The sequence below is a fragment of the Gymnogyps californianus genome, chromosome 9, assembly GCF_018139145.2.
Source record: "Gymnogyps californianus isolate 813 chromosome 9, ASM1813914v2, whole genome shotgun sequence".
NCBI lineage: Eukaryota > Metazoa > Chordata > Aves > Accipitriformes > Cathartidae > Gymnogyps > Gymnogyps californianus.
The window spans coordinates 18,453,220-18,575,115 of NC_059479.1; the positions used below are offsets into that span (position 1 = coordinate 18,453,220).

The following is a 121,896-nucleotide window of genomic DNA, read 5'->3' on the forward strand; positions in this document are numbered from 1 at the left end:
AGTGTTGTTTGTATGTCAGCTTGTTTGTAGGAATTATTAAAGGGAAGAGAAGATTTCTGTGTCTGGACTTAACTGATGTCTCAGCTAGCAGAATCGTGAAGTTTTGTGAATACTTATCTGATTTCCCCCCCCCCCCCCCCCTCCCTATTCAGCATTACATTCTAATTGTTATTTTAATAGCTTCATACCTGCCAAAGTTTGTAACTTATGTCAGGATACAAAATGACTAAACTTCTGTCCTGGTGCAAATCAACCTGAAGAAGTCAGTAGTGGTATTGAATTCAAAACATACTTCTGCATAATTTTAAAGGATTGACGATTCCAGACCCAGAACTAGTTTTTAGAAAGATTGCCAATTTTGTCTAAGATCTGTCTTGAGGAAAGGAGGAATAGTTATGACTCATTGTTTCTTACAGGTGGATAAAAGCTGTCCAAGTACAAAGACTTAGTTACTTGTATAACACTGATAAAATCAATGTCTTTTATGTGTTAGCTGCCAAATTTGTCTTCTGTGGTGAAAGGCTCTCTGGAAGCTGGAAGTTAGTATTTATGGATTAGCTGATCCTTTTTTCAATAGTGGTACAGGCAGCTTTTAATTATTAGTCTCTGCCACTTGAAAGAGATGCCATTCCAAGTTTTTGGCTTGGTGCAGTGAATGGTTAAGACACGTTTTCTTGCTACATTTCACTCCTCCTTATATGGGTTTGATTTTGTTTTAGGTTGCTTAAATTATGTCAGATTTGATTACTTCCTCTCAGACCATTAAGTGTCTTATATGGAGTTTTTGTTTGCACATCAACTTCAGTGGCAGTGTATCAAAGCATGCTGTCTATGTCAATGAACAGGACGCCATGAAGGTGAAGTAACTGCTGAAGCTAGAGAACTGTTGTCGAGGCGTTATGGCATTGCCTAAATCATCTGGCAGGGAGGAGCTCTGCCCAGTGGCTAGGACTGGTTGGAAAATAGTGAAAGCAAGCATGTAGTGCACCTGTCTGACCAGTGACTGCTTTTCTTTGATTGCAGAAGACTAAAAGAACCAACATTTTAACATAATGTTTGTTTTTCATTGGAGTCTTTGCTTTTATAAACCTGTGGCATCAGCTGTCATGGCCAACAAGTCTTAGGTTTCTGTTTCACCAAAAATGTGAAGAAGATAAGTACTGCTGAAGTGATTAAGATGTTTTTAGAAATGTTTAAATAACATTACTGATGTTGACTAAATGTTTAGAGATTTCAAAAGCAAGCATTCTGTATGATGTAGGAAATGTATTGAAGCTTTCCAAAGTTATGTAGTCAATTTTTGTTTGCTGCTTATGCAGGTTTATTATAACTAAATGTTTTCATTTATAGGTGCAGATTTGTGAGAAAGGAAAAGGGGCTAGAATTTATAAATAATGTTCACTTAAGAGATGGATGTAGGGATTCAACAGTAAGTGTCTTGCTTATTAATCAAATATAATTTTGTTAAAATAGAAAACAGTTTTAATATAATTTTCATATGAAGTTACTCTTCTAATTATCTGCATATCATTTAGTCCTCCTGCTGCTTCTTTCATTGGCAGAAAGTGAAAGACATTGAAGTATGTTTTGGTTCTGTCATTCAGGGTTTATAGATCTCATAGTTCTCCTTAGTTGAGTTATGGATCACAGGTAGGGTATCTTGTATATGTTGTATATTTGGTACTGAACAAGTGCTGGTTTTTTTATAGCCTGGGAACCTAAGGGTTACGATGAATTATTTCCTTACTCAAGTGTAGTAGATAATTTTTCTTTTCTTGTTGGTAGAGCATTGTTAAACTTGTATGCAGTGACTAAAAAGTAAACCCGACATTATTTTAGAATTCTTCAATAGACTAAGAGTCATGTACATATGACTATAGCAAAGATGGGTTAAAATGAAAATTTAAAACAATATGAAAGACATAAAACACTGATCCCTTTGCAGTTGTTCAGAGCAGATTTAATAGTTCTAGTCAATAAAATAACTGAGATGAAATAGCTATTTTCTGTCTTGTAACTGTATAGGTTTCCTTCTACCTTCTCCAGAATTGTAATTTTGTCTGTTTATATTTCACTTTTAGACAGAAGCTGCTGAAGGGACAATACTTCCTAAAGGTATCTGCTTAAAAAAACCAAACAACAAAAAACCAACCCCCTCCCCCATTTCGGAATATCCATATTTGCATGTCTAGTAAAGGAAATGGTTAATTTTAAAAATAACCCCATTACATTTTTAAATAAAGCATGACAGGCAAATTGTTGGATGATACTCTTCCATTGCTTCATTGCTTCTAAAGAACTGTGGAATTAATTTTATTTCTCTTAGGGGAAATCTAATCATGGTTGGATAAATACTGTAAAGATTGTAAACCATGAAAGAAGTACATATAGGATGCAGTCTTATTTTTATAGCTAGTAAGTATGCATCCAGTATTGAATTAGTGCTGTGGGATGAATGTTAAAGAATACTGAACTGAAACAATCATTGTTGCTTTTCATGAGGCAGGAAGAGTTGGTCTGTTAAATGGCAATGACTAGGAAGCTGAGAATGCTTAAATAGCTTGTTATGTGTTCCAGTATTACACGTTCCTGCAATGTTTTTCACAAATACCAAGCAATAAAAAGACAAGACAGTTAAAGGGGTAGTAGGAAGACAGTCAAGCAGCTTCATCCCAGGGAATGATAGCTGTGGCTAGTAAAAGTGATTATACAAAACCTATTTTAGAAATCTCTCACACACTGCTCATCTATGAGAGTGAAAATTAGGTTAAAAATTTTGCTCTTTGAACAATCTTGTTAAGTAAAGAAGAAATTAGTCATTTACATGTAATAGAAGAACTGGAAATAAGACACACTGCTAACAAATCTATTCAAAAAATTACATTGAAAAGAGGAAGGGGGAGGTCCAACAGGATGAAAAGTGGTTTCCCAAAGTAGTGTTGTGTCACATCACGGATAGGCTTACTTGCTTGCTGGTTGTGCTGTGTTTTGGTTTTGTAAATACACATTATTTATTGGTTTCTCTCAACATATGTATGATTTTTTTTTTCCTTCCCTGAACTGAATTAAAATTAATGTGATGTTATCAAATACTTACGTATGTATTGTGCCTTGGAATTTTGGGTGAATTTCAGTTAACATTCAGTTATGGAATTTGTGATGTTAATTATATAAGACATTTTATTTAAGAAGTTGAAATGGTTGATTTGAATAGCAAATCTAGGAGGATTTCTATATTATAAATAGATGAAGGGAGACTGGGAAAGCTAGGATGGAAGACATCTCAAATCTGCAGTTTTGGGTGTTTTGACAATGCAGTTTTTACAACTAGCAAAATTCTCAAATTGGAAATATGGTTCCTTAGATATTTGCAAAGGTGTCTTAGAGTACTATAGTGAATACTGTCCGATAATCAGATTCATCCTTGTTAAATTGTTGTTTTTGTGTTTTGTTTTGTGTTTTTTCTTAATTTCTTGTTTTAGATGATCTCTTACAGAATCCTTTGGTACAATGTGCCATAGACATGGGTTTCAGTTTGTCTGAGATTAGGAACACCATGGAAAAGAGATTGCAGATGTCTGGAGAAAGTCACACATCTGTTGAGGATCTGGTAGCAGACTTAAGTGCTCAGAAAGAAAATACAAGGGAAGAAGAACCAAATGAAATCCCAGTTGAGCAAGATGAGCTTATTCAATTACAAAACCTCTGTGTGTACTTTCATATCAGCTCTTTAGTCTGTGAAATATATCTTATTGTTACGTGTTTATTCTGCCCTCTGATCCAAGTCTTACCTAAGGTGAAGTTACAGTATTGTAACTTAGAATTCAAGAGATTTCTTTTTGGACATTAAAAAAAAAAGCTGAACAAAGAGGGTGTTAAAATATTTGAGCGTAGCAGCATTTATAAATATCATCTATAAAATAAGTAGTATTAATACCTCAAAAGTGTATAGTATTGAAAAAATAGTCTAGTGTGCTTCTGGGAAGGTTACACATGCTAACTAAAAAGCCAAAATTATTGTGACAATGACATTTAAAAATAAAAGCAAGAATAACTATAGATGTGGGGAGTCTGGTGGCAAAATGAAATAGACACAGCAACATACTGTCAAATACTCAGTATACTCAAAATGAAAAAATCTTAGAAGGGGATTATTTATTTTTCAGTATAAAATTTTGCATGGGATATAGAAGTATTTTCCTTCTTGGCCAGTAAGAAAAAGTGTACTTCTAGATGGTGTTTCTTTTCAATTATTTGTGTTCCAGCTATGCTGGGACATGCAAGTTATGCTCAGAAAGCCATTGTGGTACACTCTGCAAATAGACCAAAACAAAGATTTCTAACTCAGGAGACTTGTAGTTTAAGACAAGCATATGAGTGAATTCATAGGGAGGGAAAAGACCATCTGGTTGGCGTGATAGGCAGAGATCTTACCAGCCCACTATTTTAATAAGATTTTTAATGGACATTGTGGGGGAAAAAAGAACTTGCAATGCACATGGACATTATTTTTGTGGTTGGCTGTGCAGAGCTTTCCCCAAGTGGCAGGGGAAGGCTTTTGAAGTTTGCATTTTCAAATGGGGCATACTGGAATAACAAAGAGCTCACGTACAATGCAAAATTGATTCTTTCTGTATTACAAATTTTTAAGCTTTTGAAGTATGGGCATTTTGAAAACGGAGGCAGGGAAGGAAATCACATCCTCATTCTTTTCATTGAGGAAACTCTCTGGAAAAAAAAATTCAAAATTACTTAACCAGTATCAACGAGCCTCTCTTTCACCTTCTGTACAAGTTTTGGGAACGTTGTCAATGGGAAGTCTGTGAAAAGAATGGTTCCTGATTGAAATATGCATATCCTAAATTCTATAGATATTTCAAGCTCTTGCAAATATAGATAGCTGAATTCCTGCTTGCATTGGCCTGGGAGATGTACTGAGATGATGGGGCGGCGGGGGGAAAAGAGGATTCCATGCTGCAGCTTGGTTTCCTATCTCTTGTAACTTTTTTTTTCTTTTTAAAAGTGTGACCTTTAAATCATACAAAGAAACCCTCATCCTTGTGTGTAAAGAAAAAAAAAAAAAGAGATTCAATGGTACTAAGTATGTTAACTCTTTATGTGTTTATTTTCCTTAGATCTCAGTACTGAAGAGAAGTTAAGACGCTTGCAGGAAGAAAAGCTTTGTAAAATCTGTATGGCTAAAGACATATCAGTTGCCCTCATTCCCTGTGGTCACCTAGTTGCCTGTAAGGAATGTGCTGAAGCACTTAATGAATGCCCTCTGTGTCGTACAAATATTATGAAAAGACAGGAAATTTTTATGTATTAGTGAAATATACAGCACTGTGAATGCAAATGTTTCCTGCTTTATTGCTTTAAATATGTGTAACCTAATGTAAAAAATGCAGTTAATTCCAGGATGTAATCATATGGCAGTATTTAGATTTTTCTGCTGTCAAACTCTACATACGTTTTAACCTTTTAAAAATTATTTTCCTTAAGTGAATTTTTTGTATGTAAAAAACAATATTGAAAGGCAAGTATATATATTCTGTAACTTCAATTCATCGACCTGATTTGGGAAAGCCTAACTAATGCAAAGCTTTATTTATGTGATCATTCCTTTGCTTCTCTTCGGTAGGACTCTGTGCGACTGAAGTTTATGCAAATACAGTTGTATAGAGAGTCAGGCCCTATATAAAATTTGTAAATAAGTAACTGAATTTTAAAAATTATTATATACATGTGTATTATATCTGAGATTTTAGCTTCTCAAAAATGTTATGTAAGATCAAAAATGTTATTCTGTAACTTTGGTTGTGACATAATTCAGAGAATACGCGTAAACCTGCTGCTGCAATATTTCACCTTATGTTTGCTACTGCTACTTTGTAAGTTTATCTGTTTTGATATATAATTCCTGTCTCTCATTTTTTTTTTTCTGGTTTAGATGTATAAATTGCTTTCAGTAAACTGGTTTTAGCCATCCATTTTTCACAAAAATCCCTCTGTATATAAAATGTACATTAATTTCATACCTTAAAAGAGAACTCAACAGAAATGAAGGAGATTTTATGCACCTTGTGCCCTTCATGAAAGGAGCATCTCATTTTAAACTTGCTCCCTACACAAAAAGGTGTTCATTGTTTGATTTTTTCCTTGTGTTTTTTGAACATTTAGCATTATCCTGACTCTTTTATCTAATACTTTGCAGTGCTTCTATTTGTCCTTTTTTCATAAGTTTAAACTATCTCCATGAAAATGCTTTCTTTTTTTATTTTTTAATTCACAAGTAATGTTAGAAATCTTTCATTTTTGTTCTTGTCAGTTTGCAGCATTTAAATTAAAACGTTAAGAACTATTCTAGTGAGAGTCACCTTAAAATACTTCATAAACTATTTCTTACTGGACTGATCCTCAGTTCTCCAATTAAAAAAGTATCATAGCTTTGTATTTAAGTACAGCTGGTTTACGATCACTCTACTTAATTATGTGACTTCCTTATTTTGTGGCACTACTAATATGTTCTGTGTATATATTTTTATCTTTGAGTCCTACACACTAAGAGATTTAGAATATACACAATATAGTTTTTCACATGGTAGCAGTTTTAAATCCAATACACAGAAATCTAATGTCTACTCTTTCTATTTTTTTAAATATGTGCTGTGATTATATGCTGGTGTAATGTTACAAATATTTAAAATAAAGTGCAACCCAGTTGTTCCTTGATCAGCATACTTGATTCTCACATGCAAAAAAACCCCAAAAATTCATAACAGAAGGTTGCTTTCTGTTGCTTTTTTGTTTTGTAACTCAACTATTACTAATTCAACCTGAGCGTTATTAAGGACAACAAATATATTTTTCATTTGAGAGGAAATAAAATCTATTGTTTGTATAAATTAAAGATCATTAATTATAAAATTAAAATACGTTAATTTTGCTATTTTTTGTAATAAATTAGAATTTGGTTCTTAGGAATACATGATGACTAGAAATTCATAAAGAATTCAGCACAGAAAGGTTTTATTTTGCCTTTTTGTGCCTTTGTGAACAGTTTAGTGTTTCAGGTAATTGATGCATATGGGGATTTTTCAGGACAGATACGGACTGGCAATTCTGACAGGCTTGTTTCTAGCTCCCATTTTCACTTACAGGGAGGGTTTTCTGTACTTTTCAAGGGAAATTAAAGGGGGGGGTTGCCTATGAGCTGGTGTATCTTGCCTGAAATAGCTTGTTTAGTTGATGTTGCAAACCATGTTATGCTGACTTGCTTAAGCAGATGGTTTGTTATCTAACCTTGACCTAAGTCATGTGAGAGAGACTATCTGGATGAGCTGGATCCAACTTACAGGCCGCAAAACTTGGCATGTGGCTCGACAAAGCCCTGTCTGGGAAAGAGATTGACCAAATTTTACTTAGAACTGTTACAAAACTAAATCCTAGTAAGGAGGTGATTTTGGATGTAAGTATAGTATGTAAACTGTCTGAGAAAAGCCTGGAAGTAGGTCACAAATAGTACCTTCTCAACTGAAACGGAGAGCAAACACATTGTCCAAATAATATGCAAGCAAATAGCATAAATGCTTCATGTTAAAGCTTGTTAACTTTCAAAAGGTATACTGTATCCCTTATTGTAATTTTTTGATAAATGTTTTAAAAGATATAGCTATAATAGCAATTCAAATTTTAATCACTTAGGAACATTAAAGGGTTAAAAGCCTGTTAGTGAGATGACAAAATAACTGCTCTCTAGGTTTAGTTTTTTTAAAAAACTATAATCAGAGTTCTATTCAAACTAAATGTGAAAAAATAATTAGCATAGTCATCAAATTTTGACAGCTTGAATTAGGAAGATGTTTTTTCAAATTACTTTGATTCTCAGTATCTTAAAGAAACGGAGAAGAAATTCCATGGACACTGATACTGGGCTGAGTGTTTAAAGAGATAGAAATGAAGGATGCAAATAAATGGAGTAGCAGCACAGGTGCTTTGAAAAGGAGGTTAGTAGCAGGACAAAGATGCCTTGGGAGTTGATTTTTATAAAAGAGTTACCTGGAATGAAGAGCTATGGAATATAGTCAAGTATCAGTATTCAGTAACTTTCTTCTAGCAGCTTCTATGTAAAATCTTTCTTACTTCCATTGTACTTGCAACGGCAGAACTATTTGCTGCTCTAGATATGTGGGAGATTTACAAGGGTTTTTAATAATGTGTTCTGGAACTGTTTTGTTTAGAAAACATGGAAATTGCATGCCTAATTTAGGAACAGAAGGCTAAAATAAGGAAAATGCATAGATTCAATTTTTTTGTTATGCATTTAGCTTTTTCTCACTGCCTTGAAACATAATACTGACTTTACTGGTTGCTGCAGCTTGTATCTCTACAGATACTTAGCTGTCTGTACTGCTTTTAAATTTGTTTTGGGGCTTGATCCAAAGCTCATAGCACAATAAAAAGATTTTCAATTATTATAGGTTGTTTTTTTTTTTTAAAATTAGGTATTTAAACACTTCTTTTAATATTGCCTGGTTAGTTTTGACCAGAATGCTCCACTGTTTATTTTTGTTAGCTATACGTGCAGCCTGAAGCTACAGGACAAATAGATTGTCAAAATTTTCAAAGCATTGTTGTTAACCTAAGACATGGGTTTTTAAAGTTAGCTTTTATGTTTGTTTTTATTGACATTCACAAAAATTTAAATACAACGGGTTGTTAGAATTGAATTACAACTGGGTGGGAGGTTAATGCAGACACTTGATTACCGTGTTCGTGTGAAACTTCAAGCTGAAGTGTTGTATACTAGGATTAAACTTTACAAGGGGCGGTGATGTTTGCTGCCACAGTATTCAGTAACTACTCGGAAGAGAACCTGTTCTGCCTTTCAAGGCGTGCAAGTTCTAGCATATGACGTGTAAGGCATACCCGAAGGGAAGGTCGGCTCTTCATAGAGCGAAGGAGGAGTTGGAGATTTTTCTGGCTTTTGCAGTGTTTTTCTGCGGCAGTAAGTATGCCAACAGTGAGTTGTTACGCAGTGTTCTTTTTTACCCTCCGCTTTGTGCACGATTGACTCCTATCAGCAAGAAGGCTAGATGCCAAAGAACGGGCTGGAGAAGCAATTCCACCGCGGCCCCAGAGGCTTTTCATTGCCTGTCTTGTGCAGAACGGCTGGATTGGCCTTAGCTCTTGAACTGCTTTGTGAAGGGCGATGGTCGTCTTCTCTATATAGTCAAAAGGGAAGAGCTGGTCTAGTGAGATCACCTGCATTCCTCATGGACTGGAAGTATGAGTGAATACTCTCCCTCTTACTATTTTTTTGTGTATATTACATGCATAAGTTTTACTGAGTAGCTTGGAAATTTGATCAAGAAAATCCTTCCTCCCCCATGACCCTGCCGTGCCTTTGCACTGATTTGGTTGTTGAAAAGCATCTTGCCATCTTTGCGAATGCCACTGTGTCGTGTTGCTTCAAGAGATGTGCTGATGCTGCTGTACAGCAATTAGTGTGAAGTAATTATAATGTGGCTTTCTGAGAGGAGGCAAATGACCTGTGATAATAAAGAATCTTTGCTGAAATTCAGATTTTATCTTTAATTTTTTCTTAACCAGGAATTCCTATTAAGCAATACTGACATCAACATTACAGTAAAACTAGAAGCATTAATTCAGAGAATATGGCTCTGTGACTAACTTATCAAAAGAACTTGCTTTTTCCTAGGACAGGAAAGAAGACAGTATATATTCAGTTATAAATGGCTTGGATAAACAAAACCCCAAGGAAAATCTGGGGAAAAAACGGTATTATATTGTATGTAATATTTCAAGGTAGGTGAAAACTACTTGGTTGCCTTTGGATAATTATTAATTTACAGTTTTATAGCCTAGACAGCTATTGATAATGGCTGAGATAAAATGCTTGGTAAGTTAGAATTGCTGGAAATGTATTGGAGAGATACTTGAATTAGGGTTTTGCTCTTAGGCTGAAAAATGGTGTTTACTATCAAAAAATTAAAAACACTTTTGCAGAGTCCTGCTGCAAAAACATCTAGGAGAATCATTACAGTAAGTGCTGAAAAGCCAAGTTTAGTAGAAACGCATATGGTCACCTGCAAATTTTGGAGAATGAATTAATCTAACTTCCAGAAATTACCAAGACAGAGAGCATTTAAATTTATTCATGTTACATCTTTTTGATCTTACGAAGTTAGATCTTGCTGTAAAACTCTTGACACAATTTCTCCTATGTTACTTAGTTTTGCACGGTATGATGAGAGTCATCACTTAAGCCAAATAGTTAATCTTCTAAATACAAGCTTTTCAAAAGTGGGTGTCAAGCCACAGTTGTCTCTTCCTTTTAACTCCTGCATAACAGAGAGAGGCTTCTGAGTCTAGGATTGATTTTTCCCTCCCTTTCCTGCATAACCAACCTGTGTGATGTTATCGGAGTCAGTATGGGAGGGAGCTCTGTTGGTAGGGTACAAACTAACAGAAAAATAACTGTTGCTTCAAATGTCTCTTTTGGTGTTCTGCAAAACAGAATGTACCAAAAGTAACATTAATTTGACTCCTCTCTCTGCATCACAGTTTAGCCCTTTTATAACTTTGTTAACAGTTGCTTTGTAAAGGCTTAATCGGCAATTGCAAGTTTCTGTAAGGAAGACCCATGTTCCAGGTTGCAAGTTCCACCTCTGCTGGGCTCACAGCTGGAACCAGCGGTACAGAGAACAGAGGTAAGGGTACGCCCCGGGGGGAGCGGGGTTGGGAATGGCTGTCCTCTGCGCTTATGGCGAGCGTCCCAGGAATGCCCTTTGCCATGGAGGGGAAACACTTTGGTCACAGCTGCTGGCACCGAGGCTTTGCAGGACTTCTAGAGTCATGCTAGAGGAAGTTACAGTCTAAAAGTATTTTTATCTTAACGGTTTTGAACATCTGTGCAAGCCACCAAGATGTCATAAACTGTTGTATTCCTTGCTACTTGTTACGCATTGTGCCACTTACAAAAAATCTAAATCACAGCTAATGACAAGATCACACTTTGCTTTGCTTCCACCTCCCACTGTGTCAGAGAGTCAAGGCAGCAAGACTGGCCTTGAGCCCCAGACACGACTGGAAGGAGAGGGGACTTCCGAGTAGCACTGTCTGAAAGAAACCTTGAAGTTGGTTGATGATGAAATCTAAACCAAAGGAAACTGTGTTAGGGATATATGTAAGATCTTGGGAATGCGGTAGATCAGCCCCAGAAAACCATGCAAGCTTATTATCTGAAAGAGTAATCTGTTCCTTGATCTTATCTGTCGCATAAGTAACAACCCCCCATTGCATATACTGCCACTTTAACCCTCTAAGTTCTAGCCTCGGTAGTTTGTGGGGAAAAGACCAAGATAAACCAATCCGCTGTCATCATCCAAACCTGGCGGTTGCCTGCAAATACAGGAGAGAGCTGTCCCATTCATTTGATGGAGGATTTTCTTCAAAGCTTAAACATAAATGTATTTGACGTCATTTTTTATGATTGTTTTGCTCTACGATCTTGGGCAGAGGTTGAGCTGAATAACGATGTTGCTGTCCCAGTTCCACTCTAACCTCATCTAACCACAAGCCAGCCTCCTTCCTCCCCTTTTCAGGGAACCCCCTGGCTCCATGTCAGAGTCTCGGGGGGGCTGGAGGCCCTAGGAAATCCGACCAGCTGAGAACTGCTTTCTGTTCCCGACGGGTGAGTTGCCCTGCGCATCAAGAGTATGATGTAGTTTCACTGTTTGTTTTTTAGCTGCCGCTTAGCTAAAGCTGCTTCCCCTGCTCAGTGCTAGTTGCTGCTGTCTGGCCCGCTTGACCTTATTTCAGTTCTTGTCTGCTTCCCACCCCAGCCCTTTTTCTGCCATACAGTCTGTCCTTTCCTGCCTTTAACCATGCCCTGCCACTTATCCAGCTTACCCAATTTGAAACATGTTTCTCTGGTTCCTGTGTTTCTTCCACAGACTTTGTCACTGATGCTGTCATGGTGCCTGACTCATAAAATGGTCCTTGATTCATGATCCCTCTGCCTCGACTTAGCTACAGGACACAAGAATGTCTTGGTTGTGTCTCCCAAAACCTCCCTACGTCTGGAAACTGGAGCAGATCGTGTCCCGGATCCAAGAGGGGTGGCCTGAATGGTAACACTTACTCTTTCCTGTACATAAGGTGAGGTGATGCCTCCAGTGAAAGCGACTCCTCTTGACTGAAACTAGGAGAAGGGCTTTTCATTATTTCCTACCAATAACTGGTGCGGCCCTTACACAGTTCGGTGATGAAAACTTTAAAACACGGCTAAGGGATTTTCCTGTCAAAGAATGAGACATAGCAAGAGCACCTCACCTCAAATAGGGGATGAGCGCAGGGCTTCGGGTAACAAGTGGCACAGATGACTGAATAAAGCTGCTGCTAATGCAATTAGCAGGAAGGCATTTGCGACTTACTGGGGTTCAGTTCATTTCTAGAGCTGATAATGAAGGGGAGTTAAAACTTCCTTCCTTTTTAGTGATACGGGACAAACCGATTCTGTGCTCCTTTACAGGTATGAGAGCACAGCAGGCAGAAACTTACTGAATCAAAGAAAATTCTGACTTGAGTTAGGTGTTCTGGAAAGACCTGGTGAGAAATAGGGGCATACATGGGAGGCTTCTGTAAATCGCACAAGGAAGCAATTATTCACAGAACAGGGAAAGGCCTAAGCAGCTACTGATGTGCAATCTCTCTCCTGCAAATTATGGGAAAGTAACCCATTTTTTGGTCTTTATTTTTGTTTCTTATGTAATAGCTCATCTCCAAAAGGATTTAGAGCAGATTTCCCTAGAGTGACTAAGCCAGTTTCAAAAATCTGGGAAACAAAATCTGACTGGGAAGACTGCTTTTCCCCTCTGTACCCAACTAAACAGATAAAAATATGGCTGTGCCTTATTTAATACAGGCCATCAAAGTTACCACCTCACCTTGGAATGAATCCTGGATACAAATTCTGGTTTGTTTTCCAATTCTCGTAAGCAAATCCTTTTAAAAAATAAAAGGAATGGTAAAGGATTGTGGCTTTTTTTTTTTTTTTTTTTTTTTTAAATAGAAAAGAGGAAACGGAATTGCAGAGGGGGTTCCTATTCCGCTGCCCTCAAAGAAAAGGAAGCAGCATGAGCATGAATCTCCTGCCTGGAAGAATGAATCAGCCATCTGGCAGCTTGAGTTTATTCTGATCTTCTCTAGTGGTGAAGCTCTGGCCATTAATTCAGACATGGAATTGGTATCTACCCTCTCCTTGCTCAGTTTCTTAACTGGGTAACTGATCAAGAGCTCTCTTTGGATCAAGCATAGTAAAAGTCCCTGTTGTAGTCTTTGTTAAATCCTCTCTGAATTGGGCTCAATATCAGAAATGGTGGACTTTGAAGCTCTTAAAGAATAGCTTTTATGAGAAAGATGACATAGTCCTGTAGAATACTTTCTCCTACAGTTTTCCACAGAACTTCTTTTCTATCGGATATAAAGCCTTTCTAGGAAGGTCAGAATTTAAAATATCTCTATTTCCTTATCTTGCTTGGATAACACTTTTTTTCTTTTATATTTTCTCATTGTATTGGAAAGGATGCTAGAGTGCTAAAAGTATATAGAAACTTCAGGATGTTCTTTGATTTCTTCACAAAATCTGAACAGATGGTAGAAACCCATTCTGGAATTGTTAGCTTAGAAAGAAGTGGTGTGCTAGCAGAGGAACTGGTTTTCATCTCGTCTTCCTTGTTGTACCAACTGGAAGGCTGAGTCCCAGAAGCATGATCAGTTCATGGGGAATATGCAGAAGTTTGGCTCTTCAGAGAGCCAGTTCTGTCCCTCATAAAAACAACAAATACAACGGTTAAGAACTTGTTCCACTTTTCTGACCCCAATATTCCTACCCACCGTTTGAGAGATTGTTGCATTTGCTCCTTAGATGCATGCTATATAAACTGGTTTATGGCGGTTATTTGCGTGATCCGAGCGTGGTGCTGTGTTAGGAATCCTCCCAGGGCACAGCTGGCTTAAGAAATTCCTGTCTTCTGGTCACTGGAGCAGAGCAGAAACATTCCTGGCCTCTATAGGAGCGCACTGCACCTTCAGTTGTGCTGACTGAGTTGCTTATGTAGTTGTACTCTAAACAGCATCCAAGAAATTATCTGGTTTGAGGAAAAATAAAAAATGAAACCGGTCCCTTAGAAAACAAATGGCCCTCCCCCCTTCTCTCATGAGGCAACAGTTTTGCTTAGACAGTGGCCAGGCAAACAGCTGAATGGAACAACTGGGAGGGAGGAAATGAACTGGAGAGTGCAAAATCCTCTTAGGCAGGCTCTGTTACCAACGGTTCGTAATATGCCGCTGCACCTGGAGTCTGGTCTCCAGAGTGTTTCCATGTTTTGTTGTCACAAGTTTAAAAAAGCAGTGAGTCAGGACACCCAAAAGTGTTATGAATCTGGGCTTCCAAGGTCTGAGTCAGCTTTGGAAATGGGCTGAACTCTCTGCCATGGTATTGTCAGCACTCGCACACTCATTCCTTCAAAAACACACCCTAAAAGCTACGTCACGTTTTCTTCTGTTAAACACATTTACCTAACACATCGCAGCTATGAGGTCAAGTGTGAACTACAGTGTTTTCAGAATAGACCAAATATCTGACGCACGTGCTAATACGTGGATTTTATGCACAGCTGCCTCTGAAGCTGCCTCAGTGTTGTGCTTCTGCCAGCTCTCGCAGTAGACTGCTATAATCTTAGAAAGTTTTGGATTTAAGTTGTAATATGAGTAGCTCTATTGTATCTCAAGCAGAGGATACATTACCGGAATTCTGTGTGCAGGCAAAGTGTTAGTTCTGGAAGTGTGTAGTTTATTTTCATGGAAAAGTTGTCTATCTGGCAGCTGTCAGAAGTTGACTTCGTACAGGGAAGGCACAAAAGGCACAAACTTTCCATCTATTTCTATGTGTAATTTAACAACCGTATGTATCATGGGCAAGTTTAAAACTTATTTGAGGTTTGGTGTGTTGGTTTTTTTTAACAGATTATCTTTTATTCACAATTCTTCTACAATTTCCAGACAGACATTAACAGATTCCCATTAAAGATCAGCATCTGTAGCTGTAACTGAAACCTGGAACATAGTTTTATGACTTTGCATTCAGGATACTATTTTTAAGTGTTCCCTAAAAGGGAATCTTTCTCCTCATTTTCTTATTTTTTCCCCAACCTTGACAGGAGGTGAAAAAACATTCTGAAATGTGAATTCAAGCTATAGAATATAATTTATTTTTGTAAGTCTGTCTCATGTACCCACTGACAGATTATATCTAGAATTGCTAGGTGCCATCAACTCATATTACACTAGTTTTTTATTTTAAACACTCCTTATCTGATCACGGTTTCCATCATAAGTGTCATTTGCTCTGCAATGCTTCATCTTAGTTTTGAAAAGACTGGAACTGATGGATACTCTTCTCTTGAGTGTCCTGCCTTTGTTAGGCAGGTGAGCAGAGTAACTCAGCTTAGTGCCTGCTTAGTTAGGCTAACCCTCTCCCCAAAATTAAAAGTAGATAAACACAGGAGGATGATTAGAGACTAAATACCAGGATGAAAATATTATTGTGCTGACTGATCTAACTATAAGCTTCTGTGCAACTATTCAGCATGAGTAATGTGCTTAGCAGTACACAATACAGAGAAAAAAACGTAGAAGGAACTACTGAATTGTGTGTTTAGAAAAATAAGCATCACAAATTTTATATCTGGTTAAGTATTCTATACTGCTTATATGTGATCATTTCAGGTTCATATGAATCTTCATGCAGGGACAAAAAAGGAATTGCACCCAGAGCCTAGGAGCAAAAGCCAATTCAAACTGGGAACGCACTTAGTGATGGGCAGAGCCAGGAAGTATTTCAGGAGAATGCTCCTAACCACAAGAAATACCATCAGTGCCAGCAAACAATCCTTGTTTGTATTGCCACACAAGCTTGGAGTTCTCAAAATAAGGCACCCTGCATCCATGTGGGCAACTGTAAATTTATCTTCAAAACCATAGGCTCCTTGCACACGACTTTGCTTCCTGAATGCAAAATGAACGAAGATACGACCGATCAGCTGTGGTTGGCTTTGAAAAGACAGCGGTGGCTTGCCACTGGCGAGGACGTCGGCCAGGGAGCCAGCAGCCCCACGGCGTAACCCGCTCGCCTCTCCCGCCGCCAGCTCCTGCCTCCTCCCTCGCCTCTGAGCGCCTGGAGTCAGCGACGCTCGTTAGCGAGGAAAAACTGCCAGTGGTTAATGGATTATTTCGAGAAAGCCTGAACTTCGCCTCAGCTGAACAATTATTTTCTAATCGCTTCTGTGTTGCAATGGGAGAGGAGACCAGGCCCCGCGTCTGCACGTGCCGGCGCGAGGCCGGGCGCGCCCCTCCGGCTCCCCTCGCGCCGGGGCAGCGCCGCGCCGAAGCTCTCCTTTTTAGGCTGTCCTCGTGCTCCGGTTACCCGATCCTGCCCCGAGAATGAAGCCAGCAGCTGGGCCGCCTCCGCCGGCCGCGCACGGAGGAGGCCGGGCCCCCGCCGCCTGGGAGGCCGCCGGGTGCCGCCACCTCGCCCCGCCACCCTGGCGGCGGCCCGTCCCCGGCCGGCCCCGCTCCCCCTCAGGCGGTCCCGCTCCCGCCGCCTCAGCCGGGCCCCGCGCCGCCGCCGCCGAGCCCCCGTGCTCGTGAGGCGGCGGGGGCGGGGGAGCGGCCGGGCGGCGCGCGCATGCGCGGCATCTTGTTTACCCCGCTCGGCGCGGCGCTGCCGCGGCCGGCCGGCAGGTGTCGCCCCACGCCCAGGAGAGCGGGCCTCGCTCGGTGGCCGCCAGGTGGCGCCTGCGCCCTCCATTCGCTCGCGAGCCGCCGAGCAGCGAACACCCCAAACAATCCCCAGCGCCGCCGCCAAATTAAATAACCTGCCCGCGCCCCGCGCCGTCCCCGAACCCCCCCCTCCGCGGCCAAGTCTCCGGGCCGGGCCGGGCGCGCAACCGGCAGCCGGGCCGGGGATATAGGAGCGGAGCTACGAGCCTGGGCCTCCTCGCTGCCTACGCCGACACTGGGCAAGGTAAGTTAGAAAATGGCGGCGAAGCTTCTGGAAGTTTGGAGGGGGGACTCGGGATCGCGGTGCGTGGCTGCGGAGAGAGGCCGGGACGGGGCCCGCGGTCTCCGGGCCTGCGAGGACGGCGCGGGGCGCTAGGCCGGCTGGCCACAGGGACTCCGCGCAGCCAAGATGGAGGACGGCGGGGCCGAGCCGCGAAAACACTCCAGCCCCCCGCTTCCCCACCCCCCCCCTTCCCAGCGCGCCTCGGCGGGGAGGGGGGACGCGAGCGGGAGCGCGAGTGAGAGAGCGGGAGGGCGCCGAAAGCGGCCCCCGCTGCCCGCCCGGAGCCCCGTTCCTCCTCCCCAGAGCCGGCCGCGGGCAGGCTGGGCCCAGTGCTCGGCGAGCTAAAATGGAGAACCACCTTCTCCTCCTCCTCCTCCCCCCTTCTCCCGAGCCGAGCAGGGGCTGCTGGCAAGATGGAGGACTCGGGCATTGTGTTGTGTGTGGGGTGTGTGTGTGGGCAAGCCGGGCCGGGCCGCTCGGGGGGTGGGGAGGGAGGGGAAGGGGGGTCGGAGGCGCTGCGGACGGAGCGGGCCGCGCTCGGGGAGGGAGAGCGCTGGGCCGCGCGGCGCGCAGGAGAAAATGGTGGGGCGGCTGCCGGTGCCCCGGGGTGGAGTGTCGGAGGAGGCCGGGGAGAGGGGGACTCCCACCCCTGACAGCGCTCCCCCTCCTTCCCGCCGCCCAGCAGCTGAGCTCTTCCTGCTAGCCCGCTCCCGGCGGCTTCCCCGCGGAGGAGAAGTGCCGAGGGATCGGGGTTTCTCTCCTCCGTCTCTCTTCCCCGGCTCGGCCGAGCTGGGGCAACTCCGGCCGTCTCTTCCCGAGTGACTGGGGTGGAGGGCTGGCGAGAGCGAGTTCCCTCGGCCCAAGTGAGGACGTGGGGACTGACCTGCGTCTTTCTCCCCCCCCCCGCCTCCCTTCGCTGCCTCCTCCGAAAGAGCTGGCGACCTCCCCCCTCCCCCCCCCGCAGCTCGGGGAAGGCCTTTGTGGGGCGAGTTTTCCCCTCCGAGTGACTTTGGGCGAGCTCTTCGGCGGCTGCCCGCTAAGAGGAAGAGTTGTGGCAGTTTCCGTTCGGCTTGCTTTATTTTTTTTTTTTTTTAAAGAAAGGACGCTTGCCAACTTGTGCCGGGGACGCCCGATGCCGGGAGCCGCGTGTTGCAGGAACCCCGCTGGGCTCTCGCCGGCCCTGGTGGGGGAGGGGGGGAGGAGGAGGAGGAGGAAGAATGCTTCTTACTGGGGGGTTTTGGCGCCACTTTTGTTTTAGATAGTGCTCCTCTGCCCCCTCCTCCTCGGCACGCACTGAACTGAGCTGAACCCTGCCCAGGTAGGAAGCGAGAGTTTTCCTGGTGTTTCTCTTTTCTGGGCGCTTTTTTTCTCTACACGGATTAAAAAAAATATATACGGTTGTTGCCGTGGTGAGGGACTTGGAGGGACAGGGGAGCGAGGAGTGAGCGGCGGAGGAGAGGAGAGCGGCAGCAGATGGCTGGGCTGGGAGGCCCTGTTTTTCGGGTTCCTCTCTCCCTGCCTGAGCGCATCCCTGGTGCCTGGGTGTGCTGGCTTTGGGTGCCCGCACCGCTGCCCTCCCCGCCGATGTGCCTCCATGCCTTCGTCTGTCGCTGGTAGCGTTGTATAATCCGTCCGTCCCGTGGAAATCCGGGACCGACCGACCTCAATTTTTTTTTTTTTTTTTTTTCCTCACCCCCGAGAACGGGGAGTGAAGGCGCTCGGCTCCCTCTTTCGCCGCTGTTTATTTATTTATTGTACTGCCCCGGCTTGGCTCTTGCTGTTGTTGTCTTCCCACGGGATGCGGCGTTCGGAGTTAACACAAAGTTTCAATAACCGCCGAGTCCGGTGCTGTAGTTACTGTGGGTGGTGTTTTGTTTTTTTTTTTTTTTTTTTTTTTTAATTACTTTTTGGCAGCCCGGGTAACACTGCTGCCCCCCGCCCGCGCTGGGTACGTGCTCTCTTCCCGTGTGCTCCCCGGAGCCACACCCTGGCGTGTCCGGTCTCATTAGGCGCCTCATCCGCCGGTGTGACCCCGCGTTTTCCCTCGCCTCCCCCGGGAGGAGCGTGCGTCCCGGCCGGCCGCTCCTCTTCCCCGCGCGGCCGCAGCAGGAGCGCCCGGAGGTAACCCGGGGCGGCCGAGGTCGCGCTGCGCCCCGCTGCCGTCTCCCTCGGTGGGGCGAGGAGGGGCCATGTCAGCGCGGCGGTTCGTGCCGGGGGCGGGGAGTCGGGTTACCGAAGTGCGTCACACGCGGCCCCGCCGGGGCCTTGCTCCGCCGCCGCTTCGGGCCGTCGCCGCCTCGCCCGCCTGCCTCCGCCCGCCGCCCATTGGCCAGCGCCCGGGCGGGAGGCGGCGGCTTCCTCCCGCGCCCCGCGGCGGGCAGCCCGGCCGGGCACCTCCGCCGGGCCCCGGCCGCCGCGCTCTCGGCGGGGCTTTCGCAGCTGGCCTTGCCCGGGGTGCGCTCAGAGCGCGGCTGTTTCAGAACGCTGGCGGCAGCGCAGAGGTCACCTGCTGTAAATCGCTTCCACGTCTTCTCAGTTCTGTTGGGTTCTGGGGAAGGGGAAGGGGAGGAAAACGCCTTTTGGATCGCTTCCCTCGAAGCCGTTGTACGACCGTTTTTATGCTGTCGGGGAGTTCTGTTCAATCCTGTCTTAAATGACCAGACACTAGAATTCCTAGCATTTCCTACAGTAAGGTGTTCTCCAAGCAGAGGTCTCACCCTTAACTCTTGGCAGTTCAGTCTCGATTTGTGATTGATGACTTCTTTCTTGTTTATAATGCTTGGCTATTTGAAACAACTTTTCCCCCTTTTCATATTCTCTTTTCCCTAAATCCATTATTTATTCATGTATTTATTATTATTCCTGGAGTGTTCATGTGGTATTGAACTGTCCAGGACTTAAAAAATATCCATGTGCAGGCTGGTTGGTTATGTGCAGGTAACTAAATACCAGAAGTGACTGTGCAATTGACAGACATTAATCTCTGCCTTCTTGGTATTACTTGCTCATTATCCCCAAGTCTTAATTTTGTGGCTAAATCTTGGTGGTGATCAGTCGTAGAATCACAGTGCCACAGATCTTGTATGGGGCTCTTTGGTGGGTAACACTGTTTCTTTTCCCTTATAACCGTGATAACAGTTTCGTTACAAAATGAAACAAGGTGTGAGAAGACAGCCGCCATGCTGTTAGCATAAACCTTCATTCTTTTGCTGCTTTCAGTAGTGGAGCTGGATGGGGTGGAATCCCCATACCGTTCTGATTAATTAAACAAAGACTAAGAAAGCTTCAAAGTTATACAAAGGAGAAAAATATGAATTAATTCCCATCTCTAACAAATAGATCTTGCTCCGTAACCAATGGGGCTCATGTGGGTCCTTCTTAGCAAAACCAATAACATTTTACAGTGTCATCTACAGGTGGGTTTTATGCAACCTGTGAGAAAAGTCTATTAATTTCTGTTGCTATTGTTTGTATTAAGTTAACTGTGGTAAACTTAATGTTGGATGTTGTATAAGCTTAAATTCAAACAAACAAAAAAAACCAGGCATGGAACTGGGGGATGGGAGAGACTCTTTAATTTTCCTGTGAGACTTCCTAGCGCTCAGATATCTCCCAAGCTATGCACTTGGACCAGAGCTATGTTTTTGGAGCTTTTTCATCCATTTACAGTTTCAGGAAGATAATATTGAGTAAAGTCAATAAGCAGTATAAGGGTTTGTTAAACTTGTGTTTAAAAAGACTAGTTAAAATTTCTGTATGGATCTTTTCTTTTAGATGTAAAGTCTTGATGTTTTGCAACTGAAAGCTGAAGTTATTGGTTTGAGTAAGTTGGTTCAAATTAATGATGCTGTGATATTTTAATGTATTTTTAAAAATTGGATTCTGTGAAATGACAAAAAATTGGTAGGTTCATAGCTTATTAAAATACTTGGTTTAAGAATGCATTGTGCTACTTGAAGAGCATTCCATTTTTAAAATAAGAGTATTCAATTAGCTGGCTGTTAATCTAACTCAAATTCCATAAATATATCACATTCCAACTTCACGTGTTAAAGTCTTTAAAAGCAGAAATGTGCGGAATGAAATAATTTCCAGTTGGAAGGAGTGTAAATGGAATTGTCAGTTAAATGCTCTCTTTAGTTTTATTTTGTTTCAGTATAACTTACCAACAGCAACTGAATTATTTTTTTAAAAAAGTAACATAGGTAGTTTCTCTTGAATATTACATGCTACTACAGTCTCCTGTAGAAAATAGCTACAGGCAACAAACCACGTGAAAGTACGTGCTCTTGTTGGTGGGAGCAACTACATTAGAATTAGTCAGATCATGAAATAATGTTAGCACATCAGAGCATTATAAACTTTTTTTAATTAGATTGGTCTGTCACTTATGGTTCAAATTTAGAACGATTTGAGAGTCCTCATTTGTCATTTTCATTTGTGGTGTTACTGTCTCGGTTGTTTTGCTGCAGGCAAATATTGTACGAGAGATTAGGTTTTCTGGAACTTGTGTGCCGGCATAAACAGGTTATATGTTTTACAGAAACCTTAAACACTTTGGTTGCTTATTTTCACCAGAGAAATCCCAAAAGTGAACAAATATTTCTGCTGGTTACTTATGCTTCTTGGTTGTGTTACTGGAAATGCTGTGTTTTGTCAAATGAGATGAGGTTTTGAACTCAGTGTGATCTCTGCCTACAGTGTCACCATTTCTCCTCTGATTAGTTTGAAGACTTAGGAGGGTATTGTGGGTGTCAGTTTCCAAAATGGTACTGTTGGTTTTCGGTGGTGGGTTTGGGGTTTTTTTTTGTTTTGTTTTTGTGTGTGTGTGTGTGTGTGAGGAATTAAGAAAACCTACTGCAAAAGGAATGTGTTGTAGATTATGTCTCTTGTCAGCTAGATGCTAGAATTTCCAAGAGCTTCATCTGCTTCAGTAATTGTCTTGTAATGGAAAGAAGTGATTGATAGCAGCGATCAACATACCAGTTTAATATTCTTAAATAAGCTCTGCTCACTTTCTCAGTATCACTTAAAACATTCACATTCTGAAAACTTCAGCTTCCTTGTATGAGGATCATTGACAAAGAAGACGAGAGAATGAAGTGATAACTTAGTCCTTGGGAAACTGGGGTGAGCAGGGAAATGGAGTTGTAGGTTGGAAACTAGGAAGCTTAGACACAACAAATCTATGGAGGAATAGAAAGAGCTCTTTTCCATATGCATCACAAAAACTTAAGTAGTGACATGTAGGCTTATTGCATTGGTTTAGATTCAACGCCATCCAACGTTTTAGATCACCTCCACTTTTAAAGTCAAAGGGTAAGTAAAAATGGGAATTCTTCATGTCCCCATAGCTCTTCTGTCACTGGCCTTGGCAGTCCTGCCGTTTGATCTGCTCTGGTCCTCTTCCTGCTTCCTGTGACCCTTCTGTCCTGTTGGCTATGGACAGAGGTGGAACTAGGGGGCTACAGGCAGATTAAACGTCCTGGTTAAGATACTAGAGTCCTTCCTGCCAGGAAGGAGTTCCTAGTGTGCCGGGTTACTCGCTACAGTCAGTTCGGGTTTGGGCTCCTTCTGGAGCAAGGTCTGGATCCGCGGAGTCGGTCGCGGTGTAAGATGGCCTCGGGTCGCTCCGTTGCACCGGCAGCCCCTGCTCCCCAGAGGGCGCTGCGGAGGTCTTGGAAGGGTCTTCGTGGGAAAGCCATGCGTGGGGGGCAGTCTGTGAGGGTAGGAAGACTTGGATTTTTGTTTTGGTAAGGGAAGTTAGGGAGGGAGCACCTTCTGGTAACCTTTGCAGTATTACATCAGCATAACTGAAGCTCTTGTAGCGTTTGTTTTTTTTCTGAAAGACTGCTTTCTGGAGTAAACCACTTAAACTCTTCCACTGTTCTGTGAATGGATTTCACGTTTGAAGATTAGTCCAGTGACTTCAGTTGACTTTTTATATTAGAAAAAAAAAAATCTGCTTTCAAAAAGTTGTGTGTCTTTGTGGTTTAAGGGTAAGCCTTGAAATCTGATGGGACTTTTAACAAGCTCAGATACTTATGAGTGATACAGTGAAAACTTCTGTTTTGAAAGTTGGAGATTAAAAATGTACTTTTAATCATATGTTGTTTTAATTAGAATTTATTTTCTTTAAGTTTTCTCATGTTGCGGTTCATAAGAATCTGGTGAAGTTGGATTTTTTTTTTTTTTTTTTTTTTGAGAGTAAATACAAAGTAAGGGAAAATTCTGAAGGTGGCCCTCATTTAGATCACCACAGACAAATGTAGGGCTAATGCTGAATTGTTCAAGTTGGGAAGCTTGAGGGGCTGTTGTCTGACTGGCTTCTATCTTGAGAAAGATGTTTCACTGTTCAGGTATCAACACAAGAACTGTGTTCTCTTTTCTTGATCCTCTCAGTTGGACGGCCGGGATCAATAAGACTAAACCAGAGTCCTAAATTTGATGGGTTATGCCATTGCAATATTTCACAGTATACTCTAGCATTTTTTAATATCTCTGTATCTCCAAGTGTTGCACTATTAAGAAAATCTCAGATCTGTGAGATCTTGGGTAGAGAAGAAGGGAAAGCGAGATGTTTCTTTTCTTTATCTCACAAACATTTTCCCTCAGCTACTCAGATATGAGGAGAGATCTGGCACCGAATTTTGGAGACAGAGATGTGGGAAAATTTGATCCCACAAGGTATCCCCTTGGCTTTCATGTGATGGCTTTTCCTAGCCTTTATTGGCTACAGAGTTGCATGGAGGAGCACAGCCACAGTCTGTTTTTAAACTTCTTTATCCCTATTTGAGTCAGAAATGAAGGACGTATAGGACTGCATTTGTATGCAGTTAGCTCTTGTCTTATTGTGACTTCAGAGGGAAATTAAGTTAGTTGTCATGTAACTGCTTTATCCAGGTACACACTTTATGTCCAGGTATGTTCTTTATTGTTGTCTATTCTGTACATTTTTTTAAATTGTGTAAGTAGCTATAACTTCTTCCTTCGGAGTGCTTATTTTTGTAAAAGAATATAATCAGAAGAGTGAGTAGATGTAAGAAGATTGGCATATATTGGAGGGTAGATTGTGATCTGTGATTGAGAAGTTAATCACAGTATCCACCCAAAAACAAGTATCTAGAGATAAGACCGTGTGGTGGTTGTTTTTTTTGGGGGGGTAGATGAATGTTTTATTTTCTTATGGCTCTGAATCTGATGGCTTATTAGTCCTGCCCTTACACAACCTTTTATGCATTTTACTTTTCTATGCTTTTATTTCAGTAAAGGTTAGTCACTGGATTAGAGCAAGGGAATATGTGTGGCACCAGAAGTCCATGGAAGAGTATTTGTTTTCTACAGCAGTTTTTTGTCAGCGCTTCTGTGTGGCTCCTAGAGAGGAAAGTACTTTTGCATCTGTTCCCATTGTTCTAGGGTTGACAGGGCAAGCCAATGACTTTTGCTTATATCTTGAAAAAGGTCTCAAATGGTGCATGTTGCCATGCAATACGTATGTCTGCAGTGGTCTAGACTGATAAGAAGAATTATAGCTGGAGTCCAAATTTCAGGGTTTTTTATTAGCAAAATAATGAAAAGAAATCAAATATACTGACATTTCAGAAAGCACAAAACATTTCCAAAACTATTGATGACTTAAGAAACAACAAACCTTAGGAAAGCATGTTTTATTTAGTTGGGATTGCATTCCAAAATTGGCTTCTAGTTGCTGCCAAGATTTGGTGAAATGCCGCTCAACTTCTGGCCAGTGAGTGAGCTTTGGGTGATTTGCAGGACAACTAACCTTACCTGCAGGCTTCCCCCCGAGTTTCTCCCTTCCCCAGTAGCATCCCACTCCCACTGAGCGACAGGCATCATTTAGTGTACAGGCTTGTCAATTTGATGCTTCCTGGGAAGATACGGTGATGTAGTACATGTAGTCATAGACCAAAGACGACTTAATGGAGTTATTTTCCTATTGCTTAATACATGTTGATTTGCCTAGAAAAAGATGAGTATTTTTGATGTGGAGGTAATGTTGCAGTTCTTGGTTATGGCTGAATTGCATTTTTTTACTTAACATAGGATTTCAGCCTACGTTTTATGAAATAATAACTTCCTTGCAGCATCTCATCTGGGAAAAAAAGATTGACTTTTACTTTGTTTGCAAATAAAAATAAGCTGTTCAAGATAAGGCTTTTCTGTCTTCCGTGCAATTACCTGTTATTCCTTTAGGTAAAACTCCCAGTTCATCCCTTAAGAAGGATCGATTCTGGAAATTTGGACCGTATCAAGTCTTAGTAAGCAGATAATATGCAAGTAATATAATTGGCTGATTTTGTTTGTGCGAGTATAATCTTCCGGCAGGGAGTGTTCAGTATGAGGACAGTTTGTATGGAGTAGGGGTGTGAATATTGAAGATCTGTATTTTTTTTATATGTTACTTTTATTATCTTACTATGGGCAATTGAATATGTAGATAACTGAAGTTACTAAAAAACCCAATGTAAGTAGTAAATGTCAGGAACACAGTTTTGTAATTCATGTAGCATGCATTTGAGGTGTCTAGTTTTTAATTTGAAGGTGATTTTGTATGACGTGAGTCCTGGAATAAGATATTTTTCATAGTTATGGATATAGTGGCCAACTAATTTAATTTGAGCAATAAGGCGGTACATCGTGACCACTGGCGGTATTTTTCATTTCACTTCTGATCTTCTTAGAAACAGAGAACCGATTAATTGTGATGTTTTTTTCCAAGTGAGAAAACTGGAGAAACTTGATAAAGACTTTTTTTTCAAAACGAGAATGACTGGTGGCTGCAGTCTACATATTGCAGTGCTATGCTTGTGGCAGACAAATAGGAAGTAGAATTGATACGGACTATTGTGTCTTGATTTAGGGTAAAGAATACAATTTAAATATAGTTGAAAACGAAAGACTGTGATGTTCATAATTTAAGATTAATAACATAAGTATTATTAAAATTTTGTTGTTTTGTACTATTTTGGGATGGGAACTATATTCTTACAGGAATGTTCCAGTTTGGTGTGCTGCCATATACTGTTTTATTTTTGTCATTGCTTTATGTACCTGTTTGAAAACTATATCCAAAATACTTTCTTTTAACTCCACATAAAATAAAGCTTTGCATTGTGGATGGGCACTTGCTTCCTAGAAGTGATGCCAAAAGGAAAAAATTATTTGTGTTCCAGGTCACAGAATCGTATAGGAGGGAACGGCCCAACCTCCTGCTTAAAGCTTGTCTAGTTAGACCAAGTTGCTCAGGAATTTGTCCAGTCAAGTTTTGAATATCTCGGAGGATGCAGTTTCCACAGTCTCTTTGGCAACCTATTATGCTGTTCTTATTGGAAGGTCGTCTTTTATTTCAGATCTTAAAATCATCTTAAATTCCTATGAAGATTCATGCCCTTCCACCCCCCAGTATATGTTTGGAAAGTATTCTTTGATGATGGAGGCTTGGGAAGCTAATGACCTGTTTTAGAGCTGATTGTGGTTTTTATTGGGAATTATTGAAAAACAGAGAGTGGTGAATGGCTACAGAATGACTTTTTGGTGCCTACTTTCCTCTTCCCTCTGGTCGCATTTACTATCTTTATTCTTCTCCCACTGTCCACACTCAAGCTTCGCTACTGTGTCTGTAACAAGGTCTTGCAAATAAAACTTCCTTTTCTAAGCATTTACCTCTTCACTTAAGTGTCATTTGTACACTGATCAAAATGATTCTTCTTGCAGTTTTCATATTTAAGCTGCGATATTTTTATTCCTTCTCATAAGTATTATTTCTAGAAATCTACAGTTCATTTGAAACTATGGTAACGAGAAAGGAAAGCTGCACAAGTATCTCTCTTGCATCTGTGGTATAGGTCTGTTGTTACTTGCCTAATAAACGATTGGCCAAGAAAAGGTGAAACTGGCTTCTGCGTATTGATTTACCAAACATAGAAATGGTTTATTAAGGCAAATACTTCAATGATAATGGAAAAATATTTTGGATTTTTTTGCATGTGCTGCTGGATTACACTCTTCTCTTCAATATTCCATGTTTAAGCTGCTCTTGTTTTATTAAGTGGGCTTCCATTCGACTTTGATATGCTGTATTTTCAAAACTGACAAAAATATTTTAAATAAATATTAAAATATTTATGAATTAAAGTATTGCTGATGTAGCAATGTGTGTATGCTATATTACTACTCTACTGTGAAATAGAACAGATTTTGTAAACTAGAAGACCTGTGGCTTGACAGTTGAAAAATAATCAGAAAAATCAGCCTTTAGGCATTTTATTTCTCTTGCTGCATTGCATTGTCTTTCTGGTTATACTGCTCAATTTCTATTCAACAGTGCAATGGTTTTATGAAAGTTAATAAAGTTGTGTACTTAGAAGAGAATATATTTGTGTCTCAGCAGTAGTCGCTGCTAAGCAAAAATTTTCTAAGATGGCAAGAAACAGGTTGTATACATCAGTATGATATAAAAATGTCAAAAACATTTTTAGAAACTTTCAGTTCAATAACGCTGTGGATAGAAGAAAATACAGTAAATCATCCTCTTCATATACAGTAGGTCAGGCATTAAGATTCTTCACCCCCAAATGCAGTAACAATCTCCGTAAAACTGAATTCTCAAGTTTTTTCCTTTTTGTGCCAAGGGAGTATAAACTATGTGAAGCATACCTTGCATTCAAAACTGGTTAGGGAGGTTTTGTTTACAGAGACGATTTATGCATTCTTGCATAATCCTACAAATGGGCTTAGTCTTCCCCTATCTCCAGTGAAGAGAAGCATGGAGAAATTCTAACAGTTCTTTTGGATGCAAGATTGAGTCCATGTTCTTGGTAGCTTGGGGATTTAAGAAACTTACTGAAGTTTTTCAGTTCCTTTGCTGTAAGGACTGTTTGACAGTATATAAGGAATTAAGCATCCTAGAAGATGAAATAGGATTACCAGGATGAAGGAAAGTGTACCAAGGAAGATGGAAAAGATAGGAAAGCCTAAGAATATGTTGATGCTTACTAGAACTGTTTCAAAAGTATGTTTTGTGTCCAGTTGCATCACCTTCACTTTTTTGTTTCTGTTGTGGAATATGTTGGCATTGAGTTATTAGCTAAATAAAGTATAAATAACTGCTTTTATGTAAAATCTTAATCTTGGAATACATTGTCCTGTCAGATGTGGAAGATGCAAATGTTTGTGTTAAATGATAAAGTTAGGAATTGAAAAATTAATCATTAAAGCCTTTTGCAGGGGGATCTGGAGGAGAGAAATCAAGCTGGCAATCCATTGAAAATGGAAAGTTGTTTTTTACTATGAGGGTAGTTGGTGGAGAGACTAGTTACTTAACTGATGTGAAGGAACAGAATTGGGCAGTTACATAGCTGGAAGTAATTTTTGAACATAACTCCACATGCAGAGTTTCCTCCCTCTTTCATAGTCGTCTTCTTCCATAGTTGTTCCCTTCAAGCTACTGAAGATGTGCCTTCACCATGTAACTAGGCCAGTTCAATGGCTAGCTGCCACTAATAGGGTGGTCCTGTCTCTGTGTCCTGACCACATGCTTCTGTTGTTTGCCTTGTGCCTGTGTTTTCTGCCCATTTGAACCCCATAGGTGAACTGGTTTAAGGAGCTAAACTGTGAAGAAGAGTAGTTTTCTGTGGGTTAAATCTCTGCGGAGTCAAATGGATGCTGCTCCTGCATGGAAAAGGATACAGGAGCTTTTGGCCAGTGAGAATATAGAATTGAGGGGGACTGCCCTTTTCAGTAGTGGAAGTGTTGTATCAGTTGCCTGATCCAGCAGTAGTGGCAATGTTTTCCATAACTGTAGTACCAGAAAAATAAAACTTCACTTCTGCTGTTGTCTGCTACTTTTCTACCTGATCTTACTCTTAAAAACCATTTGGGCAATATGCCAGTTCTAAAAGTAAACCTCTAATCTTCGTAGTGATCTCTGTTTTATCTTTTTTTTTCTGAAATGTTACATAGTCTGTCATAGATCAATTAGAGCTCTGCAAGGAAATTCAGGACTGTTGTTGATTTGCATAAATTTATGCAGGCAGGAAGATCATGTACATTTTTCTTTGGTTTCAGTCTATGCGCTGGTTAGAAGTTGTGCAGGTGTTACTTGGAATGAGACGGAAGGGGTAAGAGAAGGTTTAGGAATGGTTATAGAAGAGTTTCCTCCCCTCAAGATTTTCTTCGAGCCTTAGCATGGTTAATCAGATGCTGTTGTCAAAACCCTGCTAGACCTTCTCCTTCAGTTGGATGCTTACCAGCCTGTTGTGGTTAGATCTTATTATGAACCTTTGCACTCTTGAGTTTTCCGTGGTTTATGGAAGCTGCAGTGCCAGTTCTATACATGAGGTCTGTCTTCGGCCTTTTTGCAGAACGTGGACCATCCTGTGCAATGATCTGAAGTCCCATCCCTCTCAACTCATCTTCCTCCTAGCTTCTGAGTTTTTGGGGGCATGCTGAGGCTACAGGTCTCATCTCCTGGGAGTACCTGATAATTAAACCTGACATACCCTTTTTTAATCTCATAAAATATTAATATTGTCCTTCAGAGATACTGAGAAATAGACTAAATAACGCCTGAACACATTGCCTGCCTCTCCTCTCTACCTCACTTTAGGCTCCATTCAGAGCATTTTGTTTTCTTCTGTTCTTGGAAGAAAACTCGCGGAGTATTTTTTACGACATGGAATCCTCTGATTTTTTTCAACTAGCTAAGAAGATGCTGGCTTTCTTCTTTAGGTGTTCAGGGAAAGCTTTACTGTTGATTGATCAGAAACTGTTCATTGCTTAATTCCTCACCATTTTAGAATTCAGATCTGGGTAAACTGATCTAGGCAGAAGCTATGATTTGTTAAAAATAAGCTTCTGTGTGAATAATCAAACTGACAGCTATGCTGTAGGCTGTGATTTTGCTTTGTGAAGTTGTAGTCTGGTCAGAAATACTAGACAACGGGAAAGCCACATGTACAAAATTTTTGAAGTTTTGTAGATCGTTTTAGGTTGTACAGAGGATTATAGAGATTGGGGTTGTTCAGTATCCATTTATATAAGCCATGTTGGAAGAGGAGTTACTTTTGGTGTTGAATTTGTAGAAGGCAGTGAGCATGGCTAGTGGGCATTGGTTCTCCCCAGTTTTGCAGGTGCTCTGTGGAAGGACTGTTGTTGAATATAGCTGCAATTGCCTGAGCTCTCTGTTTCTCCTTACTGCTGTTGAAATGTTTCTGTGGGACTTCCCTGCTTGGAGGCATGCCAAAATGAGTGTGTGGGAAGACTTAATACTTGCTACTTACATAGCATTTTGTATGTTCAAAGTCTTCTGCAAATATTAACTAATCTTTATTTAACATTTGAGCCCAATTTCTGTCAGTATAAATCAGTAACAGCCAGTTGTGACCCCTACTTTTTTTGATGTCAAAAGAACGAAATGCTGTAACTAGTGTAGTTAACAATAATCTTTATCATCTTATTAACATACCATTTTTGTCACTCTACCCTTCTGGCTTAGTGTGATGTAGAAAAAAAGTTATGAATAGAGTATAGTACTACTCTTCAGGAGGTCCGTGCATTGTAGGATGCTGACTGCTGGAAAGAATGGCATTTCGTTCATTTCGTGTGTGGTATTTCAAGCTTTTCTGTGCTAGTTTTTGTTTCTGCTGTATTAAGGTTTATTTCTTTCCAGTCTGGGGAGCCGTAGCATATTCATAACAAGTAATGCTGTGAGAATAATGTTCTTTCTGAGCTTGCTTCTTAAGAACTGTCTGTCATTCATCTTAAAACATAGTCTTAAATTGAAAATTATTTTAATTACTTTATACATGTACTAAAAAGTTATTAAGGTTTTCCCTATCTGTGTTCTGGCATTATAAATGGTAGTTTTCAGTTAACTGATATTTATTAAATATAACTGGTATGACAAATTCATTAAGCTGTTAGTGTTTTGATTACGGTAAGGTTCTTACAACACCAAAACCAAAGTAGCTACGTACATTTTTTTGCTAGGATCCCATACTCTACTTTGAAAATTACTATTTTGTTGGTTTTTGTCTATGCTGTTGATCAGCTGTAAATTACTAGTGTGTTGTATGGAAGTATTCTGCTGCAGCAGTGTCTGAAAAATCAGCATATAGATTTAAAACAAACAGATTTATAATTCTTAAAAATGCCCCTTTTGAGTAGCAGTTTTTACAGAAAGTTATGTAGTTGTACATTTTAGCTTGTATTACCCAGATTTTCTACTGCTTGTTTTTCTTTTGAAGAGATTGTAAAATATTCTTTTCTTCAGGTAGTTTACAACTGTAATATGCCTGAATTTATAAATGTGTGTCTTTGCAAATTGGATTGGATATGTTTTCATGTTAAGCCTCCTTTTAAAGAGAGGCTTCAGCAGTACTGACTTAAGCTTCAAGATTTTGTCATTCCAACTTTTCCTTAGGGAGTTAAACATGAAAATTTGCAAGAACAGGTCTCTACAGTAAATTGCATGCTGGAAACAGTGTGGACTAATAGGAAGAAATACTGAGATCAGGGCCACCTTAGTATAGGTGGGGTACTGTGCTAAGACAGCTCTCTTGTTTTCTGCACCAGGGCTGGCATGGATACTTTTCTGTGGCATTGTGTTGCATCTTGGAGACACTTAACAGAACACCAAGGAGAATGAGGTGGTGGATAGGGCATGTTGGTCTTAAACTTTTAGCAGACTCTTGAAAGAGAAATTTCCTAAATTAATGTAAAAAAAATTGATCTGACAGTAACATGTAGTCTCTGGGAATATATAATTTGCAGAATTTTGAGAACAAAAATCGGTGAGTCTGTAAGCAAGTTTTAATTGTAACCTGTAACACATTAAAAGCTGACTGTAAATTTCAGAGAGAAAAAGTCTATAGAAGGTGGTCTAATCTTTTACTTCCTGTCATGTTTTGTCTTTGCCCAAACATGGTCAATTTTAAATTGGTTGTTCTGTATTAATTTGGTATTGAGTTTTAGTTTGAGTTTTAGTTAATGAGGATTTTTTTGTTTGTTCAGTAGTTTTAGAAATTAAGTGGCTCTGGGACTTTTGACCTTCACTAAGTCTAAAATGTAGCTAGCTTTTTAAGAAAAGTAGTGTTGTACAAAAATAAATAGTGTGCGTAAGTATCTCATATAAAGGCCTAGTACTATTCTAAGAATTCTTCTGATCTTAGTTAAAACAGAATAAAACTGTATTTCTAGTTGATTATCATCTGACAAAATGTTAGTCAAAACAACTCGGGTATGAACACAGTAAAACAATTTTCTTTTTGTTTTCTGGTAATAGCATGATTTTTAGAAGCTACACAGATCAATGAAGAAAATCATTAGAAATAGAACTAGTTCTCATTACGTACTCTTACAGTATTAAACTACTCAGTGGTGAGTGCTGTATATGATTGAATAAAGCTAGTCCTGGCTTTATGTAGAGTAATGGCCGATTCTAATCATGTCTGATATGCTGAAGAAACATAGTAATGGATTATAGAACCTAAATGAGACCACTCTTGGCTATACTTGGTAAAATGAGCTAGTGTTTCTTTGTTCCGCAGGGATGTAATGTCTTTTTATTTCTGTCACATCTCTGCTGCTTTCATTGCCATTTTATATAGGGTTTAGGCAAAGGTGATCAACTATTGGCTTGTCAGAACATTTATTCAGACACCACAAAACAGAGTTAGGAATTTTTGTTGTTGTTGGAAAAGTAGCACATTGGGGCCAGGCTTTTATGTTTCATAGCTGGCTAGATAACACTTGGTACTGGCATTTGGGTGCTGTACTAAGTAAGCATCATAGTGCTGTAGCCAGAGAGGTTAAGCTAGATTTGGAGCAGTATATGGCAACTTTTAAAGCAGTTGTAGCCTACCAAAGCAGTATGGACATCTCTTTTTTCCCTTTGACATAATTTGACAGTCGATCATGTCTGCTGTACGGTCTCACTGATTTTGAAAAGAGCTGTTTCCTTGCACCAGCCACAAGACTCTCTTGTCGAGCCAGCTCAATTTACTAAACTGTTAGAAAGCTAATTCATTCAAAAAGAAATTAATAGATTGTTGCTCAACAAAGGATCTGACAAGTGCCCTTGACTATGAGATATAGCCAGAAGTAAATGCAGGGAGAAGGGGGGCAGTGGGACTGTTCCTTTCACCAGTAGCAACCATCTATTTTATTGTATTACCAAACTACTATGGTTATTGTTTGTAGTTTCATTCATTATTTAGCAAAAAAGAGGATAGATACAGTTAATGCAGTCTGTTCAAATTGGTATAAAATGTGCTCTCAGTTGATAAGTGAAAGGAATACTGGAAAAAAATTGAAATTACTGGTACTTGGCCAAGTTGTTGCCATTGAACAGCTTCCTTTTCTAAAGGTGAATGACAATTTGAGAAGGCATATAAAAGGCAAAGATTGTGAAATAGGGAAGTAAGTGGAACTAGTGGAAGTGCTTAAGTTCTAAAAATGGATTTTGTATAGTGTATGTGTATGGCATTTTATAGTCTAAGTTTCCAATAATAACGGTGTAAAACCTTTAACTGCTGGAGAGCATGATGGTTTTAAATACATACTTAATTTTTAGGATTTGGTAGTTTCTGCACAAAGGACTTAATGACATTTAGAGTTGAAGGCTATGTGTTGCAGGTTGTACATGGGGACTTATGTATCACCGTATAGTAGAACATAGTTTAGAGTGTTAGAAATCTGGGGTATCCGTGTTCTCAGACTGCTAAAAATTTACCGTATTGTTACTTCTATTTAAGTGGTTCTCTGGAGCCACTAATCTGGGAATAGATTATACTCCAAATAAAATGGAGGAAGATTCTGCGGTTTATTCAGGGAACATGTAGATGACGAAATTAATCAGTTAGACATGTCAAACAGTATAAGCTGCATATTGCTGTAAAAATACTGCTATTGTGGTCATCATACAAAAGCTTAAGTATTGCCCTTGTCACGTTCAGAAGCGATACCTTACAGCAAATCAGAACGGTTAGTATAGTTTTGTGATAATAAGCAAAAAATGTTATTGGCATGCAAAAAAGTTACTTGAAAAATATATTTCACCAGTATTGTTACTAGATCCTCAAATCTTGAGAAAGCAATGCTAAGCAATGTCTTTGTATGGATATACATGGAATGAGACCAAAAGGAGAGGAAAATAAGTTGTTTAGTTTGAGAGAAGTCTAAATTACCAATAAATAGAACTGTCAAAAATGGTAAGAAAATACTTGTTTAGAATATTTTAATGATAGAGTATAATGATAGATGAGCATTGAAGGAAATGCAAACTTAAGGCAGTAAGGAGTGCCTTTAGGGAAAGTGTAGTAGAAGATACTTGGTAACACGATTGGAAATACTATTTTGCATTGCTGTTGGGTATATACTACAGTATGTTGGTTTGTTATAGTCTATATTGGTTTTACTGGACAAATAATGTGTTTACTCTTGGAGGTACTTTGTCCTGCTATGTAAGTTAAGGTTGGTTTTCTTTTTACAGTACCATTGTATTTTAACTAATACTTTAGAGTAACAGTGACGTTTGAAGCTATGTGCTCTGTGCCTTCTTTTGCATCTCTTCTCCCCCTCCTCCTTTTTCTCCATTCTTAGCCACCCCCCTATATAGGTGTTCTTTTAAAGAAGAAAGCACTAAATTCAACCGGTGCTTGATAAAGTAAGGGGTTTCCTTGTCTGTAATACTGGTTTTAGTATTGCTTCAGTTAATGTTTTTATAATTTACAAAACAGTCATATTTTGGTGCCCATCCCTTGTGAAAAAGGCCTGGCAGCACTCTAAGTGTCAGTGAATCATGAATGGTACAGCTACGTATTAGGAAGGTGCTAACTTATTCTGCCTGTTTGTAAAATGAACCTATAATTCTCAAACAGGTTTAATGATAGAATCGCATATCTTCGGTCCAGGACAGATCTGGCATTATGTGTTTGTGCAAAATTATGAGAAATGTAGTTGTGTGCCTCAGTCTAATATATGTCAAGTTTTCATGACTGGGTGATCTGGTACTACTTTGTCCAAGTGTTAACAATTGTGGTATCACTGTCAAAGGACTCTTGCAGTGTACTTCTGTGCCCTGTTGGCACAGAAGGCAGATGTTTATGCAGAAACCTGGAAGATGGTGTGATTTAAGTATCACGCTGCAGTTTTTGACTGTCCTGTAAATTAGATCTTCCTGTGCTTAGACTCTTCCTCTGGTGACTTAATTTTGGAATAAACCGGTTATTTATTCTGAAAGTGCCATACAGTTACTTAGAATAGACTGGGTTATTCTTCCCTTCAGCGTTGTTCCTTGTGGACTGTGTATGATGACAGTACAGGTGAGTATACTGCTTGGTGTGCGTTATCTACCTGTATTGCTTTATGGGGTACAAAATGAAATTCATATGTTATATTATTGTTGAAGTTTCTAATAACTGTGAATTATTACTAGAATACTAAATTTATCTTCATTGAGAGCCTAATTAAAATAAAGGTACAAGATATTGCAGAAAAGTCAATACTACTAATTTTGCTTAATAAAGACTAAATTATATGGTAGATAAACACTGTCCATTTCATAACGGTTGAATATTAATCCTCTTATTCTGATTTGGTAGCAGTTACCTTCCTGAAGTAATTCTTTATCCATGCCATTTTCATTTGTTTCCTCCTTCTCCCTCATTCCTGCCCCCACATATTTACATTTATGAATAGCATCTGTCTTTTAACACTGTTAACTCCTCTGTCTTTTGGAATCCTCTGAAAGACATGGTAGTGCTGCCCTATTTAATTGCATTTAAAAAAAAAAAAAATCTTTTTCCTGCATTAATGTTTGCTAATTCTTCTTGTGAGGTAAACTGTCTTCAGCGTAGCAAGTAGAAACAGGGGAGTTGTCAATAATGGGGATGTAGGCTAATGGGTCCACATTAACAACTACCACTGACAAGGCATAGGAAACTCCATCAGGACCTTTTTAAAAAAAAAAAGCAAACCCTGCTAAACTGAAGAAAGCCTAGGGGACACGCTGATTTTTAGGGACCCATTCATATCTATGGAGGTAGGCTTGATCACTTAGTACCAGTTAGGGCAAAAGGCTGGAAAGGGAGAAATAAAATGTTTCCCTGCTTTTCTGTCACTATGATTTGGTTAGCTGTGCCGTTTCCTGTGCAGTATTACAAAGGCTTTTTTTTCTTTCATTCTTTTTTTGAAATACATTGTTAGGCTTCTATAGATTTCCCTACCTGTGGAAATGGGAAGGCCCAAAATCAACTTAGTGATAAATTCAAGTCCATAAAGCAGTTCTTGGACTAAAATTTCATTTTGCTCTTGTACGTATTGACGGAGAGGCTAAAAACCAAGCATTTTTTCACTATCTCAGGAAAGGTTTCCACATTAGACTAGTCAACTTTAATCGAAATGATTAATTACTTCGGAGCGAGAAGTACAGTATTGTACTCTTGAATAAATGTTTCTAAGAAATTTTCTGTTAACATAATTCTCTTTTTTTTTTTTTTTTAAATGCATACTGCTTCTAATCTAACTTGGACATGCAATAATGTGTGCTACATAACCTACTGTGAAAACCCAAGCTTAGAAAAGTGGTTGTTGAAGGCCACAGATAAATTGGTGAGCAGGCGTGTTGCTGAGTTCTTGAGGGAAGTGGGGTTTGTTAGGGTTAAGTTAGATGAGCATTGCAGCTCCTGCACTCAGGCAAAGCTAGTGGAGGAATTTTAAAAGAATGTGTGAGTGTCGGTGATCTTGCTATGTGGTTTATGTAGTTTTAGTGAGGGACGCTTAAAACTGGGATGTGCTATAGTGTTTCAGTTGTTTGGTAGAGTAGCCAAAAACACCAACAAAACAGGTTGACTGTAGTGGATGGTCATCCAGTTCCTTATGCTTTGGCCAGCTGTATTTAACTGTTTGCATTTCTGTGTACAATATACCTAGCTTAAAGGTCTATTTTAAAACTCATATCCCTCTAAGAAATCCTCTAATTTCTTGTCAGTAGCATTTGTTGTGGCATTTTTCTGGAAACTAATGTCCAATCATGGGGGAAAAAAAAAATTGTATGTATTTGGGTTCTTAATGTTTTTTCACATGACTAAAGCATGTGAGATTCAAGTAGGTAGCCTCTAGAAAAATGTTTTGGATTCCCAGTATTCTTAGCAACTTCACGGCTTAAATTTTAAAAAATCATTTTTCTTGTCTTACACCTTTAGTTGAGAACACCATGGCTTTTTCAGGGAACAATACAAAACTTGCCTTGTCTGAAGGGTAACGGTTAGGTTAATAGCCTGTTTTAAGGAGTAAGTTTGGTAGAGTTAAAAGGCTGTGTTTTTTTAATAAATAATGGTTACATATTTGCAAATATTTGTGGTGGGCAACATTTTTTAATATATAGACATTCTGTAAATGGATTTCACTGAACATGATTTTGCTTGTAGTGTTAGACCCATGACAGAGCTTTTCTTACTAACCATTGATAAATCAGCTGATGAATTACTGCCTAGATTTGTGCTTTGACCGCCCATACTCCATGTGCTTGTAGGATTTTTAGTTCATTAGAGAAGAATTGCAGAAGTCTTCGAGAAGTTCCAAGCAATTGTCACAGGTTAAAGTGAAATTTAAAAAATTTTGTAAAAATGCGTAGCTCATGATTTCCTTCTGGTCAGTAAGGGATCATAAAGGATGTAGGGAGCCTGTGCTACAGGGGAGGATAGATTGATTGTTAGAGATGCAAGTGCGAGTGCTGTCTGTATGTTAATACTCAAGAAGGTTTTGAGAACTAGGTATCATCTGTGAGAATGCATTTTCCTTTTCTTTCTCCCCACATATGAAAGTACAGGCAGCACTGGAGCAGACATAGCAGAAATTTTGTCTACTATAAAATGGCTGGGGGAAGACCAGGAAGATGAATACTTTTTATTCCAGCTCTGCAGTTTTCTTTGAGCTTTGGGTTGTGGGTGTTCATTAGTCTTTCTGGTTTCAAGCTGATTTATTGGAAAACAGGTAACCTGTATCCAGTGTAAAAAATTTTCTCATGTATAAAAGTTTGTGAAAGGTTTGACTGGAAATCAATATATTAAATTACAATATTTTCTATCTTTCTTAAAATACTGCTCGTCATGAGTGATTTTATGTCTATATTAAAAGTACTCATACCAGTATTTCCTGTGAAAGAAGGGAGTTTTGCTAATTGTGGCTTAACAAATGTTTTTAATAGTAAGTTCTCTTCACTAATGACAAAATGCACATGCATCCCTTCTTTCATGTGATTGAGGGGACTAGAATACTACTGGTTTAATTTTTGTTGGCTTTTAACTGCTAAGGTTAACACAAGTCGTGGTCTTTCACTTTTTTTCCTCTCTCACTAGAAGTGTGGGGTGATTGTTACCTGTCTCTGCATAGGTAAATATGTGTTATTAATGCTGCTTTAATCAACCGTAAGCAGTTTCTAGAGAACATCTTGAAGACATATTGTTTCCTTAGGGATTTACTGCATTTGCAACATCACACCTCTGATCCTGCTGCTTACAGAATATGATTATCAGCCATTAGTACTGAATATTTAAGCATGGTCACTACATAGTGTTTCCATTCTCATTTCTGATTTCTGTCCTGCTCATTATTACGGATCTCTCTCTAGTGTGTTCAGTTTTTGTTGACTTCTTTCATGTGCTGTGGTTTTTTTTTCTTGTACTTGTCACTCCAGTGTAAGTTCTGTCTAGTTGTTAGTCTTGCTGGCAGAAATGTTGATAGATTTTTACAAAATGAGTTTTTTTACAAAATGTTTTTTATTCATTTTCCTAGGGGAGATAGAAGTTCCTTCCTTTTTTCTAGTGATCAGTCAGTCTCTTTAAAAAGATATTTAAGATAGGTGCTTTATATTGTTTCTCCCCCCTTTAGCCTTGTGTGCTCCAGAAAACTGAAAAATCACATCGAGAATGGGTTTTGCCTTCATGTTGCCTAGATGAGAACTGTTAACAAGTAGCATGTCATATTGCACATTAGAGGCTGTGTGATACATGAGAACATCAAATGGTATTTCAACCCTGATGGTTAAAATATTTTTTATTTGTTTGTTTTTGTTTGTTACTTACACCATACACCCATGTTGTCATACTTTGCTTACATTCTACTACTACAGTGCTGGAGATGGACATGTTTTAAACCATCGCTGCTTATATAAAATGAGATTGTGACTTATTTATAAATAATAAATAATATTTGCGTAGCCTGGTATTTTAATATAAATTTTGGGAATGGTAAGTATCAAAACTTGAATTTGTTCTTTTCGTTTCAGGATAGGGAATCATCGTAGTGCATGAACCTTGATGTGTTAATTGGTGAGAGATTTGGTTTAAATAGGCAGCCAGGGCACTTCTTTGTCTTCTCTCCCTTGACGAATACTAGCTTCCATTTTGAATAAGAATATTGTTTTGGTAAAGGGGAACCATGTAATGGCATCATTTTATGCTAGTGCTCGAGGGTTGTAAATATTGCAATCCAGCAAATACTTTGAGATTTCTTGAGCTGGAAATTGCTGCTTGTGTTGCTCTAAGGAGTCACCTCATGTAAAGTGAATTGCTTGATGAGTACTTCAGTTTCTTCAGGGTTATTGAAGTGAAAATATTTTGGTATCTGCTTCTGGAAATAATGCTGGACAATTGTCTTTTTCTCTGTAAAGTGATCTTTTCCCTTCTGTTTAAACTTAAGGAGATTGATTCTTGGGAAAGTCAGGTGAAGATATGTTGATATCATTAAAATGCTCAATTTATACTATACAGATTTTCACCTGTCAGAGTCAAAACAATTTTAATTTTCTCCCTAATGTGTTCTCTTGGGGGGTTCAAGGGGACTGACTGTGATTGCAATTCTAAAATGTGCATACTCAGTTGGGCTGTAGTAGAGAATTAAATATAGAAATACTGTAATGTAAAGAATGATTAAACCTTCGTTGCTGTAGAATGTAACTTGTAGTCTGTAATCATCATACAGTTACTAACATCATTATATGGTCTCATAGAGAATGGCATACAATTATTTTGCTTGGGAGGAAGAGGTTAGTATTTGTATATGCTACAGAGAAACCTGATGACATTCTGTTAGGCTAAACTGGTAAGGTGTCCTCTGTGGATTGGCTTTTTTTTTTGTAGTCAGCGTAAAATGCCACAATTATTTCTTTAACTATGTCCTAGGTATAAAGAGTTTTATGCATTTATTTGTGAGAAAGCTGTGTGAAGAATAATTTTAATGGAGTACTTTCTGTTTCTCTGTATCACTACTGCAAGGGTGAAAAGGCTTCTTTAGAGCTTGTCATTGGTAGTATGTTTACTGTGTGTAAATTCAGTGCTACGACTTGATATCTAATTTTTAACACTTACTATGCTTTCTTATTTTTATTAATACACATGGATCTTAATTGGAGTTAATTCCCTGGGAGACCTGTGCAGAGTTCTGTAAATTGAGCGATATCTCTGGTTCTTGTTAAAGCTTTTAATTTTTCAGATGGTGTTCATGTTTTGTCATTTTATTTTGCTGTTGAAACAGCTATGACTTTGCCATTCTTGTGCTTTAGTCCTTCAAATGCTCTAGCTATGTTCTTAGACCTTCCCTTACTATGTAAGTTAAGTTCACAAGTAGCTAATTACTGCTTGTTCTGTGGTCCATCATCAGTCTTCTCTGACCTTTTTAAAGGTTCTGTGTTGGTGTCTGGCTCCTTCTCTGCTGGTCTACTGTTCTTACCTTTGTTCCTTCCCTGCAGCTGAGGCTTGCAGAAGAGGAATTTTACTAGTTTGTGGCCTAGCAAGTGTATCTTGCTATGATTAGCTGCAAGAAGTGCTTACATACCTTTCTGGGTTTTTTTTTATTCTGCCTTGTTTTCTTAGTGGTCTGTGTATTATACCAGATTCTGCGGTTCTAGAGTAGTTTTTACGCTTAGCATATGAAGTCTTAAGTTAATTCACATAGTAATAAAATTTATGTTCTGTAATTAATTTTTTTGGCAGGCATCTGTTTCACAGTAATGAATTGGTAGCAGTTCCTAAAATGTCTGTTGACTGTCTAGAGAATTGTAGGAAAGTTGGCATTTAAAAAAGTTTCTCATAACTGAAAGAAGTGCGCAGCTTTATATTAACCTATCTTTTCTCAGAAAAACTTCCCAAACTTCTAACTGAACTATATATAAATAAAAAAAAAAAGTGGATTGTTTTTCTCTTGAGCTCTGAATTTAAATGGTAGTTACTTTCCCTTAATCTCAAAAACACCCTGAAATTAAAAATAATATGCTAAGGGTAGAGACAGTAGTTGTGTTTCTTTTAAAAAAGAAAAAAAAACCAAACCACCAACCAACCAAAAAGCCCAACTTGACACGGTGTTATCTATTAACACTATTGTCTCTTCAGCTCTTAACAGCAGTTGAAAACCGTGGCTCTGATTGCAGGTTCATTTTAGGTTGCTTGCAAGACTAAATGCATAGCGTTTAATGATCTAGGATTTTCATACCCTGGGGCAAGATTATAGTAAGTGGAGGTCAAGCTGAACAACCGCCAGACCTAATTTACACTCGGATAAAAATGTTCTTGTCTAACAATTAGATTGAATGTTATTACCTCTTTCCCTAACTTTTGCTAAAATTTGGTTCATGTTGTTTCAAGACCAAGGCAGTCTGATGCCAAGAAAGCATCTTCTGAATGGACTATTAGTCTCACCTTTCGAATTTATGAAATTGCACAGGATCATGTATACATATTAATGGCCCCTAGTGTGCTTGTTGTGGAGGGGATAGGAGACTGACTCCAAATAGAATGTTTTCTTAATATATAAACTCTTCTTCATGTGATGTCCACAAGAAAGCAGCAGTTGATGCTGAAACGGGGAAGAAAAAAAAAATCTTGGCAAGATGTAACCCCTTTGATTATTTACATTGGAGTCTTCCAAGACAGATCTGATAAGTGTGTTTCAGTAGGATTATTACAGTTACTTCTTCAGATCAATTGATTTATTAGTAACCTGTGTTTTGTCACCTATGAAATAGATCATGACCAAAATAGTGAGAGGTTTTTCTTATAGGTTAGGTGAGGAATTAAACCTTACTCCGAAACATTAAAACTGATTACACTTAGTGGTATACAGGCAAACAAAAGTAAAGGAAAGATGGTAAATATATTTCTGTCAAAGCATTGTGTTATTGTAACTAAACGTTATGTGTAACTACTTAGTCAGATGATGTTAAGTTCCAGTGGCATGCCTATATAGGAATTCCATTAAAAAAAATGAATTTAGAAAATTTTGAGTGCAAACCTATTTGAAACAAGACATACTTGTAATCCTGATTAGTGGTACAACAGCATGAGAATTCTATACTGCTGATTTATAGTAAGAGCAATTCTAAACGTTAAGTGGCTTTTTGAGTAAGCAGAACACAAAGTTGGCAGTTTGCATTAGTAATGTAAAGAGATTAATATAACATAGCTTATTGCTGATCCAGTGTTCTTATGAAATCGGTGCCTGGGGCATTAAAATCATGACTTGAAAAAATTTGCTACTTGGTGATACTTAAGTATACTAGGTTATTTTTTGTATAAAGGTATTTTAAACGTGCATGAATCCTAATCCAGTTACTTAATTTTTAGTCTCTTCCCTTTTCACATAATGAATAGCCAGCCCTGTGATGACAAACTATATGTAATTGATTTTTTTTTTTTTTTTTAAAGTAGACCTTGGTTTCAGGAGCTGTGAACTTGCTGTAAGTAGTAAATGATTTTGCAGAATCTTACCAGGTGAAAAACTATTTTCTTTGCCATTAGATGTTATGATTTGATGTTAGAATCCTGAGTGGTGATCACAAGCTATTGGTAAAAATAATTTATGAGAACAAAATCTGTTAGCTGTAAGTAAGGGCGGAGTCTGCTGAGTTCAACACAGGAGTAAAAAATAATTATGTAATTGATGGCTAACTAATTAAGTGAAAGAAACACTGCTTTTGAATAAGTAGCTAGGACAACTGAATAACTTAATATGAGGAATTCAACTAGATTTAATTTTGTATTTCAGAAATTTAAATATGTGGTTTAGAGAAAGTATACTGACTTATTTCAGCACTGCATCATTGTACCGTGTAAAATGGAGTAGAAAGATCAAAGCAATCTGAAAGAGGTATTGCCTATTTTAAATAGTCCTTCTTCTGTCCAACTGTAGTAGTTGGAATTACTATTTACTGAGAAAAGTCAGAGAAACTAAAGTAGGGCTGAAAAAGCCCTGTACGCTTAACAGTATGTTGTGTTCTCAACTGCTGAGTTATCCATTTCTGATTTGAGTGTGGGGAGATGGGGGATATGTATTTGGTACAAAACAGAAGAGAAACCTGTGCCAAGAGTAGGAATGCAGTTAGTTATGAAACCACAACAATTGTTGGGGAAGACATGGTGACAGATACAGCACTTGCAATCTAGCAATTCTTGTTTTAATAATTAGAGGTAATTTCAAACTGGTAGGTCAAATATGGTCATCAACTGAAAACCACAAGATGATGATATAGGTCAGATAATAAATGAAAAGCTGAAACTACAGTGAGTGACTGAAGCATTTTTCCATGCAATTGTTGGACAACTGTAGGTTTTGATAGTTGTCCTCTGGTGACTTCTGCCATGGCAGTTGAGTTTTCCATCCCTCTGTTGGAAGTTACCACCCATGTAACAAAAGTCAGCAAAATGGGATTTGTTAGCTCTTTAGTCCTCCTTATGTGCAGTTCAGAATATTAGCTTTAATTGTCAGTGAAGATGAGTTGTCATTAATAGATCTGACTGTAAACCAGAGCATATGAAATGTGAAAACTTGTTCTCTTTTGTTGGTTTTTGTGTTTTGGTTTGGTGTTGTGTTCCCCCCCCCCAATGGAAAGATAATATTTGATCTAGTTAGGTTTTTCCCCCACTGGGTAGCAGCCTGTTAAGAGTCCTAGGAAAGAGTTGTTCAGCAGTAAATTTATCTGAATTCGCCACACAAAATCACAACTATTAAACTGCTGTATGAATTAAAATACACCTGCTATAAATAGTCAACACTGCAATGAAATGTAATTTTACATTTTATACATACCAACTAACTTTTAGCAGAGAAAAATGTTTTTTGGTATGCCTTGTATTAAAGGAGCTAGTAAACTATGACGACTAAAAGGAGGTTCTTTTTGTGTTTAAGATAGGGTAAAAACAATAGCTTGAATTCTTCACTTATGCCCAAGTTTGCATTTTTGTCTCAGTTGTAAGGAAGAAAAAGAAAAAAAACCCCAGCATTTAGCACGTGAGACTTGTTTCATCTGCTGGAGGTGAGGGTGTTAGTAAGCGATTGGTACCTCGGAGTGCTAGAAATCTGCTGTGAGTTTCATGCAATTCCAAGAGTATGGGGCAATTCTCTGAATTCAGCTAACTGGTGCTATAGGGTGCACCCCATTCCAGAATGCCTCTCTTGGAGTGGGGGAAGGGGGAGGAATCATAGCACATGTAGCTTGTTTAAGAGACATCTGGCACTACGGCTCCTTTTTTTTTCTTCTTCTTTCTTTTTTTTTTTTCTTTTTTTTCTTTCTTTTAAAAAGAAAATACAGGAAAAAGAGGATGAAAGTAACTACCTTATCTCAACAGCTTCTACTGTGCTGCTGAGCTAATAAGTATGATAGATGTAGTTTAAAAAATATTTTCTATGTATTGAACATTGCTCAAGTAAAATATTTACTACAAATTATGATATTTGCATAATGCAACCAGTAAATTTTCAACAAAATATAAATTTAGCTGCAAGCTGTAACTGCCTTTTGAAGGAGGAGGGAGCTATTAGCTTTATTTACATTATGAATTTGCTCAAGAACAAACATGTAAGGGTATAGCTTTTTGATATTTTTTTCTTCTTAGATTAAATGAAGAAACCTAAGGTTTAATTTTGGTTGATTTAACAAGCTGTACATTTCATATTTTAGATCTGTGTGGAATGGATGCTCCCGTATCTCTGCGGTGCCTAATGCACAGTATATGAGAGAGACTTATGAAGGAAGATAATTTCAAAAGGACAAGTCTCACTAACCTTTGCTTCAGAATATTTTATACACATCATGAGTTTCTCAGTATTTGTCAGCTTATTTAGTAAAATGAGTTTGGTCTCTAAAAAACCTGGTTTTGATACTTTTTCTTCATGTTAGCTTTCATAAAACAGGCATAGTATGTTACAGCTCTCCCAGTTGGCGTAATTTGTTACCTGCCACAAGTACGCAATTACAGAGTTGAAAGAACTTACTGATTTGAATAATGCCAATATTTTTGCAGTGTTCTTAGGATGTATACAAGTGGCCACACTGGTTTCCTCTGGATGTTTAATGAATGTCAATAGCTAACTCTAGGTCTCCATACGTGAGGCTTCAGCACCAGTCATCTCTTCCCACAAAATTCTTTTAAGAGGGCTCTGTTTTAGGATAAGTAAAGAAAGAGAGGGTGATTTTTAGACTTGGTGATGATAATATGTATTTTTTTCATCTGGTAATGAATTCATTAATGGATTATTAGCATTCTGCATTGTGGATATATTCAGTTTTCTAAATTATGTGGGGGAAAGCCATGCGCATCACAACTGCTGTTTCATATAAAATTAGCATTCAGTGCTGCAAATCTCCAAACAAACCAATTGGGATTTTAGCCCAAATGTTATGAGGGAGAACAAGAATAAAATGTTGGGTATTAAAAATCTTTAAGTTATGACTGAGGATGTATGGAGCACAGATGTTCTGAGGTTGGCAGAATTGCAGAGATAACTTTTAATGAAAGATAACAAGGTTTTTATCTTTATTTCTTCTGTTTCAGAGGTGAAGCCAACTTTTGCATACATGAGTAGTTGCTTAAATTTTATTTTGTAAGGATGATTGTTTAGATTGATTGTTAAAAGAGCCATAATCCACTTATGAAAGGCTCAGGTTTTAGCTGTCATACTGCTTGGTTTGGATGCGCACAATATTTATTCCTTTTTTCTTAAATACTCCTTTTCATTTCTGATGGTATAGATTTTCATTTGAGGCAAGGAAGGATGGAGGACTGTACTCCATTGTTTACACAAACACCAAGGTAATGGCAGTTTTTGGAGCTTCACTATAAACAGAGTTTATACTGCTGTTGTGAGACTGATAATGACAGTAGTCATCCGACTGAGAGGGTGACAGGAGAGCACACTGCACAGGGGTGCAGAGCAGCTGCATTCCTGCAGGTGGCCCATAGGGAATCCGAGAAAGTGATGCCCTTCTTGTAGTCCAGGCTTGTTACAAAAAAAGCTGAGCTGGTGTGGCGGAAGAAAGCAGGATGGAATGGGGCATGAAGCATTCTTACACACCAGTTCTGCCCCCCCCCCCCCCCTTTTTTTTTTTTAAATTATTTTAAAGATCCAGTTAAGACTAATGCAGTTTGACTTGTGCTTATATTCTTTTCTTTTGTTTCTGTGCTGGACTTAGTCTCTTTAGTTATTGTCTGGAAGCAGTTCAACCATTTTTATGTAGTGTGAAGCTTCACACTACACTGAGATCCACTCTGGTGGATCTCAGCTGACAAAACACAGAACCGAGCTGGTTCTCCTTTTCTCTTCTTATCTTAGAAGGCTTGGGGTCACAGTGCAGAGGAGTACAGTGGGCTCTTCAAAGGACTATCCAAAGTGTGCTGTGACCTGGGCTGCTGTGACCTGACTCTGGGAGATGTGCTTGAGAGATTTTACTTTCCACTCTTCAGTAGTTTTATTTTATGGGGTTTTCCCTTATTTCAATCATCTAATATTGACTGTATCTTGTAGTAGCAGCTGATGCTATTGCAGTATGTACTGTGTAGTCCCCCCTCCAGAATTTATAATCAAATGCAGTTGTTCTTAGAAATGCCTAAGCAAAGTTTTGGGCACAAAGCCCTAGTGACCTGGACTTTTCAAAGGGGAAAATCTATATGGTAGGAGGGGAAGCTGAGGCTCCTATAAAGCGAGGCAACTTGCAAGCTCATATTGATCAGTGGAAGAATAAAAAAAAAGAAGTTGCCAGATGGGATACCTTGTCGGTTGGAAAGCCCTGCCTCTGCCGTGTGTACTGAAGTAATTCGTCGCTGTTGGCTGCACATTTGAACAATGCTAATTCTGTTCTGGGCTTTTACTGTGTAGCTGATTACCTGCTTGCTGTGGACAGTATGTGTGCATCTTCATCCCTAGCTTTTACAAGAACCAAAATTTTGAAGGGATGTGCAAAGGACTACATTTTTGAAAAATCAGTGTGCGAAGTGGCATATTGATCTATTGTGTAGTTTAGTTCGGAAAGTTAGGGCATTTAGGCAGCTGGGAGGTGTGCTTGCCTTGTATCATAAATGAACTAGTACTCCTCTTTTGGCTTGTTTAAGTAGGCATATGTGGCTTTTTCTTTTTTCTTTTTTTTTTTTCCTTAAATCTTGGTTGTCATCCGACTTGGCTTTTATTCTTCCTAAGAGCCTCATTTTCCACGCAGTCAGACTGCAACATCTGGAAGCCATCTCTTCTTTGGCAGGGCAAGATGTGACAGACACAATGAGGTGTAACTTCTACTTTTGTTATCTTACCTTTGCCTTTTTTAAAAGACATCCAAAACCAAACCATTTTAAAGATGTATGGGAATTTCAGGTGCGTTTTAGCAAAGCTCAGGAATACTGTTGGGCAGAATCATTAGAGAGTAGTAAAAGGTATTTTTCCCTTTAATAAGGGTAATAGTTGCGTTTATTGTACAGTTGATTAATTTTTTCAGTATTTTGTAATGCTTATATCAGGCATTTTAAACCCATGTTTTACTGGACAGAGTAAATCACTAAATACCAATATAAAAACTTCATATGATTCAAACCATGACAGTATATTTCTATTTCAAAATAGTATTTAACTTACTGCATTAAAGATATTGATGTTATTAATGGTACTTCAATGAGTAATCCTATGACTGCGAAGCACTGCAGCAAGCTCTTTTCCTTCCATAGTAGTTGTTCCACATATTTATTTAATAAAAACAGCAGAAGCCCAAAAAATACTTGTAATGAGAGGGGGACTATTTGATGGTGAAGTTGAGGTTGGCAGAGTTATTAGGGTGGTACAGAGGTCCTTGTATGTTACTCACTTTTCAAGTCTCTAAACTTGCGGTAAAGTCTCAACCTTCACTTTAGGTTTTAGCCTGACTTTTTTCATATGCCTTTTAAATAATTCCCCCCCCCCCCCCCAAGCCTGTTTAAGCTTTTCCTTTCACAGCATTAAACTGTGAAAACAAATTTTGCTTTCTGTTTACTGATGTGTGCATTACCTCTGGGGACCTATGTTTTCCATGTACTTGGCTGTTTCCTGGCTGGTTGTCTTCTCAGGTTCTGGTGGTCACCATCAGCTGTTAGCTGGGCTTCTTGTCTGAAGGCTGGTAAGAAGCAAATGGTTATGTAGGTATATGTGCAGTCTGCTATATCATGAAAATGTAGGAAATACGTGTGACAAAGGAGTAAGGAGAATGCTTTGAGAAGGAGCTAAGACTGGGCAGGTGCTTGATGAATTTACAGGTAGAACATGCTGTCTCCCTGCGTCGTGTAGCTCACAGGTTAGGTGCTTACCTGCAGAGCTGCCTCTCCCCTCACAGGTACCGGGTGCATGAGTGGGACCCCAGCGGGGAATCTGGGCCTTACTGCTTGCTTTGCCCCACTGGAGCCACAGAACAGCAGACTGTTGGCTGTGGCACATCCCAAGGGAAGGGTAGGAATATTAGCGGTAGCTGTGCAAGGACTCCAGTTTGCTACTTCTCTTCGGTATATCTGGTCCCGTGTCACAGCAGAGCTCTGCCCCTGCTGGGGATGCACTGACATGGGCAAAGCTCGTCATTGGCTTTGTTGTAAAGGGGTAGCATTCAGCTGCCTCGGATACTGCGTCTAGTGTGACTTGTGTGGCTGCAGGAGGAGTTGATTCAGTTGGCCAGTCCAATGGAGAGCTAATCATGGGGGGAGGAAATGGTTTTGTTTCATAATTTGCTTGCTGCTGGTTCATTTGAATGCTAGAAGGGAGCAGAAACTTTCCTGTGTGTTTGGGGAGTGGGAAGGGAGACTACTGCTTTCAGCAGCAGCTCACAGTGTCAGAAAAGCGTGTTCTGAGTTGACTCTTTCCCACTTAATCAGCAGACTTGTTGCGTGAACTAAAGAGCAAATATTATAAAAAATTAATAACGAGCAGACCAGGGAATAAAAATGGTAGTGTGATGGCATAATATGAACAGCCACCACAACATTGCTTTTTCGTTTTTTGAAAGATGGAGACAGATGTGTGGACAGAAGTACTGTGGAGGGGGTGTAAGAGCTGGAAGTTTAGGAAAAAAAAAAATTGTGAAGAAAGAGACTGAAAAGATAAGACCTGTATAAATTAGGTCATTTAGCTGCTTTGTTGGAGTGTTAACTGTTCAGTGACTTTGGCACCATGGACTGTTATTGTGTGCACGGACCATGTCTCTGTTAGTAAGCATGGAAGAATGTAGATTGATCATGTCTAGTTCAGGTCGTCTTGTAAAGGAATTATAAGACTCATTTATTAAGCAAACAGCACAAAAATAACCACACATCTAAAGGTATTAATTGCATTATTGTTCAGTTTAGTCTTGATTATGCTATCATAATATGATCAAAACTGCTGATACAGTTATAACTAAATCATGTTAAAGTACAGTTGTTACAATACAGAATGCTACTTGAAGTATGTTTTCTGTATTTTACTCAAATTACAGAATTGCTTTAAAGCTTATTGGCAACTGAAATATTAGGTTGTGTAATATTAGTAGAAATAACACACGTAGAAATAACATGCTCTTTCGGGGCTGTAGGGAATGTCATGCAGTCGCTCAAAATCTTGCTTAAAAATCTACTTATGAAGATGAATGCAAAAGTAATATGAAGAAGCATACTTATTTGGGGGAAAAAAACCCTAACAACCAAACCTAATTTTATAAAACAAAAGTTTAGACATATTCTGGTCTCTCAGAAAAGGAGTGAGGGGCATAATGTAGTTGATAACAGCTTTCCCTTCTAAAATAGTTAAGGGAAAATACTGGACATGCTTCTGATCCTTTATTTAAATTTTATCTGACTAGCATTTTAACTGTTGCTGCTGCGTAATTGGTTCTGAAGCATCAGCATCTCTCATTCATGGATGGATAAATAATTCAGGGATGAACTTTAGCCACTCACTTCAGCATCACAATTTTAGAAGAAGTTCTAATTTTCTGAATTAAGAAAGTGAGGTCCTTGGTTTTATAGGTGATTAACTGAATTACAGGGACGAATCAATATATCTCTGAGCAGCCACCCCGCATTTCCAAAATCTTTGACCTGGCCACGTAGCCATTTTTAAACTTTGCATCTCTGCCTTCCCAGAAAATTTATAACTGCTTTACTGATTTGCCTTATAAAACTTCCAGATAATAGACACCAAGCAACAACAACAACAAGTGCATGTGTAGGGAACCCACCCCAAACCAAAACCCACCTACCTGGAAGACCTTGCTGTGAGCTTGTTAAGTAATACTCTAGTTACTGCATTTACACAAGTGTATGAAACACAAGCTTCTGGGACAGATCTTGTGATTCTTTGTAATTTTTGTGTGTGTATATATATGCATATTCTTTTAACAAAGGCTGCTCGCTGAATTACATTACTGTTTGTTTAGCCTATTTGTGCATGGAATAGAAATTGTGAGAGGACAGGTAGCACTCAGCAGCTGCTGATTGCATATGTGTTATTGTGTGAATTGCGCTGGTGAATTTTGTCAGCTTTTGCCAGATCTCAACATTTGGCCAGTATATTTGAGTTAATCACAACCATACCTAAATTAATTATTCATATATTAGGGAAAAATAACCTTTTAAAATTTTAAATCTGTTTTTCAGGGAAGACACGTTTGAGTTCTTCATAGTGTTTCATGCTTAGCTCTTGCTTTTATCAGTCAAATTATTTTAAATAGAAACTCCTCTTAGAGTTGGCAACAGTATGTATGATTAGTGTTCCTGGACTACTTCCAGTGGTTTTTTAGTTCATTAATGTTTTGTTAGCAAAATTTTAAATGGCAAGGTACAGTAAAGGGATATATTATTTCTGCTATTAAAATGTATTTTGAAATTCTTCTGCTTGCTTTTGAAAACTAAATACTGAGACTAGTCATACTACAGCAGCTGTATGCATTTCTGTCTTTGGAAGAGTCATTGAATCAAACATGTATATGCATTTATTTCAGAAAAGATGCAGGAATCTTCTGGTGTATTTATGTAATCTAAATATAAATCTAAAGGAAATGTGCTGCAATATTATTGCAGTTTTAGCAATCTATTATAAAGTTTATTGCACAGAAATAACTAGGTCAACCTCTGGATGACCTGTCTTTTGGAGTTTCTTCAGTTAGCTTTAGGCTAGAGCTCCACCTTGTGATCTTTCAGCAGGATACATTTTCTTTTTATAGTTCATAATTTAATTATGATCTCACAAAGTTGAGTGACTTCAGAAAGTTTTCACAGACTTGAGAGATTTCAGTATCTGCTTGGGAAAATTAAAGTTCGAATTTTGTGAACATGTAAAAAAGAAACAAGAAGAGCTGCTTTTTATGATGCACTTCAGTTTAGATTTAACTTATTAAAATAATCTGCTTATTAGAGCACATTTAATAGATAATGTAGACTTTCACTGTTTGGAATGGCATCTGCAAGAATTGCACTTTCCTCTTTTCTGACTGCACTGTGAGCTTGGTATATTTTAGAAGTTCTGACAGGATGCTTATATGGACCGTTTTCCTTTCTCATTGACTTCCCAAACTGGGTGCTTTGAATGAGTCATCAAGTATGTACATGAAGAAGACATGGCTGGCAGTAGTCTTGAATTTCCAGAAGGCATTTACTGAGATCAAGGATAATGGGGAATGACCAATGCCAGTCTTTTCCCATACCAAAACAAGAACATCAAATAAAATTGGAAAGTGATAAATTCAAAGCAAAGAACATGCCTCTTGGTAGTATGGAGTTTGGCTGTGGGAGTTCTTGTGTGGTATACCATCGCTGCTGAATATTGAGTTCAAAAAGTAATTGGAAATATGAATGGAAAAAATATTGATAAGGGGTTATAAGATAGAGGGACAGCCTCTCTGGCTGAAAAAAATCCCTGAGTTATTTCTGGATGCCAGGAAGGTATTCAGGGAAAACATTGCTAATAAGAACAAAGCAAATGTGCTCTTCCTTGGGCAGCTTCTGTTGACCGCTGCCAGAGAGGGCTTACTGGGCTAGGTTGACCCTGCTGGTTGAGAATCAAAAGTCTGTGTCATATTCTGGATGTATGTAAATCTTTTAAAATTATCCTTTACTGGAACAAATGCAAGGGGTTTTTTGGTCATTGCTGGAGTTTGAGCTTGACGCTGGAGATCCCTTACAGTCTTACCTCATATATTCTTGCAAGGCATTCATCTGTAGCTACTGTTTTCCATAATAGCAGTGTATAGTTGCACTCATGAGGGCCAAGTTTCTTCTTCCTTCAAGAAAAACAATTCTTGAAACGTAAATCTTACAGCTTAACACTTCAGCATCTAGCAAGAACTTGATATTTCTTTCCCATTTTATGAGGTGATTCTGACCAAACAAGGCCATGTTTTCTTTCATCTTTTGTTGTTTGTACTAAGATGAACGGTTCTTACAAGAAGTTCAAGTTGGTATAAACTGCAGCCAGCTAGTTTTGTCAAGTGATATATTTGACTTGTTTGATGTAGAGAACGTACACTTTAATCATTTAGCCATCCTTTTTCATAGTTTTGTTACTAATTTTTTTCTTTAAAATATTTCTGTGATTGTAAGAAACTTTATCGAGAATTTTTGCAAAATTTGATAGGACAATAGATTTGCTTTTCATAAAGGGAGCTAAAAATAAGTTAATTCTGTGAACAAGTGGTTAACTTGCTTTGTTTCTCAGTACTTTCAAATTTTATGGAATAGGTAATTTTAGTATTGTAAATAGGTAGTATTAATGAACCATAATACAAAATTTGGATGTAAGCATCCTGATTGTTACTTTAGTGGATGTGTTGCTTCTCAACATTGAAAAATGTAAACTAGAGAAAGTCAAATAACGTGTTGATAGGCAGGTGTAACTTGAAACTGAGCAGTGTGGTTTTTGAAGTTTACATCTTTGCTTTGCACTGGAACTGAATCACAAGCATGCCCCAAAAAGGACTTGTGTGGCTGGATCTCTTTCTTTTCTTTTTTTTTTTTTTTTCTGTTTCTCTTCTCCTCGCAGCCCCCCCCCCCCCAATGACCAAGGCACTGAAGTGTGCTGTGGTATTTTTTGCAAGTTCAAGTTGCTGATAGGAATCAAAGCAAATCTTTAAAAAAAAAAAGTGTGTATGTATAATATAATCCGAAGTGTAGAGCATATTGATACGTCACCAACTGAGCATATAGTTTTACAGACAGCCTGGATGGTATAATAGCTCCTTGCCACTGAAGAAGGGAGTTTTACTCTTCCCTCCCCTGCTCAGTCTTGTGTTTCCCATGCATTGGCTCTGGATACCTGCTGTTGAACCAGTTTAACTTGATAATCCAGGGAAAAAAATTCTTGAGGTATATTTTGCCCATTTTATTGGGGAATTGAATTGGGTGATACTGAATGGTAGAGCCTGCAAAGATAAATGGCTGGGGAGGGGATGTTACCCTGCCTGTGTATGACTGTTTGCTAAAGAGAGTGTATAAATGGAGCAGGAGAGGATGAAACGCACCGGTCATGTGTCCATGTGGTTTTAGAGAAGCGAGGAATGGGGTGACAAAGGTTGCTGCCATTCTGCAGCAGCAATGTTTTTGAAGTTTTTTATCTTCTACTGTGTTCTGGATGGAACATGCTTTAGTAGTTGCAGACTATCTTGAGATTCACCAGCTTATCTCGAACCTCCTCTCTTTTTGCCACTAGTTCTTTCCACTCTGGTTCTCTGCTTTTATGTAATTGTGTGAAATGTGAAGAAAGAGAACAGAGTAAGTTCAGAGTTTATGGTTTCTCTCAGCTCTCTAAATTCTGGCAGCTACAGTGGCCCCTAGCATTCAGAATAAGCACTTGCAGGGGAAAAAAAAAAATGTACGGCCTCTATCTACATGCTTGATTGAAATGCAGTCTCTGAAACATAGCTACCAGACATTAAGCAACATGTGCTTAGCATGCCAAAATTAAATCTTTCCCTCAGATACCTAATCACTCCAGCAAGCTGTAGAGTCAGCAGACTTTGACTCTGAAGGTTTTTTTCCTTGCTATTGTATCTTTGAAATACCTGAACATCGTGATTTCTTAATTCAACTGTATAAAAGTTAGCCTGGGGCAGACAATTGACATAGAAGACTTCAGCCTGCATGGTTAAATCTCGTATTTGAAGTATCCAGTGAGGTTTTTTCCCCCCCTTAAACATATGAAAATTAGATAAATAACAAAATTTATGAATAGGTGACAATATTATAATTAAGTTGAAAATCAAGTATTTCACGATCTTATGTTTTCTTGATAAAACACGATGCTGTTTCTGATGTTTTTCTTTATAACATGTGGATAGTATTATCTTCCTTGATATTCTTCAGAGTCTTGTCAAATGCTTTAAATGTTAAAACTGGTTTATCAACTCTGGAAGACAGGGAATTGTGAAACAGCTGGTTATAAGAACTTGTTTATAACAAACTTATCTTTATGGAAAAAGTCATGGAAGCTTACAAATTGGAGATACAAAGTTGGTAAATGTAATGTCCTTAAATGTATGCATACTGTGCTTTAAATTTAACATCTAATCTGGTTTTGGTTTGGTTAACCAGAAATATCCTAGTGTTGGTAAGTGTGGGCTCTGCAGTGCATGGTGTTACAGTTCAAACTTAAATCTAGAATAGATTTAAAAATAAAAGCTATTACTTGCAAGGTGTTAATGAAAACCATTCCAGTTTGCTCATCCTATTCAGAAAATGTTTGTTTTTTTTTTTTTTTTTTCCAAATGTTTCTGTATTTTATTTTACTGTGATGCTTTTGACATTTGTGGAGGTACTTTGTAGTAAGACCATGGGAGGAGTCAAAAATATAAAATCTTTAAACAGGAAAAAGCTTGGCTGGAAACAGAGGGTGGTGTGATCTAAATTTTCTGTGTTTCCAACTTTTTTACCCCTTCATATGTGGAAAAATTTTCACTGTATTTATTTTTTTACTTTATTATAGAAGTTGTCCACTACAAAGGAAGAAAGAAAAGTAAGCTTGTACTTCAGACTGGTTTTTGAATATCTTTCTAATACTGTGGTGTTCCAGAAGATGATAAAGAAATGATAGCAGCTCCAGAAATACCAACTGATTTTACTCTCCTTCAGTAAGTGTTTTAAGTATTTGTAGTTTCATTTTTAAATGTACTGGCTCTTTTTAGTGTTAATACATATGGTTGGTTTTCTCTTGGAAACAAGGAAACAAAATGAGGGAATAGGGTTCTAGATTTTTTCCTATTGAGCTGTTGATAAAGCATTGTTTGAATTCTTTCTTGAGTGTTCAGCAGTAATTAAAATAAGTATTTTAGAAGCGCTTAATTATTTTAAATCAGTTTTTAAACACTGCTAGTAGGAAGCCATTGTGACAGACACTGTTTTGTTTGTGATGTACTTCTCGGGATTTTGTCTTTCGAAGTGAAATGTTTGAATGAGAAACTCTTCGATTAGGAGTAGCAAAAAAAGTTTCCTTCATTAAAGCCTCTTTATAGAGAGCGAGAAAGTAGTTGAGGTATTTGCCCTTAACTGGGGCGGGCTGCCTAATATTTAAGATACCTAGTGCCAAAGTCTTAGCTTCCCTCAGGCGTGAGTTCCTTGGTGTTTTTGACATCATTTTATTAGCTCTCTAGTCTTCCTTCAATTTTTAAGAAACAGACATTTGCATTTCCAAGATTTAAAATCAGGTATAGATTACACTTTGGACAGAGAAGTAATTATTTTAAGCAGACCAGAAGAATCCAGTTCCTCATCTTTTAATTGTCAAGAAATTGGCATGAATACATTTCAACAGACTGTTGAAATGAATTAAATTGGTATAAAATCTAAAAAGATACAAAGATGCGGTTTTGTATCAATTGGTTGGTTGTGTGGTTTTTTTTTCCTTTTAATGAGAAATAAAGGTAAATTGGAAGATGGTTTAATATGAAATCCTGTTTTTACAGCTGTTTATAATGGGTTTTTACTCTGTTGGTACACGTCATTGCTTAGTGAAATGTTTGGAATTTGTGTTCTATTCTTTCCTGTGAAAATAAGAACACCTAGGACGTTTTGAAGAAGTATTTCTCACCCTGCCCCCCACCCCGGTTGGAGACTTTTTCAGTCCATATCAGAGTACATAGTCAACAAAACCAGAAATAGCAAAATACATGTTAAAAGGCAGAAAGCTCCTTTCAGACACTTGCAATAGCAAGAGACCTTAAGTTTCTGGATTGTTTTAGAATGTTGTAAGTAAATACATAGGAATGGGTCTCCTGTGCCCCCAGTCATCTTTATGATTGCTTTGTTAATTGAATCAGGAAGTGTGTATCAGAGATTTGTGATAGCAGCTGGAACTCATCGTACTGCATGTGTGTGTTAAAACAAGAGCTAGTAGCGTCATTTAAGTTGTATTCTACAGGAAATGTAGAAGTGAAGCATATATAAGCTAAGCATTCTCTGTTAATAATTCAGGTGATTTTACCTCCCCCCCCCCCATCAATGTTGGCAATAAAGGATTTGTATATCGATGCAGCATATTTTAACGATGTAGGAAATTAAACAAATGAGGAGTTTGTATATTGTTCAACATCTTTTTATCTTATAAGCCTAAACAGAGCTACAGGTTATCTTTCTGATGGAGAAACCTCACCTAAACTTTTTTTCTGTACCTTTCAACTTAAGTGCATACCTCTTAACTACTTATTTAGTTTCTAATAGCATGAAGAGATCTGCTGAGACACTTTGGTTGTGAGGGAAGGTGGTGGTTTCTTTTTTTGCTGTTGGGTTTTTTCCCCTCTCTTTTGTTTTGTTTAAGTATTTGTGGCAGATATTTATAGTGTTCTTTGCTTTTTGAGATGGTGTATAGTTTGTCACATGCAAAAGCAAGGTTCCCAACCTCTTGCTATTTTCTACCCACCTTCACATCTTTTAACCTTATTCTGTGGCTTTCTTCACAGGTAGATTGTTTGGAGGAGGCAGGGTAGGGTGGTTAAACCATGACAGAGTGTGAGGATATGCTCTGATCTGTTCCTTGACAGTAGACAAACAGAAGAAAAAAGCAGTTTCACTGTTAGAGTTGACTTGCTGGACTGAGAGCATACTGTGACTTTATGTAGTATATTTAAGAAAGTTTCTGATGAAATGTGTAAATGGTTTGTCTTTTTATCCTTGCAGGGAGTCTGAAACACACTTCTCTTCTGATACAGACTTTGAGGATATTGAAGGAAAAAACCAAAAACAAGGCAAAGGAAAAGTATGTTCAGTTTATAGGGATACTGAAACACTTCTGCTGTTACGAATTGAAGAGTTCAGCACTTGCTTTGAAGCTGAATGAGCTAGGAATATTTTCTGAAAATGCGAGTGTTCTGTGAAGAGAGTTCATATTTGTATTTGCATTGAAATGCTTCATCTTGAGTATTTGCATGATATTTCCTTAGTGCTATGAAGGCATAAGGGAGGTAGAGGAGAAAAAGATTAGCTTTGATTTGATTAGTCTCTCTACATGTGTTCCATCCTATACTTAAATTTGGTGCTAATACAGTCTCTTTTGGTTGATGTCATTAATTCTGGCACTCTCTTAATTTGAAAAGTGAACAGAAACCAATAATTCCATTAAAAGGAGTTTTTTAGTAAGTTGCAGACAGGAGGTTACGCTACCCGAGTGGGGAGGTCAAAACCCAGTTAATAGCCCTTCTCTCCCCTCATCGGCCAGGTGTCCTCCCCACTTGGGTGGCACCCGCCCTCTCACTGCCTTGGCACCCACCACATGCCGCTCCTTCACTGCCGTGGTGCAGGCAGGCTGCTGCACGCCGGCTGGCCTGGGCTGTGACCTCCTCGCTGGGCACCCCGTGTGCCTGTACCGGTACAGAGCACCCAGTCATTAAGAGGTCGTGATAAATAGTTTTATACAACAGTCATTTAATTTCTGTTTACATTTTTTTCTTTCTTTCTGTAAGTCATACTTGATTTGGGGAATCAAATACAAAGACACCTGTCTGCTCTTCCTCACCCCCACTTGCCAGCGTGTGCTTAAATTAAAAAACAAAAGGTTAATGAATTGCAGAGGAGACTTTGTGATGTGTGTTAAGGAAATTGCCATAGCTGTTTTAAATAAAATCTGTATAATCTGTTTTACAATTTAAACACGAGAAAAATCTTTGTGTCGTACACCGTCACTAATCACATTTTTAGTTGCTATAAGTCTTCAAATGAGGGAAGGAGGACATAGTACCTGTAGAATTCTCCTTGGTCTTTGTATCAGTCAGGATCAGTTATTATTCTCAACTTTGGATTTTAAATCTGGTTCCTGAAGACAAAAGGCCTTGTGTATAGTTATCATATGAATAGTTGTTTGTTTGTTTGTTTGTTTTTTAATTACTATGTAATACCCAAATAAAACTTCTTGTGCGTGTGTGTGATTGCAGACCTGTAAAAAAGGAAAAAAAGGACCAGCAGAGAAGGGGAAAAGTGGAAACGGAGGAGGGAAACCTGGTGGTCCGAATCGGATGAATGGACATCACCAACAGAATGGTGTGGAAAACATGATGCTGTTTGAGGTAGTTAAAATGGGCAAGAGTGCTATGCAGGTAAGATTTGGCATATCTCTATGACTTGAATGAATATACAATTTAAATATAACAATATTTTCCTGTACATACAATTTCATGAAATGAAGCCTAAAGTAAGTTTTTTTCCTTCGATTTGTAGTTTTTAGTTCCAGATTAAGATTTTTTAAAAAAGCGGTTTTGCATTGTTAAGGTTTGAATTTGAACAAACTGATTTTTCATTTCTAAATGTCAGGCATGAATAATCACATATATAATGAAGAAATTCAAACTATGATTCAAAGTGAATTTTCAGTATCCTGAACGAAGAAAGGTTATTTTAGATTACATGACTTTAAAGTCCTTTTTGTGTGGCTGTAACTAAATACAAATGTGGTTTATGCCTATAGTTGTCGTAGAACTCAACAAGAAATCTGTAGTTTGTAGATCCTCCCAGAGCTTAGATTATCTGAAAGGAAATAATTGCTTCTCTCACCCAAAGTAAAATCACTAGCTGCAACTTAAGGGCTACTCTTTAAGTTTCCCCTAAGTTGACTTTGCTAATGTACCTTGCAACACTGTAATTGGGTGGAAGTTGGGTCAGGAGATTTTAACCTGTTAGAAGTCTCTGCATTAGGCACTGTCTCCACTGCATTTACTAATAGGACTGAAGTCAGTCTATTAAGAAATTTAGCACTCTGTGTTTTTTTGTGTGGGTTTTTTGTGGGTGGGTTTGTTTGGGGTTTGTTTTTTTTTTTTTAAATTCAGTTAAATCAGTAAAGCTTGACTGTGTGAATCTTCCAGTGGAGAGAGGGTTAAAGTGTAAGCCTGTCAGCCATGAAGCCTTCCTGCTGACTCACTCATGTGACTCCTCAGCAGCCTGGAAGAAAGACTATCTTTGGGATTGAAAATCTAGAGTTTACAGCTTCTGTGATACGCATGCAGAAAGCTGGGTCTATATGCAGTCCTCTCAAGATTTGCAGGCTCCTGCATTAGAGCTGGGAACCTTGAAGCCTGAATTCCTTGGCAGAAATTTAGTTCAGACTTTTAAAAAAGAACAGACTACTTTGATGTATTTGCACAGAGAAATTCTGATACTTCCGTCATTTGTTTTGTTCTGCCGTATTTCAAAGTGGATGGAAAAACTATTTCTAACTGTTGCTGTGTGTGCTACATTTTCAGCCAATTATCAGCGGTTGTATCTTCATGAGATATAACTGTTTAAAATGATATACAGTCAAAATCTTTTGCTTTCCAAGAGCAAAATGGACCTTTGCCAGGCCTGATTACTCTGTTGAATTGGGGAATTGATACCTGGGTAGAGTGAATCTTAGTCAATATTTTTTGGTCAAAATTAAGGAAGAAAAAAATTCTCTAGAAAAATTCTCTTAGAAAAAGTATTTCTAAACTAAAGCACACTTCAGCACTCAGTGTAAAAAGTTTTCTCTGTGGCCCTCAGTGCTTGCTTACCTGAAAAGATTTTGAGGATAATTTTTATTTTATTTTAAATTCTGTTCCATACCTTCTTCTGAGCTAATGTCTGTTCTCTGGCAAAAATAGGTGGTTCATCCACTGAGACAAAACGTTTCAAGAAACTACTGTTTTGCTGGAGGTTCTTTAAAATAAATAAATTCTGAAAACAAGGCTGCCTAACTGAAATATTTGTCTCATTCCTAGCATTATCCTGTTTGTGCACAGTGACCTTCTTTATAAGCCTAATTTAAGATGTTTCCTAGATTATTTTCCCCCCCTTCCCACAGATCAATCAAATCAGTACTAGTTTGTAGGTTCTGCTCCTACTGGGAAGACTGTGACAGTTTCACTTTGAATTTTTCATTCTTTTTGTCTTGCTGACGGAAGTTGTGCATTATACTATAAACAATCTTAAATTTAGGGAAAGAGGGAGTTAGCTCTCTCTCTGTTCAGAAATTTTTCTGCATGGCAGTATGTTTTACTTGTCCTCACAGCATTATTGCCTGTGAGAGTAGGCACTGAGAAGAGTACAGACAGGAAGCATTGGAGATGCTGCGTAGTCCAGTTGTCTTTTGGAAGTTCTGAAGTATTCCATCGTATCTATTTAGAATGACACTAGATTTTAGGGCAGGGTATCAACATATTAAAAAACTCAAAACTGAGAGCTTGTTGCTAAAGTGAGTCTCTTGTGCCTGTGTTAATAAATTAATTGTATAATGTATGTTTTTATGATTTCTGCAGTAGATGGATGGTTTAAACATAACTGCATGTAAATTCTGTTTTCTCAAAACCATTATCATAGTTTTCCTATTAATTTGCTTCCCTTTAAGGTTTTTTAGTAAAATGCTCTTGTTCCTATTTGGTTTAGTGAATACAGAGTAATTAATGTCCATGCAGTGTAGGGCAGTGCTGTTCATCCTGTTATGGCTAATGTGTGTGGAGCACAGTTCATCAAAGGAGCAACATTTTTGAAGAGTATAGGGAGTTGTAGGTGTTGGAACTGAAGACCTAAATAGTATCTTCAGAGAAGTGTCGCTAGTGGCGGGGGGGGGAGGGGAGAATGCCTGCTTCTGTAAAATATACTAGTTATTTTTGCATTCTTCCTCAAAAAAAGTTACTGTAGGACTATATGGTATTCCTATGCTTTATGTTTAGGTGTCAGTTTTGTACTTGTATATGTATATAGAATAAAATGAGTTATTTTCTTGAAAACTGATATTATGGTGGTAAAGGATCATTCAAACATTTTGTTCTGTATTAATCAAAAAATCACAGAGTTATTTATGGAAGGAACAAGAATCACTTACTGGAAAGCAGTTAAATAACACTGACTGTCTTCAATTTATGAAAACTAAAAAGTGCCTTTATATTTGTTTCTTTTCAGTCTGTAGTGGATGACTGGATCGAGTCATACAAACATGACAGAGATATAGCACTTCTTGATCTCATTAACTTCTTTATTCAGTGTTCAGGCTGCAAAGGTAAGATGCTGAAATGTTTAGTCATCCATTTAAGTAATATTATAGTATGATTCTCATTCTTTGCTTTTATACTACATATGCTGTAGGACTGCTCCATCCCTGTGGCTAGTTTACAATACTGGTACTTAACACTTATTTCATCTTCCTCTTCTCCTGCTATTAGTTCAGAAAACCATCTCTCTCTTTTAACGTTGATAGTTTAGCTTGTTCAGTCTTGGCGTTCTAGTTTGAATTTATCTACTTCTTATCATTGAGTGTTTTAAGATTGTTTCATAGCCTTTGTAGAGATGCTTGATTTAAAAGATATTATGGACAGCTTCATGGTAACCTGTCTACAGTAAGACTGTATTTCCATATTTTATTTTCTTCTTTATTTTCTGGTTTTCTTTCCTCATTTCCACGTCCTCCCTTCTTTTTCCCCTCAAGAGGAGAAGGTAACTTACCCTGCAGTGTCACTGCGCTTGGTAGAGTAGGACTGGATGTAATTTGTTCTGCTCAAGCGTTTCTCTGTCCTGATAAACTTTTAATGTGCATAAATCTCCAGAAAGCTAACGGCGTTCCTCAGAGGTTATCCATGCTTTCAAGAGCAGTGACCTTTTGATTATTGTTACAAAATAAAACTATAGAATCTTTGAATGCTTTCTGAGATGATCCTTGTCATGAATTTTGCAGTATAGTTGCAGTAAACTTCAGGAGATCTATTTGTTTTTTATATCATTTGAGGCTAAGACAAAATAGAAATTGCATGAAATCACTGTGTTTATTACAGTGCAGAAGATAATAAGTAGCAATAGAACTGTTCAAAATTGTCTTACACCATTAGAATCTTGAGTCCTGAAAGGTCACTTCAGATTAGTGTAGTCTCTCGGCTGATGAAGAGGTCTGGCACAAGTATCTTTGACTTCTGAACACGAGTGAATGAGGAAATTCTAGATGTGTGTGTACATGTGCACAAACACACTTTTTAAAAAGAAGAATAATAAAAACCATGTATATTAAAAAAAAGAAAAAGTATTGGTGCCAAGCGCTTGTTATACACGGATGCTAAAATAAAAAATGTGTAACTTCTTTAAAAATACATACATAATCTGTAGGTTAGCTGAAAATTGATCATTTTTACATTGTAGCAGGAGGCATGTCATCTGTCATCTACCTCTTTCATATTAAAAGTGCTAATAATCTAATATCTAAATTGTAGGAGTTGTTACAGCAGAGATGTTCCGACATATGCAGAATTCTGAAATAATCCGAAAAATGACTGAAGAATTTGATGAGGTAATTTAATGAAGTGCTGATAATGTATTGGCATTAATTTTTAATTTTTTTTATTTTACCTGTCCTAATCTTACTGGATCACGTTGCTATAGGTTTCTTTCAAGGGTAAGCTCAGCTGCAAAAATGACAGGACTTTTATGAATGAAAATCTTGAACTCCCTTATTTCACTGAACTTGTAAGACTAGGAAGTAAAGCTCTGCATGTGTATAACTTGTTTTATTAATGGTTTAAGAAATCAGTATTGACTTTCAGTTTTTGAATAGTGGGAACTCCTACTACTGTGGGGCTGTGTGGGATGCCTCCCTGTTCCTGCTGTGTATGTAAGGCCTTTAAGTCTTCTTTAACTTTTAAAATGGTTGCTAGATTTATTTCTATGCATTCATTAATCTACAAATCGTGGAGATATGAATTTGATTATTCTGCAATTGAAGACTAATGCTTTGCCTTTCATGGGGATTATAACTTTTTTTCCTTTAAATTGTCACCAACTTTCTGTTCCACTGAGTGTTGGGGTAAATGAGATGTGTTGGTTTTTTAGGTGGAATTTGTTTGTTGTTGTTTTTGTTGTTGTTGTTGGGTTTATTTTTGGGTGGTATTCCTTTCACCCTGTCTTCCAAAGAACTTAAAGGTAGCTTTAAAACCTCCTCCCAAAATTTGTCTAATATGGGAATAATTCACCTCCCCCCCCTGCCCCCAACATCGGTAATTTGAACAGAGGGGGAAATGTAATATGTTTTTGTTTAAAAGGATTTTAGTATTGCTTAGAACTATCTCAATGCATCAATAGGTTTGATTACTATAAGGCAATATTGTATGAAATTTATAAAGCTTCAGCTGGGACTGTTTGTTCAGGTTTTTTTATCACTATGTTATGCTCACTCTTTCTTGTAACAGGATTCTAATGAACAACTCTCAGATTTTTAATCCCTTTTCATGGATACTTTCCTCATTTTCGAGCTGTAATGTTGTTTAGCCTCTTAAAGAAGCTGATCACAGAAGCACTGATACAAATGATTGTCAATTTTTTTTTTCCCTGTCATTTTACCATTATTTGAAAAGGTTCCCAAATCAGGAGAGAAACACACATTTGTTATATTCAAGGTGTAATAGTAGGTCATTTTATGATTTCAGGAATTTTCAGTCTGGTATGTAAGCATCTCCCTGCGAACTTTATTATGGTCCTGAACTGAGTGTTCCTAAACATGTCAACTAACTGTTCATGTGATGGTTCTTTTGTTCTAGTGTAACCTGAAGCAGATTTGTAAGGGGTATGAATATTTTTTAGGGAGTAGGACAGAAAGAAGAAATAAGTAGTTATTTCAGTATATCTGGTTTTTTATGGTAGGACTTGTAGAGTGTTGTTTCTGCATATAACAAGGCCGAGCTGCAAAGTAGATGCATATTTGTGGAATCACGTTGTGATGTATCGTTTTTATGGCATCGGAGATCTTGGCTTTAAAGTTGTACCCATCTCTTTTTAATCTTTATTTAATAAAATAATTTTTAAGACATTTGAAAGAGTTTGCTGTTTCCCTTTTTGTTTTTTAATAGGATAGTGGAGATTATCCGCTAACTATGGCTGGTCCCCAGTGGAAGAAGTTCAAATCCAGTTTTTGTGAGTTCATTGGAGTACTCGTCCGACAATGTCAATATAGCATCATATATGATGAATATATGATGGATACTGTCATTTCACTGCTTACGGGGCTGTCAGACTCACAAGTCAGAGCATTTCGGCACACTAGCACACTGGCAGGTCAGTGACTTATATTTATCTGTGTATTGCTTCCATTTTATGTTTTGTGTTGCACAGGAAAGGATTGTTCTGGTTGAACTTCTTGATATTTGACATTCAACTCATGTTCCATTGTGTGATACAGTTTTCATCTAATGCAACTTGTTTTGGTACAGCTTTCTTATCTTGTCTTTATTGTTTTTTCATTACTGAAAAACACAGCATTATTTTAAAGCATTCTTTACCAGCTGTCTACTACTTAATTTTTGTTAGCTTTAGTCTAGTAGAAAAAGTAAATAGAAAGGAACTTCTCAGTTGATTCTACAAGTTTGTCTTTGGTCATAATAAGGGTGTAGGTATCTTTTTAACCTCAAATGCAGTTGAAACTGTTTATGCTCTGCATTGAGTCAAACAGGAGTCATATTTTAGATTGGATGCAATTTTTACTACAGATTTAAATTGTGCTGTATATTGAGGCCATGGCACAATGTAAGTGAAAGCAGCATTTCCATTCATTGCATTAGAAATAATTTTAAACAACGCTTCATCAGTGATACAGTCGCTGAATTTCCGTATGGTTTTAAGTAATTGTCCTTTTTATGTGATTTTTTTTTTCCCCCCAAATCTGTTAAGTTACAAAGAAATCCCTTATGAGTTAAGTATGGAGTTTTTTAAATAAATATGTCATTATATCAACAAAGGATAAGCTTCTTAAATAAGGAAGTCCTAAACCTGCGTTGATTAATGAAGAAGGGTCTCAGATGGCATTGTGCAGCAGTCCAGTTATCTAAGGCTTGTTATAGCAATTTTAGTCTGAACAAGGTGAATTTAGACTGTACGTGAAACTGAGTTTTTGCCACACTGGAAATTGTTCTTGTTAGCTTCACTGGAACTGGCTCATTTACAGCTAGCTTCAGTTCTGACTATCTGATCAGTTGTTCTATTTCATCGATCAACTCTCTTGAATATACCTTAGTACAGTGCGCATTGGGCTGCTGGTGTGAGACTCCCACTAGCCAAGGCATTTATGACAAGAGAGAGGAACAAAACCTTTTATTTCAGGAGATTATACTGATTCTGCTGTATCATCAAGTTGACTGTTGTACCGTATGACTAATACTAATTTTAGTTCTTAAAAAACAAGTTTTTACTACTTTTTTTAATTTGAGTTGTGCCTGAAGAAAAGTTGCAGAAGTTGCCCTGTTGCATGTTAATTTGTCACACAAAATAATTTTTATCAGTAGTCTGTTTGCATTTGTTCGCATCAGTAGTCGATTCTGTTGATTTTGTGTAATTACTTGTGCATTTCCTATGAGATTACAGTTTGTATTCTTGAAGATTGTGTTTTATATGGGATAGAGACAGCCAACAAAATCCTTGTATCCGTATTTACTGTTATTTGCAGTAATTTTGGCTTCTATGATTAGCGCAGACTTGTTCTTTTCATCTTGATACCCTTGGAGGTCACTGTGTGTGACGATATTTCAATGTATCTGCGTGTCTTTATGCCTTACTCATCAACTTTATGCTAGTGATACACACTTAATAATGTTCTGCGTGTGCTCTGCCAATGCAAGCCCTTTGTCGTGGTTTAACCCCCAGCCAGCAATTAAGCACCACGCAGCTGTCTCACTCCTCCCCTCTCTCAGTGGGATGGGGAGGAGGATCGGGTAAACAGTAAAACTCATGGCTTGAGATAAGAGCAGCTTAATAACTAAAGTAAAATATAATACTAACAATAATAAAATAATGATAATTGTAATGAAAAGGAATATAACAAAAAAAAGAGAGAGAAATAAAACTCAAGAAAAGAGAAGTGATGCACAATGCAATTGCTCACCACCCGCTGACCAATGCCCGAGCAGTGATCTACCCCTCCTGGCCAACTCCACCCGGTTTATATACTGGGCACGACGTTCTATGGTATGGAATATCCCTTTGGCTAGTTCGGGTCAGCTGCCCTGGCCATGCTCCCTCCCAGCTCCTTGCACACCTGCTTGCTGGCAGAGCATGGGAAGCTGAAAAATCCTTAACTCAGGATAAGCGCTACTTAGCAACAACTGAAACATCAGTGTGTTATCAACATCATTCTCACGCTAAATCAAAACCACAGCACTGTACCAGCTACTAAGAAGAAAATTCACTCTATCCCAGCCGTAACCAGGACACCCTTTCATGCCTTTTTGTTACAAAAGTTCATAAGAAAAGCAAGTATACTATTGACCACCTCCTGGTTTCTGGAATAGGCATATTTGTCTGCACCCTTTTTAAAAGGGTTGATTCAGAAATAAAAGCATGCAAAAAAATCGCACTCCAGTGTATTTTACATTTTGGTCAGTTCTCTGGCTTCTACTTGGCTAATGTCCTTTCTCTCCTTCTGCAAATAAAGGAATATTTAAAGAAAACTGTCCCTCGTTAAAATTAAGTTGAGGGGAAGAGAATGGTGCGATATAGTGGCGTTGGTTGTCAAGACATTTCCTTTTAAAGAAAAACTTCTTGTATGTTTGAGGTTGAATGATTTGGTAGTATCAGTCTACTAACTGATTCTAATAATGGAATCCTTTTAATATTTCCTGGGCTATTTGTAAATCCTACATTCCACCTTCATTTTTTGGAGGAAGCATATCCTATATCTCAATTAAACGATAATGCTAATAGTATTAAAAAATTGACAGAAAGAAAAGAAAAAATGCCAGTGTTTTGTGTTGATAAGTAATGATGCAATGCTTAATAAAATGCTGCTAAAGTTTGCGTATCAAGAAATTTACAGTGAATATATTTTCATAAATACAGAAAGGGTTGCCAGGAGGAGGTGTCAAGATTTTTGTTTATCATTTTTCTTAGATCAGGGAACCTTTTAAATAATCCTTATTCTTTTCACTTTTTTGTAGCCATGAAGCTGATGACTGCTTTAGTGAATGTGGCATTAAATCTTAGTATTAACATGGACAATACACAACGGCAGTATGAAGCAGAACGAAATAAAATAATTGGGAAACGAGCTAATGATAGGCTGGAACTCTTACTACAGAAAAGAAAGGAGGTTAGTGCAACTATCTGTAGCTGGTGTGTATAGGATGAGTGTTGATAAATGATAATTATTAATCTTGTTCTGTAATTTGTTTTTTTGTAAAGGTAGTTATTAGTCCCTCTGTTTCATTCTTTAAGTTGTTCATGTTTAATGTTTGAAAAACTTAATTACTTTGAAAGGTGCTTCTTACCGTCTGGTTTTCTGTAAAAAGAGATAAATGTAGACTTTTAAAAAATTTTCAGATAGTGCCATCTTAGTAAAGTTAGCAAGAGAGACTGCAATCAGTAATAGATAATTTTTTGTTGTATTTCTTGACTAGTTTCCTAAACTGAGCTCAAATATGTAACAAAAATTACCATACATTGACTGTTTTTGGCTTCTAGAGAAGAACCCCACAATCTTGGGGCAAAATACTGCTTTTATGATGTCAGTACTGATCTCAGCAGCAAATGTGTTTAAAGGCTTTAGATAAGGTTTTTTTCTTCTGCAGAAAACACTATCAAAATGGAAAATGCAATCTACTTCTATTTTCTTTCTTTTTGTGTAAACGGGACTTGCTGATTCATTGCTGACAGTGCTGTCTTGTTGAAAGCCCTAATTCATTCAGGTTTAAGTTTTTATTTTTTAGGGAACTGGTCGGGTTTTTTGGGGTTTTTTGTTTGTTTGTTTTAGACATTAGAAATAACCTTCTCATGATCAAAGGAAACATCTCGCCTTTGCTCTTCAACTTTTGTGGTGTTACCTGTTAATGTTTTTACTTTCTTGACAATTCAGATAAACTAACAACTTTGTCTTCTGTTCATCTCACAAAGATCTTGCAGTTTGATCCCTTAAACACCCATTAAATGTAGTTGTGCTAGATGCACGTGCAGGACCAGTCCTATTACAAGTAGTACGTAGATACACAGAAAAGGCAGTGATGTGAGAATCAAGACTTTTCCCAATCTCAATTGCTCTTACGTATATTGGCTTTTAGGATTTCTTACCAGCTTTTCTAGTTTGGTTTTGATTTTCTGTTTTTCTTGTACTAAATGAAAGTAAGCTTTGAAATAACATTCAATTGTTTATTTGATTTCCAGTTTTGTTTCATTTATAGCTCAGCCTTATCCAGTACTAAAATTCACTTTAATCATTGATTCTTTTTGCATGTCTTTTGTTTTAAGATTTTGAAATTTTTTCCCTTTTCCTACTTCAGAGGCTACTGTGGGCAAGCCTTAGATTTAGGCCCAGAACATGTTAAATACTTTGCTTTGTTAGTCCTTTTCTCCTGCTGCTTAGTCTTTTTCTTCTTACTATATTTCCTTATAGTTTTTCCTTTCTTCCATAAATTCCTAAATCTTGTGATGCTGTGGAAATTGTTCGTTCTTGCTGTTTTTCTAAACTGCTGTAGGAGAGGTCCTTTACCTTTTGTATCCATTCCCCAGCGCCTGCGCATGAGTGCCTGCCCGCGCGTCCCCCCCCAATGTCTCTGGTGGTTTCTTTGGGGGGTTTGGGGGGGTATGTGCGGGTTTTTTTTGGTTTTGTTTTTTTTAAAATCTGATCCACCAAAATGTCGACTTCCTCAGTCCTTGACTATTCTCATTAACATTGTCTCAATTTGTCCTACCTTTATAGTTCAAACTGCAAAAATAATATGCTTGTCATCTAACAATATTTAGTTATTTTCAAATCTTTTAACGGTCTTTCTTGCACTTTCAAAGCAAATACAATTTTCTGCGTTTTAAAACACTGCATGTATCACTTCAACTCATTTGCATATCTTGCTCTTGTGTTATTACTCTGAGGCTGGATTTGCCTCCTCCATTATTTTTCAGCTCCATATTCTTAAATCAATTTTTTCTGCAATACCTTACTCAGTTTCTGCATTTTTTTTCTCTCTAATTAAGTAATGGATGAGGAGGAAAGAGGTATTCAAAACAGAGTATATGCTGCTCATGTAGCCATTTGCAAGGTTCTTCATCTGTATCTTGTCTTTTTAGATTACAAATTCTTTAGCGTACAGAAAAGACTCTTCGTAATGCAGTTCACATGATTTGGGTATTGTTCTAATAATAGGTGTCCATAAAAACATAGTAAGTGTATTAAAAATCAGGCTGAACATCAGGCTTAAAACGTTACTAGAAAATTAAGTCAAGTTTTCTTATAGGTAACTTAAGAAGGAGCTTGCAGAAACCTAAGATGTCTTTGTTACAGTTGAAGAACAGTTTTCCAGTGGTCAGAATTACTAAAATTTGTATGCTGTGGTAGATACAATTCCTTAAATAATAGCATATTGTACTGTGAAACAGGTTTGTGGGTATTTCAGGAAAGGATTTAATGGCCACACTTGCAAATGTTAACTTAATTTAGTTTGTCTAGCATCAGCACCATCTGATCTGACTATAAAAGTGCTGCTCACTGTTTATGTACTCTGTTCGTTCTTTCAGCTTCAGGAAAATCAGGATGAAATAGAAAACATGATGAATGCAATATTTAAAGGTGTTTTTGTGCATAGATACCGGTAAGTTTCTCTTAGTAAGTAGTTTGTAGCTTCATTAATTTATTTTGGAAGCTGGTGAGAAGTTATTTCTAATTATTCATCTGTTTGATCCTATTGCCCCACTTCTCTCCACAGAGATGCAATTGCTGAAATAAGAGCTATCTGTATTGAAGAGATTGGAATATGGATGAAGATGTACAGTGACGCCTTTCTCAATGACAGCTACTTAAAATATGTAGGGTGGACTATGCATGATAAGGTAAGCTGCATTGAGGAAAAGGAATAGAATCGTGAAGCATAACTCCACATTTTTGTCTTGCCAGACTAGGTTCTGATGTCTTAACTGTTTTAATCGGTCACTGCTTTTCTTATCACCAGAAGCACTGGCGTTTCAACATATATATAAAATAGACTTGAATCTTTTGAATGGTTTTAGAGAGTATATATAGACTTTTAAGGAACTGTTATTTGTAAGGAAGTGGCTTTTTCTATTTATTTATTGCTGGTACGGACTTCTACTTTATAATACTTAAAAATATTTAAAATTAATGCATTTCACAGGGAATAATCCAGTCATATAGCCTAACAGTTTCTCTGTTTTGCCAAGTTAAGAAACTTGTAGCATTCTCAGCTAGCTGTAAAAGCATGGGAGAAGTCCCATTTTGTGCTGATGAGTGCCTCAAGTTGTTACTTAGCAGCTACCAGCTTGAGATTATTCTCTGCTTGGAGTGGTCAACAGATAGAGTTTACAAATACTCCGTGATTCATTGTTGAGTCAGCACACTGTCTCAGTTCTTGCATTGGAGACTTCACGCTATCGAATTTGAAGCGAAAAAAATGAGGTATGCTCACTCATGCTATGCTGTTCATGGGTTTGGTATCAAAAACCAATAACCTCTGGCAGTGGGGTGATAAGAAACTGCGTGAAGTCACTTGTCCTAGACTTTTGAAAAGTATTTCTTTATCTATACCTTAAAACATGTTCTCTGCTAACGTAGATCTTGTACTTCAGGAGGAATATTTCTTTCTGTATGTACTTGGTAATTCTGATCTAACAAGAGATGGTCGTTAATGATATAGATGTTGCCAGTTTTAGTTTAAGTGAAAGGAAACATAGAATTCTACTTAGAAATATCTTGAGCATTTAGAGTGTATCTTTGAAGAATGAAACAAGTGTGTTTTGACTTACAGAGATACTAACTGCAGTAAGACTTTTTTTTTTCTCCTTCATTGGCTTGTTACAGACAAGGACATGTTCTTGTGTCATTAACATGACTATTGATAGTATATCTTGACAACATTTAATCTTTGTCTTTGAATTAATTCAGACTGCAAAAGAAACTTGTCTTGTATGATTTGAAGATCACATCTGTATCCTATACTTGACTTTTAATCCAGTTCTTAATTTTATTTTAGCAAGGGGAAGTAAGACTCAAATGCCTAACTGCTTTGCAAGGGCTTTACTATAATAAAGAGCTTAATTCCAAATTGGAACTCTTCACCAGTCGGTTCAAGGTTAGTGTAACTTCATATTTTTAAGTGCGTATGAATTTTTTTAAAGTTGTATTGCACTTCTTTCCTCTTTTGAAAATACTTTCTTTTGTGTTCTTAGGATAGAATTGTGTCTATGACTCTTGACAAAGAATATGATGTTGCAGTCCAAGCAATAAAATTACTCACTCTTGTTTTACAGTAAGTACATGTATATCTCCTTATCTGACCTACAACAAATATTAAAACTGAAAAGTATTTCTCATACCTGTGGGCGAGGACAGCAGCTTGACAGAATTCACATAATCCAAAGTCTAGAGAAATGTCTACGCATCTTACACTCGAACAAATTGGAATTTCAAAAGTAATCTGGCTAAAACAGTGCTGTTACTTATCTGGCACAGTTAAGTAAGTGTAAAGACTAGAAACTTAGAATTCAGCCTCCCTAATTTGAAGCTATCATGGAATATTTGAACAGAAGAAATATAGGATGTATTGAACATTACACAGTAGTTGAACTTTTGAGCATAACCTTCTACCAAACGTTCATACTTTATCAGTAATTTTTGTTTAGGAAGACTTTGGAACTAAGCTATCTTGTTTTGGATCTTAGAATGATAAATTGAAGGAAAAGGTTTAGATTCTCCTTCATTTCCATCTCCCTCATTAGAGTTCATACTCTATTGACTCACGTTTTGGTATTGTTGTTTTTTTTTTTTCTTTCCTTTCCTTCTTCCCATCCCCACTCCTAGGAGTAGTGAAGAAGTTCTGACTGCAGAAGACTGTGAAAATGTCTACCATCTGGTTTATTCAGCTCATCGGCCAGTAGCAGTTGCCGCAGGGGAATTTCTTTATAAAAAGTAAGATGGAGAAATTATAGTTAAGTTGTTGTTCCTGAAGATTTTAGTGTGTGCATTAATACTATGATTCTCATTAGTTTTAATTAAGAAAAGGAAAAACTGGGTAATGAAGTGGCCTTAAGAAATAACTTACAGAAAATGTAACACTACTGTAGTTTTTGAACTGTTGTAGTTTTTCTGCATGGGAAATAGAGAGTAATTTTGAAGCCTGTGCTTTAAAAGCTTGTACCTACAGGGAATATAATAAAAACATTCCTCTGTCTTCTCCTTTCTCGTCCTTCCTGTGTTCTGTGAAACATCTTAAAATGCTCACATAGTTTGGTACCTAAAACTTGTGCTTGCATCATAACGAGTATTTTCCCATTTGTAGTTCCTCCACCCCCCCGCCAAAGTTGGCTCGTACGACCATTTCATAAAGTATTTTTCTGTTTTTAAAAAAAAAAAAGAGAGAGAGTCAACACACATATATCAGGTGTGTAGGGAAACAAAATAGAGTTTCCATCTAATACTTTTCAGACCTTCTTCCAGTATTTCTGTGCTGCTTTAAAGTCTCATGTGGGGAGGTTCAGAAAATGTAGTTTGTTAAAGAGGAGCATGGGACCTCAAGCACCTGCAATTATCACTGATGTTTGTAAAGTATTTTGTTGTAATTATACATTCCACTGGAAACAAATCAGTGAAATACAACTCAGCATATATGAATTTGTTCAAATGAAACTTGTCCCAAATTATTTCCTTTCAAAATAAAATGTGGAGCCAAGCAGCAAGGTATTAAGTGTGTGTCTGTAAAAAACAGTATCTTGGTATGAATTGACTGTGGCAAAGGCAATGAGGAAGAAACTTGTCCTGAAATAATTTTTCTTTTAGGCTTTTCAGCCGCAGAGATCCTGAAGATGATGGAATACTTAAAAGGAGGGGAAGACAAAGTCCGAATGCTAATCTTGTGAAGACATTAGTGTTTTTCTTTTTGGAAAGTGAAGTAAGTTGAGTTTCAGGGATATCCTTATTTTATGGTGTGTGTTTTGGGTTTTTTTGGGTTTTGTTTTTTTTTTTTTTTAATATTTAATTTGTTGTTGTTTTTCTTTTCCCCACTCATTGGTTAATAACCATGAATCTGTCCTAGTTTTCCTATTATTTGAGCAACTTGGGGGTTGAAAGACTGTTTTGTGTGGTTGTGTTTGTTTGAAGGATCTGTCCAGTACACAGTGTTGAGACAGGCTATGAGCTCTACTCTGACAAATACTCTCCCATCATTTTTCATGCTAATATATAGGTGGAAAGAAATTGTGATTTAGGAGATTTATAAGGGGGGAGGGAAAAAAAACCCAAACCCAAAACAAACAAAAACCCCCCACAATCCCCATCCCCCTATCCCCAAGTTCTGACAGATCTTGTAGCACTACTCTCTGTAGCAGTTGGTCTGGATTCATCTTTTTAAGTTAATTGGGGAAGAAAGGTTTCTGTTGAACCAGAGAGCTCTCAAAATTTTCTCTGTTTTTTTGCCACAGACAGGAGCCAAGTGAGAAAAATACCCTGTATTATAGCAAGTTCTGTAATGAACTTTATTGCTGATAAATACTTAATCTGTTCTCATTTTAGTTGCATGAACATGCTGCTTATCTTGTGGACAGCATGTGGGACTGTGCAACAGACCTCTTGAAGGACTGGGAATGTATGAACAGTCTTCTGTTGGAGGAGCCTCTCAATGGAGAAGAACGTAAGAGATTTTTGTAGATCTTTATATTGCTATGCAGTTTCTGTTAGTCTTGATTTATAAGGAAATAAGATGTTTACATTTATGAGTCCCCATATACTCTCTATTTTTACATGACTATAAAAAATCACTAATACTAATTATAAAACATGAGGAAGAGTAGAAAGAGACCACTTCTGGTATGGAAGTGAGACACAGAAGAACAATGGTGGGAAGAAAAGAGGGAGAAAAGAGAGGGAATAAGCACGCAGTGTCCAGTTGCCCTATTGTTCCACAGGTTCAGGCTGCACTTATGGCATTAGAGAAGCTAAGTTGCTTGTTGAACTGGTTCATTTATTGAGTGTTAAAACTACCCCATGGAAAAATACCATCATTTCTTTAATGACAGTAAAACCAAACAAAGCCTCTGGCGTAATTCTGTAATTCATAGGTCCTAGTAAAGGGACCTCTGCAAAATGAAAAGGAACTAAAATGATTATAAAACTTGGTATTTGTTTCATCCTGTCCTGTGACTCATCCAGTGATATTCCCTCAATTTTAAATATTTTCTTGTGTTGCTTTACAAGGTGCTTATCTTCTCTATCCCCTGTGCCACCCCCACTCCTGGAAATGAGCTATTGGCCTAAATGCCTTTCTTTTTTTCTTAAAAACAAAACAAAACAAAAAAACCCAAAACCAAACAAACATGTTTTGATCCTTAGATACTAATGCTTGTGGAAAATGAAAAATCAAGCTGTGTATTAACATCTGTTTCTTAAATTTCAGCTTTAACGGATAGACAGGAAAGCGCACTGATTGAAATAATGCTTTGTACAATTCGACAAGCAGCTGAATGTCATCCTCCTGTGGGAAGAGGAACAGGGAAAAGGGTAGGAAGCAAAAAGCTACTTGTCTAGAGATGTGGGAATGGCTATGTGGGGACAGTGTGGGAAGAAGGAAAAGGTTGTGGGCTGTTGCTGCTAAAGGGACTGAGTTCAGAAATTCGTCTTCCACTATCTGACTGCCCTGGCTAGTTCACTTTTTCTGGACTTTGGCACCTGCTTAGTACTGTTTGGACTACTGCATTTGTTTTTACTATTAAAGGTAATACAGAGTTGATTTTGAAAGAAGTATTGGTTGGAAAGGAGAACAAAAATCAATGTTTGGGAAAGCTAAAACTATTTTCAATTTGAAAGAGCAAAATGAGGGAAGGAAATATACTTCATAGTCTTATTGGAAGGAGGACAGTCCACCAGTTGGCTTTTCTCTGATTATATAGAGTTTAGGCAGCCCTCTTTTACTGGGACATGAAGCAGGGAAGGGAACTGCTTTCAGGACTGGTGCAGCTTTTGGTAAGAAACCCATTTAGGTACAGATCAAAAACTTGTATGAAGATCAGATTGACATATGATTTTTAATGATATTTACTCAATTCATAAGTAAGCTGAAAGGTTTGCTCTTCTTTCATTGTCAAGAAAAGCATTCTGATCATGGTGTTTTGTTGCAGGGAAGGTAAACCTTTTGTTCTAAATTGTCAATTCTGTTTTCAAGATAATCTCAACAGTATTTAGCTGTAACTTTGAATTGCATTTTTTGAGTGCTGAATGGTTTTTTTAATTGGTCTTTTTTTCTTTTTACATTGATATTTTACAGTGATGTTAGAAAGTCTGTGTACCTAATTGTAATTTTGTTAATGATAATGAAACTTCGCACCAGAACTTTTAGTTGTAAAATCCTCACAATACTAATTTTTTAGGTGTTGACAGCAAAGGAAAAGAAAACCCAGTTGGATGACAGGACAAAAATTACTGAACTCTTTGCAGTGGCACTTCCTCAGTTGCTAGCAAAGGTAGGTTTAATTCCATTTCTTGCTGATGGACTGTTGTTGAAATGTTAACCAGTATAGTTTCTGTAATTAACTGTATGGCTTGCACAAGTCTTCATTTTTTCTTATTAGTCTTTATTAATATTTGGTTATTCTATAATGAATTGTGTTGTCCAAGACTTTTTCATTTAAACTTTTTTCCTTGTCGATTTTACAGTATTCTGTAGATGCAGAAAAAGTCACCAACTTATTGCAGTTGCCACAGTACTTTGATTTGGAAATTTATACGACAGGGCGATTAGAAAAGGTAAGGTAACATTCAATAACACTTAACACAAAAGCAGAAAACTCAGAATTTAGACTTAGTCACTGGAATTTCAGTCACCGTGATAGATGCAGTTTTTTGTGTAGGTGAGACTTTATTTATCGTAACCCTTATTAAAAATGAGACTTGGACTTCGGAGCTGTGACTGGCTGCTGTTCTTAGAGATACTGAAAGTTTGCATTTTTTAAGGCCTGTCTTTTAACAGAGAATCTTGCCAGTTAGATGAACTTTATGTGAGAGCATTTATTGTTGGCTTATGGTCATATTTGAGGTATGCTGTCTGACAGATAAAGCTTGTAGAAATAGCTCGGTAAGTTGTCTTTTTCTAATCACTGAAACTAATAAACCACCATCTTCATTGCATGAAAAAGGGGAAAACTACCAGAGCACAAATTATGTAGTTACTGCTCTCATTTTATCTGCTATGGTGATGAATTTGGTGTAAGCTGTTCTCATCTCTATTCGTTCCTTCTCAGATGCACTATTTTGCTGTATTGTGAAGCAAGTAGCTGGCAATCATTAGGGTCAAAAAGTAATAAAATGTTTAGTTGACAGCATAGCTTAGCAGTGATAGAGCAACAGTGAGCAACTCAGGTTGAGGGGAGGCATACAAGAACTGGAGTTGGTTTCAGCACTGACACTTGAGTGTTATGAAACTAAATCTTCAGTTATACAGCTTTTAAGACCATGTATAAATGTTTGTGTGAGAGGGAGATAAATGTTTCTGTGTTGTTCAGTTGTCATTGCAAATTCAAGTGTTAGATAAAACCATACTGACAATTGCAAATTTTTAATGACTTTTTAAAATGCATTGAATCTTTAGCCTTTGACAAGCTCCTACTTAATTTTTGCTAAATAGATTTTTAATTTACTCAGAAGCTTCACCGGCTTTCTAGAAGTGTTTTGTGTTCTGTATCATAGTTACAAAAGTAATAAATTGAATTTATCTTTTAAAATTCCTTAAGGTTTATTAAAAGTGTGTGTGTGTGTATATGTATGAATACGTATTTTTTTCCACGCCTCATCTTCCTTGTAGCATTTGGATGCCTTACTGCGACAAATCCGGGATATTGTGGAGAAGCACACAGATATAGATGTTTTGGAAGCCTGTTCAAAAACATACCACGCTCTCTGTAATGAAGAATTCACAATCTTTAACAGGGTTGACATTGCAAGAAGTCAGTTAATAGATGAATTGGCAGACAAGTTTAATCGACTTCTTGAAGACTTCCTGCAAGAGGTATTTTAATGTGCAAGATCAACTTTTCCTGCCTCTGTAAATATTTCCAGTATGTTTTTCTGCCTTCCTGTGCAAGTCAATGAGTTAGGGATGGGAACTTCCCTCTGACTTTCAAAACTGTTAAGTCAAGCACAATAATACAGCAGTATCATTGCTGTCGTTATGTGAGCTCAGAATGTTCTTTTATATTAGGACAGTGAGTCTTAATCTCCTTTTAACAAGTCTCTTTTGTGAATTTGAGATAAGTTTCAGATAAACTATGAAATTATGTAAACTTTTCACCTTCGGGTTTTGAAGCTCATGTTTTTGAGAGATATAGCATTGTAATTCCAGTAGGATTCTCCTCAGATGTACTAGTGTTGCTAGTTTTGCCTGTGATTGCATGTTGCTGTTAAATACCAAAATCTCCAGAAAACACTCCCCCTCCCTTCCTGAATGCAAGCAGATGCAGTTAATAGCTTAAAAATCACTTTGTTCCCACACTGTGCTAATCTGAAGAGTGAGAATTTTCTGACACAGTATTTAACTTCACTATGTGAGATCTCTGACATTCAGACAAAACTTGTTTCTTCTTCTCCTCATCTGTGATAAGGAGCATGGGAAGTGTCTTTTTGACGACTTCATTCTCCACACTTCTCAGATGCAGACTTATTTTATCAAGCTTTGCTCCTGTTCCTCCTGCTTACTGGCCTGAACTAGGACTCCATTCTAGAAGCCCTAGACATAGGTGGACTATGTAAGAAATGTGTCTAGTAATCCATTTATTTCCCCCTTGGTGAGAAAAAGAAACAATGAGAGGTAAAGCAACAAAATGAAATGTCAGACAGTTGGCTTGAAGGAAAATGGCAAATATTCTGGTAGAAGCGTTGAAGTCCATAGTGCTTTGATAAGGTTGTGCAACTACAGAACAGTAAAACATGTTGGACTTGCAGTATCTCTGATACACTGAGGAGGAGTTTCTGTGACCTTAGATAGTTTATCCTATGTACTTAAATAGATACTTCTTGGACCCTTTCCTTTTTACTCCTTTCTCCAAATGCAAGTTTGTCAGCACTTGTGGGAAGATTGGAACAAAACACTTCCCTTACCTCTCTCAAAGACTTTTTTCTGTGACTAAAGATTGAGGTACTGACCTGTGGCCCATCTAGTCCAGTATCTATTGTCTGACAGTGGCCTCTGCTGGATTCTTCAGAGAATATTGAAGCACCTACATAATACATTGTATTCTGCTATCCTAGACGCTTTTCTTTTTTTTTTTTTTCCTTCTCCCTCCTCCCCACCCCCCTCCCCTATTTCTCCTTGTGCTGTTATTTCTAAACATGAACTGCTACCTTCTCTCTCAAACCCTTTAACTCTTCTAAGGACAAATCTGTCATTGATAAATAATTTAGATGCAGCGCGCTCTCTCACGCTCTTTCTCTTGCACTCTCTCTCGGTTTGGAGGGGGTTGTTTTGGGGTTTGGTGTTTTGGTTTTTTGTTGTGGTTTTTTGTTTTGTTTGTGTCTCTTCACCCACCCCCCACCCCCCTCCCCAGGTTCCCTAGTTTGCTTAGCATACTTTGCTTGGGATATCTTACTATGTGATTATTAAATAGGGGGAGGAACCTGATGAAGATGATGCATATCAAGTCTTGTCAACACTGAAGAGAATCACTGCTTTTCACAAGTAAGTAGGCTTCTGCAAACATCTGTCAGGGTTTGTGGTGGTGGTGGTGGTTGTTTTTGTTTGTTTGCTTTTAATTTGGTATCTTAACTTTTTAATGCAACTTGGAGGTTTTTTTGTTTAGTGTGAATGATTGAGAGTTGTGCAGAACATGACGCATTTTGAATATAGGAAGAAATGTATACAAAATGAAATCTTCTGGGTTTTTTTTTGCTTTGGCATTTTTTTTGTGGTGTTGTTGGGGATGGTGTTTGTTGGGGTTTGGGAGGAGTATTTGTGGTTTGGGATTATTTATTTATTTATTATTTTTTAGACCAGTTAAGCTTTTAGTAATTGTTAACATCAAATTGCCGAAATGGTGTTAGTTAAATTACATCTTTGCTTCATTTCTAATGCTTCCAGTGCTCATGATCTATCAAGATGGGACTTGTTTGGCTGCAACTACAAGTTACTGAAAACTGGCATTGAAAACGGAGACATGCCAGAACAGGTCTGTAGTTAAAATGTGGTCTTTAGGTACGACAATAAATAGCTTTTGTTGCTGTCTTTTATTGGCCTTTGTCATCTAATGTGTTTTTTCCTTTTGATTTCAGATTGTTATTCATGCACTGCAGTGTACTCATTATGTAATCCTTTGGCAGCTAGCAAAAATTACTGAAAGCAGTTCCACAAAGGTATGCCTTGTTCCAGTTGTATTAGTAAATAAACATTTGTACATACCTGCAGTGTCATCAACTTGGAACTGTGATGGAATTAATTAAGACTAAGAATTTTTTTTTTTTTTATTCCAATACCTGCCTAAATCTGCTTTTCTAATAAGTTCTTCGGAATTCATAGTTTCAGTAGTGGAATGCTTGACTTTTAAACCTAGTATTTCTCTAAACTGTTATGTTTTTATTATTTAAAGGTCAATATTATGTTTAATTTGACAGAATTTTAAAGTAATTGTAGTAAATAAATGCAATACCTATTAGTCTGGCACAGTAACAGTGCTAAGGAGGGGTAGAATACCAATTATAAACCACAGAATAGTCAGTCTTACTACTCTCAAGTAGTAGGTTTGAATTTGTTTGCAGACTGTGAAGTATGAGTGACAAGTCAGTGAGATACAAGAATTTGCACACTATCATATAGTATTCTTACTGCTCAGTACGTTGCAATTATACTTTGCTTTTCATCAGTCTTTTAAATGTGTTGTTAAATAAAGACATGAAAAGATTAAGTTAAATTTCAGACTTTCTCAGGGAGTAATAAGAGGGCCTGTTCTGGTTCTATGTATAGTAATCTTGAAGGGCAAAGCTCTGGTAAATGTCATCTTTCTAATTTCACTTCTTGAAAAATGTTGGAGGAAGGATTAAGGTTTCTTATATCCACTGGACAGCATTGCTTGAAGAGGGTGATTAGGTGGTTTGCTGTGCGAACTGCCTAATGAAAGATGATTTTTGAAAGGCTAGATAGTTTAGAATGGAGTTCGTAAGTGCTGAAACGTTTTGATGATTTCTTTAACTAAAAAAAAAAAGTTATAATCAAACATATTTTTCTGGAAGCTTTCTACAGTCCTGTAAGAAGGGTACATTTTGTGCTCTTTCACTGGAAATTTACGCTGGAGTTGCACTTTGTTATTGGAGTTACTGATAACACAGCCTTTATTTATGTCAGAGATGAAATAAGGAAATTCTTCAGGTTTTTTAAACACTTTGATTGCCATACTTATAACTGATTTAAGAAAAAGAAGTTGTAGGCATCTGTCGTAATTTACTAGGGAGAAAACAAAGAGAACTCACAGAATTAATAATTTATAATCAATAAATTGTAATTTGTAATTAACAATCCATTATTACAATAAACTCATTTTAATGTGAGGATGTATAAATTTTTTATTTTTTCTTTATTTTTAGGGTGTGGTAGTAGGAGCTTCTGGTAGATACAGGAGTGGAGAAGCACGCTATGTAACTTGTACTAATGGTTTTTATAACAGAGAACACCTTTGTGAGATCATGGTGTTTTTTCTTTTTTTTTTTTTTTTTTTTTTTTTGATCATGTTAAGACTTCATTAGTCCAATGAATAATTGTGGCCTTACTGATTCAGTAATTACAGTCTGAAGGTGTGTTAAATAAATGTGAAGTTCTTCAACACTGGCTGGCTAGCTAGCTTACCATCTAGGTTTTAACGGCTTTTAACATTTCCAAAACCAAAAATATCACATATGAAGTGGATACGTAGATTGTTGAGAACCACTTATGTGAGTGAAGGATTTGGAGGCTTTGTTAGCTTATTCTTTAAAGGGTAAACAGCAGTTTGAGTTTTTTGTGATAGTGATTAAAGCTTTATCACAAGCCTGATGGCAGAAGCTGAGCTAAATACTGAAAAGTTAGGTTAGAAATGAAGATTAACTTAGCTCTTTTGCAGTAAAAGGTAATTTGTAATACTTTAAGCAGGAGTGAAAAGAACTTATTTGAAAAGTGGTCTTTTATTGAGACTATTTTGTGCTCCTGTATAATAAAGTTTGGTAAATTAAAGCTTTCATAGGTTTAACTTCTGAACCACAACTATTTTATTATATTTAACTGCTTGACTGCTGCCAAATATACCAGGTAGGTACAGAAGTTCCATTGATTTCTGTTCAGTGCCAATGGAACATAACAGCAAAGAAGTTGAAGCACAGAACCAGAAGTGACAGAAATGTACTGTGCCTAAAGATTTGTTTGGTTTTGGGGTTTGTTTTGTTTTGGTTTTTGTTCTGTGACAAAATTAACCGCTAAACTGCGTGCTGTTTGTGAACAGGTTGACTAAGTATGGGAATTAGCTTCATAACATAGGCTGCTAAAATAAAAGGCTATATAAATAGTTCAATTTTTATTAAAATTGAAATGAATAATTCTGTATAAAGGAAAGAAAATATTCCCATGCGTAATTCTCTTAATATCGGTATAGTAATCTGAACGGTAAATGTTGAAAGAAAAGGTTTTATGTAGTGAAGGTGTTCTAAAATCATATTATACTTAAACTCGTAGTCAAGAAGCAGCTGTTGCTTTTGTGATTCCTGTTGAGATTAAATGACACATTGTACCAGTGTGTTACCTGCTTTCTTGAAGGGAGAGACTTGTTTTGGTTTAGATTGCATGGATAGTTTTTAAACTTATCTCAGGGGTATTTCTTCTTTGTCTGGACTGATGCTGGTTACACAGTTGGTCTTTTGTAATATGACTTCCTCAGTTCTACATGGGCTAGAATCTTCACATGATTGAGTAACACGAACTAGGCCGCACATGTGGATGGTACTTGTACCAATTTGATCCTTTATTTGCTAAATAATCTACTTCGCTGGAAGTTATTGCAACACCTATAAAGCTACTTCCCACCCCACCCCCCACCCCCCAATGGAAGAGGGGAAGAAAACCCCAACTCTCATCTGACATTTTACTTTATCCCCAAGCAGTGAGTTAAAAAAATAAAATAATACAATGTAGCCTTCTCTGTTTTAGTTATAAACAGCTACCTAAAATCTGTTCTCTAGGTTGAAAATACAGATATTTTAAAGAGAAAATACTTTATGCTCTGAGTTGGGTTTGGGGGGGGGGGGGGAAGGGTGTTGATGTGGGTTTTTTAGGTTTGGTTTTGGTTGTTCTTTTTTTTTTTTTACTATTTTTTAAATAAATAACTTCACTATTTTAATCCCAACTTCAGTTTCTTTTTGCGGTACACAGGATGACAAAACTGAGGAAGTTGCTACTTGCTATTTTTATTTGTAATAGCGATTTTTAAATAATGCAGTGGACTTGAATGTTATGACTACATACAAGGTCTGTGGTGGATAGCTCTGTGAAAATGTGTACACTAAATGTGAGTATAAAATTGAAAAAGCAAAACTGTTATATGAAATCCTTCTCTTTAAAGGAGGATCTTCTACGTCTAAAGAAGCAGATGAGAGTGTTCTGTCAAATCTGTCAACACTACCTGACCAATGTAAACACTGCTGTTAAGGAACAGGTTAGTGACTCTTGTTTATCCTTCTAGTCTTCTAATATTATACTTTTAAAGCAGTTGAAAAGTTCCTCTTGCTAATACTTCTAGTGCTTATGTGGGAATGTGGCATGTCTTGGATGTTTAGGCTGAATGCTCTTTGAGTGTGAATACATACTGTACTTGTATGCTTGCCCTCCTTCAGGTAATCTAGGTAGGATTTCAGAATCAATTTAAACTTGATTCTTTCTAGTAATTTTAGGCAGCATAAACTTTTATTCAAAGGGGGGTTTTGTTTGTTTCTTTAAACAGTGACAGGGCAGGCGCACTGTAGAAGCCTTCTGGTTTGTAAGTTAGGTGGGAGAGTTCCATTTCAAAGCTCTTGCTTACCATGTGGTCATGACACACACCTCCAGTGGAGCTGATTGTGGATTCATAGACTCAGAGCTGGAAGAGCTAGGGACAGCTATTTAAAAGAGAGAAGTAATTTTTTTAGTTATATCTTTGAATGCTTTTATGTTCCCACATTTGTACTATGATATATATGTGCCCATCCACTCAAGAACTGTGAAAACAACTTTCCTCCTCTTGCTGTAAACCTGTGAGGACATACAGGGGCAACTTCTCTGTTTGTTCCCCTTCACCATGATACTGTGTACAGAATATACTCCTCAGTTCTTCAGAGTCCCAGGATTTGGGGATCTCTGAATCAGGAGAAAAAGAATGGGTACTTAACATGAGTGTGTGTGTGTGCTTGTACACACACATGTATGCACTGTAACCTAGGGGATTTTATTGTTGGGAAGCGGTATATATTTTTTGTGATCACCCTTAGGTACACTCATACACTGGTCAATTGTTAGCAGTATTGTTTAGAGATATTTGGAGACCATTCCAGCAAATGCTTGGAAGCCTCAACAATGATGTGCTGCTCGGAAAAGATGTGAGCAGTTTTCGTTTTACCAGTTTTATAGTCAGTCCCTCATATAGTTTGTCCTTTGTGGGGGAGCATTTTAGCTGGAACTAAGTTCTTGGATATTTCAGACATAAAATATAGGTATTTAGTCCATGCAAGTAGTGCCTGACATTTCAGGCAGGAGACAAAAGTCCTGGCTTTTTTGAAGAAAAATGCAGGAATGAAGGTTTTGGGGGTTGTTTTTTATTTTTCTTCTGTTTCAAAAAGAATTGAGACATCATCTTGGGAAATACTTGTCTTGAGTTCCGAGGGTAAGAGGGTGAAAGGAAAAGGTTAAACTGTAGGGGCTGAGTCTCTTCCAGTCTCTGGTCAAATAGTTCTCTAGTTGGGACACTCACAGGAGTTTCAGGTTCCAATAAAGAGCACAGGTTACTGATAGCAGGATTAATTCTAAGTAAATGCCTTTAACAACCTTTAGAATGCTAAAATGAAAAAAATAGAGTATGTCTCTATGGGGGAAGGACCAAACTATCTTCTGGGTGTACTTCTTAATTAAACAAATAGAAAGCCAGGAGCCTTTTTGCTGCTAAAGGTAATAATAACCTGGTTGATAGTGAAGTTGAAAATCTGATCCACTGAGTCGCACAACTGCAGCTTTTGAAACTCTTGCTATAACAAGAATATTCCTGGAACTGAACAGGCATTTTCTATGTCAGAGAGCTATCTAGTGTCAAAATCACAACGTGTAGGGTGTGAAAGTGTGACTAACAAAAATTACTGAAGCTCTGAGTAGGTCTCCTTAAAAGGCTATGTAACTCTCACTCAGGTGAATGCTCTAGAAACTAGAACTGCCTCAGTCACATAGGGTACAATAGCCATGGTTCTGCTTTCCTTGTCTAATCTCATGAAAGGGCACAAGGGACTTCAGAGGCGCATATGTATTTTTGTGACCAGGAAATTAGTAATATTTGCTTTGAGGAGTTAGAGAACAGATCTGTTCATTAAAATGGAAGTACTTAAGAGATTAGAATCAAAGAGATGAGGTGCAGCACTAAGCAGTGTGTTGCCTTGGTCTGTTGGTTTGAAGAATGTCAGTCTAGGTACTGATACATTTGAACTTTCTGGGGAGGTGGGGTACAGACATTGAAATCTGATGTCAGATGCACAAGTTAGCCAGCAAAATGAAGACGTGTTGCTTTTTTGGAAGCAAGACATACTTTAGGATTTAAAGGGATTGAATGACTTCAGCTGTTAGGTGTTTTACAAATGTGATCCAAACAATTTAAAAAAAAAGAGACAGACAAAAGGAGACTGTACTATGGCTGGTGTCCACAAAGTTCTCTAGTGACCTAACGTAGTATCCGTCAGGCAGAATTTGGGAGTTTCAGGCTCCTCATGTTTTAATCTCACAATGTTTTGGTATTTAGTTGGCTGCTTCTGTGTCATATTTTTATTTGGAGACCCAGTCTTCATACAGCAACCTCCTGTAAGCAGCTATGCACGTGTTGACTTCCAGTTGGCCTGTGTAGTTGTTAAGGACTTAAGTGGCCTGTGTACACCATTGGGCTCCAAGTATTTTGTTAAGTGGGAATACATTATTCTAAATAAAATCCAGTTTCCAAGCCAGTATTTACTAAGGTTTCTTTTTAATAGGCTTTCACAATTCTGTGTGATGTGTTGATGATCTTCAGTCATCAGATTATGACAGGAGGACGTGACATGTTGGAGCCACTCGTTTACACTCCTGATTCTTCATTGCAATCTGAACTACTCAGTTTTATTTTAGATCACGTCTTCATTGATCAGGATGATGACAATAATAGTGCAGGTTTGTACAAAACTCATGTTTCCTTTATATTATTTGCCTTCTAACTAATATATTTGTTTGCCTATCCTTTTTTTGTGTGTGTTTGGTTTTTTTTTTCTTTCTTTCTTCTGGCATTGAGAGGTGGGCACAGAGGTAGGTTTGTCTTTTAAATATTAGCAGCCAATTAAAGCATTTTATGTTTTGGGGACATGTGGGATAATCGTGGTAAAGGTTTGGTTTAATAGGCACAAATATATATGTCTCTATCAGGAAAAAAGACTTGTCAGTGGGTGATGAAGTGCACTGCCATCAGAATTGAGATTTGATTTTCTGAATCCTGATCATGAGCCCATATCACTTTATATATAAATGCTTAAATGTGAAGTATTTAAACCTGACAGTTTTTGTGTTCTGAACTCTTTCTAGATGGACAGCAGGATGATGAAGCTAGCAAAATTGAAGCATTGCACAAAAGAAGAAATCTACTTGCAGCTTTCTGTAAACTCATTGTATATACTGTGGTGGAAATGAATACAGCTGCAGACATTTTCAAGCAATATATGAAGGTAAATCTGAAGCCTAGTAGTGATACTTCATAAAACTACTAGAATACAGTAGCTGTGGATTTTTTATTATTTATTTTTTACCTTACAAGATAATGGATTCAAAATGTGAAGAATTCAAAACTCCAGAGTTGGTAGTTCGTAGGCCTTTAAAGGTTCTTTTTCTGTAAGAAGGGAGAAAAAAAAATGACTGAGATTAGTTTCACAGTTCTAGTGTGCGGGTAGCGGGGAGGGAGGAAGGAAACCTGGTAATTATTTTTACATTGTTTTTAATAGATTTATTTTCTTATCCTGATCGATGGTATATTTTTAATTTAGTTATTAGTTTAGCAGGCCTTTTGAGAATCTTCTCACAAAGATCAACTCTGTGATGTCTAGCCTCCTCAAATAATTTCAGCTTAAACTTTGTAGAAGAGGAAAAAACAAAAAAAGTGTTTTGTGAGTTCCACCCGCTGCCTGCCTGCTGGGCGCCCCCTTCCCCCCTGCCAAGTGATCTTTATATCTGTTTCTATCTTATTTAAATATAAAACCCCCTTCTTGGCTCCTGGGATTCACAGCTGCACAATAATATGAGTTCTCATTTTGTAAACATGACAAAGCTTTGCTCCTTGGTGATTACCTTAAAAAATTTAAAATTTGGGCAGCCTGCTTTTGTCTGTCTGAGTGCCCTACATATATTTTGAATCTCTAAATAACTAACTGGGTCTTTATTGAACCTGAAATACTTAAAGAACTGAACAGGCAGCTGTCTTCATTGGAAAAATTATGGCTATGACACTATCCGTAAGTGCTTCCTTTCAGCAGAGAAAATAGAAAACTCCCCACCAGACTTATAGGAGTTACTAAAAGGATTAGATTCTAATCTTGTACCCTGAAGGGGTGAACACGTGTCATTAACAAATGTGTCATGGCCGTGAAGATAAATGGGTCATTCTGCCTCTAAAGTAATACTAAGGAGAAGAATGAAAAGAAGTGGATATACTCTTTCTGATTTGAGTTTTTTTAATCATTTTGGAGGTGTTTTAGGATATCATTTTGATTACATAATCATGAACATGTTAGGTTTTTTCCTTCTGAAAGTGTTCAAAAATTTTTTAAAATAGCAAATCCTAGATGTTTTCTGAAGAATTCAGTAGTTGTAATATTTTCAACTAAAATAAAAAGTTAACCTTTTTTTCTAATTTTTCCTAGTATTACAATGACTATGGTGATATTATTAAAGAAACGATGAGTAAAACAAGACAGATAGACAAAATCCAGTGTGCTAAAACGCTTATTCTTAGCTTGCAGCAGGTAAGAATGATTTACAATATTTTTTATGCATGAAATTCCATACTGTAGGACACATCCTGTTGTTTAATAGCTAGTGTGAGGTATTAATGAAGAAATTCTTATGGAAGGTAGGAATAAATAGGTCTAAACTGAAACACATTTTCTGCAACTATTTGAAAAACTGCCAGAAGTCTTCCTATACTTACCAAATATTGTGCTACAAAAAGTGTATGTGAGAGGCTGATAAATACGAAATGAATGTAACTCTGTGATACCTTCTTAACTCTTAAAACAATAGTTTGAGTCACATATTCAGAAACGTGTTGTGAAACTGCTAGTTTACCTATTCATGAACAGATAAACAAGGGAAAACACTTCCTGCCTGTGTGGTGGGGTTTTGTGGTTTTGTTTGGGGTGTTTTTGTTTGTTTGTTTTGCTTTGGGTTTTTTTGTTGTTGGTGTGTAGTGTTTTTGGGTTGTTTGGTTTTTTGTTGTTGTTTTTTTGGGTTTTTGGTTTTTTTTAAATATTCTGGGAAGTAATGGGAAGTTTTAGTAATTCAGTATTTCTTAATGTTTGGTAGGGGCTTCACCCATCTTTGAAATTAAAACATGATTTAATGCTCTCTTCAGTAAATGAGCTTGTTTGTGTGGAGACCTGATGAATTCAGTCGAGGTCAGAGTCGGATTCATCTGCTCACATGAACCATCTGCATGAATCTTATTTACAGGATCAGAACAATAAAGCCATATCTCTGCAAACCACTGTAATCCAACATAGATCTCTGCTATTGTTGAAAAGAAAAATGTACCCCAATTTGTTCTCTCTTTCCCCACACCTTTTTTTTTTTTTTTTTTTTTTTTTTTTTTTGACTAGAGGTCGTAGAGCCACATAGTGGATATAGAGCTAGATATTTATCCTGATTGAGAACTAACCAGAAAAAGTCCTTAACGAAGCCCCTAAGCTGGTTTATCTGTATGGATGTTGCCAATACAAGGGAGGATGAGGCCTTCCCTTTTGATAGCAGCATGAGTTTAAGTAGCTGGTGGAACTGCAACATAAAATATGCAACTAAATACTCCTACAGGTTTTGCTGACTTTTCACCAGAGTTCACACATTTTTGTGATATTGGGTAAATGCTTTCCTTACTAGTCTTTTCTGTCTCGTGAATAACCAGCCCCTTATATTTTAAAGGGCAGACAGAGGAAGTGAATGTAGTAAGTACAATTACACGTGTAATAGGGAGGCAGTTACACAATCCTAATATGGCAATAAGAATAGTAATATAAGGGGACCCAAGTATTATACACCAAACAAACAAAAAAACCCCATATGTGAAGTTAAACATGTAACTAGCATTTTTTCCAGGAAAAACTTAAAAAACTAACCAGAGAAGAAATACTAGAAGTAATAGTGGGTAAAGGGAATAACTAAGTTGCAGTGAGCTACACCAACATAAAAGTATGCAACTATGGGCCAAAACATATCTATAAATTAAAAGTTAATGTTCATAGCCCTAGTTAGTCAGTCTGGTTTTGGTTTATTCTGTGTTGTATGAGAAGAGTGAAGGGTGAGTGTGTTAGACAAAATTAGAAAATAATAGAAAAATTGACGAAGAGAATTACAGTCAAATTCAGTAGGATGAGAAAAGGATTGATCAAAGGAAAAAAAGATTGTAAAGTTCAGAGTGTTCAGCTTTGCCACCTATTGATGAATAGTTAAAAGTCTGATCCTCAGTTGCAAAGTTTCTGGTGTCTTTGGCAACTTCCCTGAAGACATGTTTCCATTTTAGAATTTCTTCGTTATACTTGTATTTTGAAAAGATACAAAAAAATGAATTAGAAAGCGGTAGTTTGACAAACTGTAATAGTAAAGACCAGGTGAGAATTTACTGCATTTATTTCTTCTCTGTTAGTGTATGTATCAGGGGATCCTGCTAATTTTTAATATTCTCAACTCTAGAACACCTCATTTAGGGAAGTGCTGAAATCTGTCATCCAACATATTTACGGTTTGATGCATGCTTGGACAGTGTGCATTTCAAGGATTAACTCTGAAGTGCAGACTCTTCAAGAGTAGCCTTGACTTGGCTTTCCTAAACCACCATGTTTGTCTTTTGGGGTTGTTGAATTAAGAAAAAAAACCTGTAAAACACTTTTTTACTGAAACTTAGATCTGTGTCGATTGGTCCAAAGTTTGGCATAATCTTTTAATAAATTAATATCTCCCTTTTCATTTCATACAGCTTTTCAATGAAATGATTCAAGAAAATGGTTATAATTTTGACAGATCATCACCGACATTCAGTGGCATAAAGGAACTTGCTCGACGTTTTGCTTTAACGTTTGGACTGGATCAGTTGAAAACAAGAGAAGCTATTGCTATGTTACACAAGTAATTGTGTGCTTTGTATTACTTCCCTTTTTGTAAACACTTCTTGACTAACATCTTTTCAGTCTTTCATAATCAGTTTGTTAATACAAAACGCATCAGCACTAGAGACGATATAGCCCATTTATAAATTAGGAGATGACTCTAGTTTTGTCCCTGAATTAAACCCAAATGTTAAATAATGTTGATGTTCTTCAGCATCATTGTATAAGCCTGTAAATGATAGCAGTGTTGGTGCTATCACGAAAAAGTATTTTTAATGTTTTATCCGTAACAGTAAGAACTGATCCGCTTCATTGTCAGTGGTGGTCATGTTGGCCTCATGCAGAAAACTTGAAATGCAAGGTAGAAATATCATGACAGAAAGAGTGCATCCAGACTCAAATTATGAATAGTGTTCACTTTCTTTGCCAGAATATGGAAACATTGAATTACTGCTTTCTTGATGTAGAGGAAAGGTGTTCAGTTTTGATAGCTCCCAGTGCTTAGAACTTTTTCTTCAGTGTGTGCTTTATGTGACTTAATTTTTAACTTTTTCTTAGGGATGGCATAGAATTTGCTTTTAAGGAGCCTAATCCACAAGGTGAGAGCCACCCACCATTAAATTTGGCATTTCTTGATATTCTGAGTGAGTTCTCCTCCAAACTTCTCAGACAAGACAAAAGAACAGTGTAAGTATTTTCTTAATATTCTTAATATTTGTAGTGATAACCATAAAAGACATGCATCTGAATAAATACGTATTTATGTGTATTGCATTAACCTAAAGTGGAATCTTGGGCACATCAAGATAATTTTACACTAATGCAGTCAAGTATAATCACAAAGGGTAAATTGTATTTATCCTTGTTATTCTCATTTTATGGTGGATGAACAGAAATCATATTCTGGATTTGCTGTTGTCAGGCCTTTTTTTTTAACTAGATGAGGAGCATTGGGTGTTAATTTCAGTAGTTACTTATCTTGACATGTTAACATCTTGTTACAGATATTTTGCATCTTTGTAATTATTTTTTCCATTTTAAAGGTATGTTTACTTGGAGAAGTTTATGACCTTTCAGATGTCTCTACGAAGAGAAGATGTGTGGCTTCCTCTCATGTCCTACAGAAACTCTTTGTTAGCTGGTGGGGATGATGATACTATGTCAGTGATTAGTGGAATTAGTAGTCGAGGATCTACAGTAAGAAATAAGAAGACAAAGCCAGCAACAGGAAAACGGAAAGTACCTGAAGGTAGAACTTTTCTCATCTTAAAATTTACTAGAGTAGATACTCATATAAACTACACGTCGATCCCTATTTGTTAGCTTGAGTGAATTTGTATGGTTTAATCTATTTTTTTAAAACAGGATAACTTCTGTGCATGTATATGTCTTAGTGGGAAAATTATTCATTTGAAGAGTCTGAATAACATAACACTGATTCACAAAAGGAAATAAAGATGCTACGCTGCATTAAGTGTTTTAAATACTCTAGCCAGTGGTTATAAATCCAGGCCTTTTGGGGTACACGTAAGACTTTGTGGCAAAAAGTAAAGCAATTGATTGTCAGTAAGCAGAAAGTACAGGCATTGAAGTCATGTTTAGACACTCAATTTTAGACTAGTTTGAAAAAATTTGCTGATGTCCTGTGTTTCCTTCCAGCTGAAGAAAGCAGCAGTAGTGACAGTATGTGGCTGAACAGGGAGCAGACAATGCACACACCAGTCATGATGCAGACACCTCAGCTTACTTCCACAATAATGAGGGAGCCCAAGAGATTGCGACCTGAAGAAAGTTATATGGGTGTCTATCCTATGCAGCCTGAACACCACCAAGCTCCACTCGATTACAAGTACGTAGATGAGTAGGTCTGCTTTGTGTTAGTGTTCATACACAAAACCAGTTCATGTTTAAAATAGAATAATGGTCTTTTTAAGCACGCAAGTAACGTGGATGTTGGCTCAAAGGCAACAGGAAGAAGCCGCGCGACAACAACAGGAGAGGGCAGCGATGAACTACGTCAAGCTGAGAACCAACTTGCAACACGCTATGTGAGTGAGAGTGAAATATTCCTTCAGTGGTGTGGGGAGGGGAGGGTTTGTTAAATGCAGTGTTACTCCTGTGTCTTTTAAGAAGGATACATGTTCTAGTTCTTGAGTAGTGTTTTTCTGTGTCTTAAAATTTTAAGTTGCCTTAGAAAAGCAGTGGTAAAAGTGCATGGTGATGCATTTAGCAGAATAGATCTGTTTGATTTCTTGCTTATTTTTGAACTTAAATTCCAGAAAAATTAAATAGTTGTGAGCTTTGTAATAAAGGGAACTGGTTGTTGAACTAAATGCTATCTGTGGCAGATAGATATAATCGATGCAACATGTGAAACATCTTCTTTATGTATTCCTAAGTGCAGAATCATTTTTAGAAATAGAACGTTAAAAATGAGTTTTAAAATAGGTGTTCAATGTGTGAAGCAGAAAGTTTCTGCTCAGTTTAATTCTATTTCTTTCTCCTTTGACTTTTGAGTTGTAAGTTTAGAGTTCAGCTGCTTTTTTATTTAAAAAAAAGTATTGCTTTTAAAGAAACTGCTGTCTCAGCGTTTCTGTGATTGATACAGATTTTGTCTGACCTAAACTGACACCAAAGTTGAGAGGAATCCTGTAGTGCCAGTTTTTGTAGAACTTCCCAACCCAAACACACAAAAACCTTGTGAAGTCCTCTATGTTGTGAACAAAGGTGAAGACGGTCTAGTGTTTCTTAAATGATTGTTGTCCTTCAGAGGTCATACGTTCTTATTGTAATGTCATTTACTTCATTGTGATTCATCACGTGTGCATTTTGACATGCACACTAATGAAATTATGTTCCAGAGCTAGTTTAGCTGAGGAGGGGAAGACTAGTTTTAGAAGTTCTCTGCTTTAATGAAGACTGTGTGGTTCTACAGACGAAAAGTACAAGTTGTAAACTAAAACCGTGGACATATATATTGAGGAGCTTTACATCTTTCCCCTACTTGTTTTTAATTCTTTCATACCAGTACTTCATGTAGCATAGTTTCAGTGGTGTTCTGTGTTTTTTTAATATAGTGACTCCAGTTAGTATAATTAGAATGACTCCTTACTTGTCTCATAAGGTCTGATGTTACATGTAGAAGTTGTGAGGAAAGAGGATGAAGGACTGTGTGGGAATGTATGAAAACAGATTTATGCATCCACTTTATTGCAAAGACGTTCTTCCTTGCCTTGTCATAAGGCAGGAGCCATTTTTCCTTAGGTGGCAAAACTTAGGTTCTTTCTCACTTGAGCATAAATACTTGCATGGAAATCTCTGAATTAGGTGCGGTTTTGATCTGCTTATCAATTCCCGCAGCCTCTCAGAATACCCATTTAGAGATGTACCACAAAGTTCCATAAGTGATCTTTGTTAGTCGTTCTCTCTCACTCTCTTAGTGTCTTCTAGCTGGTTAAATACCAGTTTTCTTCAATGGTAGTTATGCATTTATTTAATTTCTTTTCTATCTAATGGAATTATCATTTGTTGGCAGTTCCTTACTGAACATGAGCTTTTTAAATATTCAGATAAAACTTAAGTTGATTTAGTGCTAAACAATATGCTTTTTCTTTTTATTTCAGTCGACGTGGCACAAGTCTAATGGAAGATGATGAAGAGCCAATTGTTGAAGATGTGATGATGTCATCAGAAGGGCGGATTGAAGATCTCAATGAAGGCATGGATTTTGACACCATGGACATAGACCTAGTAAGAAATTTACTTGTCTTTTTAGTGGATTTTGGATTTGTATTTCTGCTTTTAAAGTAGGATATTTGAATCAAATTTTCCTTTTGGTGAAACAAAAAAATAATTCTTGTTGATCTCTGCATTCTTAAACGGCTGTGCAACTATCTGTACACAAGTGCCATCTGTTCAAACTGACATACAAAAGGCAAGAACACTTCCTGTAATAATAACGTGAGAGATGAACATTTATCCCCTGTAAATTCTTACCCCTTGAGAGTTCAGCTTCATTTATTACAGTTTAAAAACTCTGGTTTTTTCTGAAATTACAGTTAACATGTTTATTTGCTTGCTTTCTAAAGCCACCATCAAAGAATAGGAGAGAAAGAACGGAACTAAAACCAGATTTCTTTGACCCCGCTTCAATCATGGATGAATCGGTAGGTTAACTTACGTAAGAGGAGAATAATGTAAAATCAGTCGTAAGGTTACAGTACTCTCTTACTTCAAATTTTAAATGGAAAGAATGCAATCTTTAGGTTGTCTTCGTTAGCTTATTTTGGCAGACTGGTACAGTCAGTGAAATATGCTGTAATTCAGCTTCATAAATTCTAAGGTAGTCAATGTTCTTTGCAAGTTTATAGGATTTTTGTTCTTAATACTTTATATGTAGCTATGTAAAAATCAAAAGCCTTTGAATCTGAAAAGAAAACACATCTGGTATGGAAAAGACCCTTGCAGAGGTTGGTAGCAAAGAGCTTTTTAAAAAAAAAAAAAAAAAAAGTTGTGCATACACAATATTAAAGGCAAGTTTCCTGTTGTGGTGAGCTTAGTTGAGTGACTCTGATGTCATTACCAATTGTCAGTATTGGATGGTTTGCACTTTTTTTCCTAAATTGGCATATTTACTTTTGTGCATAAGTAAGATAATGGAGAAAATAGAGATAATACAGATATCTGTTTATAGAGATGAGAGGTATTTTTTTCTTTTCGTATAAAGTTTTAGGTCCAAAACATCCGAAGTCTGTAGTTTCTGCTTGCAGTTGCCCTTTTTTCCGACTTGATAAATCTGCAGTCTCTATTCTCTTTTAAAAATCTGCATGAGGGATTCCTTCTGTCTTGAACCACTTGTAATGTATGCAGCCATTTTTGACCTTGTGTAGCTGGTACAAAATTACACTGGAAATAACAAGCTGCAGCAAGCCAGCAGAGGACAGTACAACAAGGCTTCCTGGGAATCTTGGACAGCTTGGTGGAATTTGGAAGACGGTTATGTATTTTTTTACAGTATTGTTGCAGCGTGAACCTGTTCTTGTTATGGGAGAAAGAAGTCTTAAACACTGTTTTAAATGCAAATCCATATATTTTGTACCAGTAGGCCTTTGCTTTAGTAGTAATGAATCAGACTAGGTTGTGCATCTAGCTGTTGTGTGTTCTGTTCTTGAAGTAACACCAAGAAAGTATATCACCTGTTTTCTGATGTTCTGTTTTAAAATAGTTCTTCCCCTCCCCTTCTTGATTTTTAATTGATCGATCTGTGAAATACCAGTCATTTTTTATTCTGACAATGCTGAAAATTTGGTCTTCTACAGGTGCATTTCAATGATTCCAGAAACCTTTCAGCTTTTCAGTTTCTAAAACTAATTAAGAATAATTTTGATAGGTTTACTGTTAGCTAGGTTTCTTTCCTATTACTTTATTTCTCATTCATCATCCCACGTGATCCCAGGATTTGCTAGGCACTCCTTAGCTGCAGTGTGGGAGTATCACCACATGATGGCAGCCGGTTACAGTCCCATTGCTCTGCAAGCTTTTGGAGCCAGTTCGGAGAGCCCAGCGGTGGCCTGCCTCAGTGTGCCAGCAGAACAAGCTGTATACTCTCCCTCTGCAAGGAGGGAGCAGTGGTGCACTGACATGAGTTGGTACGGTCAAGGGGACACCATCTAGCAAACCTTTCTCCCAGGCAGGACACAGCAAGGGTGGTGATCCTGGAAGCAGAACTGCAGAAAACAGCTGCATCACAGCACACAGCTGCTCCTTAGCATAAACCCCACCTAAATGAATTTAACTGCCTAAATGGGGAAAGCTCTGCTAATAGTTTAGGAGACAACATGAATCTGTATTAAATCAGAGCTGAATTTATCAGTCAGTATTTTAAATGTAAAAAAAAACCAATTTCATTAAATGCAAAAAACCTTCTCTGAATAAAGTTAATTTGCTTTATTCATATAATTTATTTCAGAGGTCCGTTATACTTGGAGTTGTTGCACTTGTTTTTAATAGACCTAGACATAATAAAGCTGTTTAATTTAATCAGATGCACATGGTTTATGATCAAAATTTTAGTCTGTCTTCTCATTTTTTGATGTGTCCAGTTATTGCTGGCACCAGAGGCAGTTGTACCTTAGTGTGCTATATTGTATGATGCATCTAAAGTGAATTTAATACCAAGAACAGTAAAAATTGGTTTGTAAACAGATAAATGTGAACAGCAGTGTTAAGGTTCAGGAAAATTAAGTCTCTCATGGCTCTTTTTGATTTTATAAAGTCCTGTAAAAGCTAGGACAGTCACAAGTTCTGGATCTTCTGGGGGTTTTTTTTGGCATATCAGTGGTGATACCTACTTCCATTGGCATAGAAAACTATATGGCTTGCTCCCACATGGGAAGTGGAAACTGATTCTTCGTTTCAAGAAAGCTTTTTCTTCACTTAATCACACAGCCTCCTGAAGGACAGTATTTTGATTTTACTTGATTATTGTTTGATTTTTCACGGTCTTCCTGACAGAGTTGATACCTTTAATAGGAAATATTAAGTTTGTGTCCTGGCTAGCTGCTGTGAGATGACCTGTTACTTTTATGAACCACAGACACAGCGGCCGCCAGCGTATAGAGTGTTTTGTCCCAGGCTTAGTTGCTGGAAACTGCACACTTGATTTCAAGTTAAGGCCTATGGAATGCCATTGTCAAAGAAGACTAAGTTAGGCAACTAACTAAAAATTATTTTGCAATTATTACCTAAAATATTAAAGCACAGTCTTTATCACATTCCTGCTGGATCTAGTTAATTTCAAGTGTGGGAAAAATATTTTCTAATGAATGAGGTGCCCTTTTCATATTATTACATAAATCAGAAGTGTGGTGAATCTGGTTTGGAAGAAAAATAAACTTATAATGCCTTAACATATCTTGAAGTGTCTTAATCTTAAATCATATACTAATTGCTTTGTTTTTGTTAAATGTGTAGTAGACTACAAATTGACACCATTTCTAACTTTTTTTTTAGGTTCTTGGGGTGTCAATGTTTTAATACCAGAGCAGCAAATAAATCAGTGGTGAAGTCATTTTCTAAGTGGAAGAGGAAGTTTTTCAATACAAAATTGTGGTAGATACAGTGAAATTCTGAACAGATTTTTCTCTAAGGAGAATGACATGCTTTCAAGATCAAGTGCATTGAAGGGGCAGTTTTGTTTGCCTGAAAAAAAAGAAATGTAAAGGACAAGTAAACAATTTGAGGATAAGCTACACTTTTTGTTGGAAAAAAAATAAATCAATATTTTATTTATGTGCTATCAGTTTATTTCCGGATCATAAGAAGTATTCCCTCTGAGTTTTAATCTAACAGTCCGAGAGGTGTTTGGTACAGATTTGAGCCCCTCTCTATACATTTGCTGGCTATACTAAATAATCATGAGCTCTGCTGGATTGCTGTTTACATCCATGAACTGAAATAATAGATGGATTGGTTTTCTTACAGTGATAGAACCAGAAGAGTGTCAGTATTTTAAATTAAATGCAAACTTCAGCAACAGAAGGTTTGTATTAATTAATCATGGAAAAAAGTACATAAAGCAGAATTTTAACAGCTTTTTAATCTAAAACACACTTTTATTCCAAAAGCTTCATGCTAGCCTTCTCAGAAAGGTCCATAAACTATGAACTACCAGAAAGTAACAGATCTCAGTCATGCTTGCCCATTACCAACCCTGAAAGTTTGCTTGTCCTTTGAGAAAAATGTAATGTTGTGAAATTCCTTCCAGTAGTGCCACTGTATTTTGTCTCCAAATAAAAGAAGCTTATTGTAGTATGTTTGCAGAAAAATTCTAAACAAAAATTATACAGCTTATTAGAGTGTGGGAATAGGGATCTAAATTTTAAATAAAATTATATATATATATAAATTGGTGCTGATTTTATAATTGCGCAGTTTGTTTAGTTTTTTCTTACTTTTAAATTCCAACTTAAAATTATGAGGTTTCAGAAATATATTGAAAGTTTAACAATGTTTAAAAATAGAAGAGCATGAGAATTCATGCTTTAAAAATGATTTTTAAATTTGTATTTTATATTGTTTTATCTATCTGTCTTTGCAAGCAGTCTTCAGGTTAAAGATACTTCTAACAGGTTACAGTACATTTCCTCTGTATGTAAATTAGATTGGATAATAGAAATTCATAAACAACCCATAACATTCTTTGAAAGCTAAGCTTTAAAGTTCATTTTGTGTCCATTCACAAATAAATTAAATTTGGTCTAAAACAGAAAGTGGATCTATGCCATTTTGACATCGACTCATTTTGCAAGGCTTAGGCAGCTAGACATCATTTTAAAGGAAATATTAACTTATATTGCATATGTATATTTTTTGTCAGTTGTCTCTCAGTTCTTGAGGTATATTATTTTAATCATTCCATGCCTTAATATGCTTGCAATACAAGAATCTCCCCAAATGGGTGAATACAAAAAGGCTTCCTGTTTTTAGACTCAGAAATTAAACATTCGGCTGTGGTAGCCAAAAACCATAGATTATCTAAAGGATCATGATAAAATATAATTATTTTACTAAGTCATGGGGTAACAACAAACTCAAAACTAGATCTGCCTAACTCATTTTACATAAATAAATACTCTCATGTCTAAAAGTACTGCCTATATTGTTTTTCACACCACTGCATTTAATAGAACTGCTGAGAGGACTGTATATATGATTTTAAACTTAAGTTGATTTTTCTTACTCTTGAAGGAGTGTTTCTTTGTGAAAGCAGTTCTTACAGCTTTGTTTTCAACCAGCTAAAAATGTTTTATATATTTACCTTAACCTGTTGTCCTCCACATTCTATTGTCCTAATTGTACTGTTTTCTGATTTGTATTTATGTCTTGAGACAGTAACTTTTTGAATAAAAATAAACCTACAGTATGTTGTATGTTTGATCTTTTTAAATCGGGGGTAGGGGAGGACAGTGAAGAAAAGGGTATGAGTAATGCAAATGTTATGTTTATAGAAATCAAAATCTTTTTCCATGTCTTTTAAGTGTTTGTCTCAGAGTTGGGATAATGTATGAAAAACTGCACTGTTTTATATTTGTAATAAATTGTACAAGTTTTTAAAATGTGAATAAAGCACTAATTGGGTAATAATTTAAAGTAGAAAAGTTAATGCAATCATGATTGTTTTAAATATGCTTTAATTTGAGATAAACTTGTTAAAAGAATTAGTGTAAATACAGAGTGAGCTTTTCAAGAGGTTAGTACCTGCAAATAAAATTTTTAAAATTTGTATAGAACTTTTACATGCCAAGAAATCAATGGTTAATTATTTTTGTGTTACGTTTTTTTAAAGGTGTATCAATAGCCTTTCTGTTGGTTTCTTTTTCCTGTTAACTTTCATCTGACATTATTCAGAATGCTTTTGATTCAGACATTGTATATAGTCCAATTGAAATACCACTAAAAGTGTATGCTACTTTCCATTTCTTACATTTATCGTACACCTGAGAAACATTCTAAGCTTAATTGGCAAGACAGCAAGGAAATGAGGGAAAAACCCTAAACATTTCTGCCCCTCCCACTCACCTCTCCTCAACTACTGAGCAGCTCTGGCTGTGTGTTGAAAATTCCTTTCTGTTACAAGGCTTTTAAAAGGAGTCATTTTAAAATCTTAGCGATAATACTTCTAATCCTTGCTAATGTAACTTTGGCTGGTGTTTTTATTATTATTATTATTATTACAAATGTTCGTTCCTGTCTCTAAATCCTGCTGTAAGTTCAATAGTACCTTGTGGAAAATGGTTTTAGTAGGTTCTGAGTTTATAACACAAGAAAAATACCTTCACTATACAGTGTAAATTTGGTACAAAAGCCTGTAAATGAAAGAAATTCAAGTTTTGAAGAGATAGGCGATAAAAATGTAGAAAACGGCAAACAATGCAGAGAAAGTAAAGCCTGTCCTCTACTTTACCAAAGAGGCCACAGAGAAGATAGTGACACAGAATGAAGTTCAAAGGCATAGTCTTCACATATTCTGTAAAAAGTATTTCTTGATATTAAACAACCGACAATATGTAAGAAGTTAGTGATTGCTTTTGTTTGTTTTTTTTGCTTCGGATGGTGTGGTGCTGATTCCTTTGGCTTGTTAGAGTTGGTAAATCCCCCTCTTCTCTAACCTCAGTATAACTAAGTAATTGCCTCTTTAAAATTTACTCCTCTCTGTTTTCCTGATAGTTTACACATACATTGTCCTAGCATGGGATTTCAGGATACCAATACTATTAACTTTAACTTCCTACCCATAAAAAGTCTACTGAGTTTTTTGAGATGCTTTGATTCACAATAGTGTTTTGCTGCTTTTCAACCAATAGCTACCTCCTTTTTTTTTTTTTTTTTAAATAGCCTGATGAATGTCATGGGCTTGTTCATTCTTTGAAGCATTTGTCAAAATTGTCAATTTGTGCTTCAGAATTGTTTCGATAAAACACAAATTGGTTCTTCAAAAATATTCCCACTTAACTGCTTTAAGTTAATTTTCTTTAATCAATTTATGATACTGAAATGCAGCTTATGCCTTTCCCCCATTTTTCATAATCCTAAGCAATCTCTAGTACTGAGATTTGTTTCATTTCTGATATTTATTGGCATCCAAAAGGGATCGTATCTTTGGTGGAGGTGGGTGATGACACGTACTTGGAAAACATGGTAATGTAGGACAATACATACTATTCTATAATAATAATACTATTTAAAAAGTAACAATTCAGCGTCAATTGTGCCTGTCATTTTCCTCAGCTGTCTTTCTCTCCAGTATCCCCTCATGTTGCTGAGCTTTCTTGAATGTATTTCTTTGATTAAATCTTAATTTTCATATTTTTTAAAAGTTTTTAACAGCTAGACTTTGAGTCGTTATAGATTTTGTAAATGAGTGCCTTCCAACTAGAGATTCAGTTGCCTTTTTTTGTTGTGTTTTTTGTAGCTACTGCCAGATTTTATAGATGTAAATCATAGTGGCAATACAGTGGCAAGAAGCTATAACCGTGCCCAGAAAAATGCTCCAAAGCGTGTTAAAGTGATTGGAAGGCTGACAGAGCCCTGCGTGAAGACTTCCCTGTTCTTCTAGAGAATATGTACAGAACTTGTAATGTAATCATGCTTCCCAAAACTGATTGTGTAATTTCTGCTAAGCTTTTCCGAGCATTTTTTGATTGGAAAAGAGGAGGAATGGCCATCATATTTTGCCTATATTAACTATTTTTGTCAAAGAAAGAGCTGCAGTTATGAGTTTTAAAAGTGAAATTTGTGTTCAGCTGATAAGAGCTTCAATTCTGCACTTTGAGAAAAGCTATTTAAAAAAAATTAATACGGTAAACTATAAATCAAAATAATAAAACCTCTAGGGGACCTAGAACATCTCAAATTAGGAAGGGGATGTGAAGTTGGTAGTTACTCCATGAAAGCATTCAAGTAATACAACAAGGTTTTGGAGAAATTGATTAATTAGTTTGATGAAGACAGCTTCTTGTGTGTTGAGGTGGGTAATGACAGGTCAGATCAAAGCAAACAGCAGCAGTTTGTTTCAAATTTGGTAGGCTGTGGACATATCTGGAATGCTCTCTTGAATAAGCGACCAATGTCCCGTTTATTTCCATTCTTTAAGAGTGCCTTTGAGAAGGGTGGGTCGTGTCCCATCCCATCCCGTCGTCCCCCCCCCCCCGTCCCCCCCTTTTTTTCCCCCTGGATACTAATATTGTTATGATTTATTTGTCAGAATTTTAGCAGGGATGGTGTCCTTGTGCTTATTTAGCCCTTCTCTAGAGCGCCCATTCAATACGTTTGACCTTAACTTAAACTTTTTTCCGTGTACCTTTCGCTCCGAATTGCCTGTAATGTCTCTCAACAGGCATTGTAAGACAGCGGTTCTTTGGGAATTGATACGAACGCTGTGCCATAGCTAATGCAGTTAGTAGCTGGTTTGGGTTGGCTCAGAGCTATGGTACGTGTGACGGGGCTTCACCTCAACCTTCTGATCTTGCGCTGCTCAGCCCGAGTATTTATCTGATAGAGTGCCTTCAGCCTTGGAGTACTACGTTGGCACCTCCACGTGACACCTTATTTACCACACCATATGACCATTCCAGGAAGCCATGCAATTTGCTGTTGCTTTTTAAATAGCAGTTAAACCACAGTTCTTGAGTGACGTATGCGCAATCTCTTATTGTTTTAACACACTCTTTTCACAGGTTTATATTCTGTTTTCTTCTTTTTAGACTGCTGAACTCCGCCAAAAGCAAAAAAGCAAACCACATCCACTTGTTTTTCGTATCATGCACAAAAGCACTTAAAGATGTGGCATATTTAACCTGCTCTTTGTATTTTTCATCTTAAAATACTGAGCTGTCTTTTACACAACTGTTCTTACGTATCAACTGACAAAACCTGTCGTTTCATTTTTTCTGTTCCTGACTTGTAATCTTTTGAAAAGCAGATTGTTTTGGGGAGGTTTTTTAACTGAAGTCTTCCATTACAGCCAGGAATTGAAGTGCTCTGTGAAGCCTAGTGTGGATTAGGGAAGTGGCTTTGTCAGTGAAAACACTATCTTGTCATTTCCATCCTGTTTGAGGTACTGATGGTGTTAGGATTTAAGGGCATATTGTGTAAATGCTTGTAACTGGAGAAGCCTACAGATTTGGACTATGAGTAGTTTTCCTTGTTTAGGAACTATTTTTTGTCTTTTCTTGCTCCTATCAATACCTTGTACTTAGTGAAAGCAGCTTGGTTGAAGTGCCATGAAGCTAAAAGGAACAGATGTTCTATTTAAAGTTGCTTTCGTTACAAATTATCTTTTTTTTTTTTTAAAAAAAAAACACCTTGCAACATTTCATCTTCCCGTTCAGAACAACTTTTAACTTGCATAGTTCTCTAGCTCACCTGGGTTGGATTTGTAGATCTGACAGAAAGAAGTGGTCCTCTGTAGAACGGAGAGACTGCCAGGGACGTGATTTCAGCTGTTTGCATTACCTTCCCTTTCTTGGGATTTGTGTTGAATTAACCAAAGAGAATGGGTTTCTATTTGTTGTGGCACACTACTGATTTGTCACAGATTGTGACAGATCTACAGATTTTGTGGATTTAGACAACTTAGAAGCATCGTCTCTTCACATGCTGTTTCTTTAGTTAACAGTATTAGATTTAGGTCACTTGATCCATTATTAAAGTTCAAAAGACATATCTTTTAGACTTTTCTTAAATCCCTACCTGCAAGGAAAGTCAGATTCCTTTTTTTTTAATTTGATTTGCTGTTCATCTCTTACTCATTTACCAGAAATGAATTGTGTGGAGTGGTCCGTAGAACCAAACCACACCGCTCGGGGAAGTATAGTCAAAAACGTGGTAACTTGGCAGGATGGGCCTTGCGGGTGGGTAACGACTCCTGTGCTACAGAACACAAACATATGTACGCACAAATCACAGCACCAGATGTAGTTTACACCAGCGTAACATGGCTCTGGAGAACAAGGTACTCTGACCGGTCAGCATGTTGGGCCCTGGCTGACAGATTGGCCACAACATGGTTCCTCCTCAGGCTCTGCTTTCTACGTGGTGTCAGATGTGTGTGGTGCCCGTCTCCTCTCTGAAGGGGTAATTAATTATTACTCCTATGTTAGCTGGTCACCAAGCTGCCAGTGGCCTTGCCAGTCCTGTAACCCGGGGTCAGCCACCTTCTGACTCCACCAAAAAGAATACCAAAATAGTTACCTCTGCTGTCTAGTTCATTTTAAATTGATTAGTGTGGTCAGCTTGAGCTGGGCAAATGCAGTCAGGTCCTACCTGCCTGGGGAGTGAGAGAATTCATTTTTTTATCAGAAAGAATGTTAGAGAAATAAACGAGCTTGGTTTTGGGCCAAGGCTTTCAGGCCAAGGCTTTCAGACCATTGTATTCGAGGAATAAAAAGACAGATTGGATGCATCAGCCTCTTATCCCTGTAGGACTTGCTAGGGGAGAGGAGTGGGAACACTTATACAGCTAATGTTTTACCTGAGACATCTTTTTTCAAAAATCTCAGAAGATTAGAAGTCCTAACTCATTCTTACTTAGTTTTTGAAGAAGTCCTCCTGAAACGAGGACTGAAATGTCACTGCTTTTATTCTCCACTCTCAGCCTGAATTTAGAAGGCCCCTCTTACTCCACACTCTATGTAACTGGTCAGGAGAGCAATACAAGGCCGTTACTGTCTCCATCCTCAGGCGCTGCTGTAGGTAATGGGAAGTGGGCGAAAGTGTTTGTCCGAGGGTACTGAAATGGCAGGCAGGCAGGCACCGAGATACCCTCTTTCACCTGCATACGTTGAACAGGATGATTATCTTCTGAATTTAAGAACAGTGATTCTTTCTTGTAATGATAGACTTTTTCAGTACAATTTTAAGGTACATAGGAGGGTGCGTGTTACGGGAATTTGGACTGAATGATTTGGGGAACGGAGCTTTGTCTTTCAAGGCAGATACGTATCATTAAGTAAACTGATGCTCGTGGTACAGCTGATTACAAAGAATTCTGCTTTCAAAGGATGATGCTAGCAATTATGCAAAGTAAAGCTGAAGTTAGTAATACCATGCAGCTCAAATCAGTATGATATTTTCAAAGTGATGTGATGCCTTGTAGCTTTCGCAAAAGTCAAATTAAAGTATTAATTCTGTTTTCGTTCTAGTACCGTAGCGTTTAGGGGTGAGATTTCCCTGACTTTGCGTGAGAATCAGATCTGGATAGATAATTTGTGGTAACTTATTCATTGAATTTGGCCTCTTTAATTTGTTCAAACATTGGGTGTTTTTTCAGTTACTTCTATTTCTGGTGCTACTATCTCTGGCTGAGATTCAGGTATTTTTTCCTGCCACCCTTCTGAAATACAGGGAGTTTTTCTAGTTATCTTTGGTCCCTATTGTCTTGTTTGGTTTTTTTTGTTTGTTTGGGTTTTTTGTTTGTTTTTTTTTTTTTTTTTAAATATCCTGTTTGGAGAACCAAGGCTTTTTAACGCTGTTTCAGTATAGCTCTTGACACCTAACACATTACTGAGTGAAGATAAGCTTAATGTTAGGCAGACAACTTGAGGCTTTTAAGACAGCCCCTAGTCTCCAACCAGATTGAGGAAAAATTGCAAATATTTGTTTACGACATCCAAAATGTTGTTAAAGCAACAAAATATTTGTTACAACATCCAACCTGGTTATATTTTTTAATAAGATTGTGGAATCGTAGAAGTATTGATTGGAAAGGATTTGTAGAGATCATCTAGTCCAGCATCCATCTGAAAATTTAAGTCAGCCAGCTGAAGTCAGCCTTAAACGGAGCAGCTTTTTCACAGCTGAGCCTTAAACACTGTGAAGGATGGCAGTAACCTGCTGCACGACCCTCCTGGCTCAGAAGCTTTGTGTATGTCCCAGCTGAGCACCCTAAGCCACAGCTCTTTCCCTGTCTCTTATCGCTTGCCCCAGCCAGGAGGAGCCTGACCCCCCAGCGTTGGTAGCTGCCCTGCAGGAGCTGAGCTGCTGGGGGGCTGTCCCCGTTTGGCAGCCCGCACCGCCTGGTTCCCTTTGCCTTCTCCGAGTAGGTCCTGTGCCCTTTGCCGTGACCCTCTCGTAGCCTCCGCTGGGCTTTCCCAATTCCTCACGCTCCTCTTGAACTGGGGGCCCAGCAGTCAACACCCTACTCCAGGCATGACCTCGCCAGAGCAGAGGACTGTAACACCGCAGTCTGCTGGCCAGGCAGGCGCCCGTAAAGAAATGGCATCATCTTTAATCTACTTAAGCCAGGATCAAGCAATTTTCATATTCAGCTGACTCTCAGCAGGCATTTCCAGAATTATGAGGCAAATATATTTTACTGTACATTGTATTAATATATCACTACTTGAGGGAGTATTTAATACTCTGTGTATGCCTGTTTAGTTGCTCGATCTGCATGAGCAGAGATTTACTCTACCGGAATGAGAGGCGCTGCTCTGGAGAGGTGCAGTGCCTCCCCAGCCCCGCAGCCTGCCCGATCCCGGCAGGCAGCCTGCTTTCCATCAGGCTAATGAGTACGGGAAGACTTAAATGTATTAAAATGATCTTTTTTTCTTCAAATATTTCCGGTTAACTCTGATACTCGTGTGTAAACTCCAAGTACAGCACCTTACAATAGCAGAGTGTAAAAGGTGTGGTGTGGCATGTCCCCTTCTGCAGGGCCCGTCCATCTGCACATACACAGCCTGGATGTTTCTTTGGGCTAGAATTGATCTGATCCCTCTGATGCGAATGTCACTGCCATGCGTGGTTCACGGCTATCTGCAGCCTGGGATAAGGCCTCTGGTTTGGTGTTTCCCCCCCCCTCCTCCCCCCCCATCACTCTGTACCTGCAGATCTTCACAAACTGTAAATCTCTACAAGGATGTACAAATAAGCAGAGCTGTTCTTGTTGCTTTATGGTAACAAAAAAAGTAATCCTTTTTTCAGAGGAAAGAAGGTCATGATAAGCCACTTCAGGGTGAAGATAAAATTGGTTAACAAGACTCTTCATAGAGAAGGAGAATAGCGATGAAGAAAACCTTCTTAAAGGATGCTTCAGGGTTTGTATTGTGAGAGCAGGGCTGAGGCTTCTCCACTGTGTTTTACAGACTGTGTGTGTGGACTTCATCTTTCCCCCGTGTCACTTGAGCCCGGGGAGCTGTCGGGGGGCACTGTGAAGGGGTGCGTGTGGGGGCGTCTGCCCCATCCCAGGAGCGCTGTTTTCAGTACGAAGTGCTTAATGCTCTTCTCTCCCAAGAACAGCTCTGCCGTGTGCTCCAGCAGCCTCCACCTCTGCAGAGGCTTTCACCTTTCAGCGGATGGAGGATTACCTCTGTGTTAACGAACAAAATGGCGAGTACTTTTGGAGCTGAAAGGAATTAATTGCTAGATTAAAATGGGCTGAGTTCTCTGTCTTAGGAAAATATTAGTATGTTAGGAAAGTATTGAATTACAGGGGCCTCTAATAGAAATAAAGGAGCTGGCAGAGTAGAAAGGTAAAACAGGAGATGTTTACATGGTTTTAGTGGCTGAGAAATTTGAGAACAGGTTGTACTTCTCAATACTGTCAGGATGTGATTTACAGATGTTTTGGTTTAGATGTGTAATGGAAAATATGTTTTAAGTGCTGGACTGTCATTGTGGTGAAGACTGCTGTACTTCCCGCTGGAGAAAAGGTCAGGTAAGTGATGTTCGGCTCCTGGGGAGAGGACTTCATAATTCTTTCCTTTGGCCAGAAATTTGGGGAAGAGAATACTTTTTGTTCAGGCTTAAGTGCAACGTAAATGTAGCTAAATCTATTCTAGGACCCAAAATAGCCCAGAAGTGTAAGTCGTGGTGCATTATGCCATGCAGATCCTCTTTATTTCCCCTTATAGATCCTCCAGTAGCCTGATGGACGCCTGTGCTTCCACAGCGTAAAGTGATCCGCTTCAGTAGCGTGGTCATCTTGCTGGTTTTCAAGAGATACATGGCCACCAGAAGGGCTCCCTTAGGAGACCTGAACCACAATACAAATTCCACACTCTCACCATAATGCCTTCTGGGGAAGTATTTGGGCTTGTTTCAGGTCCTTAGAACACCCATTATTATGGGTCAGTGAGGTTTGAATGCTAAGCTGGTTATTCCATTTCCATCACAGGGACCACTCTCTCTTCCCCATTTCTCCTGTAGGGCCCTTCTCAAGCTAATACTCAGTTAAAACAGGAGGTCCTCACCGTAGTGGAGTGGTCTCTAGTTGGGGCTTTGGGAAGAGGTTCTTTCTGAATCATCAGGAAAAAAAGACGTGCATCAACCTCTCTTGGACTGTGTTTTCTCTACTAGCCTGTCTTACTGTGTCCTCTCAGTGGCCCTCCAGCTAGAAAGAAAAATAAATTCAAAGGTCTTGAGCATCTTCAGCAGGAATTTGGGATGGAAGCTCCACAGAAGCGAGTGATCCAACTTCCCATATTTTCCCCAAATTTCCTTTTTCTTTAGGTCTCTCTTCTGAATGGATTTGTCATGGCTGCAAAGTTTTTCAGCCTGGAAAATACTGATTTCCCCCCGCCCCCCCGCTTTGTGGTTGCCTGACTTAGCAGTAGGGTCAGTGCCTTGCAGCGTGATGTCATGGGGGAGCGCCCGCCCTCGCCGCCGGCACCCGTCACCTTGGCCCCCGCAGTGGCATCTCGAAGCAGCAGGCGCTGTGAAGTGGAAAGCAGTAACATGAGAAACCACATGGCTACTGCCATATATTAGATGGTGACATAAGATACACAGGTATATCGTTTCATTAATAGCAGTTAACTTAATCAGTTCTTTTCAGCCTTGGCTATGAAATAGGCAGCCTATCCACAGCGCTGTCCTCAACTCTTTTACTGCCTTACTTCAACCTTTCTTCTCCTAAAATTGTTACAGTCTCTTAACTCATTAGACATTTGCACAATTAATTGTCAAACATATTCTTGGTGTAGTGAAAGACAAAAAAGCCCCCCCCCAATTCTTATTTAAAATTTGTATAGTTTAAACTGGAATTTATTTGACTTTGCATTCAACTCCGGAGCTGGTGTCAGGACCTAGGTAATGCTGACTCCTGCACCAATTAGGACTAATCAGTGTCATTTAAAAAGGAATTTAGGATCTATCAAATTTGATACGCTTTCCACTAAATAATGAATGTTTCTATCTCCACCCTCTCTCAGCGGTAGTCGAAGTCTCCTTGGTGCTGTAGATGGATTTGTTTTAAGCCAGGCTAACTCTGCAGGCTCTTCCAATCAGCGAGGCATCATTACAGTGATAAAAAGAAATGTGAGAGGAAGCGAGAGCAAAACCCTCTTCTTTCTTGAGGAATGATCATAAAACCTTGGATGACTCAGTTTTCTTTGCCTCCATTTTACACTTCGTGTAACTGGCTCTATAAGCCTGATTTATGTTTTACAGCATCTCTTCAGTGCTGCTGTGCGGCGCGTTGTGGCTGTGGGAGCTGAGCTGGTGGCTCAGCATCCGTGTGCTCCCCGGGGCCGGCACTGAGGAGGGGTCCTGGGCTGGGGAGCCATGGAGGAGAGCGAGCAGTTTACTGGAGATGGACCCGGAGTGGCTGGTGAGCCATGGCAGCACGGGAATGGGTGTTCTCTTCATCAGCGGGGGAAACTGGGGCCCAGGAGAAGCCTCTGCTGTGCCGAGAGAGGACAGCTCTGCTGGTGGGCCCTCACTCTGGGGGTGGCTGGAAGGTTTTCAAACTGCTCCTTATTGCCCTCCTTGAAAGGATGTGTGAGACAGTGGCAGTGCTCTGGGAAGGGCTTGTGTTGGAAGCTTTCTGTATAGATGAATTCTCACCACCCCATTACACCAAATTCGGAGATGGAGAGGCTTCTGCTTATCTTGTTTTAAGAGATGCGGTGTGTTAAGCAGGGCAGTTTCTCACAGCGGGACGTTAAAGGTTCTGCAGCGCTCTGGGTGCAGGAGAGATGGAGGCACTGGAGGGAGGGGTGGGGGTTCGAACTTCTCCTGAGAATGGTTTCATGGGCTGTCTTGGTGCTGCCCCATCTTGCACCAGGTAGAGCGTTTCTGCGTGGGAACTGTAGATGTGAACATCTGGAGTCTCACGCGGGGAGAGGGTCGGGTACTTGCTCAGCAGGTGATGTCAGCTGCCCGATACACTCCAAAGTGGAATTTTAGGAAAAAATTCTGTCACTGCAACTGCTCAACAGAAGGCTGAGCTGCAGGGACCGCCGAGCAGGTGTCTGACTTACAGACGTCTTCTCCGGTGCCAGAATGGTGTCTAAGCTGTTGGACAAATTTACTGGAATCATTATAGTATCTTGCACTACTGGTGAAGTCTGTGATTCTCTGCAAGGCTGATGGAAGCCACATGGAGCCTCTCACCTAAATGGTCACTTCCTAATCATCTCTTTCAGTGTATCACAAAAGACCACCTTCTACAACTTTTAAAAGTTTACGTGCAAATTAAAAATCAACCTTCCTCTTGAGCAAGTGCTGCATACATGCATCTGAATAACGCAGTGTCTCACAGCTGAGCAGATCACAGACGTTCTAAATTTGTGTTTTGTTTCACAACATCTGGGCACATCCTTACAAAAGCAGCATCACGCAATGGCACCGAGTGCCCTCTGTGGACAGGAGGAGATGCTGCAGCCCCCTGCTAGTGGCTTCCCAGCTTCTGGGAGCCCACCTAGCCCAGAGGCAGTGATGTGCCAGAGCTGCACGACCTCAGGACAGATGAACAAGAAACAGGGGGTGAGAGAAGAGGGACAATAGCAGATTCACCTCCAATTGGCTTGGTTCATTTAGGAGCCTTTGTACTCCTTTTTGCTGTTTTTCTGCAGCACAGTGGAGCTGTGTTTGTCTTACATCCATAAATGAAGGTGGGGAGCACTATAGGATGTACAGGGCATCCACCTAAAAAACCAACGTGATACGAAGTGTGACATCGTGGGGCGAGCTGTGGGCTGGGCCGTGCAGTTGCAGTGAGCTGGAGTTTCTTGTACTTGGGTTTGGGGGGACGGACCTGGAAGTGGAGAAGAGGAGGGATGGGAACCAAATGAGAAACAGGTTAGGAAAAAAAAAACAAACCGTAAGAGGAGGGAAAACAAGGGAAACTTGTTAATAGCAGTCAAGCTGGTTATCTGGCAATTAGGTGGACTTGCACGTGTCCCAGGAAAAGAAGCCATTAAGGAAAATGGACCTGCCAGCAAACAGAGAGAGATGTGATTGAGGAGGAAACTGCTGGTGCGGCTCTATAAGACCTGAGCTTTGAAGGAAACTTTAATGTTGGGTGGAAAATCTGAAGTCACTAAAATGGAAAGGAAGAGGAAGTCGCAGAGCTACGCAGAAGGCAAAAACCTCTGCAGAAACCTGATCATTGATGCTGAGACAGCAGGAGCTCTGCTCAGGTAGGTGAAGGCAGGAAAGGCAGCTCCTGCCTGCACGAGAACGGGCCCTTTTCGCTGGGAAAGCGTCCCTCAGCAGCAGGGCTGTAAGGCTCATCACACTTGGTCTCTTGCAGCTTTTTGAAGCTCTTCCATCACAAAATCCCACATCTATAAGATGAATGAGAGGGGCCCTGTCTCACTGGTTTTAGGTCTTAGTCCAAACCCCAGCAGGCGAGAGAGAAGCTTGTCCGATGAACGCTCTGGGCTCTGGCTCCACTCCAGGCTCGTGGCCACCGAGCGCTGTGTGATCCCGTAGATGAACGTTCAGCTCTCCCCCGAGCACGAAACACGTTTGCTGGCATTGCAGGGTCCACGGGCACAGCCCCTCCTGCAAGCGAGCGTGGCCGGTTTGAGCCTCCCCGCGCCTGTGAAACCGTTCCTGGAGGTCCCTGGGCGCTGGTGCGGTGTGGCTAAGGGCGGTGATGGCAGATGGCCCCCATCCCACAACCAGATGCCTGTGGGCAGGCAGCTGAGACCTGGGTGGAAACCAGAGCTTGCAGATTTCCAGTGTGCAGGGCTTGCAGCAGGAGGGGCGTGTGCCCCCCCTCCTTGCAGCGTCTCTTGGCTCCTGCTCATCCTCTTTGCTCTTCCACACAGACACCGGCGGCCTCCGCCTCTGCAAAACCCTGAAACCTGTAATGAGCTGTGCAAACTGCCAAGAGCTTTTTTTTTTTTTTAAGAAAGAAGTGAGATGATTTAACAATTGATTTACTGAAAACACCTCCAGCCTAGCAGGTCAGTCTCTCTCTGTTGGGGAGAAGAACAGTGTTTTCTCTCCCGGACAGCATCCCGCCATGCCCGCAGGCTGTGCCGCGCTCCCGGCAGCGCCCAGGGGCTGCCCCGGGTGGGCGAGGGCCCATTAATGCTCTCGCAGCTGACCCAGAGCTGTGTGCCCAGGGAACACCGGGAACACCACCCAGCCGGCAGCTCTCCGTTTCCAACCCGCCCCATGGGAGGTGGGATAAAGGATTTCGGTCCGTTCTGAGAAACGGGCTGCAGGTAGGTGGAAGAAAGGCTTCAAGTGGGGAAGGCTGGAGGGTGCTGTCCCCAGGGCACAGTATTTGGTGGGGACAGGCAGGTCAGTCCCCACCGCGTACCTCCTGATGCTCGCACTCTGCCAAGCTGGGCTCTGTCCTACGGGTGTCCGTCTGTCCATCCCACGTGATCCACCGCAGACATCTATCCTGCTTTTCGTGCCCCAGAGCCTCCATGTGAATACTCCCACCATCTCAGCACAGGGCGCTGCTGGCTGGCGAGGAAACCCCCAGTCCTCTGGGTTTGTGAGAAAAGTCTGTGGAAAGGTTTCATGGCCTTTCCTGACAGTTCTGGGAAGGGGAGGAAAAAAAAAAGTGTGAATTTTTTGGGGGAAAGTTTCCTTCTTGCTATGGGATTCTGCAGCCTTTCAGGCACCTGAGTAAATGTTGAGTCTGGTGAACTGCTCACACTGCATCTCTGTGATCAAACTGAAGTGGATTGAGCTGGGTCGCCAATAAAAAAATAGATATTTGCATTTCTGTTTCAAACTGTGTTCAAAGCACCAGGCGCAAGAGATGCCACTCGGTGAGTGATTACTGCGTTTCATCGCTTGGCATGTGACTGAAGTCTGTCTGGTGCTTTTATGCCAGATCTCCAAAAAGGCCCAGAACTCGCCTGGGGATGGGTTTTAAAAAGTGCATCATCTAATTCAAGTACAAAGCAGATGAACAGTCTTATAAATGTGATCAGTCATTCGTGTGCTTAAGTCAAAGCATCATCTCTTTGAAAATCCAAATACCTGTTCATCTTCAATCAGAGCTGCTAGCTCCTGTTTTTTTCCCAATTTATTTATTTTTAATATCTAGCTGCTAGTATGGCTGCACTCCACCCTTAAATGCCAAGAGAGAAAACACGTGCAACCTTGCTGGTGAGAACGTCTTGGGAAAGCAATGTGATTTGTGTTTGTGTGCAAGCAGTGACAAAATTGAAGTGTAAATAAGGGTTCAGGCTGTATAAATCTGACACTGCATTAGGTGCTGCTTGGTGGTAAATCCGTGTGTCCTGTGTCCCAGAGGGAGGAGGCGGCAGGAGGCTGTCTCGGCTCCGGCTCGCTGCAGAGCAGAGCCAGCGGTTGAAGACGGAAGCAGGGAACACACAAAGCTCCCTGGGCGAGAGCTTTGCCTCTTTGCAATTGCAGTGTCTGCGCTGAATCAAGGTTGAGCCCGTGGTGAACCCGCTGCCAGTGTGCTTCAGGGCACGCTGCCCGCGGCTGCCCGCTCAGCTGCCTTTAGTTAGTTTGTATAGAGGAGGAGGGGGCACAAAACCTGCTGCCTGCTCCCCTGCCCTGCGCTACCTTGTCTCCTTGGCACTTGGAGAGGGGCGTTTCAGTGAGTCGGGGATTAGCAAGTGAAGCCCATGTAGGGCCTGAGAGCAACAATCCCAAAGCAAGGGGGGCAGTGGTGCTGGGACGGTCCCGTTGTCCCCCAAAATGGGCTTTGTTTCTCTGCTGGCACTGGGAAAGGTGCTAAAATTCCCCCAAGAAGACCTGCAATAGGAGCCCCTCTCCCTAGGAAATATGCCTAAACCTCATTTCAGCTCACGGCGTGTGACTGTACCGCAGGCCAGCCGCTGGGGGAATGGGCTCGGTGGGTGGAAGGAAGGGCTCCTGCCCGGTTGCCCCCAGCTCCCTCAACAGCTGTATTTGGGGAGAACCAGCTTTTAATCCAGGAAGGGATTTTCTGGGGAAGCAGAGTGGCCGGCTCCAAAAAGGAGAGGTCAGGTGCTGGGAAGAGATTTGGCCTCAGCGCTGCTGAGGGCTGTTTCCAGAGAAAAAGCGTATTTATAGAACGGCCCAGAAATAGCGGCATGATATAGCTGCAGTGCTGCAAGCCCCTTGATCCCTGCCAAGACATTTGGGGTGGCTGGGCCACTTAAAATATTTTAGGCACGGTACAACATCAGCTGCTATCAAAGCTTGCAAGGAGGAGCAAGAAGTGTCTGGGCATGGCGGCAGCAGCAACCCTGAGCCCTCTGTCCAGAACAGCACATCAGTTGTGCCATCCTTCCCCCAAATTGCTTACTCTCTGAAGGTGTTTGCAAGCACTGAAGTCTATTATTAGCATCTGTAACTTATTTATGTTTGGAGTGCAAGTATGATGAAGAGAAAAAACAGTTCAACTCTTCTTAATCCCAATATTTATTTATTCCCCTCCTCCCCCAAGCCTGGCCTTCCCATGGGAGCTGCAGCTCAGCCTTTTTGTGCTCCCCCTTCAAGGAGCTGCAAAAGGGACTGGGGAAAGCAAGTCCCCATATTGCCCACAGCCAGCCCTTCCCTGGGCCGCAGTTGAGAAGAAAGCCACTGCTTTCTGTTCAATTCCTGCCTGCCCTAGAACCCCGCACCCCTCCCTTGCCATGTTCTTGTGGCCCCAAGGCCCACCGCTTCTGCTGGGGTTGCTTTTTTTCAAAACAAACAAACGAAAATAGCGCTGGGGCTGCTGACGCTCAGCTGAGGAGCACCTCCGGCCAGGGAACTCCCGCAGACCCCACATCTTCCCGCGCCTCTCCCCCTTCCCAAACTGCGCAGGGACTTTGAACAGGCTGAGATAGAGCCTGGAAACCCCGCCTCGGGCTTGGAAATTGTTCAGCGATTTATTTCATTTGTATTTTTTGAGATTTCCATCTTGTTAGGAACTTTGCAGGATTCCCGCTCCCCAGCCCGGGCTCGCGGGGCTGCGATGGGGCCGGGGTGCTCGGCGGTGCCTCTGCCCACCTCCCCTCTCCCCAAGGTGGACACATCCCTGCGGAGCGGGAGCCGCCTCAGCTGGGCTCCAGAAGGGGCAAAAATCACTTTTTTCCATACGTCACACAGTGCTTCTTGCTCTGCTGGAATCTGACAGAGGATACAGCCAGGGATCCGGCCCTCGCGCTTTCTGGGGAAGTCCCACGTGCATTTGGGCTGGCTGTGAGCTTTTGGAAAGGTCTGGTTTGCCCGGGCTCTGTGTCAGGGCTCGAAGCTTTTGGCTCTGCTGAGAAATTAAATGTGGCAACAGGAGCTTCCTTTTGGGGGGAATGTTTAGTTTTCTATTATTTAAATAAAACTAATGAAGTAACGTGGAGTAATGCAGTATAGTTCAACTTGGCTTATAGTACAGAGAAAAAGTTATAAAATCCACTATCTTGCATTTTGCCTCGAGCTAAGAGCCTGCACCCCAGACCCCCCAGGCTCCCGCCTGTCCCAGGGCCCATCCGGGCACCCGCAGCCACCAGGAACGCACAGGGCTGTTTCCTCTGTGCTTTGAGTCGCTCGTAGGCACAGATGGGTGCTGGAGGGGAAAGAGGAGCCCTGTGTCTGCTTTCCCCATAGATAAAGTCACGGTTTGGTGGAACCGCAGGAGACCTTGCAGCATTTATAGAAATAAATGGAAAAGGTGGAAGAAAGGAGCTGGACAAGAAAGCAGCTCTGCCGCTGCCCCTGGAGGCAATACCCAGCTTTGGGCCTCTTGGACCCCGCTGTGTGCTGCTAAATAGCAGGGGGGGCTTTGTGCAGCCCGAAGGGGAGGACCCCGCAGTGCCTCCCCGCAAGCTACAGGGATCAGCATGATGCAGCCACATGTGGCAAAGGAAATATTTCCATTGATTTCAAGAGGCTCAAGCAAGGCTAAAAAACGTGTGCGTTAAGATGAGTTTTGTTCGCCGTAGCATTGCATTGATTTGTCCTGTACTGGCGCTGCTCTGCATAGGAGCGGGACACGTCCCCACGGGGTCACTTGCAAGATCAGATCTATACTGCACGCAGTTGGGGAGTAACTTATCTGTGAAATTGGCTGCCTAAAGGACAGCTGGCTTTGCCACTACATTTTCTGGCTGTATGTTCTTTCCTGATAAAAAGAAAAAAAAGAGCTTCATCCACCCTTCCCAGCAGTGGCTAGTAAAAATTTAATTTGATGTATGTAATTTGAGGACTGGGGTGCAGCAGGAAGACCAGAGCTTAGGAGCTTTTGGAAGCTATTAAATAACTGCGCTTAAGAATGATTAAAAAATAACTCCATTTCCTTCCCGCAGGAGAGGGTTGGACCTTTCCTTCCCCCCGGAGCCCTGCCAGGGCTTGCAGGCAGGTGCAGGAGGGCGCTGATCCCTGCGGCTGTGAAGAGCCGATGAGATGAAATGGAAATTGGGGTTTCCTCAATAAGAGCAGGGGGCTCAGCTTCGTTTTCCTGCAGGAAAGGGGGGTTTGCGCTCGGGGGTGGAAAAGGCCACCAAATCCCTGCTGTAGGATCCAGGTGGAAACAAGCTGCGTTGTTTTCCCACGAGATAGGCAAGCAGGACCAAGGGCTGGCTGTTGCCTGTGGTTGACTGCACTTAGCTTACCCCATGCTAAACCCCCAGTGGCTTGCTCGTGTGAGCTTTGATGTTATAGGAAGACACCAATATAAACTGTTAGCATGAAGCAGCAGCCAGAGGCATGGCTCATCTTAAGACAGCTTGTTTCCACTGCTTAAACTAAACAACTAAACCACAGCAAAGATAAAACCTTCTAGCTGGGGGTTTGCATGAGAAAGTGGGGCAGGCATGTGCTTTTTATGGTCTGTTTTATTTATTTGTTGATGATTTGTGTATGAAACAGGAGTCCTTACATCGTGCACGCTCCTCTCTGGTTTAACCAGCTCTTCCTCATGGTAATGCCTACCGCTGCTGCTCTGGAAGGAGCAGAGATGTTCTTCCCTGCGTTAACGTAATAAACATGACCACCTTTCAGTGGTTTGGTGTTACAGGGGCCGGAGGTTTTGCCCTGTTGCATTCGTTGTGGTGTTTCTCTTTCACATGCTCTTAGGAGAGGCAAATGCTGGAAGTCAAAACCAAACTGTACGGCTCATTTTTAAAAACGATGTGAAGAATAAATAATCCTGACCCAAAAGAGAGCTGCCTGATGTCTCACCCTGGGCACGTCCCTCTTGGTTTTGAGCCAGACAAACCAGGCTTTGCTGGGCTGCATCCCAGGGTGGAGGCCAACCTGAACCCTTCGTGTCTAACCGAGGATCGAGTCACCCTCGGCACTCACAGGGATGTTCAAGCAAGGCAAGTGACTGGGGGGGCAGGGATAGCGAGGCAGCGGCCGCTTGAGCGGGTAGAGCATCCATCTGCCATTGTGGTTGTCCTGGTTTCAGCTAGGACAGAGTTAATTTTCTTCCTAGTAGCTGGTATAGTGCTGTGTTTTGGATTCAGTAGGAAAATAATGTGGCTAACACCCTGATGTTTTTAGTTGTTGCTAAGTAGTGTTTATACTAAGTCAAGGATTTTTCAGCTTCTCCTGCCCAGCCAGCAAGAAGGCTGGAGGGGCACAAGAAGCTGGGAGGGGACACAGCCAGGACAGCTGACCCAAACTGGCCAAAGAGCTATTCCATACCATATGACATCGTGCCCAGTATATAAACTGGGGGAGCTGGCTGGGAGCGGCGGATCGTGGCTCGGGAACTAACTGGGCATCGGTCAATGAGTGGTGAGCAATTGCATTGTGCACCACTTGCTTTGTATAGTTTAATTCTTTTAGTATTACTTATTACTATTCTCATATTATTATTATCATTATCATTGTTTTTCATTCCTTTCTGTCCTATTAAACTGTCTTTATCTCAACTCACGAGGTTTTTTTTTTCCTGATTCTCTCCCCCATCCCAGGGGTGGGGGGGGAGTGAGCGAGCGGCTGCGTGGTGCTTAGCTGCCGGCTGGGGTTAAACCACGACAGTGGTGAGAGCAGGAGATGGCAGGAGTGAGATGTGTGATAAGGCTAATGTGTCAGGGTGATATTTCAGACAGCAGCCTCACTGTGTTTCCACCTCCGTGCCCCCTGCATCGCTGGGAGCTGCCAGCGCCCTGGGCTGCGTGTGGCCCTGCTCTGCCTGTGCTGGGGGAGCGACACGACGAGGGGCAGTGGCAATGAGGAGGGGGGGGTCCATGGGGAGTCCATGGATAAAAGCATGGATAAAATAGCTGATGGTGAAAAAACCCTTGGTGCAAGGGAATGAGGAGGAGCCTGGGTTCATGAGATGTGCTGCTCTGCACTGTCCCTGGGGCTACACATCACACTTTGGGCTAGGGCAGCGCTCAGAGCGGGTCCCTGGCTCCACTGACATCCCAGCCCGACCCATCGCACCATCTCACAGCCTTCTCCTCTCTACCCTGCCTGTGATTGCCCCTCCTCTGAAATCTCCATCCCTCTTCAACAAATTAACCCAGTGCAGCCACAAGCGAGAGCATCCCTGGATGGCGGCTGAGCAGGCACTGGGCTGTCCCGGGGCAGAGCTGCGCTTGCTTCTGATGCTTCAAAAGCCTCCTGGTTGTTCCCCGCATCTCCTTGAGTATTTGGCTTTCTGGTGCACAGGCAATGTCTCAGGCAGGGGCACGTGGTGCCAGTGCTGGCTCCTTGCTGCCTTCCCTCCTCCTCCTCCTCCTCCTGCACGCAGGAGAAAGGCGTAAGCGGGCAGCAGATGTGCAGGGAAGGCGGGCATGGTGCGTCGGCCACAGGGTGAGTGCCAGAGCAACCCCTCTGGCCTTTCCAGGGGTGAGTGGGTTGGGTTTGTCAGTTGTTTTTTCTGGCTGTGGCCTCACACTGCCACAGCCCAGGCACCCACTGGATCTCCCAGCCACAGCGGTGGTGGCCATGACCCCCCTTCTCCCTCAGGCATCCCCACCACAGGGTTAGTCATGGCCAAGGCTTTATTTTAGCCATCTTGAACAGGGCTGCTGTACTTGTGCCTCTGTCTGGAAGATAGACGTGCGTGTGTGTCCCAGCTCCTTTTGCCCACTTTTTGGCCTGGGTCAGTCAAGGCCACCGGGCCAGGGCTGGGTTTCCAGCCAGACTCAAGGCTGAGCCAGGGCTCCATCGTAAAGCCTGCATTCCCTCATCCCCTCTTTAATATTTATGTCCAGACTGCAGAGGTTGGAAATACTTCCAGTCGATAAAATAGTTTGACAAAACCAATCAATAAAACATTATAAAAAGCGGTGAAAGATGGAGGAGAGATCCATCGGCTGTAAAGCACCGCTGCTGTGTGCAGCCTCTCCAGGCAAGGAGCGTGAATTGCTGGTGGTTTCCAAAATCCACCTGTTCCCATGGGGTGAGGAATAGGAGCGTTTAACATCTCTAGCTTCTGGGATGGGGTGTGTAGGGCTGTAATGGCATCAGTGGGGCATCCGGGCTCTTCTCTAAGAACCAAAACCATTGGCAAAACCTCTTGGTCGTGGGCCCAGAACGATGGCAGAGTCTGTGCAGAGGCTCAGGGTCTCCAAAGCGTCCCTGCGCGCCTCGGCACACTCCTGTCCCCGTGGGCTGGGGGCAGGGAGGGCAGTGCAGAGCTTGCTGGTGGTGGTCTGAGGGTCTGGTCTGAGGGTCGGTGCTGCTCTGACATGAGGGAGAGGTGCTGGGGTGGCAGCAGGGAGCGTGGTGCCGGTGCAGCTGGGTTACTGTACCTGGGGACGGGCAGCAAAGCCAGCCCGATGCCGTATCGAGTGCTGAGAGCTGCAGATAACCCAGGTGATGTCTCACGGCAAAAGCACAAAGCCATTCCTTGGGGTCTGGCTAACCTTTCCGTCCATTTAATCCAGAGAAAGTGACAAATGAAAACTCGAAGCCCCAAAGCAGGGAACGTCAGAGCACTCTGCAGAGCCATTGTTATCGCTGCAGCCACCCACATTATTTTTCCTTTGTTTAATTAAAGCCCAGGAAATGTAAACTGTGACAGTTCTGCAAAGAGGAAGTGATACCACAGATGGCTTCCTCAGCAAAGGCAATTATTACATGTTTGTATTTTGTGTTTTAGTCTGCAGCCGTAGGTGCGTAACCGATGGGCACCGGCTGCCCCTGCACCCTGCTCACCAGGTGTCCTCGCTGCTGGGTGCCTGGCCTCGGGGCGAAGGCGGATGCGAGGTGCGTTGTGCTAAGGAATGGGCGGTGTGCTCTCGCCCGGAGTTTAAACCTCGTGATGCTATCTGCTCTTGGAGGATGAAGAGAATTTAATTCAGCAGCTCAAAGCCTGGCACCATGCAAGCCAGGTCGAGAGCTGTGTGCGAGGTGGTGGAGGGAGGGAGCTGGGGAGCTGAGGACGTGGATTTGCAGATCCCGGGCTGGCAAGTGAACAGGTAAAACAAAAAACCAAGCAACTACTGTGCTGCACCTGAGACAGGTGCTGGGTGCACTACAGTGAGCAACAGCTCGATCGTAGAGCCACCACATCCTCAGTCTAAGTAAGTTCCACGTGAGTTGTTCATCTCAGTAATTACTGACTTTGGAGCATAATTTCTACACGTCTCCTCATTGCTTCAACCCCTTTTGCTGCAACTGATTTACCCAGGGACCAAATCTTGTCCAGAAAACCAGCTGGATTTTGTGAAAGACTCAGGACAGTGAGAAGAACTGGGGCCAGGCTCTCCCACCCCACAGAGCACAGGGTTAAGGTATTGGGTGTGAGGCAGCTGCTGCCCTTGGGGGAAAGGCAGGGCTGGGAGGGAGCAGTCCCATGCCCTCGCTGCCCTGCTCCCCCAGGGCTGGGCCGGGGGGCTATCAGGGATGGAGGGAAGCTGCTTCTCTGTCTTCCCTTCTTCCCTTTGATAGGACAAATAAAAGTTCACCCTGGTTCCTCCCCGTTCGGTGGGGCTGTGCAGCATTTTGTGTGGCCCTGGGAAAGGTGGAGTGGTGCAGCGGCCGGGGTTGCTTGGCCCTCTGACTTGTGCTGGTGTGACTGGCTCCCTTGCCTCCTGGTTTCAGGCCAGAGGAATGTTAGTTTCATTAAAGTTGGCACACTAGTTGCAGAGAGTTTCTTTTTTTGAGGAGTTTTTCTTTTCCAAAATAAAAGAGAAAGAAAAAGAGGAAGAGGCAGACGGGGTGAGCAGCGGTGTGCAGTGACCCTCACCATCATGACACACGGACAAGTTTCACAAAACAGTATTTCAGAAAGACAGGGAAGGGGGGAACGCAAACACACACCTGAACTGGCACCTTTTAACGTGTTGTAAGCCCATGCGTGCATGCAGCGCATTTGGTTGAAATCCCCATTAGCTGCTCCACTAGCTCCTGGCACCTGTGGGGACCCCCCGAGCACAGCATCTCCCAGGGTCTCGTGCCGGGGTGCCCGGTGCCCAGGGTGCATCATCCCGGGTGCCCTGTGCTGCTCAGACACCAGTGAAGAGCCTGGAGAAGGCTGAACTGGAACCAGCCTTTTCTCTGGGAATCACTAAAGTCTCCAGGCAGTGGGAGTGCCTCGCCTTGCTTAGGGTTCCCACTGGATTAAAGCTCCCGGTGTTAGATATATGTATTTATATTACCGTTGCAGAGCTAACAGTGCTTGGCTCTACGGGAGCATTGTAAATATGAGCCTTTCTCTGTCACCTGCACTCCTCTTGATTTTAGAGCACTCGGCGGTACCTGGAGTATTTAACAGCACTCTGGCTCTGACTAATGGTTACAGATGCACATAAGATAGAAAGATTAGCAGCTCAGCTGTCTGATTAATATGTAAATGTACCCAGTTATGTGTGAGTGCTCTT

At 39.4% G+C, this 121,896-nt stretch overlaps 2 protein-coding genes across 5 annotated transcripts in view; both read left to right on the forward strand.

Moving 5' to 3' along the window:
- XIAP (X-linked inhibitor of apoptosis) overlaps nucleotides 1-6,730 on the forward strand; it is a 21,422-nt gene extending 14,692 nt beyond the window's left edge. The window contains exons 5-8 of the mRNA XM_050901540.1: nucleotides 1,351-1,429; nucleotides 2,082-2,115; nucleotides 3,483-3,707; nucleotides 5,136-6,730. Of these exons, the coding sequence (XP_050757497.1) occupies nucleotides 1,351-1,429; nucleotides 2,082-2,115; nucleotides 3,483-3,707; nucleotides 5,136-5,329 (532 nt within the window). The 3' untranslated portion in view covers nucleotides 5,330-6,730. The remainder of the gene's footprint in view (nucleotides 1-1,350; nucleotides 1,430-2,081; nucleotides 2,116-3,482; nucleotides 3,708-5,135) is intronic.
- A 10,226-nt stretch (nucleotides 6,731-16,956) lies between these two features.
- On the forward strand, nucleotides 16,957-99,341 carry STAG2 (stromal antigen 2). 4 transcript variants are annotated; one of them, XM_050901538.1, is made up of 35 exons: nucleotides 16,957-17,110; nucleotides 55,397-55,541; nucleotides 57,583-57,661; nucleotides 58,833-58,994; nucleotides 61,810-61,906; nucleotides 63,105-63,181; nucleotides 64,734-64,938; nucleotides 67,809-67,960; nucleotides 70,375-70,448; nucleotides 70,563-70,686; nucleotides 71,844-71,942; nucleotides 72,040-72,119; nucleotides 72,671-72,778; nucleotides 73,646-73,757; nucleotides 74,378-74,495; nucleotides 75,258-75,361; nucleotides 76,228-76,320; nucleotides 76,514-76,603; nucleotides 77,658-77,861; nucleotides 79,456-79,526; nucleotides 79,926-80,013; nucleotides 80,117-80,197; nucleotides 83,422-83,514; nucleotides 86,057-86,231; nucleotides 86,637-86,776; nucleotides 87,965-88,066; nucleotides 90,289-90,437; nucleotides 90,977-91,105; nucleotides 91,462-91,667; nucleotides 91,967-91,984; nucleotides 92,078-92,267; nucleotides 92,353-92,466; nucleotides 94,042-94,168; nucleotides 94,507-94,584; nucleotides 97,430-99,341. In XM_050901538.1, the coding sequence occupies exons 2-35, from the start codon at nucleotides 55,498-55,500 to the stop codon at nucleotides 97,451-97,453; spliced, it is 3,807 nt and encodes a 1,268-aa protein (XP_050757495.1). In that variant the 5' UTR covers nucleotides 16,957-17,110; nucleotides 55,397-55,497; the 3' UTR covers nucleotides 97,454-99,341. The 4 variants fall into 4 exon arrangements, with proteins under 4 accessions (XP_050757495.1, XP_050757493.1, XP_050757496.1 ...); XM_050901536.1 differs by lacking the exon at nucleotides 91,967-91,984; XM_050901539.1 differs by lacking the exon at nucleotides 91,967-91,984 and having other exon boundaries at nucleotides 92,383-92,466.
- The last annotated feature ends 22,555 nt before the right edge of the window (nucleotides 99,342-121,896 follow it).

Coding starts and splice junctions, on each gene's coding strand:
- STAG2 (XM_050901538.1), top strand. CDS start 55,498: ATGATAGCAGCTCCAGAAATACCAACTGATTTTACTCTCCTTCA. Junction 70,449..70,562: donor GTTTTTGTGCATAGATACCG/GTAAGTTTCTCT, acceptor TTCTCTCCACAG/AGATGCAATTGCTGAAATAA. Junction 91,106..91,461: donor AGACAAGACAAAAGAACAGT/GTAAGTATTTTC, acceptor TCCATTTTAAAG/GTATGTTTACTTGGAGAAGT.